This window comes from Mesocricetus auratus, unplaced genomic scaffold (genome assembly GCF_017639785.1).
Source record: "Mesocricetus auratus isolate SY011 unplaced genomic scaffold, BCM_Maur_2.0 Super-Scaffold_4256, whole genome shotgun sequence".
Classification (NCBI taxonomy): domain Eukaryota; kingdom Metazoa; phylum Chordata; class Mammalia; order Rodentia; family Cricetidae; genus Mesocricetus; species Mesocricetus auratus.
Genome location: NW_024429182.1, coordinates 26079494 through 26192611, shown reverse-complemented (window position 1 = coordinate 26192611; position 113118 = coordinate 26079494). Strand labels below are relative to the sequence as shown.

General features: G+C 43.2%; 1 protein-coding gene, 1 non-coding gene and 1 pseudogene across 4 annotated transcripts; 2 read left to right on the top strand and 1 right to left on the bottom strand.

Moving 5' to 3' along the window:
- The first annotated feature begins 20849 nt into the window (after positions 1-20849).
- On the top strand, positions 20850-21010 carry LOC121135684. Its single transcript, XR_005872785.1, has one exon. It is a non-coding gene; the product is annotated as a U1 spliceosomal RNA (small nuclear RNA).
- Positions 21011-33523: 12513 nt separating this feature from the next.
- Positions 33524-43695, top strand: LOC101822347 (annotated as a pseudogene).
- Positions 43696-50177: 6482 nt separating this feature from the next.
- On the bottom strand, positions 50178-111725 carry Pank1 (pantothenate kinase 1). 3 transcript variants are annotated; one of them, XM_040745219.1, is made up of 7 exons: positions 110845-111719; positions 75679-76031; positions 64777-65030; positions 59609-59785; positions 58988-59111; positions 53129-53254; positions 50178-51607 (listed from the first exon to the last, which is right to left on the bottom strand). In XM_040745219.1, the coding sequence occupies exons 1-7, from the start codon at positions 111407-111409 to the stop codon at positions 51548-51550; spliced, it is 1659 nt and encodes a 552-aa protein (XP_040601153.1). In that variant the 5' UTR covers positions 111410-111719; the 3' UTR covers positions 50178-51547. The 3 variants fall into 3 exon arrangements, with proteins under 3 accessions (XP_040601153.1, XP_040601162.1, XP_040601156.1); XM_040745228.1 differs by lacking the exon at positions 110845-111719 and adding an exon at positions 110029-110161; XM_040745222.1 differs by lacking the exon at positions 59609-59785 and having other exon boundaries at positions 110845-111725.
- Between the last annotated feature and the right edge of the window lie 1393 nt (positions 111726-113118).

Sequence of the window (113118 nt, the reverse complement as noted above, 5' to 3'; positions counted from 1 at the left end):
CACACACAGATACACAATAATAATAGTAATAATTTAGTGATTTTTTAAATTTACTTGCAGAGTTCGCAAGATTTCTCAGTGGATCCAGGCACTTGCTGTCGAGTCTAATGAATTCAATGTCCAAAATTCATATAGTAGAACAAGAGAACTAACTCCCAAAAGTTGTCATCTAACCTCCACATGTATGCCATAATGTAGATAGACAGACAGAAACACACACACACACACATAAGTAAATGAATGGGAGAAAATGAATTTTCAGTCAAAGTCAAGGGCATTACTATAATCATAAAAATATTCATATATAATGAATTTTAATTATTTTTGCCTACCCTCCCCCCATTATCCTCTCTCATGTCCCCTTCCTCTCCACCTGAAAGCCTTTTTCGCAGCACAGCCCCCTCTGATTTCCATGCCTTACATATATGTGTGGCCCACTGAGGTTTACTAGAGCTGCTAGCATGAACATGTGTTATCTTCTAGAGAACGGAACTTACCAGTGGCCACACCAATGAAGGAAATGATTCCTTCTCCTCCAACAATCATTAACTGCTATAGTCCCTCAAGGAGGAGTGGGACCATATAAGCTCCACCCCTTTCTATGACAAAATGTTGGTATGCCCAGTCTGCACAGGTCTTATGCAGATAACCACAGCTGCAGTCATTACATGAGTGCAATCTCCATGTCATGTCCAGAATGTTTTTACAACACATCTCCCTGTCCTCATCTTTCTGCCACTCTTCCATGATACACCCCAAGCCTTCGGTGAGTGATAGAGATGTCCCGTTTAGAACCCAGCCCTCCACTATTCCCTATTCTTGGAGCTTCAGTTATGTGTCTCTGTATTGACTGTTGCCTGATAGAATAAGAAACTCTGCGGGAGATTGGCAGCGGTCAGTGGATATAAACATGAGTATTTAGAAGGCAGTTTGACAACATAAGCATTTAGCAAAATGATAGCCATAGCCCTCCCACTCCACCCCTTCCAGAACCTGTGAGTCTTGACTAAGTGTACAGTACCAGGCATGAATTCTCTCCTGTGAACTGGGTACAAATGAAAGAAGTTGGTTGTCTCCATAAGATTTATTAAAGCAGTGGGCACACTTTGCATGGCATGTTGGTGGTATAGCAAGCAGGATCCGCAGCTTGAATAAAACTGTTGATGACTGTATTCTTCCAGCAATCTGCCTAACACCTTCCAGCACTATGAAAACTAGCCAGTAGGAGGAACTTTTAGCTGAGTTCCAGCCAGATTCTGTGTCCTGTGAGTTAGGTGTATGATGTCTTCAGCAATAGGGTCTTACCTCCTGACAACCAAGAGCAATGGCAACAGCCTCTATTGTTTGGGGACCTCTGGTGCTTCCCTGGCTCATACACTACATCTAACACTGAGATTTCTATTGATAAACTATGGCTTCTTGGAGGAGTGTTAGTTGCCCATGCAAGTATCTCCATTCAGACCATTTTAAAATTACGTTTTCAATAAAATTACAGGTTTACATATGGCTTTTCACACATCCTTAGGGTTGGCTATCCCTCCCCCACACCCTCCCCCATTCTCACCTCCCATGGCCCTCCACATGTAATCCTTTACACTTCAAGCAATCCCCCTTTCCACAGTCATGTCACCTGCCTCACATGGAATCATTTCAAACCACCCTCTCCAGTGATGGTCCAAGAAGATGCTAAAAATGCCATTTTATTTTATGTTGATAACATTTATGAGACTTAATTATGCTGATTACACTAAACTAATGTGCAAATACTAACATGAGTGTGAGGGCTTTTTTGTAGACCATTAAGAAAGTCTACTGAGGGACTGGAGAGCTGGCTCAGTGGTTAAGAGTACTTGTTGCTCTTGTGTGAGACCTGAGTTCAGTTCCCAGCACACACAGGGTCTCATAACTGCCTACAACCCCAGTTATAACACCCTTTTCTGGTACCTGTAGGCACCAGGCACATACATACAGGCAAACATACATACACATAAAATAAAAATAAATAAAATGTAAAAACGAAAGCCTAGTGAAGTTAAGTCGCCTACGGTCCTGCAGTTGATGGGCAGAACTAGGTTCTTCAGGTCAAGTCTCACAAATATGTGACTGGTACATAGGCGAGGTATCACAATATACTCAATATATTGTTTATTCCAGTCTTCATAGGAATTATTCATTGAAAGGTTTCTAAAAGATTAATAATACAATAATACAACACAGCTTCAGATTTGAATAAGATTGGGGTGGGTTTAGGTCTGGGGTTGGGAGAGGCTCTCTCTTGCTTCTGATCAGGTCAGAGAGGGCAGCCTGGGTGAATCCTTGGAATTGGACCTTGTGGCGGTCCAATTCCAAGTGAATAAACTTCACTTAACCTGTACTGAGTCTAGTGAATCTTGATTCCCACCCAATATCTGGCACCCATGTGGATGAATTCACTGGACCTACAGTGGTCACATGCTGCAATTAGCCCACACATGTGTGGAGTGTAGGTTATTTGCCTGGTGCTACATATTTGTGCCACAGTTGCTACCGACCTGGTGCACTCTGGCCCTGATAAACTACTATTATAACTCAAAAATCTTGACCTCCAAGATGGCCCCTACAGGAGGCAAATGTTCAATTCTTAGGGATTGAAACCATATCTCAAGTAAAATAAAGCAAGAGATGGGTTGAAATGTATTGGGCCAGAAATACAAAGACGAAGGCTGAGACCATATGTGGCTGATATAGCAATAAATCTATGGGGTCATGATCTATTACAGAAATGAAATAGCCAGATTAACATTCCTCCAGTATTAGATATGAACCATAAGCAAACACCTGATTGTAAAAAAATATTGTAAGACAGACGCTAAATATCCAGGCTGTATAAAAACAGAATACAAGTGCCAAATTAACAGAGGAACCAAATGCCCTACCCTTAAAGTGGCTATCAGATGAACCTGTCTGGGTGGGGCAATTGCCTCTGAGAAGCTAGAGGCCCTAGAAAAGCTGGTTCAGGAACAGTTAGATGCTGGACATATCAAAAAATCTACCAGCCCTTGGAATTCTTCTATATCTGTTAACAAAAATAAATTTGGAAAATGGAGAATGCTTACAGACCTGAGAGTCATCAATAAAGTAATTCATCCAACGAGATCTCTACAGCCTGAAATGCCCTTGCCTTCTCTGATACGTAAAGAATTGTCTATTATAGTCGTTGATTTAAAAGACTGCTTCTTCACTATATCTTTACAAGAAAAAAAAATAAGGAAAAATTTGCCTCCATAGTGCCTACTTACAGCAATTTTCAACTGGTCAAGAGATATCAAAGGAAGGTCTTGCCATAGTGAATGTTAAATAGTCTCACCCTGTGCCAATACTTTGTGCAAAAACCTTTGGAAAGAATTTATAAACAGCTTGTACAATCCATAATTTACCTTTATATGGATGATATATTGCTGGCTGATTCTAAGGCAAAAACATTAGAAAAAATGTTTAAGGAAGTAAAGAAAGTTTTATCTCACTGGGGATTACAAATTGTCCCACAAAAAATACAAAGAGGAGATTCTATCAATCACTTAGAATATAAAATAGGTCTAGAGAAAAATTAGACCATAAAAAGTACAGATCAGGAGAGATAGATACTAGACTCTTAATGATCTCCAAAAATTGTTAGGAGAGATTTCTCAATTACAGACCATTATTGGAGTAGAAGGACATGATTTAAAAAAAAACTTTAAAATGATGCTAAAAGGGAACACGAGCTTAAAAAGTCCACAAATATTATCAGCTGAAGCTGAAAAGGAATTAGAATGGTTAGTAAAGAGAATACTAGAAGCACATGTGTGGATCCAAAACTAGACTGTATTCTGATTATATTACCATCTAGAGAATACCCTTCAGCGATTTTGATGCAGAGGGAAAATATCATATTAGAATGGATATTTCTACCACATAAGCAAAATAAAAAACTAAAAACATATATAAAAAGATTTCTGATTTGATTTAAAAAGGTAAATTAAGACTTTGTCAACTGACAGGAAGGGACCCAACAAAAATTATAATACCTTTAACTAATGAGGAAATTTTCTCCTTATAGAAAGGTAACAAATATTGACAAAGGACTTACAGTAACTTTTTGGGAACGATTAGCAACTATTATCTCAAGTGAGAGAATAAAATTCATGAAGAAATGATTTAGAACCTTCCACACATTGTAAAAAAAAAAGAAAACATTAATCTCTGGAGTCCCTACAAATAAATCAGGTAAGGCAGGATATATATATATATATATATATATATATATATATATATATATATATATCACATCAGATCCATACAGGTCTGTCAGGTCCTCTAGCACAAGGCAATGATGACAAATGATGACATTGATCATTTATTAATAGGAAGTATGTTGGAGGCCTCATAATTTCATCAAAAACACCATGTGAATAGCAAAGGTTTTAAAAAGTTTTTTTCCATCTCTTGGCAACAAGCTAAGAACCAAACTTTATCAGCAGGTAGTAATCCTAAAGGTATACATAGAAATGAAATCTGGAAAATGGATGTGTTTCACTTTTCAGAATTTGGAAAATTAAAATATGTGCACCATACAATAGACACATTTTCAGGTTTTTACTGGGTCACTGCTCTGAGCTCTAAAAAGGCTGTTTTTGTTATTACAAACCTATTAGAGGTAATGGCTATTATGGGTATATTGGCACAAATAAAAACTAAAAATGCTCCAGCAGATTTCTCCAGTAAATTGAAACAGTTTTTTAGATATTATAACATAAAGCATATAACTGGTGTGCCACACAATCCTATAGGGCAAGCAGTGGCTGAGAAATCTAACTAGCACTTTAAAGGAAATGCTCTATAAACAGGCGTGGGGAACAAAGAACCCCCCTCCAAACACAGATTACAAAATTCTTTACTAATATTAAACTTTTTTAATGCTAATGAGAAAGGAAAAACAGCCACAGAAAGACACTGGACAATAGAAAAACCTTCTGAACTACATCAGCTGGTGTACTTCAAGAATGTATTGACCTCAGTATGGAAACCAGGATATGTGTTAACTTGGGGCAGGGGTTTCACCTTTGTTTCTACAGGAGAAGAAAAGCTTTGGATATCATCAAAGTTGATCAAGATCCAGTTTGAACAGGAGAAACCTCTTGATGAGGAAAATAATAGGTCATCCACCAAGGTATATCCCAAGAGTTGTGTGAAGATCTCACTGTAGGCGTTTTGGACAAATCGGGTGGGACAGGTATTCTGGCACTTGGGAGTCACAGAATGCTAAGTGATACACAGCTCAGATGGAAAGGTATCCTGGAGCTCAGGAGTCACAGAATACTGAGTGTTACACAGCTCAGATGGAAAGGTATTCAGGAGCTCGGGAGGCAAGGTCTACCAAAGGCCACAGCAAGCATAGCAGCTTACAGCCCTGCCTCAGGGAAAGTCTTCCCCAGTATATCAGCTCTGCTCCAGCAGGAGAGGGTCTTCCAGCTGGGGATGTTTGCCCAGTGCAGCAGTTTTGCTCCAGCAGGAAAAGGTTTCCCTGGCAAAGTTGCTACAGTTCAGGTCTACTGCCCGGAGACTGGAGAGCTGAGTTTAACAACTCTGTTCTGCCAAGGGAAGGTTTCCCTGGCAAAAGTGTTACAGCCTTGCTTGCTCTGCTCTACCCAGGGTCCTATCTGCTTCTCAGCAAAAGAAGGTCTTCACCCAAAGTTCACCAAAGGGGTTTATTAGAAGAGAATAATCCAGGAGTTGCTGCCCTCTGCCAGAGTGGCACAGGACAGCCTGGTGAACAGCCACAAGCTGAACAGATACAGGGTTTATATAGGGCTTCCAGGGTGGGGATTGGTTAGATTTCAATATTGAGCTCAGATTAGCTAGAGCTTCTGCTCAAGGATTGGTTAGTTTTCTGCACAGGGTTAGAGTCAAATTTGGCTCTGGTTTCAGGGCCAAAGTGTGCTTCTTTCTCTGGTCCTTTTTAGCCTTTTGGGTCTAGTTTTAGGGCCAGGGTGTATTTCTTTCACTGTCTCTGATTCCAGGGACAAAGTGTGTTTCTTTGACACTGGTTTCAGGGTCAGGGTCCATTTCTTTGGTTCTGGTTGCAGGGCCAAAGTGTGTTTCTTTGGCTCTGCTCAGGTTATGTTTCTTTGGCTGGTTCTTTTTCCCTACACTCACAAAGATAGGGGGAATGTTTTGCTCTCGTCTTTACAGGAAAACCCATCTCCAAAAAAGCAAAGACACCAAAAGTGTAGATGCCTAAAGAAGAGAGGATAGCTATCCAGAAAGAACCATCATACAAAGAAGAATCTGACATTTGGCAAAATATTTATACTAAACTCTTGTCTTCTGGTTTCTGGCTTCACATAAAAATCAAACGTTGGAGTTGGACTTGGCCCTCCTTTTCCAAATTCAAACATGTTGTTTAAATAAAATTCAGAGCTTCTATCTCGTATCAAAAGGCCATTGATGTAAGACAGAAGAAAATAAAATCTAGGACTACTATTGTCTTAACTCTTTATTCTCTAAAATAAAATCCTAATTTTCCTCATTCTTAATTTCATCCTTATTGTTACTTTTCCCTGTATGTTTACCTATGAAAGTTAAAATTTCTGTGCTGATATTAATGTTTAAGTCCTCCACATCAAACAAAAATTTTCCTAACAGCAATCTTTTAATTCTCTGAAAAGAAGATGGGATCCCACTTCATTGATTCCACTTGATGCCTCTAAAGTAACAGACTCCACCCTAAAACCAGTTTGGAACTATAATACTCAGGACAACTCCAGACTAGCTGGCTGAAATGGTACACTTTCTCTTTATACCCTGGCCAAAGCTTCAGATAAAACTTCAGTCAAGTCACACAAAGACTAGCTACCGATGGTATGGCTAGTCCTCTGGAGACTTTTTGTGGCTCTAATTTTTTCCTGCAGGATCCCATGGAGTCATAGTTGTCCCATTTCAGCAGGAAGCAATCCTAAGAAATTAACATCCCCTTTCCCTACTGTTGACATTAAGGGCTAATATTCACCTACATAGGGTTGGGTATGGAAGGTGATGTTCAGACTCAGGTATCTCCTTTAGATAAGTTTTGGGTATGGATGGGAAAGGTATGTTTAGGATGGGACATAGGGAGATTTACATATTTCCTGGTGATCTAACTTTAGCAGCTGTTAGCTAAAGATAACTTAAATTGTTAGATCCTTGATAACTTAAATTGTTAGATTCTTGTATGTTTACTGTTTAGGGTCTTCTTTCTGTTTACGATGTTTTGCACAAAAACATAAAACTTCAGTCAAGACATTTCAGTTCTATCAAAGTCAGTGAGAAATACATGTATGTATGTATGTGTATATGTATATAGTTACATTTTTTGAAGCCTTTATCCTTGCTAAATTATTTTGGGAAGCTTCAGCCATTGTACAACTATGTTCCCGAGAATTGCAGATTATTACCACCCACATTTCTTATACATATGAGAATTGTCAGAAATAGATATTTGATCTTCAAACACTTCATAAACTTACAGAATATAGCATTTAAATGTTTTAGTGTTAGTACTCCATTGACATGAGACAAATTGCTCTTAACAGCACCAAGCTATTCCCGAGAAAATGGTCAGCACTGATGTCACTCCTTCTGGAGTCCATTCTCTCCTCTTGGGCAAAGAACTCAACTATTGACTTTGGACATGCTGTCCTACTGTGCTTGCAGGAGATAAACTTAGAAGACTGCCGAACTTTGCCAAGTCAGGATAAGAGAGTCTTTCTCTGTGTTGGTCAGTCAGATACTCTAGGCCTTAGCCAAAGCTGGTTACCCCAATGCTGCTATGAGACTCTGGATGACTGTCCAGGTAGCCTGCTGTTTCTGTCTTTGCTGCACCTTTTGGAAGTTGCTGGCCTGCACTTCCTGCCTACACTTCCTGCCTACCCTAGTATTGTTATCCTCTTTCTCAGGTCTTTGATGAGGTTGAAGATTAGACTGTCACAATTATTGTTCTCTCTTCCTAGAGAGAAATACTAGGTACAACACTTAAACTTTCCAGTTTAGGACAACTCTATAGTAATCTCTGTTATGCCTTTACCCTAGGACTGAATATGTAGTTCTTGCCTTCTGCTCTAGCCATTACACTGACGATAGGTCTTAATTGTGTTTGTTCTTACTTTTCCTTATCCTACAACATACTTGATGTTTGTTATCTTTGTATATAGTTTTGTATCAAGCCTAAATCTTTTTCTTTAGACTAAAAGGGGAATTGTAGTGAGATATCCACCTTGCCCATACCTGTAGCACTGACCATGCCTATTTGGGCCTGGTCAAAGGCGCAGGATGTGGTGGGGTGGGTTTAGGTCTGGGGTCAGGACAGGAGGCTAGCTCTGTCTTGCTTCCAGTCCAGTCACAGAAGGCAGCCTGGGTGAATCCTTGGAGCTGGACCTTGCGGCGGTCACCAGCTTCTTGTGTAAGTTTACTCCCTGAGTAAACTTGACTTAACCTGTACTGAGTCTAGTGAATCTTGATTCCCACGAAATACAATGATTTTTTCAATATGAATGAGAGAATTATTTTTAAGCAAACCCCTCAAAATTATTACTCTTGTAGAAGTCACTGTTGCCTTTAACCCATATATATATTAGCTATATCCAGGATATGTGCTATGTGCTAATGGACCCATAGTGACTAATCTGTTAGGACTCAGCTTTGCAGTTAAAACATTTCTTGATTCAACAAAACTAGACAATTATTTGTGTCCTTTCATTAAATGGCAAGTGACAAACAAAATTCCTGGGATGTACTGCCATCTAGTGGTAGAACCAGGCAGAGGCACCATCCCTGCAACAGATAAAGCGTGCAATTTTTCATCCTGTAAAGGGAGTGAAATACTGGACTCTAGAGACTTACATGCTGTCACCTCCTGCTCTTATCACCACAGAGCCACACCTACATATCTTCCCTGCCATGATTAACTGCATCTCTGAAATCATGAGTCAAAATAAATGTCTCCTCCCTTGAAAAGAGGGAAAAGAAAGAAAAAGGAAAGAAAAGAAGAACAGAAAAGGATAAAAGAAAACTGAGGGCAAGACAAAATGCTGAGCCATGCTACAAAAGTGGACGAACCTTGAAAACAATGTAGTAATGAGATAAAGTCAGACACAAAGGTTATATGGGACACGAGCCCACTTACAAGTGATGTCTAGAATTAGGTAAGGGCATGGAGACAGAAGGAGGCTTGCCAGGGGATGAGAGTGGGGGTTAATCATTCTCATGAACATGAACCTTTCCTCTGTTGAAAATGTAGAACTAGATTCTCCTCTACAATGTTCTAGCTACTGTTCAACCTTCCATCCTAAGTGCTAGAAAAATGTGAAGGTGTAAAAACCAGTTTTTCTCCTTAAAAGTTAAACTTCAGTGACAAATAGCCCTGTGTCTAGATAACAGTAGTAGAAGGCAGGATGTGATCGGGGGCACAGATAGAAAGGGCCACTTTTCTGGTCAACTGGAGCAGGACATTGGCACTTCTCAGTGTAGGACTAAGCAGAGCGCTGAACAGAAAGACATCTGGAGAAGGTGGGTTCTGATCTGGAACATGAAGGAGTCAGCACCCATCAGAACCCCAACTCAAGTTCAGAAGCCCCCACACATCTCCTTTCTGCCTGCTGATGCGGTTGACGAAACATTGTAGAAGGTTCTCCTCTCCCTGACATCGTGTCTAAGTCAGAGTCTCCCAACGAGTGGGAACAGCTGCCGAAGCTCTTTATCAGAGGACTGAGCTTCAGAAATGTTATTGAGGATCTAAGGAGCCATTTTGAGCAAAGGGGAATTCTGACCGACTGAGGTAATAAGAGATCCAAGCACCGAGCAATGCAGGGGCTTTGGGTTTGTCATGCATGCCACTGTGAAGGACGTGAATGCAGCTGTGAGTGCTCTGGAAAGAGCTGTGTCAAGAGAAGACTTTCAAAGGCCAGGGGACTTAACCGTGGAAAGTTCTCAGCATTAGAGAAGACACCTCGGAAATCGCCTATGATACTCTTGTAACTAGTATAGGAAAATTAAAGTGACTGAAATCACAACTGCTAGACTGGGGCAAAGAGGGCCTCGTTTTTGTCACCTTTGATGACCATGACTCTGGGTAAGATTGTCATTCAGAAATGACATACTGTGAATGGCCACAACTGTGAAGTGTATCTAGTCCTATGGAAGCAAGAGATGGCTAGTATTTCATCCAGCCCAAGAGGCCCAAGTGTTTCCAAAAACTTTGGTGGTGGTCCTGAAGGTGGTTTTTGTGGCAATGACATTTCTGGTTGAGGAAGAAACCTCAGTGGTCATGGTGGCTTTAGTGGCAGCCATGGAGGTAGTGGATATATGGCAGCAGTGAAGATTGCCATAATGGATTTGGTAACGATGGTGGTTATGGGAAGGGGACCTTGGTTATTCTGCAGCAAGCAGAGGCTATGGAGGTGGTAGACAGCGCTCGGAAGAGCAGGATAGTGGTTATGACAAAAGTGTCAGCCATGACAGCCATGAGAATGGAGGAGGTGGAGAATTTGGTGGTGGCAGTGGAGGCAATTTTGGCGGTGCTGGGAGCTCCAATGATAACAATAATTGCAGCAACCAGTCTTCAAACTTTGGACCAGTGGAGGGAGGAAACTTCATGGGCGGGAGCTCTGGTCCTTATGATGGTGAAGGACAGTATTTCGGTGAACCACAAAACTAAGGTGACTGGTGGTTCTAGCAGCTGCACTAGCTCTGGCAGTGGCGGGTGGTTCTAATACTGCCAGAAAAGAAAGCTTGGCAGGAGATGAAAGCTAGAGAAGTGACAGGGAAGCTACAAGTGATTTGTGACCTCGTCATGCACAGGTTGCAGGGCCTAGCCACTCACTACAAAGAAGACATGTTTTGGTGTATGTCCATGTATGGACAAGAAGAACCGCAAGAGTGTAATTGTGATTAATTATATAGCAGGTTATCTTAGCATCTGTCATTCTGACAAACTGTTGTAATGTAGGACCTTTTTTCACCCATACTGTTGATTGCTAAATGTAATAGTCTTATCAAAGAAGAAATCAAAATTCCCACAGAGGAGCAGTGCTATGCACCTATACTGATCTTCCAACAAGAGGTCTGGGCATAAGTAGTCTGCTCCAACTTTGAGGGCACATGACAAATATCTAGAAGAAAAACCTCTTCTAATTGCCCTAATAGACAAGTAGGGGCAATCTGTGGAGCCTTTTAATATAGTCATGCAATAAGTACGGGCTGAATGGGCAAAAATCAAGGAAAATGTTGCAGTAGAGAAACCAGACAGTTATTACATCAACCAGGATACCAGAGTCAACTTGCCACAGAAGACAGGTTGGTAGTTTACACACTCAAAACAGTGTAAGAATGATGTTCTGTCTCTAAGATTTCCCTCCCCCAAACCCATAACCCCAACCTAGTCATGAAGCAACCGAGGGCTATGCTAAATACTTCTCAAATATTTCCCATTTTTTCCTCAGTCTTTGAAAACAAGGAAACTCTGTGAACCTGTCATAGCCAAATGCCTTTTAAGAAGAAATAATGACTAGGAATCCTGAAATGTAAAAAGAAGACTAGGAAAAACTGTAGAAATCTGAATAAAGTGTGGACCTTAGGCAGAATGTATTGATAATGCTTTAGTAACTGTAACAAACATGCTAGGGTCATAGAAGATAGCAATCAGGGCGACGATGTCAGGCATGTGAGGACTTTGCCATCTTCACCCTTGTTCCTAAATTTGAGGCTGTTATAAAAATAAGTACATTTAATGTATACTAACATAAAGTGTACATTATTCTCATCTCATACATTCAGAGAAATTTAATTAGCATAGGAATATGCAGTCTTCTCTCACCACACATCCTCAGTAGAGTGACATCATCTTTAACCCCTGTGTGGCAGCCCCTGAGACATTTCCACGATGTCTCTAAAGGATAGGGTGACCTGGAAGTCCAAGGTCATGAAGTCTGGGAAGTCCTAAAGGTCATCTAACTTCGCAGTGACTACCTGAAATGTTTCTGCTGGATGGATTATGCAGTCCCCAAGCAGATGCCACAGACCTATGTGTCCCACAATAGGATATTCCCTGTGCTGCAGGACAAGAATGCCATCCATAATGGGCAATCCCATGGTATCTCAAACACAGTGTTTGTCTACAGGTTGCTCACCTGACACCTGCCTTGGTAGCACATTCTATCATACCACATACTAGTATGTTATGCCTTTGTGCAGACTCGATACATCTTTCCACTTGCTGAAAATGTCAAGAGCTTCTCTATTGATCCATATGCATTTGTAGCTGCTGTCCCTGAGTCTGGTGTCACCACAGCTGCTCCTGTGATTTCAGCCAAAGCTGAAGGCAAGGTACGGTCAGAGGAATCAGAAGGATATGGGATTTGCTCTTTGATTAATCTCCCCAAATCAACCACCCAGTCAGCTTTATTTGGGAAACATGGAAATAAAGGTCTGTTCTTTCAAAAAAACATACTTGATGGGAGCTGGAGAGATGACTCAGTGGCTCAGGACACAGCTGCTCCTAGGGACCCAATGCCAACTTCCAGACTCCAACAACACCTGCATTCACAAGCACAAACCCACACACAGGCACATGCATAGATACATAACTTTGAAAATGAAAATAAATCTTAGAAGAATAAATTAAATAACAAATATTTGTCTATGCAAAACTAATTTTACTTCTCGATTTTTTTTTTCAGCATTAGCAATTGAGCCAAGGACTTGTGTAGCCTAGGCCTGTCTTGAGCTTGGAATCTTCCACTTTCACCTTCAAGAACAACCAAATTCCAGGACAGCGCCACCAGGCAACTTAATTGTCAGCATTTACGGTCACCTTCTATTCACCTTATAACCCTTTTTCTTCCTCTCATAGGCTTTTATTTAATGTCTTGTTTACAATTTCATATTTTTTTATATTTATAATAAATGTGCATAATTGCAATCAGTCTGTGGCATCAAATTTGTATATTTTCATGAATACCTGAAAATGCAAGTAAAAATGATTGAATTAACCCTAGAGCTTGCCTCAGGAAGGAAAGAGACACTAGGAAAGAGAGGCTGGGCTAAGCAGTAAGTGGAATTCTCCTCTAGCATGCTACTCTTATCACAAGACTGTTGTGTTGCTTTCATAACTTTAAAATTGGGAGAAAATGAAGAAACACTTTTGATCACATCACCTTTCTGCTCAGAAAAAGAAAACATAATTGTTATTCCTCACCTCCCACAATACCCTGCAGCCAGTACCTCTTCATTAAACATACATCAATGCCAAAATCCTAGGTATGCTGATGCTTGATGCTCCTTCCTGCCCATGAATCCAGGTTCTCATCCTAGGCCACACATTAGAATTGCTGAGTGAGACTGTTAAATGTTGGATACTTGGCCCCCTCCCAAGTAAACTCATTGGAAGCTCTTGGAGACGGGGCAAGGAAACTGTGTTTCCTATGCTCATTGGCAGCTACATCATAGACCAAATGTTTAGACAGACTTGACTTGTCACGTGATGGAAGGCATCTGAATGGCCTTGGCTTCCTGAGGAAAGTGAGTATCCTGTCCTATGAGAGAGCTCCTGAGTATCAAACAGAAAACGGTGACTGTACCTAGGCAGGGCTTCCAGTGGACAGACTGGGTTGCATTCAATTGAGTTGTTGGCCAAGGGGGTCCCAGGGAAATTCTCAAACAACTCAGGCTGATGTTAACAAAGGTTTGCTCTCCACAAACTGACAGTGGGGCCCCATTGCCAAGGACAACACCCACACAATTCAGTGAACATGGAGAAGTTGAGATGGTGCCTAAATGGAGCCTTCATCCTTATGTTCTAGTCTCTTTGGTGCAGGAAGGTACTCAGTAGGCTACTGAAAAAGAAGCCTGGACACCAACCCAGCCCCCAAACCTTTGGTCTACAATCTTTCCTGACTGTAAAATACGCTAGGGCAATCACGGTACAGAACTGTGCAGTAGCCAACCAATGTTGATTTGACTTGAGACCCACTCTTGGAGAGGGAACCCACGCCTGACACTTGTTGTCTAACAAGAATCAGAAGCCAGATAGTCCAGAGACCTGGGGCAAAATCAAAAACTACTGCTCCAAAAAGATCAATAAAATGATCCCTAATGCTATTCTGCGATATTCATAGATCAGTGTCTTATTCAGTCATTATCAGAAAAGCTTCCTGATAGCAGATGGGGACAGATGCAGAGGCCCACAGCCTGACATTATATAGGGAGGAAGTCCAAATTGGAGGTCTCCATCAAATGCCTCCCCTCGGAGCTCAGGAAATCCTGAGGAAGAGGAGGTAGAAAGATTATAAGAGTCAGAGAGGATGGAGGACACCAGGAGATCAAGGCCCTCTCAATCAGTTAAGCAAGGTGCATACGAGCTCACAGGGACTGAAGGAGCAAGCACAGGGCCTACACGGTCTGCCCCACATTCTCTCTCTGTGTGTATATGGTAACTATTAGAACTATTAGCTTAGTATTTTTAGATAGCTTCCAACTGTGAGAATGAGTGGGTCTCTGACTCTTGTGCCTGCTCTTGGGCCTCTTCTCCTGCTGTAGGTTGCTATATCCAGCTTCAATATGATAGTTTTGTTTCATCCAATCATATTTTGTTTTGTCATGTTTGGTTGTTGTCTTTTAGAAGCCCATTCTTTTCTAATAAGAGACAGAAAGGGAGTGGATCTGGAGGAAGAGGGAGGTGGGTGGGAACTGGGAGGAGCAGAGTGAGAGGAAACTATAATCCAGATATATTGTATGAGAAGAGAACCTATTTTCAATAAAAGAAAAAAACTAAATAAATAAATAAATAAAGACCCTCAAACCTCCTTCTTCCCTCCCTCCCTCCCTTTTGCCTTTCTTTTTTGGTATATTTGAAGTAAGATCTCATTCTAGTCCTGTGGCCTAGAACTCTGTGTATACCAGGCTAGATTTTAAAAATTCGAGTTTTTTAACATAATATTTTATTAGTTATTTGGGAATTTCACATCACGAACCCCAATCGCACTCACTTCCCAGTTCTCCTCGTCTGCTCCTCTACCCTTCCGGCCTCCCCTGCCCTACACACACACCAAAAGAAGAGGAGGAGGAGAAGTGGGAGGAGGAGGAAGAATAGGAGGAGGAGGGGGAGGAGGAGAAGGAGGAGAAGGAGAGGAGGAGGAGAAGGAGAAGGAAGAAGAAGAAGAAGAAGAAGAAGAAGAAGAAGAAGAAGAAGAAGAAGAAGAAGAAGAAGAAGAAGAAGAAGAAGAAGAAGAAGAAGAAGAAGAAGAAGAAGAAGAGGAAACTCAATGGAGCATGGTCAAATCCCTGGTAGCCAGTCCTTATAGAAAATGGGAGTCCTTCCCACCCACACTTCCACCAGAAGCCATCAATTGTGGAGAGCTGTACTTCAACATCTTTACCACAATTTTTAAGAGTTCTCTTTGAATGATTTATGTCTAGGCCATTAGGTTTTTTGTTTGGAGGAATGGGTGGGGATAGGGGTTGTCACAGAAGTCCTCTTTCTCAACTGTAAGTCCAAAGTCATCAATACCACATCAAAGCAGCTTCCTGGTCCTTTACAGTGAGGGGGAGCACAGATAATGAACTTCAACATGGTTTCTAGAGACAGCATGCTCCATGTATATCTACATGGTCTCTGGCATCAGCACGTGTCACAGATCTCAGGATGGTCTCTGGTGACAGTACAGACCAAGGACATCAGCATTGCCTTAGATGGTAACCTAGGCCATTCACATCAACATGGCCCCCAGTGTCAGTGTGTCCCATGGACATCAGCTTGGCTTAGGTCAGCAGCGCAGACCAGGGATATCAGCATGACCTCAGGCACAGACATCTGAATGGCCTTCTATGGGCATCCACACAAACCTTGGGCTTCAACATGGCCTGAGGCCTGAGGCAGCAGACTACCAAAGTTGCTCAGAACCAGGGCTATTGTGTGGCTGGGGGGGAGTGGGTGAGACCGCTGCATGAACTCCAGGCTGCCACACACCACCCTGTCAGCCCTACTTAGCAAGGACATGCTCCCCCACCCACCCACTGTAGCCATCTCTCATACCTGTGAACGCCTTCAAGTCTCTAGCTCTGCCTCTCTCCACCATGAATGCACCACTCCATTCCTCCATTTTCCCACCATTGAAAGTTCATTTTCCCTCCATTGAATTTCCCTAGTCCATCATAGTGGCATTGGAAACTGCAGGGTGTCACATCCTATATTGTTTTGCCCAAACATCTTTACACATAAATATTCACTTCAAAGAGTCGCCGGTCTGTTTCAAGACCTCTGGTGTCTGAAGCATCACAAATAATTGGACCACTGCTAAGGCTCATTTCAGACATCCTGCTGTTGTCCAGAGTTAGGATGATGTTGCTGTTAGGGGAAGTGCCCTGATCCTCACTGGGTTGAACCTTTGTGCTTGTAGCCTGTGGGCAGTGTTGCTGCTCTGCATTCGGTCTTCCAGCAAGACCAGCAGCACAGGCTTCAACCATGGTGACTCCGTGCTGGGAACTGACTGATGGGCCTAGGGCCAGTCCTATTTAGTAATGACCTGTTTCTGCAGGGGCTCTAGGCTTCCACACAGCTGACCACGGCTCATCTGGCTCAACCCTTGTGCTTGCAGCTTGCTGGCTGAGATTCGGTGTTGAAGGGTATGCTTTCATCATTCCCTACTGCTCAGCTATGTTCCACCGTGTTTCTTCCCTATTTTGGGTGTGCACTTTTTAAAAGCATCTTCCCATAAGACTTTCCCATTCTGTTTTTCTTAGTTGTTCCAGAGCTATGTGGGTCCTGCAGACTCCTTTTTCCTCACCATGTCACCCATCGGAGCTCCCCTTTGCCTCCACCACTAAACACAGAGTCTGGCTCCTAACAGGCAATTATAAGTATGTGCTGAGTTTATCAGTGCTTTCATACAATGAAGGTGAACAGACAAGGGTCTATTCACCTTTAGAAACATGTTCTGTAGCTGAGGGTTTGTTCCTACTGTTGGAGAAAACTTGGGGACTCCCTAGGTAAGAAAGGACTATATCATTCAAAACATACTTACTGCTTTCCCATAACTTCAAATAACCAAAAGAAAACACTACCGCTGACATTCAGCACAAGAGCCTATTTGCAAGAAAAGAGGTCGTAAATTTCTTTGCAAACTGTCCTTCAAGTTTTGGGTGTGCCTGATGGGTACTTCAATAATGCAAAGTGTTTATTTCTGCTGTCTCTAGAGGTGGCAGCTACAGTAGGGCAGGCTGACCTAGTGAAGATGTCTCTGGTCACTTCTGTACTTGAAGGAAAATGACTCACCTGAGATGAACTCTAGCTAATCTTGAGCAGAGTAACTACCAAGCAATCCTTCACCCCTGCAAAGTAAAATCATAACATTGCCTTCCTGGCACCACATGAGACATTAGAAAAAATGTAGGGAAACCAAAAAGAACATCACAAAATCACTATCTATAATATGCAGGAAAGCAATCTGTCTGTATTGTATCAAGAGGTACTAGTCTGCATCCAATATGTGGCTGGCTGACACTGACGTTATGCAGTCATCTGAACTCAAAAACAGAGCTGGCTTAGATGGTGTAGTTAGCTGTGAATTATCACTATTAACTGCTTCCTTACATCTAGGTATAAGCTGCTAGAAACAAGAGTATTTTATAGATATGGTTAAAGATTAGGGGAGAGGTGGGTGCTGGGGAACTCAGAGCCTCTTCCAAGCTAAGAGTCTAAATTGTACTACTGAGCTATCCCTGTAGCACCCTAAATGTGACTTTTAGTGCTGCAATAATGTAAACTTAAAAGAACAGTTACAAGATAGCTTTTAAAAATGCTCCCTGGGAGGACCCTAAGAGATACATACATGGTCCCCAGAGAAGGGGAAAGGGACAAGATCTCCTGAGCTAATTGGGAGCATGGGGTAGTTTGGAGAGGGAGTTAGGAGAAAGAGAAGGGGAGAAGAAGAGGGGAAATGAGGACATGAGGGAGCAGGAAGTTTGAGTCAGGGAAAGAATAGAGGAGAGCAAGAAAAGAGATACCATAATAGAGGGAACCATTATAGTTTTAAAGAGAAATCTGGCACTAGGGAAATGTCCAGAGATCTACAAGGATGACCCCAACTAATGATCTAAGCAATAGTGGAGAAGCTGCCTTAAATGCCCTTCTCTGATAATGAGATTGATAAATACCTAAAATGCCACTCTACAGCCTTCATCAAGTAGCTGATGGAAACAGAAGCAGACACCCACAGCTAAACACTTAGCTGAACTCCTGGAATCCAGTTGCAGAGAGGGAGGAGTGATGAACAAAGGGTCAAGACCAAACTGGAGAAACCAACAGAAGCAGCTAACCTGAACAAGGGGGAGCTCATGGATCCCAGACTAATATCTGGGAAACCAGCATAGGACTGATCTGGACCCTATGAACATGGGTGTCAGTGAGGAGGCCTCTGGTAGTAGATCAGTATTTATCCCTAGGTTATGAATGACTTTGGGAGCGCACTCCACATAGAGGGATACTCTCTCAGCCTAGACACATGGGGGAGGACCTAGGCCCTGCTCCAATTGATATGACAGACTCTGAAGAGCCCCTATGGAAGGCCTCACCCTCCCTGGGGAGCTGAAAGGAGATGGGATAGGGGGTCAGTGGGGGACAGGGGAGGAGGTGAGGGAGAGGGAACTGGGATTGTCATGTAAAACAAGCTTGTTTCTAATTTAAATTAAAAAAAGAAAAGAAAGAGAATGCTCCCTGGGACTCACCATCCCTAGAGATTAAGACTTAGCAAGTTTAGTATTTTATACAAATGCGGAGGTTAATACTAAGACATGCAAGTCTAGAGCACACTCCACTCACTGGTATCAGCCCTATTCCCTTCAATAAAAGGGATTTGACATAAAATGAGGGCTCACTTTGACTGTGGTGTTTCGCAAAGTTGTTGGGAAAACAAAATTCTATTTAATAGGAAAATTGGGGCTGATGAGAAGGCTCAGTGGATAAGGGTGTTTGCTGCCAAGCCTGGCAATCAGAGTTTGCTCTCTGGACGGTGGAAGGAGTTGTGCTCTGAGTTCTATATGTATACCATGGTGCCAACTGCATGCACATCTGCTCTCACACAAAGAAATGTGGTTTTAAAAAATTAGCAGTAACTGTCTTCATCATTCCTAGAGATAAAAATGCTGAGCAGGAATAAAAAAAATTTTTTTGGTTTTTCGAAACAGGGTTTCTCTGTGGCTTTGGAAGCTGTCCTGGAACTCTCTTGGTAGTCCAGGCTGGTCTCGAACTTACAGAGATCCGCCTGCTTCTGCCTCCCGAGTGCTGGGATTAAAGGCATGCGCCACCAACGCCCAGCTTAAAAAAATTTTTTTAAACTGTTTTTGATAGATAGTGATGAATTTAGGAGAGAAACTCTTCATAATATAATCTGTATTCAGAGCAAAGTGATAGGTCATTTAAAAAATTTATCAGGAGGCCGGAGAGATGCCCTAGTAGCGAAGAGTGTGCAATGGCCTTCCAAAGGACCAGAGTGTAGTTCCCAGCATCCGTCAGGTCACTCAGTACTGCCTCTGGTGGATCTGACACCTCTGGCCTCCACAGGCACCCATGCAGACGTGCGCGCGAGCGCACACACACACACACCTTAATATGTACGATATAAAGTAAAAGTAATTAGAAGGAGGGCTGGAGAGATGGCAGAGAGGTAGAGAGCACTGGCTGTTCTTCCAGAGGTCCTAAGTTCAATTCCCTGCAACCACATGGTGCCTCATAACCATTAGTAATGAGATCTGGTGCCCTCTTTTGGCATGCAGGAGTGCCTGCAGGCAGAACACTGTATACTTAATAAATAAACTCTTTTAAAAATTAATTAGAAGGCTAATATCTGATCGAAATATGTTGTATAGACCTGACCCAGTAGCTCATTCTTCATAGACAGGGTTCTGAGAGAGAGGATCAGGGGATCAGAAAATGAGAAATTTGGGGTAGAGAGGCCATGCATAAGCTACGTCATATACCAAGCAAGCGTATTAAGAAGTACGGTATTTTATACACTATTTCTAGGGGAGAAATGGAGTGAAATCAGCAGAAACTACCAGACAATGGGACTAAATCAACTCTGTATACATGTAAAATAAATGCATACATACACACATAGATAAATAGAGCCAAGGATGGTGTGTGCATCTGTTAACCCTTTACTTGAGGAGGCAGAGACAAAAGGATCAGAAATTCACTGTCTTTCTCAGATACATAGCAAGTCTGTGGCCCACATGGGCTGATAAACTGTCTTTTTTTTTTTAATTAACTAATCCTTTAAAGGAATTTTACTTGCTGAAACCACAAGTCATGCTCTCTGTCTCCACCTTTTGAGTATTGATTAGGATGACAGGCAGGCAGCCCTGTCTGCCAGGCATTTATGTGCATGCTGGAGATCCTAACTTGAGTTCTCGTGTTTTCATGGTGAGCACTTTACTGACTGAGCAGTCTTCCCAGCCCTGTCTTCAATTCTTCAGAAATAATTTGGTGTAGGTCTTTAAAGTGATGCAAGTATTTCTTCCTGGATGAAACAGAACACATATTTACTTCATTCAATAGCAATTTAGTCTGTAAGTTTGTTGTTTGTTTTTCTTGTAAACACCTTACCAAGTTCTAGTCTGTCATCACCATTTAGAGGGTGTCAGAACCGTGATGAGGGAAAAAAGGGTGGCCATAGGGAGGAATATTAATAGCAACTAAAGAGCAATAGGAGGAAGGAACTTGATCAAGGACCCTGGAAAGGATCTTTGGGATGAAAAATTAAACCCGGACATGCAGACATTTCAATGTGATGACAATATGGGAGTGACCCACCTTGCAGTGGTGACACCATGATCATGAAGGTAGTTTTCTCAGCGAGCCATGTCCATTGCATTTGGGATGTGCTGCTCCCTGTGCTGCTCAAATGTAGTAAACTGACCAGCACAACTTGTGATCATGGGGGGGTTGCATTCTCACTGTCTTCCCCGATAAACAATGAAAAGAAATTATGGGAGTCACATTTGCATATTTAAATATTACCTCTGTTCTGGTGGATAGTAAAAAATCTTTAGAAACCTGGTTTTCTTTTTTAAATGTTTTAAAATTATGCTTCTTTTGCCAGGCGGTGGTGGCAATGTCTTTAATCCCAGCACTCAGAAAGAAGCAAAGGCAGGTGGATCTCTATGAGTTTGAAGCCGTTCTGGTCTACAAAGCAAATTCCAGAACAGGCTCCAAAGCTGCACAAAGAAACCTTGTCTCAAAAACAAAATTATGTTTATTTATTTTGGCGAGCCAAAGCCCATGTACCTCAACACGAATGTGGATGTCAGAGGAAAACTTAGGGGATTTGATTCTCCCCTTCCATTATGTGGGTCCCAGGGACTGGTCATCAGCTTGACACCAAGCTCTTTGCCTATTTAGCCATTTTACCTTTCCAAAGCCTTAATTTTCTCCAGAAGGCTGTTCGGGGAGTTCTGAATTTTATTAACGTATATTAATTATGCAAAACAGTGAGTTTCATTATTACATTTTCATGCATCTATACAACATATTTTGATCATATTTATACCTGAACACACTCTTTTGTCCCCCTTCCAGTTGCTGACCTATTTTCTCTTCCAAACTAGTTCTCCTCTTTTCCTGCCATTTGGGAGGGCATAAGCACGGAGGAGGAGTTATTTACAGGCACATGGACAACTTACCAGTAGCTACACCATTGACAAAAATATCTCCCTCTTTATCAATAACTATGAAGAGCCAATTGCTTAAGGTGGGAAGAGGAAAGGACAGGAAGTGAGCCCCTCCTACTGGAAGTGAGCCCCTCCTCCCCGACAACCCCCTTAACTGCCTGCAAATTCTCAGAGAGCAGTGGGGCCTTGCAAGCCCCTCCCCTCCCCACGACTGACTACTGAATCACCTGGTTTTGTGAAAATCATCTTATGCATGTCATCACAGCTGCTGTAAGTGAAATGGCCACATCCTGTCATGTCTAAAAGACAGCCTTCCACAAGATGTTCCCCTTTTCTAGGTCTCCCAACTTTTTTCCACTCCCTCTTCTGCAATGTTTACCATTCCCTTGGCCTTGGAGAAGGTGATGCTGTCTGTCCTACTGAGGGCCAAGCATTCACTTGTCATGTATTATGAGGACTCCGACCAGGTGTGAGTCTCTACGGTGACCACCCCCCACTAAAATAGAAGTACCTCTAACCAAAACCGGCAGCAGCATTAGTCTATGGACGTAAATATAAATGTTTATATGGTAGATTGACAAGCACATGCTTTCCATTTAATGGAAAAGACATTAAAGGTCGTTTCTGATCCAAACTCGATTCCCCCATCCATTGCTAAGTCAGAACTGTAAGAGTTGCATGCGGGTACCTTCCCTCACTGACATTCTTTGCACAGTCATCAACTTTTATTTATGAATTTGAACATTGTAAAAATTGTGAAGAGTATAGTTTCCCCTTCTCTGACTTGATAGTTTTACTTTGGAAGAGACTATTAGCATGGTTTTTCAACTTACCTCTTAGTGATAAAAATCAACTACTCCTAAGTTGAAATGTGAAATCCTTACTGTTTCCAAGATGTCTAGCAAGACTGGGCCAATAAACAAATGCTGATACTAAATACAAGGAGCAGTTATTCAATGATTAACACTATAGAAGGATTTGCTGGGCAGTGGTAGTGGACACCTTTAATCTCAACACTCAGGAGGCAGAGTCAGGTGGATCTCTGTGAGTTTGAAGCCAGCCTAGTCTATAGAGTAAGTTCCAGGACAGTAAGGGCTACATAGAGAAACCCTTTCTGGATAAAAACCCTAAAAACAAAAACCAAATGCTATAGAAGGATTAGTAAAACTGTCTTCAAGTTTACACAGAAGCATATTTAGAATTTGTGTGACATCCCAAAATTGTGCCAATGTCAGAACTTGGCTAAGGAGATGGCTCAGTCCGTAAAATGTTTGTCGCATTAGCATGAAAACCTGAGTTCAAGTTCCCATTACCCACATAAAAAGCTGAATGGGGTGCTGGACAGATGTCTCAGCAGTTAAGAGCACTGACTGCTCTTCCAGAGGACGTGGGTTCAATTCCCAGTATCCACATGGCCGCTCACAACTATCTCTAACTCCAAGGTCTGACACCCTCATTCAGACATACATGCAGGCAAAACACCAATGCACATAAAATTGTAAAAAAAATTAAAAAGCTGGATGGGGCACTGTGCCATTACAATCTCAGAGTTGGGGAGGCAGAGATAGGAGGATCCTTGAGACTTCTGGGTTAGCATGCCAGTAGGAGACCCTGTCTCAAAAAGTAAGGTGAGGAGCCACATAATCTGACTCCCACCCCTACCCTGCTCCTATGCATGCACTCCTGTGTTCACACAAACACACATACAGGTCTTGGAGACTGGCTGTGTAACTCAATGGTACAGTCACCCTTAATTCTAAGCCTCCTTCAAACCCTGGGAACATGCACCCCTTTCCCAGTTTCAAATATTCATGCCTTGTTCCCTTTTAGAAGATTGACTTCTATATTTATGTACAGTCCTAACGTTATGACACCTGTCCTGATGATCATGAAAATGTCCCAGATGAAATTATACTTAAAACTTCCTGAGCTCAAACTTGACGGTGGCTGTGGGTCCTCACAGCAGGATTTGGCCAAGACAATCCTCATGTTTATTTCATGAGCACAGAAGACTGTGTTGAACAGCTGAAGTCCAATGTGAAGTTCAGAACACAGGCGAAAGTACACAAAGAACTGTGCAATCACTTGCGCATTCCAGGCAGAGGAAACAGAACTCAACCGTTGGAGACAACTAACTATTTGCTCTGCTGTTTTCAAAGACTGTGTGGGAGGGAGATGGAGATAATTGCCTCATTGCTCCATTTCCTTCTGCCTGTCTAAACATTGAGTGTGTAGCTACTGGGTGTCAGTGCTTGAACTGACAGTCAGGAGAGCGACTGCTCATTTGAAAATTGAGATTCCAATATAAATAGTAATCGAACCCCAACAGAGAATTTCTAAAAGTGCCCAACTTGAAATTCACGGTGGTGTTGACTTAGCTAATTTCAGTCCATGCGCTTACAGAATTTAATATAAAAATACTTCCAATGTATAGCTACAATAATATGGTATTTGAAAAACTATTCAGCTAGTAAATTTAAAAACATGCTTTTTGTCAGGCATGTTACACATTTAATCCCAGCCCTCGGGAGACAGAGGCAGGCAGGATCGGTAAATTTAAGGCCAGCCTATTCTACATAACAAGCTCTAGGACAGCAAGGGCTACCTAGAGAAGCCAGGTGTGTGTGAGTGTGTGTGTGTGTGTGTGTGTGTGTGTGTGTGTGTGTGTGTGTGTGTATAATGTCTGTATCTCTCTGTGTCTGTGTTTGTGTGGTGAATGTGTGTGAATGTGTGTGCATATACCCACATGCTCTGACTAAAATAAAATAATTTTAGTGTAAACTATACATCCTTCATTCTTAGGATTAATTTGTGAGATATACTATAAATATATGCACATCCAAACACATACACCACATAAGTACTAGAAAACCACAGACTAAGAATGCATTATAAAGGAAAATCTAATATATTAAGATAAATAAGTTTCAGTCATAAGAAAAAACATTTTTGGCAGGTGTAGTGGCACAATAATCTCAGCACTAGTGAGGGTGAGACACTAATATAGAGTTTGAACCCAGCCCAACTATACAGCAAGGCCATATCAAAAGACAGAAATGCTTTTAAGTTCTTTTGAAAATTAATCTTTATGTATTTCCTAAAGACATAGGAGAAGATAGACCATCTGCCTTTCTTATGAAAGGTGGTAAACAGTCATGTCACAAGGACCAAATTGCATACATTCTTTAGATTCCTTATATTGTTGACATAGGAATGATATGTAGTGAAGGGGAAGAGGAGAAGAAAGAAAAGTCTAATACAAAAAGAAAAATAGTCACAATTATTTCTGGATGCTTTATAGGCTAAGGAAATATTGAACTCTTAACCTTATGCCTTCAAAAATTCTAAAGGCAATCCATTTGAAGAAAGGATGGAAGAGGAAGAGGAGGACCAGTTTTTATGTCAACTTGACACAAATTAGAGTCATCAGAGAAAATGCCTCCATAAAATAGGGTTGTAGGCAGGCCTCTAGGGTCTTTTCTTACTTAGTGGTTGATAAGGGAGGACACAAACCATTGTGGGTGGTGCCATCCCTGGTTTGGTGACCCTGGGTTGTATAAGACAGCAAGCTGAGCAAGCCATGAGGAAAAAGACAGTAAGCAACACTCATCCACAGCCTCTGTATCAACTCCTGCCTCCAGATTCCTGGCCTGTTTGAGTTCCTGTCCTGGCTTCCTTCAGTGATGAACTACAGTGTAGAAGTGTAAGCCCAGTAAACCTTTCTTCTCTAACTTGCTTTTGTCAGACATGCTGTTTCATGGCAGCAATAGTGACCTTAACTAAGACAACGTGGAAGAGAAGGGGAAAAGGGAAATAGAATGGAGGGGGTGACTGGGGAGAAAGGTAGCTTATACTGTAGTGCAAATTCTACTTGGTCTTAGTAATAAAAACCCTGAATATGATATAGGGGTAAATGCTGAAAGATCAGAGAAGCAGAGCAGCCAGTCACTAGTTCTTGCCTCTCCTGAATCCTCAGACTGTGGGCAATTCTGTCTGTAGGAGCCCTTAGACAGAATAAAACCTCAAAGTGAATGCAATTAACTCGTGTCTCCTCCTGCTTTATATTCCTCTCTCTGCCCAGCCATATTCCTTCCTGACTCTACTTCCCCTAGTGCTGGGATTAAAGGCACGTGACTTCCAAGTACTGGGATTACAGGTGTGTGTTGCCACCCCCTGGTCTTCATGGCTAACTAGTGGCTAGCTCCACACTCTGCTATTCAGGCATTTTTAAATGATTGACACATAAATTAATAGTTTTAATTTTATACTATAAATTAATAATTTTAATTTTAAAAAGAAGATTTTGATTTTTCTTTTTTAAAAATTATTTTTTGTATATGGCTGTTTTGCCTGCATATAAATCTGTGTGCTCCATGTGTACAATGTCCACAGAGGCCAGACAGGCATGGGATCCCTGGGATCTCATGGTTGTGAACTTCTAGAAGAGCAACCTGTGCTTTTAACCACTGAGCTCTCTTTCAAGCCCCTTTGTACTGCTTCAAAGAATTTTTTTCTATGTACTGTCTTAAATTCCTTTTTAAAGCAACTTTATCTATATGTAATCTATGCATGATTCAATTAATTCATTTCAAGTGTACAACTGGATTAGTTTGCAATAAAGCTGTGTACCCATCAACCACAATCTATTTTAGAAAGTCTTGCTTACCACACAAAGAACCGCGGATCCGTTAGCAGTTAAAGTCCTCATTTCCCTCAAATGCAGCCTAGGAAACCACTAATCTACCCTCCATCTCTGTAGACCTGACTAGTCTGCATATTTCCCATAAACAGTCATACACTATGTGTTCTTTTGCTTTCATCTGTATAGTGTGTTCAAATTCAAGACTCCATTCCTTTTGATGGCTATTTAGTTCCTTGAGTTTCTGTACAGTTTTTGGAGTCTTTTTTCTCAATGTCTGCTACAAGAACAAAAGAAAGTTTCTGAGATTTTGATAAGCGTTGTACTGATCTGTTCATCAATTTAGGAATTATTATTATCTCAATAATATTAACTCACCAAAGCTGGTAGTATATGCAGTTTCTTCTGTAGTATGGGTTGAGGCAAGAGAATGGTCACCAGTTTTTTTTTTTTTTTTTTTTTTTTTTTTGGTTTTTCGAGACAGGGTTTCTCTGTGGCTTTGGAGGCTGTCCTGGAACTCACTTGGTAGTCCAGACTGGTCTCGAACTCACAGAGATCCACCTGCCTCTGCCTCTCGAGTGCTTGGATTAAAGGCGTGTGCTACCAACGCCTGGTGGTCACCAGTTTTAAGCCAATCTAAGTATAAAAATCTTACTTCAGGATCGTGTGCTACACCATGGGCTCCATGTGTGAACAGCATGGGTGAGCTCTGCAGCCAGGCCATGGAGAGCTATGGGAAGCTCTCCTCAGACAAGTAGGAGTGGCATGCCAGGGCTACCATTGGGAAGATGATAATATTGAAGAACATTGTCAAAGTTCTAGAAGACATGGAACTCTTTGAAGACCTGAAAAAATGAATACCAAAGGTACTCTGACTATAAAGAATTTGGCAACATCTTTAGCCAATACAGTTATTAAGTTATTACACAAGAGTGTTGATTCTGAAGAAAAATTTGGACAATGTCAACAATCTGCCCAAGCATTTTAGTATCCTTTATTTTGTTCGCATCTGCAAACTACTATGGACAAAAGCCCTACTAATTCAACCTATAAAGTAACCCTCTTAGGTTTCACACTTCTCTCCAATTACATGAACGAAATAATCCATCTGTAGAAGTTTATGGATATTTATTTTTGCCTTTTTAGTTGTTGTGATATAATGTCTGTGTCAACACATGAAAGAGTTTTAGTGTGGCCCTTGGCTCCAGAGGGATACAATATCACCATCAAAGTGACAAGTCAACAACATTCAGACATGCCACCTAAAACAGGAGAATGTGATCTCAAATCATCAACATGAAGCGGAGGGTGGGAACTGGAAACGGTCTGTGAAAGTAAATTTTCAAAGCCTAATCCTGGTGACATATTTCTCCCAGTAGGGCAGTATTTCCTAAATCTTCCTAAATGATATCAAGAACTGAGAAGTATTGATTTGTCTCACTTGAAGCCTACATGCTTACTTTCTGTTACATTAACTGGTTCATGATGAAGCAAAATCCTGTAAGGAAGGCAGATAGATGACTCTTATTCTATTGCTACAGCATATTGCGTTAGCTAAATGAAGAAAACAAAACAAAACAAAAAACACCTGAAGATGCAAAAACATGATAGAAAAGGTGTGGGAGCTAGAGAGCCAGTGTAGGAGACTCAGCATCTACTCACTCCAGATAGAGCCAGCAGGGATGGCATCATCAGAGGAACAGCAAACTCAAAGATATACAATCTAACTGAGAGAAATATTAAGTCCAAGAGTCCCTTACTCTTCCAAACACCCCTGTAAAGTGAACTGCCACTTAACAGTTTTGAAGAAACAGTCCACATGGTCACATGGGTGTAAAATCTATTTTGTTTTGTTTTTAAATAAACATATCATTGGTTAATTAAAAAAAAGTGTTTCAGAGAGAAAGGAGATGCTTGTAATCCCAACTGGCCTTGAAATTCTAAACCTCTTGCTTTGCCATAGTATGGAATTACACGAATCCTCAACCACAGCTTGCCAGAGGCACAATCTTAAAGTGTGTAATATTATATAATGGGAAGACAGCAGAGTAGAAGGAGTGCTCAAAACAACAATGGCTGAATATTTCCACAACTAAGAGCAAGTGTCAAACCACAGGCCTGAAACATTTATAGAACATGAAACAAGACAAATACTAAAACAGTTATACCTAAGCACATTTCTAATCTGCTGAAAATCAAAAACAAAAAACCCCCAAACAAACCATGAAACAAAAATCCAACAAACAAAACCAAACAAACAAAAAACCTTGCAAAGAAGTCAGAGGAGTAAACCAAAATCTTAACCTGTTTTGGGGCTCCTGAATGTGTGAATGAGTGGGTCTCTGATTCTTGTGCTTTCTCTTGGGACTGTTTTCCTTCTGTTGATTTACCATGTCCAACTTGATGTAATGATTCTTGTTTTATCTTACTATATTTTATTTTCTTATGTTTTGTTGCTATCTCTTAGAAGCCTGTTCATTTTTATTGAGAGACAGAAAGGGAATGGATCCGGAGTGGATCCCAAGCAGGCTGATCCTTTTTTGCCTCTAGCTGTTTCTGGCAGCAGCCTGTCTGGCATCTGGTGCTGTCTTTTGCAAATCCACATGAGCTCCCCAGGTCTATCCATCTTAGCGCTAGATGCACATGAATGGAAAACTCTTAAGTTCCTTTACTTACACAATGGGGATGTGATCCAGGGCCTTGTATGTATTATGCAAGCCTTGTACAACTGAGCCCTACCCACAGCCCCACAGCCCCACAGCCCCACAGCCCCACAGCCCCACAGCCCCACAGCCCCACAGCCCCACAGCCCCACAGCCCCACAGCCCCACAGCCCCACAGCCCCACAGCCCCACAGCCCCACAGCCCCACAGCCCCACGCCAATACTCTTGCCATTTTCTTCTGCAGTCATCCCTCAGTTTTGCATAAACAGCAGGGAACGCAGCAGAAGCAGGGTCTAGGGGAAGGTGTATGTGTGTGGAAGAGCATGTGATCCCAGAAGCAGCCATGTGAGTTCTGGATGAATAGCTGAAGCAGCCCTGTAACAGCACCCAATACAAACCCAACTTGTCCTCATGTCTTAACTCATAGCAGTGCCCACTTGTGTGTACCTCAGGTACTTTTTTAAAAATTAGTTTATTTTTTTAAATTTTATGTGCATTGCTGTTTTGCCATGGGTGTTGGATCCCCTGGAACTGGAGTTAGACAATTGTGAGCGGTCATGTAGGTGCTGGGAGTTGAACTCTGGTCCTCCTGAAGAGCAGTCAGTGCTCTTAAGGACTGAGCCATCTCTTCAGCCCACTTCTGGCACTTTCAACCATTTTTTCTCTACATCAGAAAATTCCAGGACTAATTTGGTTTTGCCTACATGCTAGAACAGATCAAGAAACAGGAAAGTAAGCAAGTCCTTTTTCCCCCAGAGAGCCTCCTTCCTCGTGCCTACACTGAACTACTCACAGCTCAAGGGTCAGAGAGCCCATAGTAGGATGAGGAAGCCATGAAGTGAGGAGCATCTTCCCCATGAGCCTTTCCCAGGATGACAGAGTGTGGATTCGGGCCTGACCCACCCTTACTTCTAGGGAGGTTAACCAGCTCTTTAGGGTCCAGTTTGCATCATCTCTTGGCTTCATAGTGAAGGCATAAGACTTCACCTTGGTTCTCTTGGAAGTAATCCCTATTTAGTCATATATGACCCAAACTTCCTTCTCTATCAGTGACTGATCCCTTACCTTCCTTACTTCCCATGGAGATGGAGCTGACTGGGGTCCACCATACTAGTCATGGTTTGGGAGGGTCCCCTCTCTTGGAAGAGCCAGGAGCAGGATAACTAGAGTATACATTACGACTTCCTGAATATCAACTTATGCCTTATGGCCAGTATAAGTCAAACAATTCTGCAATGAATATAAATTAAGATTCAGGATGCCTATGCCAGTTCTGAGGCCACAATGCACCCATGTTTTCCATGCAGACCAGAATCTTCTAGATTTTAGACTTCTCAAGCTGCCTGTAATAACCCATGTCACAGGGTCAGAAAACCAACCCAATATCTATAGATGTGTCACAGATAGTTCTGACAGATGTGTCATGTCTGCAGGGTGTTCCTATATTCAAGTGTTCTAGTACTGGGGTGGGGGCAGGGTTAGAAATAAGTCATATTTTTTGTGATCCATGTCAAAACGGCTTCATTCAAAGAACTGAGCAAGAAATTTGGGAAGGTGGAGAAACTGGCCTTCCCTGGATTTCTTTTTCTGTTTTCCTTTCTTTCTTCTTTATCCCCCTCCCTAGAGAATCAGAGCTAAACTGTAATCAATTTAAAGTTGAGTTGATCCTTCTAGCCAGGTGTGTCTTGTCTCTGAGAATCCACCTTCCATCTATATCCTGTCTAAATGGCAGAGGTAGGGAGGATCCTACACAAAGATCACTAGCAATTACATACCTCCTGAGCCATCTGGATGACATCTTGATTTTAAATTTAATTTAGAAGCAACAAGTCATTGGCAGGTATGTTCGTAAAGATTCCTGCGGAATAACATCTAAGCATGTTCCTCTAGACTATTAAGTACCTCTGTCGGTATCAGCCTCTTGGCTTTCCTCAGAACTCTTCAGTTGCCATTACTCCTAGTCATAGGCGTGTGGGCAGCTATAATGCTTAACATCGTGAACACGACTAAATCCAAAATCACCTAGGAGACACCCTCTGGACATTCCTGGGAGAAATTTTGTAGATTGATTTGCTTAGTTGAAGGGGGAAATCTTAACTGTGGGTAGTATATTTCCACAGTGTGTGGTCCTGGACTAAATAAAATAGAGTTGTGTCAGACCAGGGTGATTGACTTGACAGGTCAGTATTGCTGACTACCACAACTATAGCCAGGTCAGTCACAAGCAAATTGTGGTTTGAATAAGAATGCACTCTATAGGCCCACGTATGTGGATGTGTATTCTCCAGGGAACAGAACTCTTTGAAAGGATTTAGGAGGTGTGGTCTTGTTGTAGCAAGTGTGTGACTGGAGGTGGGCTTTGAGATTTCAAAATCAGGATCAGGAAGTAAAAGCTCTCAACTACTTTGCCAGCTCCATGCGTACAGCCCTACTCCTGGCCATGATGATGATAAACTAACCTCTGAAACTGTAAGTAAGCCTCCAATTAAATGCTTTCTTTAATAAGAGTTCCTTAGCCATGGTGTCTTTTCATAGCAACTAAGATAAGTACCCAGTGCTGAGTGGGGTGGAAGTTAGTGTCAAAGATGCAAACATCACCCAGTCAGGAGCTAGAAAACAACCTACAGTTGCTTATTGAGCACATGGAGCAAGAGCTGTGTGGTCAGCAAAGGGTCCAGTGGGTGCAGCATCAGCACCATATAGTGGTCAGCCTTTCCCATGAGTTGAGAAGACATGTGAGATTGTGTCATGTCCAATCTCAGCAAGGTGTTGGCTCTGTAACACCAACCCTTCACACAGGTTGAGTGCTCCTGCATCTTCTAGACACTTACAGACAAGAAATACAAGGAATGATCCCTGGATGACCTTGACATCCAAGGCCATCATCTACTCCCCACTGAAGGAGTACTTCCAGGGGTGGGACCCTGTGGGAACACCATCTATGGCACTCAAGTCATTTCCAAGAGGAAGATCTTCCTGGAAAATGACAAGCTATAGTCCCATGACAACCAGTCCTCACATGGCTTTCTCAAACTCATGTAGGAGACCTAGATGTCTTTTGTTCAGAAGGTCCTCCTCACTCAGTGGCAGCCTTGGAACTGTGACACTATGGTGGATTTCCTGAACAGCCAGTGTACATTCTCCCTGTGTGGATCCTGGAAAACATTCTGAATGGGCACACTTACCCAGGCTGCAGAAGGAGGTAGACAGTTGGAATCCTGGGATAGACATCATTCCTATCTAATTTGTAGCATGCCTTGGAGGTCCCTCATGTGGCCTGAAGCCACTCTACTTCTGAATCTATATCAACCTGTCTAGTGCCCTTCAGAAGTGTCACTCCAGAAATGCCTCCGCCAAGCTCATCCTATGGCCCTGAAAAGGAGTTGTCACCAAAATCCTGGGGCCTTTTATGGTTAAGAACATCTTGCCCAAGCTGACTGTGGTAGTTTGAATAAGAATAGCCCCCATAAGCGCATAGATTTAAGTGCTTGGTACCTAGGGAGTGGCACTTTTGAAAGGATTAGGAAGTGTGGCCTTGTTGGAGCAAGTGTGTCACTGGGGAGTGGGCTTTAAGGTTTCATAAGCCCATTCCAAGCCCAGAGTCCTTTTCTTACTGCTACCTTTAGATCTAGATGTAGAACTCTCAGCTACCATGTCTGCTTGCATGTGGCCATGCTCCTTGCCATGAGGATAATGAACTCAGCCTCTGAAACTGCAAATAAACCCCAATTAAATGTTTTCTTTTGTAAGAGTTGCCATGGTCTCATCACAGCAATAGAACAGTGACTAAGATACTGGGCCTGTGCTTGGGTGAGCTAATCATCAACTCCTAATTGCAGCACATGGATGCCTTCTCCTGGGTGACGGACTGAGAAGGAATGATCTCTATCACCAGTCTAGTCAGGCACACGTCTTGCTTTGGATGGTACACTCTTGACTCAGTAATAGCCTCAATTATGGGGAGAGATCTGGGCTAGACGTGCATGATTTTACACGACCAGGTACTGACATACTCATCTGTCAGGCACAAGTTCAAAGCAGTACTTGATGTCATGAATATGTCCATCAATGTTGGTGTTTGTATGCAGCCAGATGGAGGAGAGAACATAGCTTATCTCACTCACATGGAGGAGAGAGACAGCTTCTAGGATGAGGACGTGCAGGGCCACCATGTGGCTGGAAACATTGCAAAGTGGGGAAGACATTGTGGAAGCTATCAGGTCTGTGCCCATGAACATTTTTTGGTTGTTGTTCAAGACAGGGTTTCTCTGCATAGCTCTGGCTGTCCTGGAACTCTCTCAGTAGACCAGGCTGGCCTCAAACTCACAAAGATCCACCTGCTTCTGCTTCCCCAGTGCTGGGATTAAAGGCCTATGCCACCACTGCCTGGCATGTACCCATGAACTTTAAGTACCTCATTGAGATCAAAGCCAAAGAACAAAGCATTATATGCTTGCCAATCATTAGAAGGCAGCATGAGGGCAAGCATCTGTGTTTTTCCCTCCCATGGAGCTAAACATCGGCTGTAGCATGGTCTTCATGAAAGGTGAGAAGGCCTGGGTGCAGAGCATCATCCACAGGGTCATGTGGACTGGAGGTGTGGAGCTGCCAGGCCCTGCTCCCAAGATGGATGTGGGGTGAGCCTACAATGCCTTAAGCTGATCCCTAACTTTAGCAATGGAAATATTCCTCTGTTCTCAACTTTGGTCAACTCCTATTGCAGTGGGTAGTTGTTAGTGCATAGACTCACAAGCCTCCATAATATCCAGAATGAGTGATTAGGGACACTCAAGTAAAAGATGAGACATCTATATCAGTCACCCCTGCCTAAAAAAAGAGGACATTTTAGAAGAGAATGTACGAGATAGAAGATGGGGAGCATGCTGTGCAATGCTCTCTCTGCATTCAACATTACTACAGTATGCATGAACTCAGAGTAGCTATGATTACCTGTACAAGACTGAGTCATTAAAAAAATTCCAGCATGAACCATGGTGAGTCTACCATAGGCCCCACGCCTCACTGAGGGACTATTGGCTGGAGGAGTAACAATTGCTTTGTTTTGAGGAATTCGGTTCCCATGACCTAGCAGATTATTCAACAGCCATGTCCATATAAGGAGCACTAGTTGGACTCAGAAGCTTAAATAAAGAAAAAAAATTAAAGATGGAATGAGGTTTGGAAGGAAATATATTGTGGGTACCCTGGAATAAGTTTTAAAGGGAAGGCAGAAATGTAGATTTGATCAAGGTATGCTATACACATTTACGAAATTTTCAAAAGATAAAGATTTGTACACGCAAAAATTAGTGTTTTAACCTGTGGCTATTAAGCAAAATAGGCCACCAGGGAAGTATGTAACATGTGATGTGCCTAGGGGACAGTCTCTTCTGGACTCACTACACTGGTCTTTTGAGATTCGGCTTGCTCAAAGGAGGCAGTCAACAGGAGCTCTTGGACTGCTTCTTCCCTATGTGTAGCTGGGTGACTCTAAGCAGTTTGCCAGCATCCTGACAACTGGATTCTTCCCAAAATGCTCGAACATCTCCGGGCAGTCCCTCCAGCTTTTTTTTTTTTTACATGGAACCAGTAGATGGGGCTGTTTTTAAAGGGGAACACCTCAGAAACGCAGAGCTAGTTCCTTCATGACTTTCTGAATATGAGCAGGAAGGTTCAGATGCAAAGAATATTAGTGATGACAGCCTGTGCTCTTTGAGCTTACTTTTCCACTCAGCTGGCCACCCCAGTATTCGTTTAAAGGTGCACTGGAGAGATGGCTCGGCTGGGAAGAGTGTTGGCGGTTCTTTCAGAAGTCCAGAGTTTGGTTCCCAGAACCCACATGGCAGCTCACAAACATGTAACTCCAGTCCCAGGGTACTCAATGTCTTTATCTGGCTTCCTTAGGTATGCAGGCAGAACATCCAACACATAAAATTTTTTTTTCAGAAACTAGACTTTTTTTGTTTTAAAGCTTTCCACAATGCATTGGAAGCCCAAATATAATAGGGATATTAGATTCTGGTCCTCAGAACTTCCCCACGTATATTTCCCATATGTTTTCTTCCAAATATGAGTGGTCTGGTGTCTAATACAGTCAATGTAAAGCTGAGGTTTTTCCCACTGTGACTTCTCTGATGTTCAATTAAATGGACATGCAACATGGGATATTTTCCCGCCCTCTTTGAATTAGAAGGAGATTTGTTATTCTATGTTATGATAAAAACATTGTTGTCATATTCAGCATGGCTTGGTCCTGGAAACCTGACTGGGTAAATCATGGAATAAAGAAAGTACAAGCATACAAACACACATACAGAAAATCTGGGGTCAGGTGGGTTGTGTTTGCTCTGATGGGCCAGCCCCAACTACAACAGCAGTCACCAGAACCTAAGCTTATTTGTTTTACATATATGATTCAAGGAGCCAGATTTATTTTATACACATGAATAAGAAGGCAGGTTTAGCTCATCTCATTAGGAGGTCCCTACAGAGGAGCAGTCTCAGGCTGAAAGCATCCTGAAGGAGGAGACTGAGGTTAATGCTTTCTCTATACTCTGTCAGCATTTGCACACAGACCAGTCTTAGGCTGTAAGCATCCTAGAGGAAGATGCTGAAATTGATGGTGTCTGTACACTCTTGTCAGCATTTGCACACAGATCAGAGGAAGGCTTTGCCAATTTTCTGAGCCTGAACCAAGGAAGACTTTGCCATGTCCCATGAATCTGAGCTATTGGGGTCTTGTCAATAATACATACCCACTCAGGCTTCATTCTTTCCTAACAGATTCACTCAGGGCTTTTCCATTCCCCCATACCAAAACTAAAACAGTTTATACAGGACTTTTTGAGCTTACTGTTCCAGAGAGATAAAAATCCATCCTGGCAACAAAAGACAGGCATGATAATAGGATCAAAAGCTGAGAGCTTAAATCTTCAAACATACGCACAAATCAGAGAGAGAGAGAGAGAGAGAGAGAGAGAGAGAGAGAGAGAGAGAGAGAGAGAGAGAGAGAGAGAGAGAGAGAGAGAGAGAGAGAGAGAGAGAGAGAGAGAGAGAGAGAGAGAGAGAGAGAGAGGTGTTTGGAATGGCATGAGGATTTGAAACTTCAAAGCCCACCCCCACTGATATAATTCCTCCATGAAGGCTATATGTCCTAAACAACCCAAACACCACTACCAACTAGAGACCAAATGCTCAATACCAAAGCCTATAGGTCTTAGGGTTTTTATTGCTGTGAAGAGACACCATGACCACAGCAACTCTTAAATATAAAACATTAAATTGGGGTAGTGGCTTACAGTTCCAGAGGTTCAGTCCATGATCATCATGGTGGGGAGCATGACAGTGCAGGAAAACATGGTCCTGGAGAGATAGCAGAGAGCCCTACATCTTGTAGGCAACAGTCACTTGACTCATAGTCACACTGAGGGAAGCTTCAGCAAAAGAGACCTCAAAGCCTGCCCCCACAGTGACACACTACCTCCAACAAGACCACATCTAATAATGCCACTCCCTTTGGGGCCATTTTCTTTCAAACCACCACAGGTTTTTCACCAGTATCGATTCCTTGGTGCACAATGTAGTCAGAACTGCAGGTAAATGCTATCTCTTAATCCATAGACTGAAAGTTTATCCCCCTTCTATATTGACTGATGCCCAGTTAATTTGTCAGCACTCTGGAAGCGCAGTATGCACACTTAACTTCTGAGCCTTCTCTATGGCCCATCCCTTTAATTTCTTTGAAGTGCTACTCCATGTTTAAAGCCACTCTGGTCCACCAGAATACCTACCTCAACTGAAGCAGTTCCTAGGTTTCCATAGTGGATATAAACCTTCCAAAGATGAGGAAATTTGTAAATGCTTTAGCTACAGTTAGCACTGTATCACATATTAGCGTATGTTTGCCATTTGATGACTGATCCTACCGTATCATTCTCATGTCATTGTGACCAAAACACCTAAGGAATTATTGGGAGAGATTTTGGCTCACAGGTTCCGAGGTTATTTCATGGTGGGAGGGCACAGCAGCTCACATTATGGTGGGCAGAGAATAGAGGGAAAGCAATATAGGAAGAGAAGTCAGGGCAAGTTATAGACCAGAAGGACAGACACTCCCTGGGTGGGTTTCATATCTCTGCACACTTACAGAATTGGAGGATAGGGTCATCAAAGTGATCACCATGGGAAGGGACATTTGTATGCTTTTGATCCCAATCTCACATCTTCAAAAGCCACATCATGGCTTTTTAGGCTATTTAATAGGTATCTGTCAAGCCACAATCTGACCTGGGCTGATGCCTAAAGTTGCCTTCCAAGGTCTACTTTCAATACGTTTGTATGGTATATTAGTCTGGTTCTTTATTGGAATAAAACTGATATGAATTACTTGTGTGTCTTATAGACTTGTCTAGCTAGTCCAACAATGGCTGTTTTCTTACAGAAAGATCAAGAATCCAGTAGGTTATTCGATACACAAGGCTGGATGCCTCAGATGGTCCTCAGTCTCTCCCAGCAAAGTGATGCCTTAGCAACAGAGGAATGAGCTTGTCAGAGAGTGAGACAAGCAGGCAGAAAGCAAAAAGCTTCCTTCTTTCATATTCTTTTATGTGGATGTCACCAGATGGTGTAGCCCAGATTTAGGGTGGGTCTTACCATCTCAAATGATCCAATCAAGAAAATTCCCCACAGATGTGCCCAGCTGCTTGGGTTCTAGCTGATTCCAGATGAAGTCAAGTTGACAAAGATTAGCCATCATGTGATTTACTTCTTTCTTTGGCTTCTGGTTTAGCCCAGTGGTACCTAAGAAAAAAGCCATTATCATTTATTCTGGGATCTGGCTAAACCAGTTGTGAAACAAGAGGAAAGGGGAAGATCAAATAGCTCATGTTTTTTCTGAGCCCCAAGAATGAAAGACATTGATGGATACTTTTTCAAAAATAGCATATTTCTTCCCTTGCCTGTTTAAGAAGTTCTCTATGGAGTCTGTACACTGACCTCATTCCACTAGTTCAAATCCAAACCGTGTAAAAAATGGGCTATTCAAAATTCCTTTAAAATGTTCATCTCTGCCAGGTAAAGTGGTTCACAACTTTAAATTCAGCACTATGGAGGCAGTAGCAGGCAAATCACTGTGAGTTTGAGACCAGCCTGACCTGGTTTCCATAGTGAGTTCCAGGCTAGCTACAGCTCTATAGTAAGACCATGTCTCAAAAACCACAAATAAATTAATAAACAAACTAAATAGTTCACCTCTGTAGAGAATTAACTAATATCCACTTTGACTTCCATATTCTGGAACTTGCTGGAGCAGTGGCAGATATATCTTAATATCTATGAGTTTTTTGCTGGTTTACTCCAAGCGTGACTCTTGTGGGGTCATCTGAGGCTGTGCTGTTAGACTCTCTAGGCTTTTGTTATCCTCCTCACTATTTGTCTACCAGCATTTTCCAACAAGAGATCTGCCATTACAATGGGAAGGACCCTGATTTTTATTTACTTTTCTGACTCTGAGTGTAAGGGAGGATGACACTGCTTCCCACCACCCCCACCCCCATCAGTACAGAACACACCCAGACACAAAATTATCAACACAAAGGAGATTTGTTGTGGAACATTATTTTTTTTTTATTTTTCAGTTTAAATTTAGATAAGAAACAAGGTTGCTTCACAAGTCAGTTCCAGGGCCCTCTCCCTTTCCCTCTCCTCCTCCCGTGCCCTCCCCCAAACCCCCCCCATTATCCCCTCATTTCCCCAGGGAGGGTGAGGCCCTCCATGGGGGTGTCCATAGTCTGTCATTTCATATAGGGCAGGGCCTAGGTCCTTCCCCAAGAGTTTAGGGTGAGAGTGCACCTCACATTGTTGGATGGGAGTCCAAAGTCTGTGTGTATACTTGGGATGGGTATTGATCTGCTGCCCAAGGCTCAATAGATTACCTAGGCCTCCTCACTGACACTCACATTCAGGGGGTCTTGATCAGTCCCATGCTGGATTCCCAGGCTGATGCCTGTGATTCAAGAGTTAACCTTTGTCAGGTCAACTTTTTCTGGGGGTTAAACCAGCTCAGTCTTAATCCCTTAATCCCTTTGGTCATCAGTCCTCCCTCTCTGTTACTGGCTTTCTTGAGTTCAGCTCAGTACTTAACCAAGGGAGTCTGCCTCTTCTTCGATCAGCCACTAAATGAAGTTTCTGTTTCCCAGACTCTCTGGCCATGGGGTTGTAGGCTGGCACTCCCCAGATCTATGTCTAAAATCCATATATGAGAGAGTACATGCCATGTTTCTCTTTTTGTGACTGGGTTACCTCACTCATACTGGAGGCTGGCATGTAGAAGAATGCGGATCGATCCATGTTTATCACCATGCACAAAACTTAAGTCCAAATGGATCAAAGACCTCAACATAAATCCAGCCACACTGAACCTCTTAGAAGAGAAAGTGGGTGGTACCCTTGAACGAATTGGTACAGGAGACAGCTTCCTGAACATAACAGAACATAACATAGCACAGACAGTGAGATCAACAATTAATAAATGGGACCTCCTGAAACTGAGAAGCTTCTGTAAGGCAAAGGACACAGTCAGCAAGACAAAAGGCAGCCCACAGAATGGGAAAAAATATTCACTAATCCCACATCTGACAGAGGGTTGATCTCCAAAATTTACAAAGAACTCAAGAAGCAAGTCTCCAAAACATCAAAGGACCCAATTAAAAAGTGGGCTGCGGAACTAAATAGAGAGTTTCCAATAGAGGAGTCTAAAATGGCTGAGAGGCACTTGAGAAAGTGCTCAACATCCTTAGCCATCCGGGAAATGCAAATCAAAACAACTCTGAGATACCATCTCACTCCTGTCAGAATGGCTAAAATCAAAAACACCAATGACAATTTATGCTGGAGAGGATGTGGTAAAAGGGGGACACTCCTCCATTGCTGGTGGGAGTGCCAACTGGTTCAGCCACTTTGGAAATCAGTATGGAGATTCCTCAGAAAAACGGGAATAAACTTACCACAAGACCCAGCAACTCCACTCTTAGGCATATATCCAAAAGATGCCCATTCATACAACAAAGATGTCTGTTCCACTATGTTCATAGCAGCATTATTTGTAATAGCCAGAACTTGGAAGCAACCTAGATGTCCCTCAACCGAAGAGTGGATAGAGAAAATGTGGTACATTTACACAATGGAGTACTATTCAGCAGAAAAAAACAATGGAATCCTGAGATTCACAGGCAAATGGATGACACTAGAAGGAACATTATTTTAAGATGTGTTACATTCATTCATGCTGTGGAGTATTCGTTTAATGATGCAAAGATGTGTTGCATTCTTTTATGTTGCATTTGTTTAACTCTGTGAAGCTGTGTTTCTTTGACTGTCTAAAACACCCGATTGGCCTAATAAACAGCTGAACATCCAATAGCAAGGCAGGAGAAAGGATAGGTGAGGCTGACAGGGAGAGAGAATAAATAGAAGGAAAGAACAAAAAGGAGGAAGAGCAAGAAAAGGAGGAGAGGAGGATGCCAGAGACCAGTCACCCAGTCACACAGCCAGACATGGAATAAGAAGGAAAGAAAAGGTATACAGAAATAGAGAAAGGTAATAGCCCAGAGGCAAAAGGTTGATGCAATAATTTAAGTTAAGAAAGGCGGCTAGAAATAAGCCAAGCTAAGGCCAGGTATTTATAAGAAAGAATAAGTCTCCATGTATTTATTTGGGAGCTGGGTGGTAAGCCCCCAAAGAGCAAAGTGAAAAAAAAAAAAAACAAAAATCCCACACAAATACAGAGATTTATTACCCAGAGGGGCAAACAGAAGGGTAGGGGCAGACTGCAAAAGTCAACAGCAGCAGCAGCAGCAGCAGCAGCAAGTAATTAGTTTTGTTTTTGCAGGAGTGGGTCTTTTAAGGAGAAAAGGCAGGAGTCTGTGTTAGGGCTAGCTGGTAGGTCCTGATTAGGCGTGTTAGCCAGACAGTGAATTTTGATTGTTGCACCTTGGTGTTTTGTTCCAGGAGTGGTCAGTGTCTAAATAAGGGAATGGACCTTGGGGGCAAGCTTTAAGAATGTAACCTAATGTTTTTCTTAGCAAGGGAGAGAAGGATAAAAGGGGAAACCTATCAGGCCCATGTTTGCCATGCTCCAACATGTGTTTACCATGTTCGGGCCTGTTAAGAGAGCCCTTCTATGCTTGCATTTCTTCAACAGTTTCAAGATGATTTCTGATCAATAAAGAAAAGATGTTTACTCCTGTGACAGACACATGTAGCACATATCTTTCTAAAGTAAACTCTGTAGGCATGTTTTTAATTTTAGACAATCTCTTAAGGACTTAAGGTCTCATGTCATGACCCCCTAATTCTGCCTGGGGACACACAGTAAGGTGATTTTTAGAAAATCCCCCACCTTTTCTGAAGGTAAACAATTCCATGAACAGAGTTTCAGAACTAGTCTTAGTGTTGTTAGAGGTTGTTTCAAGCTACAGACCCTCATAAAAAAATTTAGAGGGCCTGTGAACACGTCCCATTGAAGAGAAAGAAAGGAACCCACTTCACTATGGCTCATCTCCAAAGTACATTGCCTTGCGTATCCCATGGATGCAGCTGGTGACAGCCCTGAATGTATACAGTGACCCCATTTGTAGCATGCCCCCAGAGCCTCTGTGGTTTGTTTTATGGTCTGAATATTCTACAGGTCATGACTCCTGGGCTTCTCCATTTTAGTCCCAGCCAAGATCCCACTGAGATGGCTAATATTACGGATGTGACAAAATCAACTAGGAGATAGCCTTTATGCATACCAAGGAGGGATTGTCTAGTTAGAGAGGGAAAGCTATTCTTTAACTGTGGGTACCATACTATTCGATAGGGTGTGGTCACAGACTAAATAAAAAGGAAAGTGGGAATTACTTTCACTGCCCACTTCCCCACAGCCACTGTAAAAACCATCATCAGCAGCAGAAGGACAAGGTGTACATTATCTGTGCCGAGTACACTCACATCTCTAGTGGCAAGAAGTCAGATATCACAGACTAGTTTCCAATGCTCACCTTTGACCACCACAGCCTCTCTGTAGCCTGTGACTACCCAGTCATAGAAGTTGTCATTTATGACTTAAAAAGTATGGGACCAACCCCAGTAATGAAGAGAAATGTAGTGAGAAGTCCTTGATCAAACTGAACTGTGCAAAGAACAGGGAAGGGTGGCACCACTGACTAGTGCTGTTCTCTGCATTCACTGACAACACCCACAGCATAGTCGTCAAGACAACTAGTGATACCTGAACCGATGAATCAGTGGCTCAGCTGAATATCAAGTCCATGAACTTAAAGATTTATTTATTACGTTTATATTGTTCTGCCTACATACCAGAAGAGGGCACCAGATTGAATTGTAAATGGTTGTGAGCCACCATGTGGTTGCTGGGAATTGAACTCAGGACTTCTGGAAGAGCAGTCATTGCTCCTAACCTCTGAGCCATCTCTCCAGCTCCCAAGTCCATGAACTTAAGTGACTGCTGACTGATGAACCATTTTTCCAGGTAAGGCATCATCACCCTGCAGGAAGGACTCCACCCTCTTGGACAAGTTCAATCTCTCAAATTTCTTCCACATGAAGAACATGAAAATAACAGATCCAGATGAGGCAAAGGCCAGGCAGGTTCTGTCTTACTATTTAAAATATGCCAATGCTAAGACCTGAGAGACACTTCAGCACCTCTATGGGGGATTCCAGAAAAATACAATCTTAGCAGTCACCATGGAGATGCCTGAGAAGAGAAGACAGACCAGTTGAAACTGCCCCCAACTCAATGGGGAGCTCAGTGCATCCTTCACCTGCATTACCCTGGTGCTGTAGATCACACACAAATCAGCTGCTGTAGGTGAAGGTGTACTGAGGTACCAGCTTTTCATGAAGAGCTATGCGAGTTTGCACACCAACAAGGGAGACCTCAGCCTAGAGCCACACTGTGACCTGACCCCCAGAGCCTGAAAGAACTTCATCTAGCTCGACCTGAAATACTTTTATGATGGCACCATCTTTCACAGGAGCATCAGGAACTTCATGATCTAGGGGTGGGAGGGTGATGAGTCCTACTAGGGCAAGCCTTTCAAAGGTGAGTTCCAGCCCAATCTCTCTCACATAGGCTGTGAGGTGCTCAGCACGACCATTTCTGGGCCCAACACCCACCCCATCTCAGTTCTCCCTCTTGTTGCATTCTGGTGCTTACTTGGGCAAGAAGCAAGTCACCTTCTGAAGAGTTGTTGGGAGCTGACATGCTGGGAGGAATGGAGAATGTGGAAAGTGATCCCCCAACAGACTGCCCTAGTGAAGAAGTATGCAACCAAAGGTGTTTGTAGATCCCTATGAGGAGGCACATGCCCACATATCCCAGGAGTGGAAGAAGACATGGCACTAGGTGGCCCAAAGGGCCAAGGTCTAGATGAGCCAGCCCCAGCCTGGAAGCCAGGTCCCAGATACATCACCAGGGACTGAGCAAGTACCTCCACTGGTCAACAGAAGAAACATCAACTAGCACAAGTGTCCACATGGCCAAGAGAAAGCCCAGCCAAAGTTTGGGGGACTTCAGCTCCTGGTCCCAATCCCTCCCCTTCCTAGGGCACTTTCAGTCTTCTGCAAGGGGCAGCTATGATACTTTCTGTCATTACCATGACAGGTGGGTCTAGAGCTGCAGGGAGGGTCCGACTTCAATGCGCTCCAAGCTGTGTAAGGTCAGCCTGGAAACCTAAGCACACCTGCCTTTGTTAGGATTTTAGTAGAGACAGAAAAGGGGAAAGGAAAAGTTAGGAGTTATTTAGTTAGTGCTTAGAAAAGAAGACTCCCAGTGGAGTATTGAGGTCTAGCACTGTTAGAGGAGTACTGAGGCCTAGCACTCTTAGAGGAGTACTGAGGCCTAGCACTCTTAGAGGAGTACTGAGGCCTAGCACTCTTAGAGGAGTACTGAGGCCTAGCACTCTTAGAGGAGTACTGAGGCCTAGCACTCTTAGAGGAGTACTGAGGCCTGGTAACACCACAGGTTGTGTGGGTCTCTGGGAGGTGATGGTGGCAGAGGACAGCTGCACCTCAGCTCTGCTGTCTGGCAGAATCGCCGAGTCACACACAAACCAGCAACTGCTGAGCATCAGTCCCGCACATAAAAGAATGTCAGAGATCTGCCCTGTGGCTGAGTACCAGACCTCAGCTTTATTTACATATGGTTTCTTTGGCAAGAAACAGAGATTTCTTCAGATCTTGGCTCAGTGCTTTTCTTTCCACTTAAAAAAAATCCATTTTGAAACCATTTCCTCCCTGTGGTGATATTTTGTTTATGATCTAACAAATAAAGCTTGCCTGAAGATCAGAGTGCAAAACTAGCTAGCTATAGAGGCCAGGCAGTGGCGGCACACACCTTTAATCCCAAGCACTTAGGGACAGAGACAGATGGATCTCTGTTATCTCAAGATCACCCTGAGGTACACAAAATTGATCCAGTCTAAAAGAGAAAAAGAACTCATAAAAGCTGATCTCAGCACTTGGGATCCCATGCCTTTAATCCCAGCACTAGAGACGGGAGTTCAGTGAAGTCTGAGGTTTGGTGGAGACAGATGTAGTCTGGAGTTGCAATCTGAAGTTTGGTGGATCGCCCCTTCGGTTTGAGCCTTGGTAGAGGTGACACCTCCTGAGTGGCTGACCACTTTGCTTCTCTTATATTTTTGGTTGTGAGCCTAGCCTTTAACGGTTGAGCCATCTCTCCAGCCCCACTTTGCTTCTCTAATCTTCACATTTAACCCCAAAATTTGTGTCTGGGTTTTAAATTATTACTATCAATTAGAATTCATGCTACACCTCCTTATGTATTGTGTTTGGAGAAGAATTCTACACAATGGCAGACGTAAGGTGATCTTGGGAGTAGCAAATGCTTAGCTGTTTTCATCTTGTAAGATGTGTGAGTGACAGCAATCTAGTAAACCAGAATTTAGAATATTGAAGACATTTTGGATGGCAACGAGAGTGTCACAAGTTAGTGGCATAGGGATGGAAGTGAAAAAAATTAAAGAGGGATTTCCCCCAACACACAAACACACACACACACACACACACACACACACACACACACACACACACACACACACACACACACACACCATGGAAGACCAAGACAAACCTTAGAGCAATTAAAGCTCTAAAAGGAATGTAACTAATTCAGGGCAGTGAGAACCTAAGGAAGAGGCCTCAGTGAGAATACTAGACCCAGTATGAGGGAAGACAAGAGCTTAAGATTCCCGACAAAAAACAGATGCTCAGCAGCAAGTGACGAGTGCTTCTGAGTTTAGTGTGAAGCTAGATTTATTAAGATAGATCTACTTCCAGCCTCACAGGCTCAGGGCAAAAACTGAGGTTTCCCCATTGATCAGGCTAGATCCCAAGTTCACAGGCTTCGAGAGCAGATAGAACCCAAGTGAGCCCCAGCCCATGAACCCATTCATTGCCCATGTATTTGAGGCATGAAATCATTTTTTAATTTAAATAGCCAACTGTTGATGTGCCCTCCCTCCACCCCTTCATCCTCTGTCTCCCAAGCCTCAAAGCAATATGACAAGAGAGTAGGTCTTAGAGACTCAAACATCAAGATTAACATAGGAAAGAGACAAGATTGTAGAGAGACATGAAGCCCTACCTCATCTGGGCGTCAGCTAAGTAGCACAACTCACTGGGCATGATGGCTAATCTTGGTTATCAACTGCTACATCTGGAATCAACTAAAATCTCCAAACAACTGGGCACACCTACAAGGGATTTTCTCAATTGGATCATCTGAAGTGGAAAGACCCACCCTAAATCTGAGCCACACCTTCTGATAACAGCCTACACAGGACATAAAAGAAGGAAGCTTTTGCTTTTTGCCTGCTTGTGCTCATACTCAACGATACGCCTGGTTACCCTGCTGCTGAGGCGTTTCTTCCCTGGTATTAGAAGCCACTGCTTCAGGTTCCAACACAGAATGAAGACTCTAGGAATGCCTTGGGACTCCAACACTAAATTGGGAGTGCTGAGACATCCAATGTCATGGTCTGAACTACTACAGATTCTTAGCCTTTCTGTCAAGCAATAGCCATTGTTGGACTACTTGGACCACTGTAATTATACACACACACACACACACACACACACACACACACACACACACACACACACTCCACACCACACCCAGTATTCTTAGACATTGAAGTAGTCAGAAAAAAATTACCAGTCCCCTTTTACCTTTTCCTGGTAAGCCAGCATGCTCAAAATGATACACAAAAACAGAAGGAAAACCTGGCTCCTCCCAGTTTTCATATTCAGTCTTGTGCATCTATTTGACATTAAACTACATGCGCATACAACACTTTTTTTTTTCTTGAAAATACCTTAAAAGAAGATAACTTCTTGGCAACTGGTTGAAAACAGCGTGGTGAAAACCCTGAGACATCCCAGCTGATTCTAGATGGGAAGAGTCCCTGTCAGTCTGTGAATAGTGAGTAAAGAAAGAGCCAAAGACGTTTAAAACGCAAAGTTTATTTTTCTATTGCAATTGATGAATCCTTGACAAGCAGCCTTCCAAGGTTGACTTAAAAGGGCTCTACATAAATGGTTACACCGTGTTGCTGGTAGATAGATACTTCGAGAAACTGCAGTAATTGAGTTCATTATGAGAGAAAGTGCTTGTGGGTTGGCTGAGGAAGAAAAGATCAACATATCACATATAAATTCACAAAGGGCTGTAGTTACACAGTGGAGACAACGAAGCGATCCCGATGGTAAAGTATCGACAGTGATGATTCAAGTGAACAATTAAGAAAAAAACTATCTCGTGAAATGATTAGTTTAAGAAAGGGAAGCAAGGTGAGTGTGTCATTCCCAAGAGCTGAGACCATGACTGAATCACACCTGCACACCAAGAACATCTGGCCAAGGAGGTCTTTCTCCTCGTCCATCATTTCACTTTCTCCCTTTCTTCAGAGCACTTATGCTCTGAACACTTCCTTTGTATTGGCTTACACACACAATACCTATCTCTCGCCCAGAATGAAAGCCCAAGAAAACTGCAATCTCCAGTCTCCTTCACAGCTCAGGGTTATCTTGCATGTTGCCCAGCGCCTCCTGTGTCATGAGTTTTCAGTAAAAATAAAAATGATGGAGAGTGAATGAATGTGCACCTAATAGGGCCAATAAACAAGCTACATTATACAAATCTTTCTCAGAAATTTAGAATCATCTTCTGATCACTGGGAGAAAATTTATTTCCATATAACAACTCTTCCAAGTGATAAGAGCTTAGCGTGGACCTTGATACTAGTACCTTCTTATTCACCAACTAGATTCATGGTAGAGCTGTGGCCCTTGGTAGCTACAGAGAAAGCATGGTTCACTGTGCAGGTATTGTTTGAGTCTCACACACTAGGATAATGGAATGGTCTTATGTATTTCTGTAGTAACTGGTTTATTGCTTTCCCTCAAGAGGACAATTTGTTCTGTTCCTTTGAAGCCAGGTTACTTCTAGCTTCACTTTATTTGAAATGCTTCATGGATCCACACTGATGACAGAGGAATTTAAAATCTTTAGCCTGGAATAAACGCCCCTCCGTACGTAGCTGACTGCCTCTCTCCAAGGAACCAGATTCTCATTTGTGAATCAGGCTCCAGCAAAGAGACTACGGAGAAGGCAAGCAGGCTGTTTCTTCCTGTATCACTTAGCTTCCTTCCTCTGTGGAGCCCTTCCCTCCTGATGCACACTTGGTTAAAATTCTACAAAGCCTTCCCAAGCAGAAACCTCCAGCTCCATGGCCCCTTCCGGTGTAGCCCCCTTCCGGTGTAACCCCCTTCCGGTGTAACCCCCTTCCGGTGTAACCCCCTTCCGGTGTAACCCTCTGCTTTCTCACAAGTCCTGCTCCCAGTAGAGCTCCTTCTAGTGCTGCCCCAAAACTACGTTTCCCACCCCTGTTGGCATGTTTTACCCCTTATGATAAAGCCTCTTGCAGAGTCCCTAAACTCCCACTCCCATTTACCTTGAGTGGAAAAAATATCCACCCCCCCAGCTATTTGGTAGGCTTTCAGTTTCACTCACGTCTCTGCCCAGAGTCATCTCCAATGAGAGATCATTTCTGGTCACCCTGATCGAAGAGACTCCTCCTCTTCTCATTTTTCTAAAAAGAACTATTCTTCTCATTAGAAGGAATATATAAGCCTTAGCCTACTTTTTCTTTGCAGTAGTGAAGTAATATGGTGTTATATACTTATTGTGCATTATATAATGCATCTATTCTTTTTCCTTCTAGAATGTAAAGTTTGTGAGCATGGGACTTCATTTTGTTTATTGCTGCATTTGTGAATAATGATGAATGAATGTCTTTGTGTCTCGTTACACACTTTGCCTTGTGATTTTGCTGTTTTCTCGGCTGGACAGCAGGAATGTATACTGTTCATCTTAGTTTCCACCTCCTTTCTAGATTTTTTTTTTTTTTTTTTTTTTGGTTTTTACGAGACAGGGTTTCTCTGTATTGTTTTGGAGGCTATTGGTCCAGCCCAGCCTCGAACTCCGCCTGCCTCTGCCTCCCGAGTGCTGGGATTAAAGGCATGCGCCACCACCGCCCGGCTCCTTTCTAGATCTTTAAAGTAACCTGGAGTAACTCTGTGATACTCCTCACACAACTGAGTGGCATCAATTGTAATTCCCCACTAACAGATCTCCAAAAGGGATTCTGAATCCCTGTATTGTAAAAGCCAAAGAATACAACTATGTTTCCACTGATACTTAAGACTATATATACTTTAAAATTCAGAGTCATTCTCACTGAACCACCCTTAAGAAGTGCCCTGAAATCATACACACTAACAGTTATGCTACAGAGTATCTGAGAAGTCCCATTATCCTGATAAACAATGCCTGAGGCAGCTCAGGCTGCCAAGTGAAGGCAAACTTGAAGAGCATGGGGTTTTGGAATCATGGCCATGTTCTGTAATGGAATTCTGTGAAGTGTCTCCATGCTAGGTGTCTCCATTCATCACAACTGAGAAAGTTGGGAATAACCTATTAATGCATTGATTTAGAACATCCTAAAGATGAATGACACATTTTAATGTGTACATTAAAATATGAATGTAAAGCTATTTGCTGTATTTTACAGATGAGCAAACTTGGGCTTAAAGAGGATTTTAGTCACTTGCTTTCACAGTTAGTAACTGGCTAAGCTGTATCCAAACCAAAGCTATCTCACTATACCAAACCACACTCTGGACCATCTCGCTAACCTCATGTCAGTTTTTTCTTTTTTTTCTTTTTTGATTCTCTCCAGGTTTCTTTGTGAAGGAGAATCTAAGGAGAGTTCTGTAATTCAAGGAAAATGTGAAAAATCCTCAAGACACAAGTCCTTCCTTGTAGAAACAGGCTAGCTCTATGTAAACAATACTTGGTTGATAATTTAATGGAAAATTTATTTATTCATCTATACCAATGGTGGTGGTGAGGCTATGCAGACCATCCTGGAATTCTAGGTAGCTCAGGCTGACACTAATCCTCTTGCCTTAGCCTCCTGTGTGCTGGAATTACAAATGTGCACCACTACACCCAGCTCCAATGTTTTGGATGTTTGGAATGAGACATCAAGTGATTTCAGATAATTAATAAAATATATAGGCACAGTTACTTGCCCTGGTTTTCTTTGCAGAACTATGACCTTCAGGTCTGAGGTCTGCTGTCCCCTGAATGACTAAAGAAGGGAGGAGAGACTGTCAAAAGGCACTAGGATAGATAATACCGAAATAATGTCTCTTTCGAGACCATTATAGTTGACTGAATGTTTTAAAGCTAAGCAGAAGTTGACAAAATGCACATGTGATGAGAAAAATTTGAAACTGGTTGAGAATCACCAAATCTCACAGTGGTACTTTGGCATTAAGTAGTCAAAAATATAAGAGCAATAAAGCTAAAATTTAAAATATCCCTACACGAGCTTACAGCTATAGCTCAAGACACAGTCTGGACCTTCCCACATTTGTGGGAAAGCCCCACATGATGAGCTATGCAGCAGAAAGAAAACAGCAGCAGCAGCAAAAACAACACACAGTTACTTTACACATAAAGTATAAAGACGGGGTATGAGAAATGAAAATAACATATACACTAAAAACATCCCAACAGAAACGGGCTTTATTTAAACCAGACAAGTGAATTCTTCCATTAGCATCAACTTCTTCAAGACTCAAGGATACGGAAATGAAAGGTGGTGCTCCACAAGGTAGAGAGGTGAAGACTGACCAAGGAGTTACTGTATTGCCTTTCCAAAGCCCTTGCAGGGATACCCTTCATCCAAAAGATTGTTAGATCTTGTGTTAGAGTGTGCGTACAGCATCCTCTTTTGAAAGTGACCCATCTATCTTTTCTCTCTCTCTCTCTACACATATATATATGTATCATAAATTATATTTCAGTTTTAGAAATGAAATAAAGTACAAATCTCAGTTTAAATACTAAAACAGGAATTAAAAAAACTTTAACATTATTACTCATGTCTTGTTACATGGTTCCTAGGTACGAACATGTACAAAACAATCATTATTTCTAACTGACACCTCAACTCATGACTTCCCCTTAATCCAGTGTGACCAGATTAGCTAAGAGAGCCCCTCCAAACTTTACACAGGGATTTGATGCCATTCGTACGGCATACACGAATGGGACATTTTATGACAGACTATCTTAACTTAGTGTAAATAAATCCAATGAAACATTATAGCTATGAGGGGTCTGAAGACAAAGATAAAATTGCATATAACGTTCAATGTGTGCCGCTTTCATTAACCCTTTCCTTTGAAGTTTTTCGCTGCAGTCACATTTGTAGAACTCTAGATTATGTGTTTAACTTTGTGTTGAGTTGGTCAGCACCTTGATTGACATGAGCAATTACAACAAGTGTATAGATAGATCAGGGGGAGATCACAGGGGACAAAAACAGGAGAAGGACTTTTTCTTTGTCCTAAGACATTGAAACAGAAAGGATTAAAACAAGAGAAAGTAAACAAATAAACAAACAAAGTGTTCACAGTGCAACATGCCAGATTCGTAGTTTCATTTGAAACCAAGAGCAAATCATGAAACGTCATGAAAAAATATAAGTAAAGGTAAAATCTCCTAGAGTAATTACTAAATGAAGTTAAAATTACCACACTGATCAGTAAACCCCAGAAGAAAAATGAACAGCGCTTTCATTTCAGGCCCCTCTTAAACATCACACAACTTTTCAAAGTTAATGCATGAAATTGGTAGGTTTGGCCACGCTGCACAATTTCTTTTTTTAAAAAATACAGTATACAGAAAAAAATTATTATATTCCCCATTTTGTATCATAAGCTTGAAACCTAAGAGCAAAAGGTCTAGGATTTTGAGTTATTTACAAATACAGCAGGTTCATCCACCACAGTGGCTTGGCTTCTGTCCCAAGGAGATGTCACCTTCTCTGGCAGTGTCTGTCAGTTCTCTGTTCTCACGGGAGGGTGTTTCATCTATTGCGCATCGGTCATTTTGAACAGTTCCAACAGGGCCCCAACAGCTCCAAAATAACCCTATAAAACAATGGAGAACTTCTGTAGGATTGTTTCTGAGCCTTGGCCAAAGAACTGTTACTGTCACTAGTTCTAGGAACACTGCCCTTAACTTTACAGATATATACTACTAAAAACAGAATTCATGGCTGGGGATACAGGTTAGAGGCAGGACCTGTGTTTAGCATAATAGAGGCTATGAAGTAGACCTCCTACAACACAAAACAAACAAACACTGATCTCTTTGCAAAAAAGATTGAGTGATCAAATAACTGTAATGTATCTGAGTGCATATTAACACAGGAAAATGCTCAGGATCTGGCATATGGTTTCACTGCCTCCTTGTAAAATGGAAGCTCATATTTCTAAGAAAATACAGGGTTCTAAAAATCAACTGTTTTAAGAAATAGTGTCTTAGTCACTGGATTAGGAAATGCAACAAAATACTGAAGACTGGGTGGCTTATAGAGACTAACTCCAAATCCTAGCCTTCTGGAGGTAGGGCAGTTCAAAATGAAGGTGTTTGTTTGTCAAAGCCAGGCTCCTTGCAGACTGCTGTGTCACTGGAAACTGGCATTTTGGGGTGTGTGTGTGTGTGTATGTATGTGTCTTTTTTTAATACATTTTTTATTTTTAAGAATTATTATTTATTTTGTGTATAAGAGTACATTATTTGCATGTATGACTATGACGGAAGAGGGCATCAGATCCTATTATAGATGGTTGTGAGCCACCATGTGGGTCCCGGGAATTGAACTCAGGACTTATGGAAGAGCAGTAGGTCCTCAACCGCTGAGCCATCTCTCCAGCCTGGGTGGGGGTGGCGTGGGGTGGGTGGATTGGGGCGGGTGCTCTTTTATAAAGATGCTAATTCCTTTCCAGAGAGTTCAGCTCTGGTGATCTAATCACCTCCCCAAGCCCTCAGTTTCTAATGCCAGCATTTTGGGGTTAGGACTTCAATGCAGGAAGGAGTCGGGAGAAAACTACAGCATACAAATACGGAGCCCACTAGCTACCTAGTCTCTAAAGGGCTAGAGACGCAGCTCCTTGTCTGCCTGGCTCAGCAGTTACTTCAGAAATGGCATGGATATGTTGGGACCTTTATGGCAGCTGCTGAGGCCTTACACATGCTAAAAATTATTCTGAGCGCTTTACACGTGTTAAGTCATTTCATCATGGGGATACCTCTTCAACATACTGACTTCGCATGTGTTGGATAACTACACGGAAGTGTGACTGCTGAATCATTAATTCTACCTTTAGTTCCCTAAAGAATTTTCTATACTGTTTCCCACAATAGTTAAAATAATAATTCACATTTCCAAATGACTTTTTGTTTTCATTTCAGTAACCATCTTCGAATCTCCACTGTTGGCTATGAAAGCTTCCATTGTACAAATGGCTTTTGGGGGGAGGGTAATAAGTACAAAGTTTAAAAGGCAATTTTCTACTTGATCAGTTTTGAAATACACAGACCTGACTCATATGGTAGACAACCTAAAATATACATAAGACAACTAAGTCTCAGTGACCCTGACCTACCTCATGTTCCAAAAATAGTGCTTTCAACTGTCCTTTAGACCAAAAGTCCATGGCATATGCTAGCAACTTCATCGAGACCATGTTGATTCTGAGAAAGTTCCCAACGAATACAACTCGGTCAATATTCTGAAAAAACAAACAAACAAAAAGGAAAACAATTAAACCATGGCTTAAAGCAGCATTTAGTAAAGACTCCATTCCATGTTCTGTGTGGTTATCTATGACCCCGCTCAAGTCAATGTTTGTAAATGGGACTATTTCAGCATATGCAAAACCAAAGTTAAACCACCAGAGCATTCCACACAATAGGGGGTCAGATTTTGGTTGGGCTATGCTGGCTGTTTTGTTAACCAGCCAACAAGAATCAGCTGGGAAGAGGAAACCCAACTGAGCTCTCTCCATCAGACTGGCCTACAGGCAAGTGTCTGGGGGTATTGTCCTGACTGATGTGGGAGAGCCCAGCTCCTCGTGGGTGGTGCCATGCATGCCTGGCATACAGCTGGGCATGTCAGTGTCAGGCAGTAGCTGTGGTCTCTGCTTCAGGCCCCACCTCCAGGGTCCTGTTCTGTTTGTGTTCCTGACGGGGCTTCCCTCAATGACGATGGGGCTTGATTAGGAAATGAAGGTCAAGTAAATCCTTCCTACTCCAAATTCCCACCTCATGATCTTTATCATAGCAACAGAGTGCAAACTAGGATGTGGGCAAAGCAGAAAAGCTAATGAACAGGTCATGATGTTATTGCTTACAGTTACTATGCTAGGTGGCATTAGGTCTGATATATCTTCAGTTTAATATATATAGAAAACATATATGATATGTATTATTGAAAATAGAGTTGAAGTTAGAGTTCAATTTGTTCCTCAGCTTCCACCCCCCACAACTCCAAGTATTAAAATACTACTACAACCAACTTAGAAATGAAATGAATGGCTGTGGTGTGGTTTGCTCATCTACTGAGTTTGGGATATAATAAACAATCTCCATCTCTGTCTTCAAGAGTAGAATATCTTATCTAAGCAACAGTGTGGATGTAGATTTTCATTACGAACCCACACTCAGGAACACTCCTCTCAGTCTGTTCATGCAAGCAGGTTTCAGATTTCCTCAAACTCCAGCTCCTGCACCACCACCCCCATCTTCCCTAAGGTATTTCTGAAGCTGAAGGTTGAGCTCAGCCAGCATGCTATGCAGATGCTGGACCATGGTCAGTTGCCATGGTCACTGAGATAAAAGGCAAGGGAGCCTTGGACAGTTATTTTCTGCTCTGTCTACCAAGAGTGATCAAGGTCTAGGAACATCATCTTTGAAATGTCTCAAGTTTTAACAATGTGTGTTCATGAAGACATTAGTCACTGAAAAATATTCTGTGGGTGAAGGACTCAGAGGTTCTTTCAGTAAATTTCCACTAGAAATAAAGTCTGGAGTCACAAACTGACCAGACTACAGAATGCACAAGGTGAGGAAAGAGCATATCCAAGAGGAATTTAACTAAACTTAGGGAGCAAAGTAGAATTCTTGTATTGCCCAACTAGAAAGACAGATGGAGTAGAGTCAGCATTAAATTCTGACAAGCATTTCATATTTCAAGTAATGGCCAGGTGGGTCAAAATTACAAATGTTTAACAAAGATGGAAAATGAGAGGCGACTAAGGAAAATATTAGTGAACTCTTCTTAAGAGCAACATAAAAGGCTGGAGAGATGGCTCAGCAGCTAAGGGCGTATGTCGCTCTTGCAAAGGACCAGAGTTTGGTTCCCAGCCCACACACGGGGCAGTTCCTAACTGCCTACAACTCCAGCTTCAGAGCATCCAATGCTTCTATCTCTGCAACCACCTGCACTCACATTCACATGCCTACACGGACAGATACAAACACACACATATGTGAACAACTCATGTTCACCATGTCTACACAGACACATACAAACACACACATAACTGAGAATAATAAAAACTAACATTGAAGTAGAAGAGGTATGATACTCAGAATCCAATGAAATTGATTTGCTTACTTGAAAAATTATCTTCAAGCCGGGTAGAGGTGGTGCGCACCTTTAATCCCAGCACTCAGGACGCAGAGGCAGGCAGATCTCTGTGAGTTCAAGGCCAGCCTGGTTTATAGATCGAGATCCAGGACAGCTAGGGCTGTTACACAGGGAAATCCTGTCTCGAAAAATTTAAAGAAAAGGCAAAAAAAGAAAGAAAAGAAGAGGAAAAATTATCTCGGCACATATCAAATAAAAGTATTAAGAAAGAGTTCCTGCAAACCAACAAGAAAGCAGGACCAACAATCCAATACACAATAGGTGAAAGCATATTAATAAACTGTTCACATGTGTACAAAAGGGGAATTACTGGGCCAGCAAGATGGCTCAGTGGGTAATGGTGCTTGCTGTTAAGCATGATGACCTGAGTTTAATGTCTGAAACCAGCATAGCACAAGGAAAAAACTGATTCCCACAAGCTGTCCTCTGACATGAACCATAGTATGTTTGCATCCCTACACACACACACACACACACACACACACACACAAATACATGTAGAAAATATATAACCATTTATATTAAGATACAATTTTTTCTATTAAATTAAAAACTATTTAAAAGGCTAGCTGTAGTGGCATCTTGCTTTGCCAGTGAATTTGTGGCGGTCACATATGGGCATGGCTTCAGGTTCAGACATGACTCCTTCCTTATAAGGTAGAGGAGGGCTGACTCGAGCTCTCTTGGGTTGCAGTGAGAGCATCAGAAGGACAGAGACTGCATCTCCCACCACTTGGGAGGTAGAGGTAGACAGATCTCTGTAAGTTCAAGGCCACACTGGGCTACAAAAAACTGATCCAGTCCTAAAGAGAACCAGCTCACACAAAGATGATCTCAGCACTTGGAATCCCACGCCTTTAATCCCAGCGCTAAGGAGTCATAAAAAGTAAAGGGTCTCATGTGGAGATGGATTCTCTAGTTACACTGAGGAGAGGTTACAGTCTGAGGCTTGGTGAGAGCTCGTGGAGACAGATCAGCCCTTTCAGCCTGAGGTAGAGGTAAAAGCTAGTGGCTGGCTGCTTTGTTTCTCTGATCTTCGTCTTGAGACTTGAACCCCAGTAATCTGCCTCTGGGTCATTTATTTATCGTGCAACAGTGACCTACTGCTTTCAGAGTGGAACTGAGTGCACATTGCACAGGAGGAAATTCACATCTGGTACTATACACCTGGTCAAAACCTGTGCCTGGGGAGGTCGGTAGGTTCCTCCTACTGGGAAGCTATTGTTTTTGCTAAAAGGACATGATGTGCCTATCAAATTACCTTCTAAAGAGCTGTTTGTGCCCACGGATTAGTGCTGATGTCAGCTGTACTCAGAGGAGCTTCCTTGTGCATCCAAACCAAAATCGGTCAGTGCTGAGAACAAATGACTGCTCACTGTCGGCCATGAGTGAGGCTGCTGTAGCTCTCCCTCTAAGGCTCGAGCAACAGAGTGGGAGAAGGACTAGAAAGACTGTAAGGGCCAAGGAAGGGGGAATGTGCGGCACTGCTGACTTCCAGGCATGGCGAGGCTTTGGTATTCTTTCATTCACAGAAGCTGTGATTATCAGCACAGACTGGGCCTGTCATCCTGTCCTAGGGGTGGGAAGGGTTCATAGGTCCCATCCCTCCCTGAGGATTTATACAGTCCATGGCTGATGGATCAATATTGTCTTTATTGTAAATAAACCTTTACCAATGCGCCGCTTTAAAAAAAAAAAAACCCTAATGAAAATCACTGGTGGTGGTGGGAAGTAAAAAGGGAGGCTAGGGCCTTTGGAAAGGGAAGGGGAATCAGTGCCAGCGGGAGAGAGTACTACAAAGAGTAAGGGAGGCAAACATGATCAAAACATACTGTGTACATGTATGACAATGCCACAATAAAACACACTATGAACTGATACAGGCTAACAAAAAGATAAATGAAGCTTAGAGTTGGTAGAAAGGCTGGAGTGATGGCTCAGTGGTTGAGAGTAAGTAAGTGATGCACTTCCAGAAGACCAGAGTTTGATTCCCAGCACCCACATCAGATAGCTCACAACCACTTATAACTCCAGCCCCGGGGGGGGGGGGTCCACTTTCTCTAGACTCTGGGGGCATCTGACGCACATGTATACCACTGATGTGCACACATATACATAATTTAAAATAATACAATCAATTTTAAAAAAGAGGAGAGCATGTCATTATCACAACAGGAAATGTGGCGCCCCATTATAGGAAATGTCTAAAATCGAAGATTCTCAAATCAGCAACCGCTGAGAACAATGCAAGGGCTGCTGACCTTGGCTTTTGCTCTCCCCTGGGAAATCCGATACTGCCAATCCCCGAGCTGTCCAGAGAGCCTACATTAACTCAGCAGCCTCTGAAGGAGCCTTGATCCCATGCAGTCAGTGAGTCAGTCCTTCATTTATCGACTGCACAGGAAACATCCAAGCCAGCAAATAATGCGTACATTTGGCCTCTCCCAAAGGGATTATGATATCTGGGAAAAGACCTGGCTCGCTCCAGCAGAAGGTAACTCAGGAAAGCAGGGAAAAGGACACAGTTGCTCTGTGGGGCAAAGGGTGTGTCACTATGCAGCTGACCTTTGAGAGCCATGAACACAGCCAGTCTACCCACATATTAGTCCTACAGCTTGTTTGGCTACTTGGAAAAACACCCTGTAAAGGTTAAAGCCCAAAAAATAAACCCTTGTTTCCAATGACTCTCTTGACTAAAGTGGACTTTGAGAAGGCATGTTTCTGGAACCTGATCACCAGCTTCCCATTAAAATCCATGTGGACTAGGGACTTCCAGTAATTGCTGACTGCTCTACTGAGTGATGTGAATGGAGGGGTCTCTTTTTGAAACCACAAAGCTCAAAGCCAGGATCAGCATTAAAACAGACAAACAAATGTGCCTTGTAACATAGCTTGGCAGGGACTCTACAGACCCCCTGGAGCTGCAGTTAAGGGCAGTGGTGACCACCAGGCTTGGGTGCTGGAAGCTGAACTCAAGTCCTCTGCAATAGCAGCATGTGCTCTTAAGCACTGAGCCAACGCTAGCCCTTCAAAAAGGCTTGAAGTGTCTGTAAGTTTCATTTATTGATCTAGGGTGTGTGTGTGTATGTGTGCTTGCTGTGGTTCTTATATTGCTCTTATTATCTGTTCCATGCCCCAACTTTTTCTTGTCTTCCTAATACTCCACAAAGAGAGGGTTGTTCTACTCCTCAAATCTTGTTTCTTAGAAAGGGGTTCCACTTTTTTTTTCCTCAGAAGAATTTACTCTCTCAAAACTTGTTAATAAAGCTCTGTTTGATCCCAGCTCTACCCACGTCTTGTCCCTGGGGCTCTGGCTCGCCTGGGTTGTAGCAAGCTCTCTGTGCTTTGATAGCCCTGTACAATGCTGCTTGAACTCCATGCCACAAGGCAACACTGTAAAGAAGCTGAAAGCAGAGAGAATATCGAGCCCTGCAGGTGGGGGCATTTTATGTATAATTATCTACACACACACACACACACACACACACACACATACGCGCACACACACACACACACACACACACACACACGCACGCACGCACGCACATGAGCCCAGGGTTTTCCTCACATTTCAGTGGCTCATGGCAAAAATAATGGTTAGAAAGAATGGAATGTGGACTGGAATTCTTTTAAATATCCACAGGGTATCTATATAAAAAGAAATCTCTTCTCCCCCACTCACTGTACCCTTGTCCTGTTCTCTAAGGTGTAACCACAAATAAAGGGTAAGCTGCCTAAGAATGACAACAATTATTACACTGCCAAAGATGATGCATGGGGATGGCCCCTGGCTTTCTCAGGGTTAAAGCCTTACCTCATTCAGTGCACACATCCGAGCAATGGAGCCAATGTTGTTGGTGATGGTGACCAATGTGGCTCGGGCGAGGTCTTCCTTGCTGATGGACTCTCTCTTTTCTTTACTCATCATGTTGCCAAAGCTATGTTGGAAATATCAGTGAGAGTATTCAAAGTCATCCCCAGGCAGGACCCAAGCTTCCACCAAGGTACTCTGGGAAGCACTATGAATAATCCTGTTCAAACTCAAATGCCCTGACTTTGCTATCATAGTTTATAAGCAGATTGTATTACACTATGAATGGCTGGCTGTCTCCTTCTTAAAAAGGGACGAAATAGTAGGACTATTAATGGGGAAGAAACTTGTAATGCTTCTAGACATCTGGACAAGAATGGAACAGGGGAAACTGGCCAGAACCTTCTTTCAAAGTTTCCTTATTTTAAGCACAGGTATCAAGGGTATCAAGTACTAAGCATCTCAGTGCTTTGTTAAGGACAGGAGATCAAGTCTGAGGTCTGACATGACAAGATATTTGCACCAGGCTGGCATTTACTTTTAAACAGAAAACTAGATGAATGGCCAGGGTGGAGAGCCTGCCTTGCGTGGATTCTCTACAGCTCCTAGCCACTTAGTCTCTACCTTGATGCTACAGCAGATCCTTGAAGGCCAAATCGTTCATAGTCTCCTCCGTAAATGTCCTTCACCAGCTTATCAACATTGGTGCTGTCGCCTTTAGCTGCCATCTCCAGAGCTTCTTCAAAGGTCTCACAACCAGTCAGCAAGCAACACAGGCCTAGGAATGTCCCGCCTCCAAGACTGAAGGACAATAAGGTTGTTTTTTTTAAATTTCTGCTTCGAGATATGCCCATCCAAGTCCCCAGCTACATCAAGACTATTCATATGGGTTCAGAAAGATGCAGAAAAGCGGAGCACTTTGTTGAAGAGCAGAGGGGCATCTGAGTGGAAGTGCTAGACTTAGAACAGAATTTGAGGGAAGACTAGATAAGAAAAGTGGGCAGTGGCTAAGACCAAACATCAAGGGAAGGGTGCCCCTAAATTTGAGAATAAAATTGAAAAAAACTCTCACTGATTTCTGTTGTGAGACCTTCAGCTTGCTACTAGCCTAAGTGCTTCATTAGTCTGCTTGCCTATGAAAGGGGCCAAATCATGGCTCCTTCTGTTTGAGTAGTCTAAAAGCAGCATGCGACCAGAGAAATGGCTGATGTCAGAACACCATATGCAACTAAACGCAAATACACAGGGAAAGAAATGGTGTGTTCACAGTTCACAACTATAGAGTCAATCTCCAGGATGACAAACCTGACTCATGACTGTCTCAGAAGCCAGCCCCGAAGGCTGCCTTAGCTGACGCTACTTCTCTAAAGTAATCATCCTTTCCTACCTCGGAGATTTTGAGAGTAAAACTGTTACCTATCTAATAAAAGAATGTTTTCTACTACTCTTTGGAAAAGGGTATTGCTTCATTTTAACTACCACCTACTAGTAGGAGTGAAAAGGGTCACAGAATGGTCCCAATGCTTGAAATGTGTTTTAAAAGCTTTGCATTGTTTTGGAGGAAATGGATCCAAAACAGACCTTGTTGCCAAACTTAGAAACTAATTAAAGTGGCTGAGAATAAAATTAATTATACATCAATATCAAAGCTACCTGGTGTCATGAAAACCCAATTCAGGGAAATAACTGCCATTAGGAAAGTGATGGCAAGAAAGGGAACTTTAGTTCCCAGGCGCTGGCAAAGGCTACTCTCTGATTTACCGGGTATGATGAACAGAGAAGAGCTGGCTGTTCACATCAGTCAGTTCTGCAGCTTCAAAGAGCCACTGATTCTGGGAAAACAATTTGCACTGGATCACCAGCTTCTAATTTTAAGGGGGGGGGAGGGTTAAGTTGAGATGTATGATAAATTATACTGATTATCAATAGCTGTTACCAGAAGATACCAGGCACATAGACAGACACACAGTTTTTAGTGTTGCCTTTATAATAAAATTGTGTCATAGTCTCAGACTGTGATTCTAAAAAAAAGGAAAAAAAGAAAAGAAAAGAAAAAAAACTTCAACTCAAGAATTCCTTTCCAAGGACCATTTAGGTCTCCACGTGTGCCACTGGCAAAGTTACCCAAGTCGTGGGCGTGGCATCACAAGGAAACAAATAGGCACACACACAAAAAGAAAGTCTACCTTCATCTGCACCAAACCCCACATGAACGTGTTTAATAAGAACACTCGCTGGGTTGTGCACTGCCTACATTTTCGTGTTTGCTAATATTTCCAGCTGTGGCAGTTTATGTCCCTGACAATCTTTTGAACATTAGGCATTCACCTTGTTCCATCAAGAAATTCAACCACCAACTCCAAATGCAGGCAACTGGAGAAACTGGCTGACTCCGAAAGAGGGTTAACTCACCCGCTGTTGTGCCCGCACAACTGGGAATGGGGGACAGCTAGGAAACGGTGAGTGATTCCATGTAAAAAGCTGGATGGGAAAGCAGGCATGACCCCCATAGCTAGCACGCTGCTGACAGGAGAGAAGAATGCAAGGCCACAAGAGCCAAGAGTCTCTAGCACTTTTCATTCCCTCAACCTGGTTTTGATAAACATGCAGAAAAATCCTTCGTATATCAGAGACAAAAATACATAGATTGGAAGGGGCACTGGGTATTATTATTCATCAGAGTGAGAAGAAATCTTCAGTAATTGAATTGGCAGTGCCTGTGGAGCAATGGCCATTGATGGGCATGTGTGTAGATTCCTTCGGCTTTAGTTCTAGAGTTATTTTCTTCTAATAGGCTACATGCTGTAACACTACCTGTAAAGTATCAATTTTCATACTGAGAACTGGACTTGTGTCACTAGGGGGGAAATTATTGTGGCCAATCTAGAAAGCAGTGAACGTATACAAAACCAACCATGTAAATCATAGCGAAGAAAATGAATATCACGAAATGACATGGCTTCTTACAAACATTGGTGGAGCTGGGAGGGGGGTGGCTCCCCCAGTCTGGGATGTGAGTTATGGAGAGTGGATCTAAGAGAATCCCAATGCTCACTGGCCAGCACATCTGGTCTACTAGAATTGGTGAGGTTCCAGGTTCATTGAGACACCTTGTCTTGTATTTGTACCTCTACACACATGTGTACACACACACACACACACACACACACACACACACACACACACACACACAGGCATTTCCGCCTGTGATCCCAGTACTTGGAAGGCTTGGTTGGTGTGCTTTGGGGAAAATCTGAGGCCAGTTTTGGCTGCATAGTGAGACACTGCCTCAAAAGACAAAATCAAAATGAAATCCACCAAAGCAAGGACAAAGTGTTTACAGGGAACACCATATGTACCAGAGAGAAAACAAAAACACCCCCCCCCCAAAAAAAACAAAAACCTGGAGTTACAACTCTCAGTTTATAAGAGAAGCAACAAAATTTAAAGTTTACACCATTGGCTTACATCTACCACTGAAGTAGCTCAGTGGTAAAGAACTTGCTTATTATCAATGGTCCCCAAAGTGTGTCCCACATACTAATTCTCACCACTGATCCTAAGTGTTTACATCTGATGTTTTCTAACATAAAACAAGAGAGACTTCTGAGCTGGCAGGGGTGGCTCACACTTGCAATGTTAGCACTTGGGAGACTGAGGCAGGAAGATCATAAAGGGCATTCCTCTACCCCTAGGATTTGTAGGCATTGCTCCCCATGTGAAGAAACCACACACACAATTATCTTCTTCACAGCTTCTCAGGATGATCCAGATCCTGGAGTCCTCACATCTGAGGATGCAGCTGTGGTCATTCATTAGCTATTGTGTATGCATCAACAAAGGTGTAAAGCTTTCTAACTGTGGAGAATGTGTAGCTCCTCATTACCTTGAGAGCAGCTTTACCAATTCAATTACTCCTGGGAGCAGTCTGGAGTTGTAAAGCTTACACCTACACCAGGAAAGCACTCTCTAAGGGAAGACCTGCTTAGCTGAGCATTTGTAGCTTGATATTCCCATTGGTCCTAAGGAGACCATGGGAATCAGTGTTCATTACTGGCCAAGCAAGTAAGCCTACTGTATTCTCAGTGAAAATGAGGTGGTAAGCAGTGTCAGGAATTCCCGTGCACATCTTTAATCCCAGCACTCAGGAGGAAGAGACAGGTGAGTTTGAGGTCACCCTGGTTTATACAATGAATTCCAGGCCAGCCAGAACTACATAACGATAATGAATAATAATAAATAAAACAAAAATTAAAAAACAGAAAAGGTGTGTGCCTGCTAGCAGTTTACAAACACAATAGATACTACATTCTGAACCTGTGTCAACTTCCATCAGTGTGTATATGCATTAGGGTTTTTCAACTGTAGCATTATTTGATATTTGGGACTCCATATTTTTTTGCTGTTGGAGAAGCTGCCCTATGCATTACAGAATTGTATCAGTATCCCTGACTTCAACCTACTATATACTTGTAGTGTCCCACCTCCAACTGCAAAAACTAGGAATCTCTTTAGATATCGGGTAACAACACCTTCTCCCAGGAACACTTATTCATACAGCTCCACCACAATCCATGAAAACACACTGAAAAGGCAGACCCTTCCTCCCATGGTGAAGAGTGCTGCAGAGAGTTCAGAGCTGAAAATCACACACACACACACACACACACACACACACACACACACACACACACACACACACACAAAGCAGTAACACCCTTCATGGCAGAAATGAGGACCCTGAGGCCCAGACAAGTAACATGCCATGTTCATGTGCCATAAGCAATGGTTTCAACACTATATCCTAAGCACACTCTATGTGGCACTAGTCCTTTTTAGTTTCTCTAAAAAAAAAAAATGGGTTTTGTGATCTGGCAAGTTGGAGGAATGCTTCATTCCAAATCAGCTGAATTTTGCTCATAGTAGGCTTTCTTGCTTTCTTAATGATGCTTGACAACAGAACCTTTCGCCATGTTGAGTTTCCCCATTAACTGGAAGCTGCGCTGGTTTGCCTGTAGTGAGCCTTAGAGTGTATGTATGGGGGGAATATTCCTCAAAGTATTCTGACCACCTGGGGTTACAGGGCTGTGTTCTTGTGCCGTGCATTCCAAAATTCCTGCATGCTGAGCCAACTACCCCTGGCTTACAAGAAAAGAGGAAAAGGCATTTCTGTGTGTCTCCTTACTGGTTGGGATGATATACTATTTCAAGTCACTTTTCCTGTCTTGACACCAAGAAGATCTCCAGAGGAAGTTTCTCTGAAGCATCTCTGATTATCCTAGTTACCACCCCTGTCCCATCCTGCCTTCTAATGGGCATGGAGTCCTGGTGATCCTATTGGCACTCAGTATACCTACCTGCTGGCAAACTAATGCAGGCCATTCTCCTCCCCCAGCTCGAGCAGGGCTTCCCCGTAGACAAAGACCTCATGTTATTAACCTTTACATGCATCATCTTTTACTCTAATGCATCATCCAACAAACTGGTCATGGTGCTCATGCCTAAAGTCCCAGTACTCAAGAGACAGAGGCAGGATCTCCAGTCTGAGGCTAGCCTGGGCATAATACACTAAGCTTCAGGATAGCCTTAACTACAAGTGAAGATCCTGTGTTCAAAAAACAAAATAAAACAAATACCCAATAAAGCCCTTTTTTGTTAGTCCAGGAGCCCAAGACTAACATATTTCTTTTAAAAACATACTCAATGTAAATAATCCTTACTATATACTGCTCATCAAGAAATAGGCATAGTTTAAGCATAAAGAGGCTCTCCTAGTCGAGAGCATGTTTTACCTGGTCCCAGTAACTCTTTTGTAGTTGTCCTTGGAGTACACTGCTAGAATGCTGACACCTGAGCCCATGTTAACCAGCAACATAGGGTATGGGTTATCAAGGCAGTATGGCTTCTTTTGACACAACTCAGGATTTGTGGGGTTTTCAAAATAGTAACATTCTGGCTTGCCGTTGAAGCCAACCGAGTCAACATAAAGTAGGCCCTGTATCAAACAGTCCAGTTCATCCAGTTTATGCAGCTGCAGGTCTGCTATCTGCAAGAGAACAGAACCCTGTTAGATGCCATACACCATGTTAGGAGGAGTCTAGGAGGGGTGTGCTATCTGTAAGATTTGTCTTCAAAGCAAAGAATACTCTCAGACTCTTACGCTGTGAAACTGTGCTGACCAACAGTCAGTCACTGCCAGAAGGACAGCTGTGCTACAAGGACAAGAGCTTGCCTGGTTCTCAGGAATGCACCCATTAGCATGGGTGATTGGTGGTCTGAATACAGACACTTCTTGTCCTAACTCCCAGAATCTGTGAGCTCGGTCTTATTTCAAAAACAGATCTTTGCAGATGTGAAACTGGAAGAAGTCATTGTAGGTCATCTGGATAGATCCTAAGTCCAGTGACAGGAGACACATACAGGAAAGATGTGAAAATCCCAGAGAATTAAGTCTTTTGAAGAAGAAGCTACAGAACTGAGTGCTGTACCATGGTCTATGGAATACCAGCAGCAAGCAGGCATCAGGAATGGCAAGCAGTGTCATCTCTACAGAACTGTGTTGTTGCCAACACTTTGTTTGAGCGCCACTGGCCTCAAGAACATGCATGGAAGAAATGTCTGTCATTGTAAACCACCAAATTCAGGGTAAATTGTTACAATAGTCAAAAGTGACTAGTGAATTAGAATATTGAGAAGTTATCAAGAATCCTACATATGCTTGACAGAACATGGGGTCCAAAAGGCTTGGGTATAGGTGGAGCAGAATGACCTGGAGCCCACAAAGCCTCTTTTTACACTTGACTCTGGAGCAGATGGGCCTGGCTTTGAACTCTAGGTCTAAAACCTACTTTACTGAGATGATATGGGGTGAGTTACTTAGCTTCTCAGTGTTGCTGTGAAGATTTCATGATAGTCACATACTATCAGCACAGCACTCCCCACGCACAAAGGGCTTACTAGCTGGGGGGTGACCCGGGAGTGTCTTTGCAGCATTCTATGAAGTAAAACCTCCCCTTGTTGGGGATAAAAGGAGGTGATGAAGTATATGTCATATAGAAGCAGAAAGGAAGAGTATTTTGGAGAGGAAGCAGGTCAGTCAGAGGCAAGCAGGGATGAGACACCATGGGGAGGAAGGTGAGTATGAACAGACAAACCCTCTCCACCTCTTTGAGGTACAGGGGAAAGGGGGAATAGAGCTGGCTGTAGGTGGCCTGAGTAGCTAGTGGTCACTCTATATCCTCAAAATATCATTATCCTACCTAATTTCATTTCTCAGGTCCAAGTTGGCATAAGTTTCCTGGGCACATAGACACAGAAACAAACAAGCAAAACCCCCACGAAGGACTAGGGATGTAGCTCAGCAGTAGAGTGCTTGTATAGTGTTCATGAAGCCCTGGTTCAACCCCCAGTACTGCAAAACAAACAAACAAACAAACACCCCAAACTTAACAATCACCAGTATGAAACTCAACCAATGAAGGAAGATACCATTTAATTTACACACACACACACACACAGAGAGAGAGAGAGAGAGAGGGAGAGAGAGAGAGGAAGAGAAAGAGAGAGAGAGAGAGAGAGAGAGAGAGAGAGAGAGAGAGAGAGAGAGAGAGGGAAGGAGGGAGGGAGGGGGGAGGGAGGGAGGGAGAGGGAGAGAGAGAGGGAGAGAGAAACAAACATACTAACACACCAAAAAAACCAAAGCCATGTGAGGCTAGATTTATGACACATGCCTGCAGTCCCAACACTGTTGATGTTGACATAGGAATATATTTAGTTCAAGACTGGCCACTGCTATTTTGCTGCTTCTACAAAAACAAAACAAAACAAAACAAAACAAAAAAAACCAACCAACCAAACCATAAAACCACCATCACCACCAAAAATATACAGGTAGCCTTACTCAGTAGCTAAAACAAGAAGTTAGGTAAACTTCCACAAGTGACACACTGGCAACTAACAAACGTCTCACGTCCCCGGGACTCTCCTTTCATCTTATTTGCCATTACTATTTTATGGGGCCTGGAAAAACATCTACACATGTGCTAGATAGACCTTGATAGTCTACTAAAGGTAATAAAACGCTAGATCTAGGGAGATGGTTCAGGCAGTATAAACTGGAGTCTCCCCAGCACTGATGTTAAAGATGTAGGCATTACGGATTCAAACCCATAATCCTAGCTCTCAGGAGGTAGAGACAGGAGGATCCATGGAGCTTGCCGGCTGGATAACCTTGTTAAGTCTGTAGGCTCCAGGTTCAGCAAGAGACCTGGCCCCAGAATATAAGGTGAATAGCAATAGTGTGTGCAATATGTGCACATGCTTCGGGCTCACCCACCCACACATCTCACATAGACAAGAACATGCATACATACACATAAGGTAACAGCTACAAGAAAACTTGACTGTGTCACTCAGTCTGAATTTTCTATTTAACACTGACAGAATCTATGCCTGTACTGCAGAATTAGACTAGGTCACCAGCATGGTGACAGTATTCTTGATACATGAGAATAAGCATCCTAAGTGACCCAAAACAAATGCATCCCATGAAGGTTTCCAAAAACACTACTTTTATCAAGTGAAACTTTTAAATGAGATACACACAATGTACATTTTAAGAGGGCAATGTCATGGGTATAGAACTGTTCTGAGGCCTGAAAAACTATAGTGAAACACAGTGGGGTCCATATTATGTCCTCCATCTTCTGTGGTTCCATAGACTGAAACCGGCAGTTCTGGTCACAGTCTGTCTTGTTTTACCTCAGATGTGTCTTGGTACCATGCTAAAGGCTGCCCTCAGTCACTCACTGCTTAATAAACAGTAAGTGAACAGGGAAAGCTGTCACCCCATGGGTCACTCCAGGCTGAACAGTGGCAATGTCATCAGCTAGTCTTGAAAACATAGGTTAATCTGCTTAAATATTAATCATAGGTTCATCAACAATATTGACAGCCTCCCCCAGAGCCAACATCATAAATATGGACATAGGCAATCAGTCCATTTGAATGCCCTGAAACTATCCCCTTGGGGGGTGGGTGGGAGGAGAAAAACCTGTCAAGATAAGTGAATTAAACACATACAACTTTGATCTGAAACACTGTTGTGACACCTTCCCCTTCAGAACGATTTTCCCAAACGCAGTATGAGTAGGACGTACACATCTCTCCTATAGACTTTTTCAGAAGGATAGATATTTTTGGAGCTAAGGCTATTAAAACCCCAAATAAAGGGAAACAAAAGGGCCACTTTTGTAGAGACCTTAGGAAGGAGACCCTAAGGAGGAGAGGTTCCCAGGGGCAAATGGGTCAAACTAACACGGAGATTGCCAAACAGGAAATCTGAGACACACCAAGCTTCACGGTTTGTCTGTACAACTGAATTTACTTTGAGAAAAGCTTAAAACCCATGCTTTCCATTCTGGCAGAGAATAAACGCTTCCCATGGGCTGGAGTTTCCTTCCACAAGTGGTCAGGACAAAGATGCGCCAGGGGAGGGTAAGAAAATAAGGTAACAGAATGTGAGGGCTGTGTCAACAAGATGCCGGCTCACAGTTCACCTTCAGTCTGCTGCTGTCGTGTGGCAGCCGGGCTCCAGACTTTCAGTTTGCACATCCGCAGCTAACTTGCTGAGCTACTTTGTATTTTGCACATTGCAAGCCAAGAAAACACACCTGTATTTTATCCTTTATTAGCAAGTTTACATATAGCTGCTATGGTTTAGATACTGGTTTTGTTTGTGGGTTTTTTTTTTGTTGTTGTTGTTTGTTTTCAACAAATTTGGAGCATGGATCCCAGAGTGGTGAGGAGTTGATGGAACTTTCCCCAAGTGACCCTCAATGGCATATCCCGCCCTAAAAAGAGTATATGTCTTCCCTGGAAGCTGGAAGTTGACTGAGTTTTCTTGGTCTCTCTTGCTGGGAGAGTCCACTCCACCACTCCACTCCCAAGTCATCACACTGTTGGACTTTTAAAGTCTGGTGTGGTGGCCTTGGGAAGGCTGAGACAGGAGACCAGCCTAAACTGCAAGAACAGATCCTATCTATAAAAAAATAAAAAGGGTTAAGGTTCAAAACTAATAAACCATTTTTTCTTTCATTAAGAGAGCCTAGACAGGTGCACACCTAAAAATCCCAGCACTCAGGAGGCAGAGGCACGCAGATTTCTGAGTTAGAGGCTAGCCTGGTCTACATAGTGAGTTCTAGTGTGAGAGCCAGGGCCACACAGAGAAACCATGTCTCGAAACACAAAGATGGAGAAAGAGTGAGTCTAGACTAGATGACCTTGAATTTCTGAACTTCTTGTCTCACTTCAGAAGTGCTGGGCTTAAAGGCATGAACCATTATGCCCAACTACACCTTTCTCCATAAAGTTAGATAACTTGAGGCATTTTATTACTGTAACCAAAGTTGGCTAATAAAACAGTCATGTATAGCTTAATTATAAGGATACATTCTGAGAAATGTGTTGTTAGGCAATTTCATCACTGTGCAAATAGCACAGACTATACTTACACAAACTAAGACAGTACAACATTCCTAGACAATACCATCTTTGGGACCTCTGCCATGTATGCTATTGAACAAACACTGGTATGCAGCACATGGCTGTATATGTTCTAAGCCTGATCTTAAATGGGCCTTGAAGTTTAGAGCCAGCAAGCATGTTATGAAGCTTCCACTAGTTTGAAGACAGCACAGCTAGCAAGGTGTACTGCAAAAGCCAATTGCAAACTCCCAACCTAACCTTACTAAATGCAGACAGAGGAAGAGATGTATGTATCTAGGAGCCTTTTAAAGCCAGTAAAAGTGGGCTCCAGTTCCTCACTACTTACAACTCTCAGCACTTAGGTCTGAGTGATTCTGCAAATTCCCAACTCACAGTGGAGGGAGCACCAGTCTTTCGATGCTTATACACTGGTGGCTAACCAGCTATTTTTTATTTTGTAATTGTAAGTCAGGTGTTTACACCTGTGTTTTATCCTTGACTAGCAAGTTTACATATAGCTGTTAAAGTTTAGATAGTTCTTTTTCCCTCAAAAATCAATATATTTGGTACACAGACATAAATACAGACAAAATATCCACACATATAAACAAACAAATAAATATTTTCTTGAGAAAGAAGGAATCATAAGTGGAAAGGTTTAAGAGAATGATGAGCTCATTACCATACTCCAGCACAGGTATTTGATAAACTGCACACTATACCACCTTACCTAACTGAAAGGGCTGTTTTCAAGAGTCACCTGAGATGACTACACAAAAAATGCCTTAAAATTTACTCATGACTAGTAAAATAACTCCTGTCTTGACTGGGGACAGAGTTCAGTGGTAGAACATCTGCTTAGCATAGGTGATCCCTGGCTTCAATCTCTAGCACCAATTAAAAAGCAAAGACACAACTCAAATCTAGTCTCAAGTTAAAATACTTTTGGAAATATCATTTTCATCTGATGACTAACTTTTAGAGGTCAAAGGTCTGATAGGTGCTAATATTGTACGATAAATACAAGCAGGCTCTCTTTTTTTTGTTTGTTTGTTTGTTTGTTTGTTTTTGTTTTTCGAGGCAGGGTTTCTCTGTATTGTTTTGGAGGCTTTCCTGGAACTCGCTTTGTAGACCAGGATGGCCTCGAACTCACAGAGATCCGCCTGCCTCTGCCTCCCGAGTGCTGGGATTAAAGGGGTGCGCCACCAACGCCCGGCTAAGCAGGCTCTTTTGCAAGAGGATTTCCTTGTGGTTTTAGGTTAGTTTGTCAACGATAACTAGTGAAGGAGCTGGAGAGGTGGCTTAGTGGTTAAGAGCAGTTTCTGCAGAGGTGAGATCTCAACATCCATATAACAAACTGGGGATGGTCAGTGCATACCTGCTACCCCAGACTGAGTGGGCAGAGGCTAGAGGATCACTGGGGCTTATTAGCTCCAGGTTCAGGAGAGACCCTGCCTCAAAGGAGAAAAGAGGGTGTAGCGAGAGCACTGAATACCCTCCTCTGGCCTCCAAGGACACCATCCCCACAGGACACCAAACACATTCTCCTAGGAAGATTCTATCAACCTGCCCCCCCCCCCAGACAGTTTATATCACTCAGCACAGAAAAGAGAAGCCAAATTTTATAATTTTTTAAATGGGCAAAATACAAATTCATGTTTTTGTTGTTTTCTTTCCTCTTTCATTTTTGGGTGCTTTTTAATTTGTTTTGTTTTGAGACAGGGTTTCATTATGTGGCCCTGACTGTCCTAGAACTACTTATGTTATCTAGGATGACCTTGGTTTTAGAGCAATCCTCCTGCCTTTGCCTCTCTAGGGCTGGGATTACAGTTGGGCCCCACCACAACACACACAAATTACATACTATACTTCACTTTTAGCATGCTTCTAATGACACTAGCTCCATGAGTCAAGTCATGATAGAAATGGTTATCAAGACAAAAGCAATTTGCACATTAATTCTGGGTTACAAATTATAATTGTGGGCTGGGCGGTGGTGGCGCACACCTTTAATCCCAGCACTCAGGAGGCAGAGGCAGGCGGATCTCTGTGAGTTCAAGGCCAGGCTGGACCGACAGCCTCCAAAACTATATATACAGAGAAACCCTGTCTCGTAAAACCAAAAACCAAAACAAAACAAAACAAAAAAACAAATTATAATTGTCAGGATTCTTTTTCTTTTCACAAGAGAGACCTAATAGAAACCTGAGACAGATGAATCTCCAATTCTAATGGAGCCTCCTGGATAGCTTTTTCTCACCTACCAATGAAAGAGGTCACACGAGAGGTTGAATGTCAGGCCTGAAGAGGGTAGAGAATGTCATTATGTTAAAAAAAAGCTTACAACTAATAACACAGATCCATTCCCAGACTAATAATGAAAACCAAGCTAGTACATATGCTTAAATGGTTCACTTAGTTGAGAGAGATATGCATGGTACCCCAAGAAGAGGAATGAGGCAAGATCTCCTGAACAGATTGGGAATATGGCAGGAGGTGGGGGGGGTTGGGAGCTGGGAAGAAGAGAAGGGGAGAAGAGGAGGAGGAAGTAGGTCATGGGGGAACAGGAAGGTTGAGTGGGGGGTAGAATAGGGCGAGAACAGGATGAGAAATACCATAATAGAGGGAGCCATAGGTTTGAAGAGAGATCTGGCACCAGTGAGACCTCTAGTGATCTAAAAGGATGACACCAACTGGCAAGCTACGCAATAGCGGAGAGACCACCTTAAATGCCCATTCCTGATAATGAACTTGACGTGTACCTTATATGTCATCCTAGAACCTTCATCCAGTGACTGATGGAAGCAGAGGCAAATACCCACAGTTAAACACTGAACTGAACCCATGGAACCCAGTGACAGAGAGAGAGAAGCAATGAGCAAATTGGCAAAGAATGGGCTGGCAAAACCAGCAGACAGCTGATCTGACAAGGGGAGCTCTTGGACCCCAGACTGACAGCTGGGAGTTCAGCATGGGATTTCCTGAGTGTGAGAGTCAATGAGGAGGGAGGCCTGGGCAGTATATCAGTATTTATCCCTTCGTGTGTCCATAACACAAAGAGGGATGCTCTCTCAGCCTGGACTCTTAGAGGAGTGCCTGGACCCTGCCCTGAGTGAAATGACAGACTCTGGATATCCCCTATAGGGAAGGTAGTAGGGATAGGGTGGGAGGCTGGTGAGGGGGGTGCGGAAGGAGGGGAGGGAGAGGGAACTGGGATTGACATGTAAAGCAAGGTATTTACAATTAAAGTAATAAAAAAAAAAGAAAAAATCTACTAACACCAAGAAATGACAGAAACAACAAGAACCTGTGGGGGTCTCCACTTACAGGTTGAGAACTACTGCCCTAGACTATATATTGACCCTTCCTAAGTCTTTTTTTTTTTTTTTTTTTCTCGAGACAAGGTTTCTCTGTGGCTTTGGAGGCTGTCCTGGAACTAGCCAGGCTGGTCTCACACTCACAGAGATTTGCCTGCCTCTGCCTCCCGAGTGCTGGGATTAAAGGTGTGAGCCACCACTGCCTGGCAACCCTTCCTAAGTCTTAGGCTTTCTATTCTGCAACATCCAGGAGCTTGGACTCTGGACACCTTTGTACCTTAACATTTACTAATCCATTTGCCTAAAATATCTGCACAGCCTGGTATTTATTACTTCTCCAGGCTTCTGTTTCAATGTTACCTTATCAAATCCCGAGACCCTCCCAACAATCTCTATCCTTACTTAGCCTCTATTTCTCCTTCATGATACACACACACACACACACACACACACACACACACACACACACACGCATTTAATATATATTAAGCAACTACATATTCAATATATTGCATATTCACTTGCTTACCTGATCATTGACCACAAGATGGTAAGGAAATTTGCTTTGTGCCTACGTAGCACACTACGTAGCACACAGAAGGGCATGATAACCAATGTGTTGAGTGGATAAATGACTACACAGAAAGAGGGCAGAGTCTATCCATCCTCACAGGCTTTGGATTCAAGCACATCATTTATTCACACAGGACACAGGACACAGGACACAGGACACAGGAAGGATCTTTCTCAGTTCTGTCTTCACATTGGCCAAGACTTATCATGGAAACAGAAGACAGCCCCTGGTCCAATACAGATGAAAAGAGCTTGGCCAAACAGCTTAGCAAATGCTCTCTGCTCTTATCTATTCATTAGGTTCCAAACCACTGCCTGAAGGATAATACAACCTTTCTCAGTTCAGAACCTTAAGAAACACACTTGCTCATGGCCAACACAGATTGAGTAACTCTTTCTCCTAGGACATGAGTAAACCCTGAGGAGGGATGGAGGTATGACAGAGGTTGCATAAACCATCAGGTCATGTTGGTTCATGGCAGGCTCTCCAGTGCACAGACAAGATAGCGTGTACTGGAAGGTTTAAGGAACTTATCTCACTCCCACACAAAGCCAGCTCTCCTGAATTAGAATGGAGTCCAAGACCGGATCTCACCCAGCAGGCATTATTATACAAAAGCCTCTTAAGCTTTACTTTCTTCACACAGTGCAGGAAAGCTATTATCACTTCCAGTTCTTTGGTCTGGGATGCCCTCCCCCCTCCCTGCACATTGCTGCCACTGTTTTGTTAATGATGAAATTGCAGCCCACAGCAAAAGCCACCAAGCAGGTAAATGCAGAAACAGAACTAGAATTTAGGTTTAATGGCCCTCCCCCTTCCACGTTATGGATTTAGTTCTCACATTCATGCCCCTTAACTCTTTCTTTAGTTCAAAACTGTTTGGCTACTGAGTCCTTTTAGTGGGGAAGAGGACTCCACCCATGAATCACTTAGGTAAGTGGTTGTATCAAATTCTGTAGCTCTGTAGGGGAGGGTGACACAGAAGAAAATGGCTAAAACCTGGAGCAAATCAGTCTCACCCAGGTAGGACTGCTGCCACTGAAGGATCAGTTTGTATAGCATGTGTACTGCAAGCCTGGGCCCTGGATTATATCAGCAGCATCTCCCCCACCAAAGATTACTCACTGAAATCAGTGAAGGAAATGGTGCTCCTTTTTGATGACAGAATTTGCATCTTATAGCTTCATTAAACACCATGAATAACATGATCATTCATTATGCAACAGTCACAGATTTTTCTACCAAGACTCAATTACATTTGTTCTATGACAAAATGCAGAAGCCTGCATTACAAGCTTCTACAACTCATCTCACTGGATTTTCAACTTTGTGAGTTGATCGTTCCTAAAATCTTCCAACCTTTCCTTCACCTATGTGCAAGCACATATCTAACTGCCTCAACTTTCCAAGACAGAGCTACATTTGTTCAATAATTTTATTCTCACATTAACCCCCACCCACCTCAGTGAGATGAAGCAAGTAAGTAGAGAGATTACTATCTTGACTGGGGAGATGGAGAAATTAGAACACAGATGTTAAGGAATTGCTAAACAGAGAGAGACTCTAGGCTGAATGTTACTTCTCTATATCTCAGACTAAGGCATAGCGCACATTTAAAATGATGTTCAATAACAAAGGAATTCACCTATATACTTAATAGTGAGAATGCTTTCGGAGTGGGTTTGTTTTGTTTTTTTGAGTTACATTACTCTACATGCCAAGTGCTAGGATCACAGGAGGGCACCATAAAGAGCAGCCAAAGATGCTACTTTTTGTTGTTGTTGTAAGAGAAACTTTGGAATGGCACTCACAAAACTGAAACATTTTTAGTTAGATGTGTAGAAAGTCTTCCTGTGGGTCTTAGTGTATATATCCATAGAACTGGCCTCATGATTATGTAGTAAGTGTGGAAAAGCTACTACTAACTGAGCTACGTGCCTCTGAAGGCGATGTATATCATCTTGTCTCAACACATGACAAGCAGTAACTGTTCAATCCCAGCATCACATGGCAGCACATGACTATAACCCCAGGACTTGGAGAGAGGATCGGAAGTTTGAGCTATCTTTGGCTACATGGTGAGTTCAAGGTCAGCCTGGGCCACAGAAGTGATGATGGTAACAGATACTGAGTACACGGAAAGTGCCAGGGGCATATTTCCTCATTTAACCTATCTTGGAACCGTCCTATGAAACAGGTCCTGTATTTGCCATAAGTAAGGAAACCACAGCACAGACAAGTCCAAGTTAATGGTCTAGGTCTAAGCATGCCCAGACTGTGGTCGCATGAGAGGTCAAACAAGGGCAACCCCAACCTACCATTCTGAAGTCCTCCTCAAACTTGAAAGCCCCGCCTCCCGTGGCACAGAGGGTGGTGTGGAGGCTGGAGAAGTTCTTCTCGCTGCCCATCTGGATGAACATGTGCATGGCGCAGGTGGGGAAGCGGATGAAGTGCAGGTTCCCTTTGCGCCCGCACATGGTCAGGTTTTTCAGTTCCAGGTGGACGTCTCGGATCCCAGTTTTGCCATAGGCAGTGTTAGAAGTCAAATACTTCCGGATGCTTTTCAGGTTCTCCACTTCTTCCTGTTCCTCTTCTGCCGTGATATCCTTTGGTTCAAAGTAAACCAACTTAACCAGGGTTCCGCCAATATCCATTCCAAACCACGGGAAGGCTGGGAGACAGAGAGGAAAGAATGAGCTGCAGGCCCAGTGTTTGAACATTCAATGAGGACACTCAATGCATCCTAACAACGAGTTTCCTTTAGGTCAACTACACGAATCCTAAATGAGGTGTACAGAGACAGGCCCTGTGGCACCCACAGCTGTTCACAGCCACTCAGAATTAAGAGAAACAGTACAGGATTCTGTAAACTCCCAAGCCAGCCTCAGTTGTGCCTGTGGGACTCAAGTACCCTGCCAAGCACGGTGCTATTTCAATGTTATTTTATAGAAATCTTAGTCAAATTCATGGATAGTTCCTAGGCCAGGCATAGTGGCACACAACAGCACATAGGAGCTAAGGCAGGAAGACTGAAAGTTGAGTCCAGCCTGGGCTACAGAGTGAGACTCAGACTCTTGAGAGGAGAAGAGGGGAGGAGAGGGGAGGGGAGGGAAGGGGAGGGGAGGGGAGACAGATTGATTCTGGGAATAAAAAGCCTCTTTGACAATTTTTCTTTTGTTTCAGCCCTACAGATTATCCATATAAGCCCTTGTCAAGCTGAGTATATTGGGATATAGTAAAGGTCTTTTTTCTGGCGCTAGAACCACCTGGCTTTCTGCTCCTGAGGTTGAGGGGTAAGTGTAGAGGGAAAATATCCCTGCACACACAGTCTTTCCTAAACCTCACTGTTGCTTCGTTTACGACTCAAATCATCCACAATTGCTAAACAGTCATTTTCCCAATACTCTAGAAGCACGAGGCTTGCGATGTGTCTCAGCCGGTGACATGCTTGTCTAGCACACACAGGGCCCTAGGTTTGATCCTAGTAGCACATAAACCACCAGAGTGACACAGGTCTGTAATCCCAGACATTGGAAGGAAGCTGAGAAGTTCAGGGTTTTCCTGTGCTACCTATTGAGGAAAGGCCATCCTGGGATAGAAACCTCTTCAGGAAGAGAGAAGGGGTGTCTTCTGCAGCACTTCAAGGACACAGTTTTGGAGAAGTTCTGGCAGCATGTGTTAAAACAAAAAGTAGCCAGGTACAATGGCGCACGCCTCTAATCCTAGCACTTGGGAGGCAGAGGTAGCCGGACCTTTCTGAGTTCGAGGCCAGCCTTGTGTATATAGTGAGTTACAGGACAGCTAGAGCTATGTAGAGACTTTACTTCAAAACCAAACAACCCCTAAAAGTACAGTTAAAAAAAAAAAAGGCTCCAGGCCAGGTGTGGGACATGTCTGTAAATACCTGTAATCCTAGAATCCAGGGAGTTGAGATACAAGGATTGCCTGTCTTGAGTTCCTGGACAGCCTGAGCTACAGAATGAGACCCTGCCTCAACAGAACAAAATCTCTTAAGTGTTCCAGGAGTACATATAAGCCTGTTATAGTGTAAGTGGGGATGGTGAGATGGCTCAGTGAGCGGTTAATTGCACATGTTGCTCTTCTCCAGTGCCTAAGCACCTATGTTCAGTGGTTCACAAATGTCTAGAACTCCAGCTCCCGAGGACACCTCTGGCCTCCTCAGGTACAGGAGCACACATGTGCACACACAGACATGCATACACATTAATTTAAAAATAATAAAAGTAATTTTTAAAAATAGAATGACCAAATTAACACAACTATTAAAACAAACTATGAACAAAGCATATGTCCTTTAACAACGCAGGGAAGAGTACGACTTCTAAACTGTGGTACACTAGACAGCTGTAAACATGACTTCACTGGAATTTCTTTCCCCAAATGTCCATTAACAAGAAAAGCAAAAGAAAGGGGCAGTGTACACACAGACGGGCACAGATGCTAACCTCATTGCATTTGCTTTGTGTTTTGAGACAGGGTCTTATGTAGCCCAGGTTGGACCACCTTGAACTTCTGATGCTCCAGCTGCCACTTGTTGAGTCCTGGGGTTATAGTAACGTGCCCTCATGCTCGGTTTATGGGGTGTTGGGGGTTAAACCTAGGACCTCATGCATGCTAACATGCACTCTACCAACTGAGCTACATCCTCAGTCTTTCCCATTTGGTTTTTAAGAAGAAAAAAAGAGGGGAAAAAAAGAAGGATGGGAGACATTCTGTCGCTATGCTAATGGATGCAAGCCCGCAGAAAGGTATGGGAGACCTTCGATCTGCTGACGTCACAGAGAAGGCAGGAGGAGTGGCTATCCAGGCACAGGAAAGCCTGAACTGAGGGAATGAGACTGTATCCTGGCAACATTTAGTGCATGCAGCAGTTGAAAGAACCCAGAACAATGGGAAACAGAGACGACATCAGCACTGTTCAGACATAACGAACTACATAAAACCTAGAGAATACACTACTACTACACTAGTAAACCACTACTGACCCTGCAGCGGATACCAACCGCCAGGAGCAAGAGCTCCCTTGAAACCTTCTGTTTGGCTAAATCTTGCTAAGCACAGGCAACATAAAATGACTGACTCTTAAAAGCACAGCCAGAGATTCCCAAACATTCTGCAAGTGATTTGGAAGTCTCACTTGTCTGCCACCCATTTCAAAACTTTTGTTAGCAAAATGTCAAACAACAGGAAAAAAAGTATAGTGTCACAAAAATCCAATACAATATTTTATGAGCAGTTTGGGCTAAGGAAAAGGGAATAAAGTTTGGAAGGATTGTGTTAATTTAAGCAGGAATGGAAACTGTTCTAGGACCTGGAGATGGGGGAGAAGTCAGAAAGGGGAGACTGGGGCTGTATGGGGCTGTAGCTCAGGAGCAGGGGGGGCGGCGGCGGGAGCGTTAGAATGAACAAGAAAGGTCAAGAAAGGTCCTATATCACTAAACAATAGGAAGTGGGAGACAGAAGAGGAGGGAGAGAAAAAAATGGTTTAGCTCTTTCACATCTTTTTGTTATTGTTAGAGGATGGGTGGCTGAGACAACGTCTTGTCCTATACTTATCTGAGACTTTTGAGCCTCCTGACCGCTGAGTCCGGTCACCACGCCTGACTTCCACTTTCTACCGTCATGAACACAGCGATGCTCTTTTGCTCACAATGCAATGCTTTTCCAGGCATGTGTCTAACTGCACTCGTCTTCCTGATATCTAGATCAGCCTAACCCTAAGCTTCCCTTCCAGCTGCACTGTCCAAAGAAATAGGAGAGAAGGGGAAGGAAGAAGGAAGAACGCCCTGTGTGGCTGCCAGTGCCCCACACTTGCTGCAGATGGATGTCCAGGTATGTGGATAAGTTCAGCTGAACTACTGCGCCTACCAGAAGCCATGCCCATTCTAGGCACAGAATGCTAGCATTCACCCCTTCGTCTCCTTCCCAAACTGGATGTTATAAGAAAAACAAAACAAAGGGCTGATATAGCTCAGAGGTAAGTAGCTTGTGTGGCATGTTAAGGCTCTGGGCTAAGTCCCCAGAGGAGAAGGAGGAGGACGCTGCAAATGAATAAATCAGAGTAATCAACAATAGGAGACCATGTTCAGATAACACAGAGACACGTCCATAAACAAGTGTTAAATAAACATTACAGGGGGTCACCGTTCCTCCTCGAAATACCAGGCTAACAATCTACATGGAGTCATTCACACCCATCTGAAGCTAAGCTAATGGTCTGACCTCCTGAAAAATCTGGATTACAAAAATACCAGGAACTGCCCAAACAAGCCAGCTTCACTGAAGCTCCTTCTGCCTCATTCTCACACAAAGAAGTAACCTAGCTGTGAGTGGTGGCTCCTATCTCTAATCCTAGCCTTGGATGCTGAAGAAGGAGGATTGCTACAAGCTGTAGGCCAGCCTAGGCTACATAGTGAGTTCTAGGCCAGCCTAGGCTACATAGTGAGTTCTAGGCCAGCTAGGATTATGAGTGAGATCCTTTCTCCAAGAAAACAAAACATCAACAAAAGAAATGACTTGATGCTATCAACTGTTTTTCTCTTCTGTTTCCCTTTCTCTGCCATAAAGGAAATGACTTTCTAATGACAGATTTATTACATCTCATTGGATCTGCTTTCAAGGCCTTTCCTGACTGGACCAAACACCTTTGGTTGGCCCACTGGAAATTGCTAGATTTTAAAACTAAAAGTAAAGCAGTTTAGCTCAGTAACCTTGGGACTGGGGAGAAGACTTCATGGGTAAAGGTGTCTGAAGCTATTCCTGAATTAGATCCCTGGAACCCACACATCAAAAGAGAAAACTGACCTCAGACCTCCACATGAGTACCCTGACAAGCACATAAACACACCGACATGAAATAAATAAAAAAAAATCAATAATCTCAACTGCTGTGATTCTGCCCTTTGACAGCATATGCAAATAAACCTTTGTTCTTTAATGCAGGGAGAGTTGAGCTGGGCATTGGCAGCACAGGCCTTTAATCCAGTACTCGGGAGGCACAGGCAAATGGATCTCTGTGAATTTGAGGCCAGCCTGGTCTACAGAGTGAGTTCCAGAGTGGCTATATAGAGAAACCTTATCTCAAAAAACACCAAAACCAAAGTCAAAAATAACCCAGGGAGAGTTGGGTATTATGAGCTGCTGCAATAGGTCCTGACCTGTTGCCACTAACAGCTCAAGTGCAATTGCATGTTGAGATGAGTGAACAACCCCCAAAGAGAGAGAAGCAGATCTGGGAGACTGGCAAACGTTTGGTAAAAACGGTATTCTGTGACAATTTGAATGTTAGATAACTAATACACCCGAAGCAAGAGTTGAGGCTTGAAAGTCTCAGGAGAGAGGGTGAAGTCAGAAAATAACTGCCTGATTTAACAACAAAAAGCAAAGAGGGTGTGGGCAATAACCAAACTCAGTGGAATGCAAAGCCGAAACAAACATGCCAATCCCAGCACTAATGGGGTGGAGGCAGAGGGTCAGAAACTAATGGCCAGCCTCAAAACAACAAAACCAAAACATCACTTAAAAAAAAAAAAACAACAACAACAAGAAATGATGCCTCTCTCTAAGCAAGCTACTTCAGGGTGGGCATATTCTTGAGCATGCTCAGTTTAAGGGATAACTTATGAAGGAAAAATGGTGGACACACTTTGGGCAATGCTTACCTCTAGGTCAGGGAGTAACCGTCTGAAGGGTTAAAATGCTCAGCCTGTGCCAGACTGTTTTAGTGGGAAAAGGAAAGAGCATTTTGAAGGTGTATTATTCATCCACAAGTGGGCCCGAAAGATGCCTGGCTTGCTGGTGACCAACAGTCAGATCTGCAGAGCAGGGGAAAACCACCCAATGAAAACCCAAACTAAAAAGGTCAATTAGCACTCCACACTTGCCCCTTCTGAAGTGAGGGAACTGTTGTCATTCTTATTGTTAACACTGAAGTTAAGATGTCCACAAGCAAGAGGAGTTAGGGCAATGGACCTCAACTTTCCTATGCTGCCATCCCCTACCACAGTTCCTCATGTTGTGGTGACCCCCAACATAAAATTATTTTTGTTGCTACTTCATAACTGTAATTTTGCTATGGTTGTGAACTACAATGCAAATATCTGTGTTTTCCCATGGTCTTAGGCAGCCCCTGTGGAAAGGCCATTCAATCCCCCGGGCAGGAGGGTGATGACCCACAGGTTGAGAACCTCTGCGTTTAAGGGGGTTTGTTTTAGTTCAGCCTTTGGATAAGAATAGTTCAAGGGGCCAGATAGTGGTGGCACACACCTTTAATTCCAGGGAGGCAGAGGCAGGTGTCTGGGAGTTGGAGGTCAGAATGGTCTCCAGAGTGAGTTCCAGGACAGCCAGCACTGTTTTGCAGAGAAACCCTGTCTCAAAAACAAAACAACAACAACAAAAGAATAGTTCAAGGGGAGTTTGGGGATTTAGCTCAGTGGTAGAGCACTTGCAAAGGCCCTGGGTCCTCGGCTGGGAAGGTGGGAGGCGATGGAGGGTAGGGGGAAGAGTAGCTCAAGGGAAAAGCTTATAATGCCATCTCTTAACAAAGCCAGCCTGGTTCAAAATGACATGCATTTAGTCAATAGATGGGCTTGGAGGAAGCAAAAATCGCCTGTCACACAGCAAACACAAGGAAGGAAGGAGTTAGAAGGAAAACTGGGAATTTGCTGCAGGGATGTGGAAAGCGACTAGAATCAAAGAGACATGGAGCTGATTCCTCTGAAAAGTTGTACACCACAGCCACTCCGTGTGAGCCTGAACCCGCACAACCAGGAAAACTGCTCATGACCGCTGGGAATTCTCTGATTCCCTAAGTAAGTCGGCCTCAGGCAAAGCCAAAGGCAACCTCTCCAATGTCCTCTCAAACAAGTTTTTCTACCGTGCAGCAGGGGATGAGGAATGTGTTTGGGGGGTCAATTCCAGAGCCTTGACTTACTAAGCAAGCACTCTCCTCCCAGGCTGACTTTATTTCTCTACTTCAACTGGCCACAATGTTCCTACGCATTCCAGTGGCCAGAGCAAAGAAAATATTAATAAGAAGAAACCAGAAACAAAACAGCACAGAGCAGACTGGTCATTTCCAGACCAGGACAGGGCCAGGGAGACACAACAAAATGACTGACAGCTCAACCCAAGGCCACTTGAGGTTGTTCCTTGTATGGAAAGGCAGAAAGGAATCACTAACTCGTCCGTTTGACTTGTTCTATTTATTATCTTATTACTTACTGTTGTGTGTGTATGTGTGTGAGCGCATGTGCCACAGAGTGTGTGGCGGTCAGGGAACAACTTTAGGGAGTTGGTTCTCTTCTTCTACCACAGGATCCAGGGATCAAACTTGGGTCCTCAGGCTTGTGAGGCAGGTGCTTTTCCCTAAACCATCCTGCTGGCCTAGCTGGAAAATCTGGATAGTATATCTCTAGTGCAGATTTCTTGGAAGATGAGATAAAATAGCTTAGTTTCAGGTCAGTGTGGGTAACTCCACTGTGAGTGTTAGCCTTGGATGGCACTTGGTTCAAAACCACGGACTCTGGCAATTGTAACCTCACAGATGTGACTTCAATGGAGAAGGACTAGTGGTAGAGAAGAGAAGAGAAGAGAAGAGAAGAGAAGAGAAGAGAAGAGAAGAGAAGAGAAGAGAAGAGAAGAGAAGAGAAGAGCCTGAGGCAAAGCCCTCCCTCAAGGCCCCATAGGGACATTCTCCACCTCAGGGCAGAGCGTCCAGCAGGACTGCAGAATCCCTCCTGAATTTTGGATTGTTTCTGTGTGACTCCATCCACTCCTTTCTAAACAGCACAGCAATGTGCACTGAATTTTCCAGTCTTTCTTTTGCTACATTAGTATACAATGGGAGGAGCATGGAGAACATATAGCTTGTCTTTCTTCAGAAGCCTCTAAATCAGCAGTTCTTGGCCTGTGGGTCACTGGTCCTGTGTGTGTGTGTGGGGGGGGCATTGAATGGTCCTTTCACAGGAGTTGCCTAGGACCATAGGAAAACACATACACATACAACTCATAACAGTAGCAAAAATTACAGTAGAAATGAAAATAATTTTATGGGTCACCACAACATTAGGGACTGCATGTATTAAAGGGTCACAACATTCGAAAGATTGAGAATCACTGCTCTAAATCATTAGGGATCACACCCAAGATAGAAATGACTTTATATCACCTAATTTAGAATCCTAGTTAGGCATCATTTGGATGCTGTGACTAGCCAGGACACCAGAACAGTCCCCTTTGAAGATTTGGATGTTATTTCATCTGCAAGAAGAGCACACTGTGGCAGTCATGTGTGCTACTAACCAGATAATTCTGGTCTTTTCCTTTAGGCACAATGAGGTCAGATAGCAAGGAACTCCTGCCATTGATAACTGACCTGGGCCATGTTCCTAATCAGGCTACTGACTGGTGAATGTGTGTTCTTTCCAGGCAAAAGGGCATGGATGGTTGGAAACTTTGCAGGGCCCTTCGCCAAAACAGCAACACTTAGAGTGCTCTGTCATCTGGGTATCAGAATGAAGGTTGGCCAAAACGGACTCCCTGCCACCCTTCACTGGACTTGCCATCAAAAAAATGTATTTTATTTTTAATCCTGTGTGTATGTGGGTGTGTGTCTGTGGGGGCCAGGAGCATAGGACCCCTTGAAGCTGAAGTTACAGGCAGTTGTGAGTGACCTAATGTGAGAAATGACCATGGGTCATCTGGAAGACTGATATACTCTCTTAACCAAAGTCACCTCTCCAGTCAATTGCCTTTCAAAAGTTAAAATAAATCTAACACATTTATTTATTTCTGTGTATGTGGAGGTCAGAGGACAACTTTTAGAGTCAGTTCTCTCCTCCCAGCATGTGCGTCCTGGGTCTCGAACTTAAGATACCAGGCTTAGGGCTAAACCATCCCTCCAGCTAGGACCTGTGTTTTGACATATGTGGTAGTTTGAATGTGATTGGCTATAGAGAGTGGCACCATTAGGAGTGGTAGCTTTGTTGCAATAGGTATGGTCTTGTTGGAGGAGGTGTGTTCCTGTGGGGGTGGGCTTTGAGGTCTCATATATGATCAAGCCACACCCAGTGCATCAGACTGTTGCCTTCCAGGCAAAATGTAAGCTACCCATTAAATGCTTTTCCTTTGTCAGAGTTGCCATGGTCATGGTGTCTCTTCACAGCAATAGAAAACCCAACTGAGGCAATATATGAACCTTTGGTTTTTTTTTTTTTTAAGCCACTGGGATTTGATAGTTATTTGTTGTTATCTAGACCTGCTATATTAATCAGTACTGAATTACTGTAATAAATACTTGAGATAATCAATTTATTAAGAGAAAAGGTTTCTTTGGGTTCATGGTTCTAGATGTTCTAATCTAAGACCAAGCAGCTGCTCTACTCTGGGCCTGTGGTGAGCCAGCATATCATGGCAGGACCATTAAGAACAAAAATGATCACCCTATCAACCAGGAAACAAATGGCAGAGAGAAGCCATGACCAGGGTTTCCCAATCTCCTTTAAGGACATGCACCCAATGACATCAGGCCTTCAATTTACATCCCACCACCTAATGGTTCTACTGCCTCCCACCAACATACCTGTGCAGCCAAACCTCAACGTGCGGACGCTTGGAAAACACTTAAGCAAACCACAGCGCTTGCCTGTCCTTAGTACTAAGCCTGCATCAAATCTTAGGATGCTTTTTTTCCTTAGAAACATCTCTCTTCAGCAGAATTAGACAAAGGGCTTGTAACCAGCCCTGGGAAACATGTGGTGACCTAACTTAAAAAGTTAAGTTCAATTATATTCACTTCTCTCCTAAACTTTCTCCAAAACAAACCAGGACTATCAATCTGATAGTGACTCAAACTATGAATTGAAACTGCATTCCAAGTACTGTGGCAAGAATTTTAAATACCTTTTGACAGTAGCTAGTGATGTCAGAATTGTTTAAGCCATGGACCTACGATGGCATCAAAGATCAACCTAGGACAGCAGTCTCTCACAACTGAAGATTAATGATGTGGGCTAGCATGAAGTTTACAAAGTGAATGCAGGCTTTATTATGAATTCTTTACAGAGGAACTGGAGAAATGGATCAGTGCTCTTCCAAAGGATCTGGGTTTGATTTCCAGCACCCACAAGGCAGAAACAACTATCTGTAACTTCAGTTCCGGAAGATCTGTTGCTGTCTCCTGACCTCCACTGGCACAAGGCAGACTTGGGGTGCACATACTGACATGCAGGCAAAACATTCATACACATAAAATAAATACGTATAAAGAAAATCACAGAAAAGTGGGAACTCAAGTTAACTGAATTGAGAAAGTGAAACAGAGTACTGAGAATGAGGGACGGGCTTCCAAAAGAAAAACAGGCTGTTGGATTTCCTTTATCTGGGGTTTTTGTAGTTAATGACAGAAGCTGAACAAAGGCAGAGGAAATTAATCTCTGTTGAAACTGGTTAATTTTCTGCGTTATCATACATACTCTATGTATGTCCTCCTAGCCCAACCAGGTTGATGAGTATGTGTTATTCATATGCTACCCACCCAGCTAAGGGTGTTTGCAACCAGCACCCTAATCCATCTTAGACTCTGGCATAGCTCTGAGCTTTAACTATCTACTGGCTAATAGTCACTTGGCTAGCATTACTACCTTCGGACATTGCAGGTGTCTTGCTAATTGTTAATTGAACACTTTGGCTTCTTAGTAGCTGATATTGACTGTTGGCCATCAGTTAATATCTGGTGTTGCTAACTCTGACTTTGAAGGTGTCTCAAGTGTTATCAGCTGAATAGAGCTCTCTCTGATATCATAACTACCAAGGACTAAATGGCTGCAGTGTTCTTGGTTGTCTCTGTCTACAGCATGGTCTGGGGTCTCTTTCCTCAAATAGAACAGACTTATCAGAAGCCATCCTCACTTACAACTTAGTCTAATATGACTGCATTAGAAGCAATGTATTAAAAGCAAGACTATTTAATAAACAATAGTGCCTAATGTGTGTTTCCCAGATGGGAAAGGTCTCATAGACACTATCCACTGGCCCACTGTAACTGGCCTTGATTCTTGAAGCCTGTTCTCTCTCTGATCCACGTGGCTATCCCTTACCCTGATGCAGCTCTCTTAAGCATCTTCCTTGGTGCCCTATTCTGCTGTTTTCACCATTAGTTTTCCTTCTGTGCCAGCCTTGGTTCTCACTATAACATAAGAGTTTGTAGGTGCTCACACAAACCGCTTCCTCCCTGTTATCTACAGGGAACTGGCTCCTGATTCCCTAGCTTTAAAACAAAGGCTCCTTTTCTGTTCCTTTCCTCTCAGTCCCCCTTTGTTCCTTCTTTCCTTTATTTGAGATAGAGTCTGTAGCCCAAGCTATCTCTAAACTGAATATAGCCAGGAATAACCTTGAACTCCTGAAGCTCTTGCCTCTTTCAAGTGCAGAAATCACAAGTGTGCACTATCACTCTTGGTTTCAAAGTTGTTCCTTAAAGTCTTTTTGAATACTAGGATCACCTGAAATGATTTGTTTCCTGTGGTAAATTTTAAGGGTACATAGTGACCCAAAAAAGAACATAAATGATCAAAGACAAGAGGAAGAAAATAAACAACAATTAAAACTAGAAAAGGTTTCCTAGAAGCAATGTTAAAGACATAGGGGAGTCTGGCAGGAAAAACAAAACAAAACAAAACAATTTCCTCTTTTCCTCACAGGATAAAGAACTAAGGGAAAATCTGAGACTCCTAGTTGGCCTCAGAGATTTAAGAGTCTTAGTTAGGCAACACTCCCTAACAGTCAGCAGCACAAATTTTTTTCGATGATAGTGGTTCCCTAAGATTAGCACCTGCAACACGAAAAATAAAAGACCCAGTGACTGATATGGGGGCTCAAACTTCAAGATGAAGAACAGAAAACAAAGTAGCTTGGCTCTTACTACTACCTCAGGCTGAATGGGCTGATCCTGCTGCCTCTCCTCAGTGTGGCTGGAGAATGAATGTCTCCTACTGAATACTGAAGATCCTGCTTCTATCTTTTATACCCCTCTCGCGCTGGAATTAAAGGCGTGTGATCTGTTACTCTTTTAGACTGATTCAATCTCGTGTATCCCTGGGTGGTCTTGAACTCCGAGAGATCCACCTACCCCTTAATCCTGAGTCCTAGGATTAAAGGTACGTACCACCACCTCTTAGTTTCTGCCTGCTGGGATTAAAGGTGTGTATTTCTACCAAAGAACCCAGGCAGAATGGCACATGCCTGTAATTCCAGTGATACTCAGACGGCAGGGACCCAAACATGGTGAGTCCCAGACCAGCAGGAACTAAATAATGAGACCTTGTCTCAAAAAGCAAATAAAATCTAAATAAAATGGATCAAGGAATTCTCTCACATCAGTTCTTAGAACAGTTGACATCAGAACACAGTTCAGTTTCAGGAACCAATCTTCCATTCTGCTAGGACAGTCTGAGTTGAGTTTTCTGATGCTTGCAACCAAGGGTCCTGATGGCTAAAAGTTGTATGGAAACATTTCTTAGTCAAGCAACTTACTGATGTGTACATGGAGGCAGGCTAATGTACCACTGAGGGTCTGCCTAGTTCTTATACTCCACCATCATAAAAGCACAGACACTAAACCCTCCAAAGTCATATGTCAACGGCACTATGAAGAGACCTACAATTGTTGCACACAGAGATCTGTTAAACTTTTCATTCTCTATACGAAGAAACTAGAGAGTTTCTCTCAATTACTGTATGCTGGTTTGCCTAAATTTAAACTATAGTCATGTGGTAATTGCCAATGCTGTCAAGGGTACCAGAACCATGAGTGAGAATGTAAATTAGTGCAATCTTTCCCATGGGGCTATTCAACAATCTACATTAAAAAGCTCCAGATTCTTCAACCCTCGACACCTTCATTCTAACCCTAAGGACATGATTATGGATGTGTCCAAAGAAATTAGCATAGTCAAAATATGCCTCAGCTATAGAAGGTTTGCCTAGTATGTAGACGGTTGTAGGTTTGATCCCTGGCAACTAAAAATCAAGAAACCAAAAAACTGAAGCATCAATGTATAAAAATTCGGAGTTGGATAAACAAATGATTATCCATTAGTACAAAGAAACAACACATCCCAATTTAAATAATTTTTGGTGGGAGTACTGGAGATGTGGCTCAGTGGCTAAGAACACTGTGTTCATGACCCAGCACCCTCTTGGCAGCTTACAAGCTGTAACTACAGTCTTAGGGAATCCAGTGTTCCCCCCTGGTTTCCATGGGCACCACGCATGCACATGGAGCACAGACATACATGCAAGCAATGCACTCATACACAAAATAAAATCAAAATAATTTTGGTGGACAGAACTTAAGGACATTAAAAGAAAGTTCCAGTTAGGGTGAAAGAGAGTGATTAAATGGCATATGCTGTACAATTAGTCTGTCAACAGATGAAATTGGCCTTGAGCAATTACAGGAAGTAAGCCTAGACTCACTGCAAACCACAGGTCATAGAACGGGGCAATCTTTTCTCTTCTTCAGAAGTTTCTGACACTTTGATTTTTAGAATCAACACAGTTAAACTTCATTATCTGAGGTATTTTTAAATCATCGGTCAAAACCACTGTCGTGGTGTAAAAGAAAAGAAATTGCTTTGCTTCAAGCCAATGATGCTGACCTCTGGTTTCCCAGGGAACACAGAGTGCCTGCATCCCCCAGTTCAACACTTCCTTTTCTTCTGAGTCAGCACCCTCCCCGAGTCTACCAGAGAAGCCAGGTGCAGTGTTGCACGCCTGTAGTCTCAGTACTTAGTGGGTTATGGAAGGAGGACTGTGATCTTGAGGTCAGCTTGCATGGCAGAGCAAGTTCCTGTCACACACACACACACACACACACACACACACACACACACACACACACACACACACACAAGTCAAACCAAACCAAACAAAAATCCCCAGAAGGTGTGGATATTAATTAGTTCCTTTAAAATCACACATCTGCACATCTGTAATCTCAGCACTTCAGACAGCTTGGGCTACATAGTTCAAGGCTGGCGGGGCTACATGGGGAGGCTCTCAAAAAACAAACAAAAGAAATCTAAAGAAATCAGGAACACACACACCTCCCTGCCCTCCCACCTCTTTGTTTGAGACAAAGTCTCACTGTGTACCCTTGGCTGGCTTGTAACTGACTATGTGGTTCAGGCTGGCCTCAAACTCAACAGAAACCAACCTGCCTCTCCCTCCTGAGTGCAAGAATTAAAGACACATGTGCCACCACACCAAGCAAAACACATGAACCTTCAGGTTGAAGGAAATGTGGTACAGATAATGTTAACACATTCATCTCCTCACTAACATAATCATTAAACACATTTTCCTTTTAGTTTTTTATTGATGGACAAAGGCAGATGGGCCTGGGGCCCACAAAAGCTGGCCTCTTCACATTCTGCTGTGTATTTAACCTCGGCAACAGCAATGACTCCCACATCATAACCTACTGCCCACTTGGAATTTAACCTGTATCTCCATGGCTTATTTACCCAGACTTTCGGTGTTTAGTGAGACTAAACTTGAAAGCAAGAAGTCATTATTTGTGTGTGCATGGGAAAGCAATTTCATGTGTTGGCACATGTGGGGGTCAGAGGACAACTACGGGGGAGCCATTCTTGACAGCTAGTGCCCAGGGGGTTGTGGTGCCGTGGTAGACACGGGGAGGGTGCTGGCTCAGAAGAAAAGGACATGTTGAACTGGGGGATGAGGGTGTTCTGTTTTCCCTGGAAACCAGAGATGGGCTACCAGGGGCTTGAAGCAAATTAAAGCACGTTCTTTTCTTTTACACTGCAACAAAGGTTTGACCAAGGATTTAAAAATACCTCAGACTGTGAAGTCTAACTGTGTTGAATCTAAAAGACTGAATAAACACTTCCAGGCCTGGGAGACACACACTTTTGCTGGCTGAGCCATTTGGCTAGCCCTAACTACGGTTACTTTTTAAAGTGACTGGACATGTTCAACAGTGCGGTTTCTCAGATTTACCAAACTGTATAAAAACCAACAAACAAACCCACAAAACAAAACATCTAACACATATTATGAAAATACAGATTGCCAGAGTAAAAGTATGGCTCAGTGGCAGGGTACTTGCCCACCACCCGTGAGACAAGTTCAATTCCAGCACTATAAAAAAATAAATAAATAAAGAGTACAGATTGCCAGGCTGTCATCTAGACATTTGGGTTCCATGGAACTGGAGCAGTGCCCAGGAAATGTTTTTAACAAGGGGTCCCTTCACTCAAGTTCAGAACTACTCCACTAGCTGAATCCAGATGAATGGCATAAATGGTTGGAGCGCATCTTAAGTGGGCAGCTGGCCTGACACCTCTGAGAACAGAGCCCTGCCACTGACAGCTGTAGGCAACACACTGCAGTGACCCATCAAACACTGCGGTTCCCGGGACACATCTGACCACTTCCTGGTAAGATCCTTCACCAACGATTGCTTCATGAGTACTGCAGGTGATTTTCAAATTTTAAATCCTGATCGGGAGGTTCTAGATGTCACTCCATGCTCGATTAGCCCCAGGGCTACAGTTTAGAAAGTTTTATAATTAAATTCCCTCCATGGCTCTTCTCTCTCAGTGACTACCATGGTAAAGAGAAGCATGCATTTCTTGAGGAAGCCAGCTCTGACAACAATACGCAAGTATTTAGGTCATGCAGGTGCACAGTTCTTTGATTTGTAGCCCAACTGGCTGACCTTAACACAGAGAACCACATGAAATCAAAGCAAGCTGAAATATCAACATTAAGAAAAAAATCTGTTGTGAGGATAGGGTTTAAAAAGCAAGATCCTCTTGCAGAGGCAAAGGAAACCATGAACCAAGGTATCCTTCTGCTAGAGCCAGTAAATGAAGCCGGAGTCTTTACTTGGATTTGGACTAGACAGAAGCAAGATAGAGCTGGAGGTGATCCAAAAATATCAAACTCAAAAGTGTAAGAAACATTTCTCAGTCAACCATGGTGGTTCACACCTGTAATACCCACCCTGTACAAACCTCACACAGACCCTGAGATTGGGGCCAGCCTGGGATACTAAGACTCAAACAAAATACATGCCCAGAAAGAGCAGCTTTTAGTCCTAAAGTCCTGGTGACTCAACACCACTTTTATGATAGAAGTCACAGAAAAGACTAGTCACAGGAAAAAACAAGAGGTCACACTTCTTTGACACAATACTCTTGCTGTCTGTCAAGCCCTGCATTTCTGCTCCAGGTCTTAAGGAGGGGCATGGGAGAGGCAGACTGAATTCAATTTATATTCTACATTAACATTCCTAGGTTGTCTACAGCTGCAGTCACCACCTGTATTTCTCACCAAGAAGCTGATGGTTCTGCCCAATTTAGAGGCAGTAGATGGATGTTAACCTTCCTTTAATGACACCATGTTGTGCAGTTCTTTCCTCCAAATTTAAACACTCCCTCCTAGAAGGGAGAGGCAGGCCCTTAACTAGGGAAGTTTATAAAACTTAAAAGATATACATGGCCCCTCATGAAGGCTACAGATGCAGCAACTATTCATGGGCATGGAGGAGACTCTTCCATGCGCTGACTAGATGGTGTTCTGGGATGCTGCTTCCATGAGTCTTCACTCTTTCCTGAGAGGTCTTTTAATGATGCAGTTGCCTTTGGGTCACCCACACTTCTGTAAATAACCCCAATAAACTCACTGGCTCACTAAGCTAGAGTTGGGTCAAATCATTTGTTGGGTCTGTGGTTGATGCTCTTATCTGAAGATAATAGTATGTTTTCCCAGGAAAAGACACATAACACCCACTTTCTTAATTAAAATTAGTCTCCAAATGAAATAAAAATCCCGTTGTTTTGACCACATAAAGGTATACCAAGGGACATGTTCACCAGGCACTTGTGTGACTGTCTTTGATGTGCCCACCTCACCAACTCGTCAGAGTCCACCCAGGTACGGCTACTTCAGCTTCCTAAAGCCTTGTGTGAGGGCTCAAGATGGTAATCTCATTACCTGCTTAAACAAATCCCAGTTTAAACCACCAAGAGGTTTAGCTTTCTGTCTGCACAAGCCACCAGAGCATGCTGGTTTGCTCTAGGGACGCTTCTGATAATTTAATGTCACAGAGTAGATAATTAAAGAGGTCAGCATTGCTAGGTAGCACCACCGAGCAAAACAAGTCTACCAAAAATGAACTTCGCTCTTTTCTTTCAGTCTCAAGTACGAAAGTCTAGTAAATCTTTACAGCTTGGCTGGGGTCACAGGGAGGAGGAAGAAGAGTGTTCCGACTGCTCTTGTGGCAATTCTACATGAAGGACAAGGTCACAAACACATACCTCATATAGTTTGAGAACAAGTGCATTTTTACTCATGTAGTCACTGACTGAATAGGGTCCTTACTTGTTTGTTTCCCTAGACAAGGAAAGATACTTTGCAGCAAACAAAATTTAGACATAGTAATGCTTATGTCCCCGTTGGCACTTACATTCTTTCTAATTCACAAAGGACTAATGACTAATTAAGAATAGTGTAGAAAGAAGAGATGAAATCCACATTGTCTAAGACCAAAATGCTATTAAATTAAAACCGTTCTACAGTACTGGTAGGTCAGCCAATTACAGCTAGTGACCATTGAGCAAAAGTCCAGCACTTTTAAGTCATGGCATAGGACTGCAACTTACATAACTTATAAACCTAGGATGTTAATGTCTGAAGGGTTTAAGTGCTCCAACCAGTAATAGGTACACAAGATGTTCAGCTCCAGGAAATGCCAATAAAAAACAAACAACAATAATAAACTCAGTAAGAGGCATGAGAGAGAGAGAGAGAGAGAGAGAGAGAGAGCAACAAGTGTTTGTGAGGAGTACAAGAGTGAGTGCCCCTTGCTTCATTATCATCTCCCAAGTGGAAACAACCCAAATGGCTATCAACTGATGAGCATGAATAAATTATGTGATATACTCATAAAACGAAGAGCAACAGAGAGGATAAAATGTTGATAAATCTTGTAACATGTATGAACGGTGAGCACTGCCATGAGAAGGCATCCATCAAAGGAGACCAAATGTGAAGAGTCAGAAAGAAAATAACTCCATCAAGAGAAAATAGGAGGGAGTTCCAGGACAGCCAGGGCTACACAGAGAAACCCTATCTCAGGAAAGAAAAAAAAAGACAGGAAATAGATGAGTAGCTATGGAAAGATAGGAGGAGTGCCTGCTAATGAATGCTTTGGAAGGTGATAAAGCCATCTTGGACTATATAGGGAGATCCAGGCAAGCTTGGGGTATATAGACTTTGTCTCAAAAACAACCAAACAAAAAGTGATTTTGAAGGGTGGAGCAGAGAGCTACCTGGCAGGTACAAGGTTCTGGGTTCAATGCATAATACAAAAAGGGGAAAAAAACTCAAAGCTAAAAAATTAGATCCCTAAGGGCAAGGGAGGTACTCTCAAGATATTTAAGGGCAAGGGAGGTACTCTCAAGATATTTAAGCGTCTCTCACTTCATGTATTTCCTAGCAATTGGCTGTTCCAAAGTGTTTGCAGGAGCCAGGCATAGTGGTGCACGTCTTTAATCCCAGCACTTAGTAGGCAGAAACAGGTGGATCTATATGAGTTCCAGAACAGCTGGAACAGAGCTATGCAGACTCTGTCACAAAAAAGAAAAAGAAAACAGAAAAGACAGACAGACAGGAAGGAAGAAAAGAAGGAAGGAAGGACGGAACAAAGGAACCAAGGAGTGAGGAAAGGAACAAAGAAAGACAGACAGACAGACAGACAGAAGGGTTTGCAGGGCTAGAGATGAGGCTCAGTTTGGTACAATGATTACTTGGCAAGCATGAGGTCCCAGTTTTAAGTCCCAGCAGTGCAAAACAACAGAACACAGTGGTGCACGCCTACCATCCTGGCACTCTGGAGGTAAGGACAGAAGGGTCAAAGTTCAAGGTCATCTTTGAGTCAATATTGAGTTTAAAGTGAGCCTGAGTTACAAGACATCCTGTCTCAAAAAAAGGAGGGGGGGAGGGAGAGAGGGAGGGAGGGAGGGAGGGAGGGAGGGAGGGAGGGAGGGAGGGAGGGAGGGAGGGAGGGAGAGAGGTGCTTCCTGCTGAGCATAGCAATGAGCAGTGACCTGCTACAATCCAAGTACTTCAGGGGCTGCTGCAAGAAAATCTTGAGTTCGAGGCCTCCCTGGTGATAAAGGACACCCCCATCCCAAATAAAGAAGAAAAAAAAAAACAGACAACAAAAGAAAGTAAATGTTTTCAAACTCTTGCTTTGGAATTCTGTTGTTTTATCTTACCTCTGAAGCCCACATAAGATAGAGAAAAGCAAGCTTCCTTTGCACAAATTTACAAATCATATCACAACATTCAGAGTTAATTATGGTGGGATGAATGAGAAATGTCTCTCATAGGCTTCTGTATTTGAACCGCACGGGCAGTTGAAGGTTCATAGCCTGGCCGCTTCCTGTCTCTGTCTGCTTCCTGAGTACCAGTGAAATGTAATCGCTTAGTCCCGTCCCCCCCTCTCCCCCCAGCCAGCACACCATTATGGACTCTACCACTCTGGAACCATATGCCCAAACAGATTCTTCCTTAAGTTGTTCTTGGTTCTGGTATTTTATCACAGTAACAGAAAAGTAACTAACTAGTACAGTAATTACTAATGACAATGTTTTGAACACAATAAAGGTGAGAAACTGTCTTATGGAACAGCTTCATTTTCATGAATTCCAGCACTTATTTGTTTATCCATTTTTATATTTATTGGTTTGCTTATCTAAGACAAGATCTCACTCTACAGCCCAGATAGGCCTCAAACTCACAGCAATCTCCCTGCCTCAGTGTCTCACGCTGCAATCGAAGGCATGAGGTCCCATGCCTGGCAACCCATTTGTGTACTCTATCGGCTTACATAACACAGGCTGAGCCCCAATTTACAGAACAAGTGCAAACCCTAAATGCTTTTGAACAGCCTTTTTTTTTCTTCAGAAATTTGACTCAGAATTGATTCAGCAGCATCGAAAGGTTTACAGAAAGTCTTCCATAAAAAGCTGAAATCCAAAAATACTTAACAACTCTTCACTCTGCTTGTGATAAATATAAAAATCAAAAGCCATCCAAGCCTTTTAGCAAGTGCTCCAGTGCTAAGAGAGCTTACCCAAGGCCTGGCAGGTTACACATTTACTTCTTAGGTAATTGACCTCAGCCAAAGTGAGAGCAGTGGCCAAGTAGAAAAGCCTAACCCTTGACGACAATGTCGTTGGAGCTGCTACACACGTGCTAGAGTGGTGTACGGGAGCATGTGCTACAGCTCACTTACTGCTGACATCTCCCTACAGGCCAAGAACTGCAGGTCAGTTCCCAAGAGTTGGGAGGACGCCTTACCACAGGTCTCTGGAAACCCATCCAAGCCAGCTGCAGAACCACAACGGCCCACTAACCTGACCTGCACTGTGTCTGGATGCTAACACCAATTAACAGGATGGGGTTTTGTTTTTGTTTGTTGGAGTTTTTGTTGTTATTGTTGTTTTGTTTGTTTGTTTGTTTTTGAAACAGGGTCTGTGTATCCCTGGCTATCCTGGAACTCATTAGGTAGAGCAGACTGGTTTGTGAATTCTAGGCAAGCATTGTATCATCTGAGTATATCCCTAAACCAACAAAAACAAGGGCAAAATTAAGAGTTTCGAACGAAATATTGGAGCCCTTCAAAGTTATAACAGCACATACTCTACACAACAAATGCTCACTGAATGAGCATACTCAAGTAATTTATGCATTATCTTAGACTTTCCGTTATAGTACTTCAGTATAAAATTCTGTTAAAGATACCTCTAAACTATCAAAATACGTTAAATGATACTCATTCTGTCAAGAAAGATAAGAATGTGCAAAATGCCTCTGAAGCTTATTTTGATGAAACTAATGGAAACACACCAACTCTGGCAGTCACACATATGACAGGCATGGTACAGAACTTGTTTAGTTCCCCAGGAATTCTTAAATACAGAGGTTCTAAGTAGATTCAGTTTCTCTGGTTTTGTGCTTGGTTTTGCAACACAGTCATAGTATCTAAACTAAAGATCAGTGTGGCAAATTCCACAATCCAGGGACTCCACACTCTCGGCCAAACTCAGCACTGTACCCTAATGATTTTCAAGATAGCTCGTTCACCTGTTTCTACTGGCCTTTTTCCGGCAACCTTAAAGAAAAGGAGGAAAAACAATTATTTTCCTACTATCCCTTGCCAGGCATATAAGCATACTTCTCAAACTACAATACTTGGAAGACTGAGACAGGAGGAGTTTGGTAAGTTTGGGGGCTACATAGCAGAACCTTGTCTCAAAAATCAAATATGAAACATTTTAAAAAGGAAGGCTCAGTTAAAAAGGATAGCTCAGTTGCTAAAACACTTGTCTTACAAGTGTATGAGATCCAGGTATTTAGAACCCACAGAAAATCCAGGCATAGTGGTTCACGTTCATAATCCCAAAGACAGTTAGATAGGCCGTAGACAAGCAGATCGCTGGATCTCACTTGGCCACTTAGCCTAACTACCTGGTGCAGTTCCAGGCAAATGACAAACTGTCTCAGACAAAAGATAGAATGTGTACGATCAAGAGTGACAAGGCTATGACTTTAATGTATACACATGTTCCCTGACCTCCAATGTACACATAAAAGCATACAAACACACATGCACACTCCTACATCCATACCAAGAAAATATTGTTCTTTCTCTCTTTGAGGTCCCCAGTCCTCAATCTGTCTGTGTGCTTCAGAAACTGCTTCCTGAGATAGGGTCTTGCTAGATCTATAGACCTGGCTGGCCTAGAACCCGCTATGGAGTTCAGGCTGACCTTGAACTTGTGGCACTTTTCTTCCCTCTGCCTTGGGAGTGATGGGATTATAGACATATGCCAGCACTCTGATTTATTTCTTCATTCTTAATCTCTCTCTCAAGACAGAAATGATGAAGAAAATACTAATCATTTCCAGCCTAGTGATTTGAGAATGATCCCCATGCAGCTTTTTGGCACAATATTATTTTATTCCAAGAATGAGGTTTCAAATCTCAGACCACAAACAAATGGTTAAAAATTAATCACATACAAACAATAACAGGCACTTGCAAATAAAGTGATTCTCTGAGGACAACACAATAACCAGGCTTTTATTACTTGGTCTGTTAAGTGAGATGCCACAAGTTTTACTGTGACTAAATAGCTAAATTCATTTATCTAATTCCGTATATTACTAATTTTAGAGTAATAACAGGATACATTTTTAAAGTTTATCTTACAGAAAAATATACAAAAACATAGTAGTTGAAACAAAATGATCTGGAGATTTACTTTCATAACACCCAGTATGCAAAGAGAGAAGTTGAGCTTACAATAAAAGAAAAAAATGACCTAAGCTGCAATTACAGAAGCAGAGTGGTGAGAACTTTGCAGTTCCAAACACTCTGGTATCTAGTTTTGACTAATGGCTAATTTTTTCCTAAATGGAAAAGGATTCTGAACCCCAGCACTGTCCAAAAGTTCTTTCAAGACAAGGGAGTCACAATAGGTGATCTTTGAGACAAAATCTGAATGGTTCTTGGCTGGAGACATCCTATTTTGCCTCCCAGATCCTATTTATTGAAACAAACCGGGCCATTTCCTTTCCACTTGGCTAGAACACACTTTAATTTACCTGCCATAACAAAACAACAACAACAACAACCATGAAATAAAGATACTGTGGCCACTGCACCCTGACTCTCCAACAGCAGTTAGTCATTGCAACTCATCTCACAGGGTGGCACAAGCCTGACCAACTCCTGGGAAGTAGAGGCAAAAGAATCATGAGTCTGTGGTCATCCTTTGCTACATCCCAAGTCCGGGGCCAGCCTGTTTCCATGAGATCCTGCTTCAAATAAACCAATACCTCAGAGAGGCTGATGGGCCCAACAGAAGCCCTGTGTAAAGGTATTTAAAGGCCTACCAATTTCCAAATCACAATGAACAAGGTCCTCAAAATAATTCAAGTCATTCAAACAACAGTGAATCGTGAAATTCGTATAACTAAATCCAAAGTTGTGATTTTCCTGGAGCCGAAACTTTGGTACACACAGGTACAGAGATCTACAAGCATGAATAAACTCATTTTCTTCTTTTCCATGCCCCTCCACCCCCAGTGCATGAACAGTGAACTATATATAGCTCCTTGAACTCCTTGATCAACCAACTGAGCACCAAGCCTAACTATGTTTGAAATAGGAATCTAACAAGAAGAAAGGGACTATCACAATATGGTTCTAAATCCTCATGCCATAGTGGACCCTCAAGTGTTTCTAGAATACTTTTTCCCCAAATCAAGAATCAAAACCAGGGCCCTGCATGTGCTAGGCAGATGCCCTACCATGAGCTATGTTCTCTCATTCTTGCATTATAATTAACTTGTCGGTCTGTCTATCTGTCCATCCATCCATCCATCCATCCATCCATCTGTTTATGTTTGTTTGTTTTGAGGCAGAGCCATGCTCTGTAGCCTGGCTGGCCTGGAACTATGTTGATCGGTCCATCCTCAAATGTGCTTTACAACTGAGGATGACCCCGAATTCCTTCTGTCTTCACCTTCTGCATGTCTGCTGGGATCACAGGCATATGCTGTCACACACACACACACACACACACACACACACACACACACACACACACACACACACACACACCCCTGCCTGAATAACGTTCTTTCTTAAAAATTTTGTGCACAAGCACAGAGGTAGTACCCTGAAACCCATCTAGGTGGTGGAAGCAAGGTGATCAAGACTCAGTTCATTTTCAGCTACATAATGAATAGTTCTTGAACTGCCTGGGCCACAAAAGATCCTGTCACAAAAAGAAAAGAGGAGGAGGAGGAAGAGGTGGAAGAAGATGGGAGGGAGGGAGGGAGGGAGGGAGGGAGGGAGGGAGGGAGGGAGGGAGGGAGGGAGGGAGGGAGAGAGGGAGGGAGGGAGGGAAGGGAGGAAGGGATGGAAGGGAGGGAGGAGAAAAGGATCCCTGCTGAGTGTGGTGGTTTATACTCATAACTAATCCAAAGAGGCAGAGGCAGGAGGATTATCTTGAGTTCAAGTCCAGCCTGGGTGACATAGCCAGTTTGAGTCTAGTCTATGTTAAGAATGAAACCTTGTCTCAAAACACAAAGGAAAAAAGAATGAAGACCTCTGTTGCCTCATCTGATTTTCATCCCCAAGCACTGTGACAGAGCACAGCAGAAACGGCTGACCTTTCTTTCCTCCAGCTCTCTATGCCAAACGCCTCAGTAACCCAACTGGTTTATTGATTAATCCTCTATGGTTCTGTGCTCTGTGTCCCTTTAACTGGAGTACTGGTAAATGCATGATTGGCTTCCAGCTTGCCAATTTTCATGGTGTAAACATAACCACCATAGCCAAAACACACCGAATGCAAAATCACAAAGAAATGTGTGCACATTCCAGGCCTACCTACAGCATGAGCTGGCTTGAGCACACCACCAGGACTCCTTGTTTGTTTATGATAACCCCAAATTATGTTAATCTAATTATTATGGTATTACAACAAATACATGGTCACCTCAAAGAATAAATTTCATCTCATAGTAAAAACCTTCTGTAAGGGGCTGAACATGTAGCTCAGAAGTGTTCGCCTAGTATGCACAAGGGCCTGTGTTTGATACATGGAACATACAATCAGGAACATACAAGCCTGTAACCCCAGAGAAATTACAGGAAGAACTTCAGGCTACTCTGGCCTCATGAAATTCCATCTTGAAAAAAAAACTTTCTATCACAGGGAAAGGACACCCCACAAAGGGAAAACATGATTAACCCCTTGGCAACACTTACTTTTTTTTCTTTTATCTATTATTTTTAATTTTGATTTTATTTATTATGTTCAGGGCTTGCTATGCACCCCTCACAATTCTCCTGCCTCAGTTTCCCGCCAAGTGCTGTTATTACCAGCATGCCACCACCTTGGCCTCAAACATCTTCCGGGGACACAGGTGGTTGGAAGCAGACATGATGATGTGCATCTTCAACTACAGCTACTTGGGAGACTGGTGCTGGGGGATCTATAGTGACAACAATGCCCAGTGTCAAAAGAATAGACATACATAATTTTAAAGCATAGGTGGTTGGAGAAGCATGATAGCAAACAGACAATCAGATCCTCAATCGCACACGTGTGACTCCGCTGGTCTCTTAACTGCCAAGCAACTGCTCCAGGTTCCACCAGTTTAGAGTTGCAGGACACTGAAAATACGTCAGTAGTTGGCGCACAGGAATAAAACTGATTAGTTCCTATGAGGTCTCATCCAAGGTCACTAATCTCAGTGCCTTCTTAATCCCCTTTACATCATTCCCAAGAAGCCTTCTTTGGGTCTTGGGTTAATTCTGGCCAGTAACCAAATACAACCAATGTTGAATGACATGAGTGGATTCGGCAGATGTAAGGAGCCACAGGAAGAGTTAAGGTAATAACATAGCGATCTTAAAATAATATCTAATGGGCTGTCATATAAAAGATGGATTAGATGGATTGTGAAGGAACACGGGGTAGAAGTCATGGGAAAAAGAGGCAGAATTTGACCTAGAACATCTATATAACCACCAATAATGATAGCTAATGTGTATTGAGTGCCTGCGTTTTCTAGGAAGCCTCAATACACTGCTGACTCTCATCAAGCTTAATACTGACCAAGCCTACCCTTGCCTCTTTATCCCAGCACAGCCGATCTTGGGAGACAAAGAAATTGTTCATCCGGAGCCCTAGAGAACTTCAAATACCTGGCACTGTCTAAGCTGGCCACGGCTCACAGGTTTATACAGACACAGCCTTCCTGTATGTAGAGTTCTTGCAGGCTCAATTCCAGCAGAGACTCAAGGCCCACATGATAGCTGAGGATAACACACACCTACACATGTCCATCTCATCTGTCACCTATCAAAGGACTATAAGCCATTTTTTTAATTCCTAGAGAACAGGTACAAAAAGATGGCTCAAGAGCTAGGTGCAGCTGTTCCAAAATCTTGTTCAGTACATGAACTGCCCAACTTAGTTCATGTGGTTCTTAAAAGAACTGTGGCCTTTCTAACCCTTCTCGTCTCTTACTGAGGTTTCAGTAAGAGCAAAGGCACTGCCTTAAAAACAGTTTTGTAAGGGCTGACCAAGATGGCTCAGTGCGCAAAGGCACTTGCTGCCAAGTCTGAGGACCTGAGTTCAGTCTCTGGAAGCCATGTGACAGAAAGACAGAACCCATTCCTATGGGCCACCACAGACCTACTGTGGCATGTGTATGTAATGTAACTTACGTGTAATTTGAAAAATAGTTTAAAATTAAATAAAAATATTGTCCTGACACCAAATTAGCAGCTACATAAAATTACTTGTTTCTCTTATTCACTAAATTGCCAATATCACTCTTGGACAGGACATGCCTGCTTGATCTCGAGAGTTGTCATGGGACAATCAATGAGTGTCATATAGCCTGCTTCTAGAAACATCAAAGGGCTTTAGGAAAAATCTCCTATCAGGAGGTCATGGAAGATGGGATTGGAGGATACTCTAAAACCCAGGTCTCAAATGACCCAATGCATAAGCACATACTTTATACACATTTTCCATATTTGGTCCTCTCTCCACCTGGTAAGATAGATGCCTCTATTCCTGTAAATGAATGTGCCTCTGAGAACTTTGGACCTTACCCAAGTCTACATCTGCAAGTTAGGGGAGAATTGGAGTCTGAATGCAGAGCTGATCTTTCCAAAGCTTTCTCTCTATAGAACACTTACCTTCTGGAACTCCACAAGATTCCTGCCCAGCACAGTCAACACCCCGTGTGTTCAGTTTCTTCATCTGTAGACAACTGTAGCCCTCACCTCATAGGACACCATACAAAGGGTCCACTTAACACACAGAAAGTTGGGTGCTCCTTAACGTAGGCTATTGTTACTTCCACAGACATGGGTAAACTTACTGCCAAAGTTGTACAGACTGCAGGCACCTATCTGTTTCTAGTTTTACAGAACTGGTTCCTATTCCCAATGAAATGACAGGCTCATCGTGACAGGTTTAAATCATGGACTTGACAATCTCTACCTACATGTCTTCAGGTTACTTCACTCCTCTGAGCCTCTCCCCACCTACAAAATGGAGAACGTGCATGTACTTTTGTAAAAGCAAACTTGGAACAAAAGCACGCAGCTCTTACTCAATAATGGCTACCCCCAGGCGTCCACAGACTCTCTCCAAATGACAGAGCAGTCACAGTGGCCAGGATCATGATTTCTGAAGTCATCCTAAACAATAACATTTTCTCGCCCCTTTGAATCATCCAATACTTTCAAATATATTCTCAGGGAGAAGAACATACTCATAAGTATCCATTCAACTTGAGGCATCTGAAAGATGCCAGAAATTAAGTAATGACACCAAGCTTGACAACTGTACTATATAGAAAAAAAAATTACTCAAATGTCACACCCTGACACTGGTATGTGAGTGGTGCAGGGTGGCATGTAAAGACTGGACAACTGGCAGAAGTGACTTTTCTCCTTTACCATGCGGTTTCCAGAGACTGGCCATGAGCCACTAGGCTTGGAGGCCAAGCCATCTCATCCTAGGCCTTAAGTTTCAGTCTATTTGGAACATAATCAGCAAGCCTAAAGCTGGACATGACATTACAAGCCTATAATCCCAGCCACTGGGAGAAAGAGGCTGGAAGAACACAAGGACAAGACCAGCCTGTTCTACAGAGGAAGTTCAAGGCCTGGGCTAGGAAAATTCATCAAGGAACAGAGAGGCAATGACAATTTGACCAGGTCCCTCAAGGTAGCTCCTGCTTACATTTCCTAAGTGAATCTGCACTAGTTCTTGTATGTCTAGAATGACTATGACTAAAGAAGAAAAGAGAGACAGATATATATGTAATCTGCAGATAACCAGAAAACTCTCCCTATTTCTTTTCATGCTGACTTTTCTGATTGGCCAATTTAAAGGTAAAGCCTGAGTGTCCGTCCGAGCACAGTAACTCAATTTTAAAACTTTAGGTCCTGTACTTTCACAATTACAGCTAAAACTGACCACAGATTTTGTTTTCTTCAAGTTTGTACCCATGTTAATACGTAACGGATTCATCCACTTTCTGCCGCCAGAATGTTCTCTTTGAATGAAAGAAGAAATCGGAACCCTTTACCAGAAAGCCTCCAGCTTGGATCACCTGTAACTCCTGACTGCTACCATGCAATGGAAGGAAGGGGGCCTACCTTCCATACTGACTATCGTGTGCCCACTTACCACCTAAGTATTCAAGACTCTTTCCACAGATGCTGTGTCTCTCATATCTAAAATCACTAGGATTTCTCTTCCTTTTCTCCCTAAGTTCATCCTTTCTTCCTTCCTTCCTTTCTTCTTCTTCTCCTCCTCCCCCTACTCCTCTTCTTTTTTAAAGACAAAATCTCCCCATAGCTCAGGATGGCCTGGAACTCCCTACATAACCCAAGCTAACCTGAATCTTTAGATCTTTCTGCTCTTCCTCCTGAGTGCTGGGATTATGGATAAAGTGCTGCCACATAAACCTAACATAGACACACATAGACCTAAACACACACCTAATACACACACACACACACCCTAACACAATACACACCTCACACATATATACACACCTCTCACACTTACACACACACACACTCATGCACACACACACTTTTTAAAAATTATCAGTGAGTAGGGATACAACTCAGTTGGTAGAGTGCTTGCCTAAGAATGAACAAAACCCTAAAATTCAATCTATAGCTTTGAATTAAAATTAGGCATGGTGAGCCAGGCGGTGGTGGCGCACACCTTTAATCCCAGCACTCAGGAATCAGAGGCAGGTGGATCTCTCTAAGTTCCAGGTCAGCCTAGTCTACAGAGCGAGTTCCAGGACAGGCTCTAAAGCTACAGAGAAACCCATTCTTGAAAAGCAAACAAACAAAAACTAGGCATGGCAGTTATCTCTCCACCCGAGGTGGAGACAGGAGGATCAGAAGGTTGGGGCAGGAGAGATGGCTCAGCAGTTAGGAGCAGTGGCTACTCTTGGAGAGGATCAGTGTTCAAGTCTCAGCACTCACGGAGCAGCTTCAAATTATCTATGACTCCAGTCCCAGGTAATACAACACACTCTTTTGGTCTCTGCAGATCTCAGTCACATATGTGGTGCACACACATACATGCAGGCAAAATACCCACAATATAATAAATAAATAGATGCCTGAAGGTCATCCCCAGTTTAGACAGTGAATCTGAGGACAAGTTGGGATCCCGAGGTTCTGCTTCAATCAACAGCAACTAAACAAACAGGCCAACAAAAAACAAGGTGGTAGGCCCAGCACAGTGGTGCATGTCTGGAATCTCAGCATTTAGGAGGCTCAGCCAGGACACTTGCCATGAATTCTAGGAGATCCTGAACCATGTAGTGAGTTCCAGCCAGCCTAGACTATATGTTTCACAAAGAGACAGACAGAAAACCCAACAACAATAAGATAATATCAAAGTCTTAATTTGGTAACATTCAAAATCACTCCTAAAATGTAACTTTTGTAGGGACACACCTGCAATACCAACTATTGGGCCAGGCATTGGTGGCGCACGCCTTTAATCCCAGCACTCGGGAGGCAGAGGCAGGTGGATCTCTGTGAGTTTGAGGCCAGCCTGGTCTATAGGGCGACTTCCAGGACAGCCTCCAAAACAATACAGAGAAGCCCTGTCTCAAAAAATAAAACAAAAAACAATACCAACTGTCTGCAGGCTGAGGCAAGAGTCAAGAGACAGAGAGCATAGTGTGGACTACAAGGCTGGCCAGGTTTAAACAAATAGCATAAAATATAAATGTCGTATGTGTTTTTACTTTGCTTTACTGAGACAGAATGGTATGTATCCAATTCACTATGCAGCCAAGGATAATTTTGAACTCCTGATCCTCTAGCTTCTACTTCCCATGTGACAGGATGGGATAGCATGCAAGCTTGGGATAACTGCTGGAAACGGAGCTGGGGGTTTGGTTCCTCCATAGTCAGGTACTCTATATCCCTACTCTTAGATTTCCAAAACCCAAACCAAACCACCAACAAAAACAGAACTAGCCGGGCGGTAGTGGCGCACGCCTTTAATTCCAGCACTCGGGAGGCAGAGGCAGGCGGATCTCTGTGAGTTCGAGGCCAGGCTGGACCGACAGCCTCGAAAACAATACAGAGAAACCCTGTCTCGAAAAAACAAAAAAAAAAAAAACAAAAAAAAAAAAAACAGAACTATGTTACTATGTGGGGGTAGTATATGGTGTGTGTGTTACATATTTATTATTTGTACCTTAGTTTGTGAATGTGTACATATACAGGTGCACACGTGCCCTACTATGGGTGTAGAGGTCAGAGGACAACTTGCAGGGGCTGGTTCTCTCCTACTATTAGAGGTCACCAGGCTTTACTTGCTAGCCAGTACCACATCGAGAACACTATTTTCTGAGTGATGGACCATGGGCACTTTTTTCTGCTGTTTTCCAACATTTTTGCTGTTTTTTTTTTTCTTTTTCTTTTTGCTGTTATTTTTTTAATTATTATTTTGGTTTTCTTGGGGTGGGGGCAGGGTTTCTCTGTGTAATAGTCCTGGCTGTCCTAGAACTCATTTGGTAGACCAGGCTGTCCTGAAACTCACTGAGATCCGCCTGCCTCGGCCTCCAGAGTACTGGGATTAATGCCACCGCCTGGCATTTTGTAGGAAAGAAAAACCAGTATGGGATTGGGGGTACTGTAACTAGTAAAATGCAGTCTTTTACTGAGGCCTGTGTTGCTTTCTCAAAGGAATTTAGCCTGAGGCAGCACCTGCTGCTCCATTGCCTGTCCTGAGACTCATGCTGGCCAAAGGCTTATCGACAACAGCTGGCAGGTAAGAGGGAGTACACATTGTCTTCTGTCAAACTCACAGGAGCTCAACATGGTCTGATTACCTTCTTCCTTTCACTCATCCTGAAACACAAAGGTTGAGGGCTAGCTCTGATCACACAGCTGAAATTCAAATCCAAGTCACCTGGATGGAGGGAGGGGTGAATTTATACAACTTCAAATGCATCAGGCGCTTCTAGAACCTTGGAACGATACTCATTTCCAAACTTCAGTAAATGCGTTGACCACCCCCAGCACTCTCACAAACCACACACACACACACACACACACACACACACACACACGCGCACACGCGCACACACGCACACGCACGCGCGCACACACACACACACACACACACACACACACACACACACACACACACACACACACACGCACACACCCCAGAACATAATGAAATGCTCACTCATATGGCAGACCAGGCAACTTGTACAGAGGTCACGTAGCAAGATTTGTCATCTCTGAAACATCATGGAAGTATTAGAAACAACATCTAGTTCAACTCCAGCATTCCAAGAGCACTGGTACTATAGCTGATCTCATGACTGTTCAGTAGCATGGGCAGACAAAATAACTAAGGAAACCCAGTAAAGAAGTTGATCTTAGAAAAGTTCTCCAGGGAGTAAGCAAGGTAGAGTAACATTTAGATGAGCAGTAAATGGACAACATTCTCCTTTCCTTATTTAGTAAAACCAGCAAGCAATTGATCTGACTTTTGGAGAGTGCTGGGATTGAATCCCTGGGGGTTGGAAATGCTGGACAGGTACATCTTCCTCTGCTGAGCTATCATTTCAGCCTCCTGGCTTGATTTCTAGATTAGAAATCAAGATACTGAGTTCAAACTCTTGTTTTGTTTTGTTTTGTTTTTTATGGGGGGGGGTGGTTGTGTGTTTTGTTTAATTTAAATGTACACGTGTCTGTGGTGTGTGTGTAGGTGTCCTTACAGACCACAAGAGGGTGTCAGATCCCACAGGGCTAGAGTTACAAACAGTAGTGAGCCTCCTTATGTGAGTGCTAGAATCCAAACCCTGATCTCCTGGGAAAGCAGCACGAACTCTTAAGTGCCAAGCCATCTCACTTGTGCTAAACCTAGTTTTTAAGTAAGGCATTTTGGTAGTGAACTATACAGGGGTACCCCCTTAGGGCATGTACAATTTACTTCAGAACTGTGTGTTCAGGGCTCCAGAGACAGCTCAGGAGTTAAGAACATTAGCTGCCCTTGCAGAGGACATAGGTTTGGATCCAGCACCTCAATGGTGGCTCGCAAGTACTTCGCCTTCTGTGCCAGGGTATTCGACACCTTCTCTTCTTTTTTTTTTTGTTTGTTTTTTTGTTTTTTGTTTTACGAGACAGGGTTTCTCTGTATTGGAGGCTGTCGGTCCAGCCTGGCCTCAAACTCACAGAGATCCACCTGCCTCTGCCTCCTGAGTGCTGGGATTAAAGGCGTGTGCCACCAACGCCCGGCCCTTCTCTTACTTCTGATGGCGATAGGCACGCATGTGGTACAGAGATATATACGTAGGCAAAACATTCATACACATAATTTTTTTAAAAACTTAATGTGGTGATTGAATCTAAGAAAATTAAATAGTATAGGATAATGAAAAACGAGTTTTGATTCAGTCCTTTAAAAAACTGTAGATAAGTCAGGCTGGTGGCAAACACCTTTAATCCCAGCACTCCAAAGGCAGACCCAGATGGATCTTTGCAACTAGCTTGTTCCCAGGATGCTACATAGTGAGAGACCCTGACTCAAAATACAAACAAAAAGTTGTAAATAAGCCAAGTGTGGTGGTTAACTGTAGAGACTGGAGGGTCAACGAGTCCAAGTTTATTCTCGGCTACACTTAAGAGTTTGAGGCCGCTTTTCCTGTGAGCCGACTGAGGTGACCTGTGAAGATAGCTCTCTTCACCCAGAAAACCCTACCAAATCATGCAAATCAAGAGGATCAAATCTTCAGGTTCACCTGTGAAACTGCTCAGGTCACTGAGGGTACGCATATCTGAAGAGCCATCAAATATATGAAAGATGTCACTTTAAATAAGCAATATGTGCCCGTTCCGGTGGTATAATAGTGGAGTTGGCAGCTGTACCCAAGCTGGACACAGGGTCCGTGGCCAAAACACAGTGCTGAATTTTTGCTGCACATGCTTACAAATGCAGAGAGTCGTGCTGAACTGAAGGGTTTAGATGTAGATTCTCTAGCCATTGAACAGTTAGGTGAACAAAGCACCTAAGAGGCGCCCACGAACTTGCAAAGCTCATTAACCTGGACATGCGCTCCCCCGCCCCACTGAGATGATCCTCACTGAAAAGGAAGATACAGTGCCAAAGCCAGATGAGGAAGTTGCACAGAAGAAAAAGAGAAACTGAAGAAACAAAAATGTATGGCATGGGAATAAATTCAGCATAAAATAAATGAAGATGAAAGTTAAAAAAGAAAAAGAGTTGGAGGCCAGCGTGGGCTATAGGAGATCCTAAGTGGGGGCAAAAGGTAAATAAATAACTTTAACTGAATTTATAAATGCAAAAATTATTACAAGTTTTTACTTTTTTGTAAGAAACACAAGCCCCTTGACTTCTGACACAAAGCACACAGGCAGGTTACATTTTCTTGTATTAAAAAAAAATCCCTATGGCTTTGTAAGCATAGGAAAGGCTTAGATTAGTTGTCCTCTTTCTTCAAATCACTACTAGATAACGTATTTTCAATTCTTCAGAAAGTAACTTAAGAAGTGCAGAGTAAGGCATGATGATACATACAGTCCTGTGATCCTAGCCCTCGGGAGGCTGAGGCATGAGGAATAGCAAGAGTTACAGGCCAGCCTGGGGCTGGATCACAAAACCGGGTCTCAGAAACACCAGAGAGACAGCTCAGCAGTAAGGGCTCCTGTGTGCATCAGTTTGATGACCCGAGTTTGATCACGGGAGCCCACAGGTTGGAAGAACAGACCATCGTTCTCTGACCTCCTCGACTGCTGTGGCACGCTCACACCCACACATCCACCACCACAGAAAGAAAAAGATGATTTAAACCAGCAACTCTGCCTCTCTGCCTCCAACTAACTCACTACACAGATCAGGTTGGTCTCAAGCTGCAGTCTCCTTACTCACTCCCTAGCGTTGGGATCATAGGTCTGTGACAACAGTTCTACCTAGCTCTTTTTCTTTATTATTGGAGTCTAAGCTATTGTCACTGAAAACATCTTTAAGATATGGAAGTCAGAGAAATAACTAAGATGTGGCTTCCCAGAAGTAAAACAAATGAAAAAGACATAGGTACCAGTCAATATGAAGTTCATAAAATCATTTTCCAAGAACTATAAAAAAGTATGTAAAAACTCAGACACTGAATAACTATCTTACAGCCACAGCTGAATCAAACCTGCTGTATAGTTCCCAAATTCCACACACACCTACAAAATGCATGCACTGGATACACCCGCAGTCATGTTTAAACCTTTTCCAAAGTTTTAGAAAGTAGAGCACTGCAGAAAAGCTATGAAAGGAAATAAAATCATGAACAAGGGCTGAAGGAGTTATGCTGTTTGCCAAAGATCAAACTTTTACAGAAACTAAAGCCCAATCTAGTCATTTCCCAACACCAAGCAGTAATTCATATGCACAAAGTACACGTTTGGATGCGTTCAGTTTACCGGGCACTCTACTTACTCTGCTTTTTGCCATTTATAAGCTTCATTAAAGACAGTCACAAAGAGGTAACCAGTTGAGTGGAGTTAGGCTCAGATTTTTACAAAAAAAAAAAAAAGTCTAAACTCTACCTACAAACTGACATCCCAGAATGCCAGGTGGGGAAGGTACCCTTTAAAATCTACTATTATATATACCAGGCCTCGGATTGTGAAACCACGCACTTTTGGAGCTGTACAATTACAAACACTCAACTCTACCCACTCCAGAAATAAAAAAATAAATAAATAAAATAATCCACCTGCAGGCCTCATTGGTCCACACAGTTCCGGCCCACATGGTGTCAGTGGGTGTTTCCTTCTACACAGGCCGTCTCACTGGCTGTGTAGAAACACTGTTTAATAGGCTGTGATTTGGGGGACTGTCAAACTCCACGCCTCCAGACTTAAGCTTGCCAATGGGCCCGAGATACTGGCGGTTTACTCTGCGACTCAAAGGGCAAGCTTGCTAGCCTGCGATGCAAACACCAAAAGATGTGCTCGGAGAAAGGGAGCAGTGAGCCGGGCTGTGCCAGTCCGCTCCATCCCTAGTCCCAGACCCAAGATCAGTCAGGTGCATGCTCCCGGCCACCAATAAAAGCCGGCAGAGCGTCCGCCTTTTCTCTACTGTGACCGAGGGAGCAGCCACAGCCAGTGTCAGGCGGACAGGACTAGCCTGGAGCCACCGCCGGCCACCACCTTCAGAGCTCGGCGCCTCTACAGAGGCTGCAATCCCGAGCGGGCGCTTGGCCGCCCCCTCAAGCGCGGACACGGCTGCTCCCCTCCCGTCGGGACTTACGCGGCCTGTTCTTCCTCCCGGAGTCCATCCTCCTCCGCAGCCGGCATTTCTTGGCTGGCGAGTCATGTTGGGAGAACAGCGGCTGCGGCTGCAGCTCGGACGAGAGCTGGCAGCGTGCGGGAGGCGGGTCGCGGCTGGAGGCGGGCGGCGGGTGGAAGCCGTTGTGCAGCAGCCCGTTCACCACGGCGGCCGCGGCGCCCTCGGGGGCCCCCGGGGACTGCAGGGCCGCGAGCTCGTGCTGCGCGCCGCGGTCGCCCATGTCCGGGGCTGGCGGGGCGCTGCGCGGGCTCCGGCTCGGGCGGCCTCGCTGGAGGTCACGGTCGGGCGTCCTCCTGTCCTCCGATCCTCCCTGCGGCGGCTTGCTATCCGGCAACCTTAGCGCCGCCGCGGCCCGGGGCTGGCGGCCCGGGCGCTCCTCCCCTCCTCCCGCCGGCGTCCCCGTGTCTTCGGCGGCCAGGCCTCCGCGCGCCGCCGGACTGGCTGCTCCCGCCCGCAGCATGTCGGCCTCGCGCGCCACCCCGGGAACCTCCGCGGACCCCGGCCGGGGCGCCCGCCTCCCCCTCATGCCGAGGCCGAGCCACTTCAAATGCGGCTTCCTCGCCTCCCAGACCTGTCCCCGCCACTGAGCATGCCCAGTCCTGCCCGCCACCGCCACCGACGAGTTTTAACGTGCGGAATGAAGTTCTCAGGGTTTGCGAAGAGGAGATAGGCGGATCGTGCTTTGTGTGGCGGAGCGAGCCTAAAGGGTACTGGGTGAGGTAGGCACGGAGACAGCCAGAAGCCTCGGGAGGAATGCTGGAGGAAGCCAAATATTTGCAGAGGTTTCAGGTTTGCTAATCCTATCCCCAGTGGGCTAGTTACCTTCACAAGGTCACTCATGCCTACGCCCCCGCCCCCAAAAGTGTGTGTGCCGGCGCGCGTGCGTTAATGTGGCCAGACTACTCCGAGGTCTGAAGGGAGGGAAGAGAACAATTATTTATAGAAAGGTAGGCAGCCTTGGAGAAGGACGGGAGTGAAATTCCTTGGCTGGCACACGCACACAAACAGCATGTGTTCTCGGGTTAGTCGCCTTTTGCAGAGAGGAAACCTAGGAATGCAGTGTAAGGATAGTGCAGGGCAAAACCAGGCAGGAATAACTGGTGCCGGAAGAGACCAAGTAAACGGAAACGACCCCAAACTGTAAAAAGCACATTCCTCACCCCAAAAAGACCCCTCGCCCAGAGAAGACCGAGGACAACGTCCTATCCTGTTGTTTACGGAGTAAAAAGTTCCCCCCTGGCTGTTAGGGGAACCAGCACCACGAGCTCTGGAGCTAAACCTCAGTGTGGAGTCCTAGTGTCACTGCGAGAAAGACAATTTCTGTACTGAACACACCTGTAATAGGCAACCAGAGTGGAGGTGCTCAGCAGGCAGGACACACTTGGGCGGGACACACGTGTTGGTGATATCGTGAGGCCTCAGCTTTTATACCTGTCTAAAAGGGGCTCTTATTTGTCACAAAAGCACCTAGTCAACATTGGCACATAATAAATACTCACAAGGGGTCTTGTGTAAAATTAAAGTCAGGCTTGGGAAATAACTCAGTAGTGAAGGGTCCAGGAATATAGAAATATACGCCAGCTTTTTTTTTTCCCGCAAAGTGTGTTTGGGTTTGCAATTTTATATTTCTATATTCTGGTACCCTTCAGTAATAGGATGCTTCCTAGTACTGGGTTCTGTCCCCCACAAAAGAGTAGAGAGAAGTTTAAAACCGCGGGCTGAGTCCAGATGGAAGCCCCTCTCTTAAGTTCCCCATCACCAAGCTAAAACTGAACTATCTGACCCTCTGAAAATCTCTATTCAAGTTCCTAAACAAGCCAGCTTCAACAATGTGAACTTCTCTCTACCTTAATCCTCCAAAAGTGACCTGTGGTTAACCTACCTGTCCCTTGAACTTAATCTTCCAGGGGTCCAAAACTGCCATTAACTGTACCCAGGGTTTATATGTTGATTTGAGGATTTATTTTTTCCAGCAGAGCACTTTCCAAAATCACATTTTCAAAATGAATGAGTCTACTCGGTTCTTTCCACTTGTTTTTTTTTTTTTGTTTCAGGCAAGCAAATTGAGGTACAGAGAAATAACTCAGGTTAAGAACAAAGCTAGAACTCAGCTATCTTCTCTGCTTCCTGGAGTTTATATTAAGTAATCAAGCCCCTGCCCAACTGCAACTTTCAAATCTGTTCCTTGACAACTTACTCCTTCAGGCTATCATCTCTCCCTACTCCTATACCGGT

What these genes read in the sequence shown, in the direction of transcription:
- Pank1 (XM_040745219.1), bottom strand. Translation starts at nt 111,409, where the DNA reads ATGAGGGGGAGGCGGGCGCCCCGGCCGGGGTCCGCGGAGGTTCCCGGG. An exon ending in GGATCTGCTGTAGCATCAAG is followed by an intron (nt 59,112 to 59,608) that starts GTAGAGACTAAG and finishes TTTCCAACATAG; the next exon opens with CTTTGGCAACATGATGAGTA. An exon ending in GGATGTGTGCACTGAATGAG is followed by an intron (nt 53,255 to 58,987) that starts GTAAGGCTTTAA and finishes TTGTTTTTTCAG; the next exon opens with AATATTGACCGAGTTGTATT.